Here is a 134,870-nt window from a genome sequence, read left to right as displayed (position 1 = left end):
ATCTGCAGATAATAAGGGTTCAGATGTAATTGTTGAATGCCTTTTGGATTTTTGGCAGAGATGGACTCATTAGTTATCTGTCAATCATTTACAAATCTTTTCTGAAATCAGTAGGCAAATAGTGTTTTATCATTCTAAACATGGATTCTTGTGAATGTGGGTTTCAGACGCTTCCTGATGTGTTCAGGAGACATTTAAAACAGGACACTGTCACAGAAAATGCCCGCATTGGCTAAAAATAAATATTTAGGCTGTACCTTGACAGAGAAGAATAATGAGTAAGACTGGAGGGTGTGATTTGTTCTAGAAGGTAACGCTTGTTAAGTTGGCTGAGGCCCGGCTCTCAGCACCTGTTATTTGAACCACGTGTGAATTATTACTCCTGTCCCTTTCAGAAAAATATGTTCATTTTCTCACCAAGTCCTGAGTTCCTATTCCTATTAAATTAACCTGATAGATAAGCTTCAAACGACCAAAGTAACTTATTAATACAACATTTCCTCGGCATGCCAGGGAAGTTTTATAGGAAAGTCAGGAAGAGAGTGATAAATAGAAAATAGTATGTTTGGAAGTTCTGGTAGGAGCCATTAGACAAGCCAGTAAAGCTACTGTCTCTTAAACATTCTGTACCTTTAAAAAAAAATAGATATGTTTAACCAGAGGCAGAAAGCACAGCATGAAATTCAATATTTCTGCAGTTAGATGAAGTGTTAACATACACACAAAACAAAAGGAAGAGAAGCACAGAAAAACACTTTATACTGCTCTTAAATTATATGAACGGATCTCCTACAGGGTGTATAGCTGATCAGATAAGCAATCACTAGCTAGAACTGGCATCAAAAGACCAGAAACTTAGCCAGGTGCTGGTGGCTCCCATCTATAATCGTAGCTACTCAGGAGTCTGAGCTCTGAGAATCACAGCTCAAAGCCAAACTGTACAAAAAAGTCCATGAGACTCTTATTTCTAATTAATCATCAAAAAGCCAGAAGTGGTGCTGTGACTCCAGTGATAGAGCACTAGCCTTGAGGGGGGAAAAAAAAGCTCAGGGATAGTACCTAAGCCCTGAGTTCAAGTCCCAGGATCAGCACAAAAAAACAAAAACAAAAAAAAAAAAAACAGAAACTTATGCATGTCTTCCAAAAATTTCAGGAAGGAAGTTGTACCATTCACCCAACACCTTGTGTCGCATAGAGTATCACTATGCGCCTTGAGCATACATTACAAGGGTGAAGACAGAGGACTTGGCTCTCTTCTGAGTTCATCTAACATACCAGGAGACTTCTGGCTCAACTGTCTGTGCTTGCCTAACTGATAACTTGTTAAAGGGCTTTTAGCTGAGTGCCGGTGGCTCATCTTGTAATCCTGGCTACTCGAGGACTGAGGTAGGAGGGTCCTGGCTCAAGCCAGCCTGGGCAGACAAATCGGAAAGACTTTCATCTCCAATAAAAGAAAAAAAAGCCAGCAGTGGAAGTCTGACTCAAGTGGTATAGACTCAGCCTTCAGCTAAAAAGCTAAAGGACAGTGAACTTTGAGTTCAAGCCCCATTATTGGTAGGTAGGTAGATAGATAGATAGATAGATAGATAGATAGATAGATAGATAGATAGACAGATAGACAGCTTCAAAGGGCCAAAATCATAGGCTCAATCAACCTGCCAAATATCCATACTGTGCTGCTATTCCGAGCTACACATTCAGTTCAGTATAGAGAACACCAGTTTACACTGCTTAATTACTTTTACTGTTTTCAAATCTATTTTAAAATCTATTTTAAAACACAAGGATTTATTAGCAAGTCACATTCTAGCTGTGCAGAATGTAATAAGTATTAGAATTAAAAAGATTGAAAAAAAAAAGATTGTGTAAATCTTTTTTTAAAAAAGTAAAGAGGGGCTGGGAAGGTGGCTCAGTGGTAGAGCGCTTGCCTTGCACACACACACACACACACACACACACACACACACACACAGTCACTCACTCACTCAAGTATCAGCAAAAAAAACAGAGACAGAACTTCTGCCTAGCAGTGGAAGGAACTAAGTTGAATCCCAAGTACTATAAAACAAAATTAAAATTTTTTAAGATATTGGACTTTAGATTTATTAACATTTTGATTTAATCAACTGAGCTCATTGGATTACAATGTATTCATTAAGGAAAAAAAATCTATATCTGCTTTTCTATGCATTTGTCCCTTCTTAGGTCTTCAGCTAGGAGCACTTTTGCTTTAGCTGTGTCCCTTGCAAACCTAAAAATCCTGCAATCTACAGAGTTGCAGGACTCAGAAGTAGAGCATCAATCTAGCAAGCAGAAAGGTCTTGAGTTCAAACCCCAGTACTACCAAACATATCATTTGGACTGCAAAATTTTATGTCCTGCTCTACAAGATCGCTCCTATTTCGTAAGCAAAACATAACTCTAATCAAGCTGGACCATAAAAATTAAATTTCCCCCTAATTATAGGGCCCATAGTTCTTCAAATATCATTTCATGATTAAATTGAAGTATGATGGCTGAGAAAGAAAAACACGGATGCAGTTGTTTGCATTGTGAGCTAATCCAGCTTCTGTTTTTATGCAAGATTTCTTTTTCCAGTACTTGGGGTTGAATTCTTTGCCCAGAGCTTTACCACTTGGGCTCCCCGCTAAATCCTTGTGGAATAGTTTAAGGCACACTGAAAGGTCATGGGGGGGGGAGGTAGAGGAAGAAGAGAAGGAATGAGAGAAGGAAGAAGAGGAAGAGAAGGGGAAGAGGAAGAGAAGGAGAAGGTAAAAAAGGAGGAAGAGGAGGAGGATAAAAAAAAAAGGAAGAGGGGTTGGAAGAGCAGGTGGAGGAGGAGTAGACAGACGAAGGGCTAAATTCTAAATATGGCTATTTAGAATTTGAATATTTGGAGACAGTTTCTAAAACCTATCATTTAAAGGACAACCATCGATGGCACTTTTAACCGATGGTAGAATTCAAGCTTTGAATGTTACTTTGACACAGTATCCTTCAAAAAGAGCTTCTGCCTCTCCTACTTCTCCATTATGCTTCCTAATAGTGATGGCTGGGACTCTGGAAAACCTTTTGGAATATAAGGACAAGAAGTGGTACATGGCAAAGTAAAAACAGGCCTGGTGGTACACACCTGTCATCCCAGATACCAAGGAGGCCGGAGGCTCAGGAGTTTAAGGCTAGCCTTGCCTCAGTTAGCAGGACCCTACATCAAAAACAAAATAGAAACAAAACCATGCTGGTGGGATAGCTCAAGTGTTGAGGCACCTTCCCCTAGTTCAAACCAGTAGTCAAAAAATAAATAAATAGGGACTGGGAAGGTGGCTCAGTGGTAGAGCGCTTGCCTTGCATGCATGAGGCCCTGGGTTCGACTCCTTACCACCACCTAAGCAGAAAAAGCCAGAAGCAGTGCTGTGGCTCAAATGGTAGAGCCCTAGTCTTGAGCTGAAGAGCTGAGGGACAGCGCCTCCGCCCAGAGTTCAAGCCCCACAACCGATAAAATAATACATGAATACATACATATAATACATACATACATACATACATAAATACATACATACATAAATACATAAACATATAAATAAATAAAATGGAAGGAACCCAGGTTCTGGGCAGCCTTGTAGAATCATTGTATCATCCTTAGACTGCCTACCTGTGAACTCTTTTAGAGAAAAAAATAAACATCCTGTCTAGACTGTAATTCTGGTTTTCCTATTATATGCACTCAAATCTAATCCATATATAATCCATAGATGTAATTTTGAGCAGGGAAAATATTGTACATGAACATTTTGTTTTATCCCAAATAGAATCTCAGACTGGAGGAGGGAGGGGATCGAGGGTAATTGCCCAATTTGCAAAATCCAAACAAACAAGAAAAACAACAAATTCTTCCACAATGTGGAAAAATAGGACACACCTTGCCTTTAGCTCGTGATTTTATGACTTCAAAGGAACAATAGGAATTCTCTATCAGAGCCTAAAATAGTAGTAGTTGAGGAACAATTTAGGATTTTCTTCTTGGATCTAAACAAATACCAATTCTTCTTAAATCACGGGGAAAAAATTATGAACCTCAAAGCATAAGTTATTGGGATAAAGAAATAGATTGTCCTTTTAACCAAATGGACCAATGTACCAACACACCAAGGTTAATTCCTATGCAATGAACAAGCAGGCCATAAATAAACAAATGGCAAGGGGCTCTGGTGCGTCCTCTGGTGCGTCCACTTGTCAGTCATTTGGAAGCCCTGGTTTGGAGGATGAACATCTGCCAAGATTGTCATCTACACGCACCTGTCCTCTTCTATGCGCAGAGGGGACGGTATCCATAGAGTAAGTCACAGCCTAGGTTGAGTTCACAGATTGAGGGGTGGTTGGGAGTTGTGTCCACTCACTACGCTCTTCTGACCCCTCGGTTTTGTTTTTTTTTTTTACGACTTTCCATTGCACCTCTCCTTTGCCGAGTTAATCATTGCTTTGCCATTATCTGCCAAGAGTTCTTATCTCTTTCGCTGTCACTTTATAACAGGGTCCTCTTATCAAGCTGTCTCGGGTCACGTGACTGCTGGGAGCCTATTGAAAGTTTCCATTCTTCTGATTAGAAACATGGTGAAACTGGATCCCAGGTTTACAGCCTGGCACTGGGCTGCAGGAGGACACAGTCCAGGGGGGAAAGGCTGGCTTGGAACTTTCTGAAATCAGGAATTTTTTTCTTTTCCTTAACTTTCACTAAAGGGATAAGGGTTACTGTAGTCTGAGATAACCTTCTCAAGGTCACCAAAAAAACCAAAAAATGACAAGCTGGGCTTTTTCTTATACTCAATGACTTCTACCTTAAGCTAAAGGATTATTGCCTGTAATGTCACTAAGAATGTCTTCTAATTCGGATACTGGGGATTTCCAAGAATCTCTAAAGCTCGGATTTACACCTATTGGTAAGTAGGAGTTGCTCTATTTATCTAGTTGTGATTCTGCTACTAGCGTAATACACGTAATTTAATCGTATTAATGGATTTTCTATTTAAGTTGTGGCTTTTCCCATTGTGTTTATTAAAAAGCACACAATAAACCCATGTATACATCACACATTGTACTTTCTGACGGTTTGGGATAAAATAGATAGTACAACATATGAATATTATTCGTGACACTCTATTAGCATAAAGCAGCCAGAAAGTAAAATCCATCATCTATCAATTTCCGCCTTAACATTTCCTGATCACTGATCATCAGCCATAGTAAGTTAAAACTTCAAGAACTTTTGAAGCAAGTTAATCACACCGAGTGACCGTTGACCAAACCACCCGTGGGCAGTTTTCCAGAATCTGAAGTTTCAAGTTTCACACGCCCCAGTAGGCGTCCAGTCACGGCGGAAACCACAGGAGTTTTTATTTTATTGTGTGAATGTATATCAAGCCACAAATCAGACCCTTATCACAAGATTAGAAATGAAGCCTCGGCCTATGTTTTGCCACGTAACGAGTCTGTCTTCCATGTACAGGTAGCAACCAGTCCCTCCATCCTGCGTCCGCCTTTCCCTCACCCCTGCCCAGCTGGAGGGAAGGAATCTAGGGCCTGGCCCAAGCTAAGCAAGTGCTTTCACATAGGCTACATGGGCCTTCAGCCTCACAAGCTTTCTCATAAAAAAACAAAGTTTAAAAAAGCGGACTCACAGAAGGATTGATTCTATTGCAGAATTACATTCATTTCATCCTGAAGGTAAAGGTGCAAAGCGAAGCGACCCCTGCCCTGCAGCCATCAGTCTGCAAGAAACCCAACCTCTCCTCCCGTCCCCTGGCCCCAGGCCCGCCTGGTCTTGAGCTGTCCTGACCTTTCAGGCTTCCCCTTCCTAGCCAGTCCCCAAGCCTGGCTTGAACCCCGGTGTGGTTCCAAGGCACCCAGGGAGAAAATCAAGGCCCGGGCTTTTCCTCTTCTCCCTCCTCCCCCACCCCGCGGCCAGCTGACTCCACAGCAAACAGCAGTGATTGCTGCTGCTTTTTTTTTTATGGGCCAACTACACCCTCAAGTATACCAATTCAGGAAATGTTTACCAAAAGAGAGAGGGGGGAGAGGGGGAGGGAGAGGGAGGGGGAGAGGGAGGGGGAGGGGGAGAGGGAGAGGGAGAGGGAGGGGGAGAGGGAGGGGGAGGGGGAGAGGGAGAGGGAGAGGGAGGGGGAGAGGGAGGGGAGGGGGAGAGGGAGGGGAGGGGGAGAGGGAGGGGGAGGGGGAGAAGGAGAGGGAGGGGGAGGGGGAGAAGGAGAGGGAGGGGGAGGGGGAGGGGGAGGAGGAGGGGGAGGGGGAGGGGGAGGGGGAGGGGGAGAGGGAAAGGGAGAGGGAAAGGGAGGGGGAGGGGGAGAGGGAGGGGGAGAGGGAGGGGGAGGGGAGAGGGAGGGGAGGGGGGAGGGGGAGGGGGAGAGGGAGGAGGGGAGAGGGACGGGGAGGGGGAGAGGGAGGGGGAGGGGGAGGGGGAGAGGGAGGGGAGGGGGAGAGGGAGGGGGACAGGGAGGGGGAGAGGGAGGGGGAGAGGGAGAGGGAGAGGGAGGGGGAGGGGGAGAGGGAGGGGGACGGGGAGAGGAGAGGGGGAAGGGGAGAGGGAGAGGGAGGGGGAGGGGGAGAGGGAGGGGGGCGGGGAGAGGAGGGGGAGGGGGAGGGGGAGGGGGAGGGGAGGGAGGGGGAGAGGAGAGGGAGAGGAGGGGGGGAGGGGGAGGGGAGAGGGAGGGGGAGGGGGAGAGGGAGGGGGACAGGGAGGGGGGAGAGGGAGGGGGAGAGGGAGAGGGAGGGGGAGGGGGAGGGGGAGAGGGAGGGGGATGGGGAGAGGGAGGGGGAGGGGGAGAGGGAGAGGGAGAGGGAGGGGGAGGGGGAGAGGGAGGGGGAGGGGGAGGGAGGGGGAGAGGAGAGGGAGCGCTTCTGTATTTATGAAAAAGAAAACAAACATGGGAAAAGCAAGCCCAGAGCAACAGTCGCTCAGCGCGGGGCAAAGGAAACACAGATCCAAGAAAGGAGCTTGGGAAACAGCGAAGTAGCCTGTAATCCTAGCTACTCGGGAGGCTGGGATCTGAGGATCGTGGTTCGAAGTCAAAGCAAGCAGGAAAGTCCGCGAGACACTTATTTCAACCAGCAAAAGTTGGACGTGGAGGTGTGGCTCAAGTGGTGGAGCGCCAGCCTTGGGAGTGGGAAAGGCTCAAAAACAAACCCCATCAAATCCTTCCCTAGACCCCCCCCCTCTTCCTCCCACCGTCCCCCCTTCCTGGCCATCGAGGGAAGGCGCCCGTCGTGGCGCGTGCGCGGAGCGGGGGCGCAGGATGACAGAGTGCTAGCCGGGGGCGTGCACGGTGCAGGGGCTCGAGTCGTGAGCGTGAGGATGTCCTCGCGTTTGCAGCACGCAGCGGGGCGCGCGTCCGGAGCACGCTATGTCCGAGCGCGTGCACTGGGTGGGACGCGCGTCGGGAGCGCGCTTCTGTGCGCGAGCACTGGGTGGGAAGCGCGTCGGGCGCGCACACGAAGCGGAGCGCACGTGGGGAGCGCGCCGATGCCCTAGCGCGTGCACTGGGTGGCACGCGCGTCGGGAGCGCGCTGATGTCCGGGCGCGAGCACTGGGTGGCACGCGCGTCGGGGGCGCGCACGGGGCTCGCGCAGCTCCCGCGGGCGGCTGCCCCGCGCAGGGCCGCTCCGGTGGGTGCCCGGCGCAGCCCCGGACCCCAGCGGAGACTCAGGCGGAGGGGGAGGACGGCACCGGGCTCCGGGCGCCGGGGCCGCGCCGGGACCGAGGCCGCCGACCCCACGGGCGCTGGTCCGCTGGTGTCCGAAAGTGTCTGCCGGGCACTTCCGGCCGCAGACCCCAGACGCTCCAGGAAAAGGGGAAGGAAGGGGAAGGGAGGAGGAAGAGGACGAGTCCCTCTAGGTCTCGCTAGCAGCCACAGCCCGGACCTGCTCGGCGGTCCTCCTGGCTCCGCCGCCCTACCGGCGGCTGCGGGGTGCCCCCCCCCCACCTCCACTGTCCCCGGCAGGCCAGGAGCATCCTTGGGGAGCGCCGAGCGCCGCCCGGGTCAGGGGCGTCCGGGCCGCAGGGGCGAGGGGGCGGGGCGGGGGCGGGGCCAGGCCGGGATTGACAGCCCCTGCCCGGGACCCTCTGCTGGGAGGGGAATCCGGGCATCTCCGAACAGACCCCACCACCCTCCACCACCACCCCCACCCCCGGGAGGGAGGAAGGCCCCGGGCAGTCGCAGGGCCTGACATCCCTGCGTAGCCAGCGGTGGGAAGGTAAACTGAGGCTAGAGTACAGAAAATCACTTAGGCTTCCCAACTCCGTTTTGAATTCCTGTTCTGTTCCTCTGGGAAAGATGCCTATTTGATGTTAAAAAGTGGTTTCCGGGTGAGATTGTCCATAAAGGGGGGGGGGGGGAATGCACTCATGACTGGATTTCTGAGATAAAGGCTAGCCACTCTGTTACAGCACAGTAATAGTAACAACGTTATTTTTTCCTGTAAAAAATGGTTTCCAAGGCACCGTGAGATCCGCCCTCGAGAAAAATCTCCCAACCCAGGTCAGGTCTTTCCTGGTGCCCACCTGCAAGATAATCGTCCAAACGCTCATGCCAGTGTCCCCCGGCTCAACGATGGCGCGGGCACACTGCTCAGACCTGTAGTCTGGGGCCTAGGTTGTAGGTTTTCTTGTTTTAGACTTGGCTATCCCTAGAAAAAAATAAAGAATTAAAACATGTTCTGTATCAAGGATTTATTGACTCTCCAAATATGACCCACATGATCTGACTTAAATTTACATTAAGTACTGGGAGATCAGTGCATCTGCAGAACATTTGCTGCACATTCAATATAACAGGGCATGCCGGCCACAGGGAGTTAGGCTTGCACAGTTAAAGGTGCGTCGTACACAGGGTAAACACCGTGGAGTCCCTGATACAAGGCCTGCTATCTGGTCCTCTTAACACTCTTAAGTCTGATTTTATTTCCCTGATAACCTCTCACGAGCTCAGGGCTGGCTCCCTGGATCTCTGAAGGCAGGCATTGTTCCAGGACGCAGTCTCCAGCCCCTCTACTGCCAGTTCCCTTCCAGGAAGCTTAAACCAAGTGCATCCTTTTCGTCTCTGCCCCACCTCCAAAACACTGTGTCACAAATAACACCTGAATCCACAGGTGATGACCAGAGTTCAATGTTTCTTCAAAATGCTGTGGGGGGGGGGGGGGGCGTGTATGTGTACGTGTGTGCTGGTGCTGGGCCTTGTGCTGTCCTTTCGTTTGTTTTTTGCTCAAGGCTAGTGTTCTACCACCTGAACCCCAGCTCCACTTCTAGCTTTTTGCTGGTTAATTGGAGATTGCAGTCACATGAATTGTCCTGCCCAGGCTAACTTTGAACTGAAACCATCATATCTCAGCCTCTTGAGCAGCTAGGATTTCAGGCATGAGTGACTGGAACCCAGGTTTCTTGTTTTTATTTTGTGATGATACTGGGATTTGAACTTAGCATCTGGTGATCTCACTTGGCTTTTTCCACTCAAGTCTGGTGCTCTACCATTCTAGCCACAGCTCCACATCTGGCCTTTTGCTGGTTAATTAGGGGTAAATCTCATAGATTTGTCTGCCCAGACTGGCTTCAAACCAGGATCCTCAGCTCTCAGCCTCCTGAGTAGCTAAGATTATAGGTGTGAGCCATTGGCACCCTGATTTTGCTTATTTAATATATAAACCAAAGGAAATTTTTGGAGGAAGGGAGAACAGAGGCGTGGCTGTTTTCCTCTCCTGTCCTGTCCAGAAGGAACCATGCTAGCTGATCCTAAGGCTTCCCTTAGATACAATCTTGAACTTGAGCTAAAAATCACTAGACTCCAGTGCTCCCCGATGCACAGCTAGAGCTACTTCTTGGACTTGTTTTGCCTCCTCTTTGTCTTACCGGATCTTAAACTTCTCTGAGTTGGCGTCAAGAAACTTGGGAGTTCGGCAGCCACTGTCCTTTGGGGAGGAGGCCCAGAGGGTGAGAGGTAGAGCCTGAAAATCAACTGGGCTGAAATTGACCAGACAAATGGGGGTGTTGGCCTTTTTTAGGGAGCTGTTATGTAGGGTTTTGTGTGATTGATAAGAAAAGATATATACTGGTTCCTGGGCTTGAACTCCAGGCCTGGGCACTGTCCCTGAGCTAATTTCACTCAAGGCTAGTGCTGCTCTACCCCTTGAGCCACAAGCCACTTCTACCTTTCTCTGGGTAGTTTATTGGAAATAGCAGTCTCAGGGACTTTCCTGCTTAGGCTGGTTTTGAACCATGATCCTCAGCTCTCAGCCTCCTGAGAAGCTAGGATTACAGGCTTGAGCCCCCGGCGCCCAGCAGCAAACATGTATGAACAGTCCTTAGAGTAGCTTCCTCATTTGTCTCGTGTGTTACTTCCCTTACAGAGGGGTGAGTTTAGGTGAAGTTTGAGGGAAACTTGTATTATGAACAGCACGGACTATGGAAGACTCTTTCTTTTTTTCACTCTCTCTTTTAGTTACCAAGTTTACTTCGGTAACCCCATTTTCTAGCTTAAAAAAAAATCCAACCAGGAAGTCATGTGACACAAGAATGACTCAGATTGTCCAGAGAGATGAAGCCCCAAATTAAGAGTCTGAAATCCAGACTCTCCCCCTGTGGTGTATGCACACTCTTGATAGAGTATCAAGGAAGTGTGATGGAAAACATTAGACTTCCTCTTAAAAGACATAAGAAAGACATTTGTAGGACTGGAAGCATGACTCAGGTGGTAGAACACCAGCCATAGGCAAGAAAGCCACGCACCAGCACAGGGCCCTGAGTTCAAGCCCCAGTGCCAGCACAAGCCATGAAAAGGAAAGCCTTTGTGAATAGCTCTGTATAGTCTCTTTTCATCCATAGTGGATGTCAGATTTGGATTCCTAGAGAATTCACAAGAGTGGAAGTTGGGCGGGGGTGTGCAGGAGACCAGGAACAGTCCCCCCCCCCCAGGATGGCCAGGGTTTGGGGGAAGCTTAAGTAAGGGACATGGGCCTCTTTGAGAGATGAAACTTTGAGGGTGTGTGGAAATGACTGGAGAGTTCCAGGCTTTGTTGAGGGCTGTCAGGCCATCTCTCTCTCTCTCTCTCTCTCTCTCTCTCTCTCTCTCTCTCTCTCTCTCTGTGTAGAGTTAGGTCCTGGGGCTTGAACTCAGGGCCTGGGTGCTGTTCTTGAGCTTTTATGCTCAAGGCCAGCGCTCTACCCCTTTGAGCCACAATGCCACTTCTTTTTCTTTTTGGTGGTGTATTGGAGATAAGAGGTTCCCGGCTCTCCTGCCTGGGCTGGCTTCCTCAGATCTCAGCCTCCTGAGTAGCTAGGCTTACAGGCGTCCACTAGGGATGATCTTTAGGCTCCTTGGCCTCCAGACACCTGCCTTCCCTGCTGCTTTGCCCAGCTTGGTGCCCAGGCCTGCGGGTGACCTGCGGGCGGGAGGGGGGTCTGCCCCTTCCCATACTCGTGTGTGGGGACGGAGAGCGCCCGAGGACTCTTCCTTCCCTGCGCCTTTCCCCCCACGGAGGTGCCCGCAGTGGGATCCTCCGCCCCGCCAGAGCTTCCTGTGTGGCCAGATAAGTGGAAGAGTCTCCTGAAAGTGCTGAGGCCATAGTTCCTGGCTCAAATGGGGGGCCGGGCCGGGTGTGGATGGGGAGTGACGCTAGTTTCAGGCAGAGCTTCGGTGACCTCTCGGCAGCATGCGGGGAGGCTGAGGCAGGAGGATCCTGAGTTAAGGCTGGTGTGGGCTACGTAGGGAGATCAAGGAAGGAAAGGAGGGAGGGAGGAAAAGGAAAAGGAAAAGGAAAAGGGAGTGGTCTGAGGTCTGAAGGAATTCAGGGTGGCTGGGCTTTCAGTTTTGAGCAGAACTGGCAAACCCTCCCTGGGGGGGGGAGAGGAGAGAGAAGAGGGGGGAGAGAAGAGGGGAGAGAGAGTAGAGAGGGAGGAGAGAGAAAGGAGAGAGAGAGAGAGAGGGAGGGAGAGGGGGGCCCCACTCCGAAGTCGGGGCGCCGGGCCTGACGAACGGGCAGCACGCGCATCCAAAAGAAGTGCAAAGGTCGTCTGCGAAGTGGGTTTTACTCAGGAGCCTCAGGTTTCCATAGCCCGGGCCGAAGCCCGCACCCCCTCTCCGCCCCGCACCCCCTCTCCGCCCCGCACCCCCTCCGCCCCGCACCCCCTCTCCGCCCCGCACCCCCTCCCCGCCCCGCACCCCCTCTCCGCCGGGGCTGTCCAATCATCCAGACAGTTGCGTGGACTTCCCTCCCCTCCCAGGGAGGACCCCGCGGCGGCCGTGTAGACGGGGTGGTCGCCGGGTGCCCCCCTCCGTCTCAGCCGCCCCCGCCCCGCCCCGGGCCGGGTTTGGCGAGCGCCGGAGCGCTTCTCTCCATTCTGTTTCCGTAGCTTCGCGGGCGGCTGTCAGCCGTGTGCCTGGCTGGGTGGAATTGAACCCGTTTCCCAAACTGCGACAAAGTGCAGGAGTCGGGTAGAGCCTAAGCGGGGAGGGGCGGAAAGCCAGCCCGGGGTCCCCGCGCCCCAGGATCCCTCCCCACCCCCGGGCGGAGCAGAGCGCCGGAAAAGGCCCAGGCCCCAATGATGGGTTTTTCAGATGGGAGGGGCGGAAAACTTGGGCAAAATCGGAGCTTGATCCTTGAGATAAACTTCTCTTTCCCCGGGGCTATCTTTGCCTAGTAGGGAAGAGAAGCAAGCAAGCAAGCAAGCAAGCAAGCGAGGAAGGAAGGAAGGAAAGGAGGGAGGGAGGGAAGGAAGAAGGGAAAGAAAGAAAGGAAGAGAAAGAAAGAAAGATAAAAAGAAAGGAAGAGAAAGAAAGAAGAAAATAAAGAAGGAAAGAAAGAAAGAAAAGGGAAAGGAAGGAGGGAGAGAAGAAAAAAAGAGACAAAGGAAGGGAGAGAGGGAAGGAAGGAAGAAGGGAGGGAAGAAAAGTGGGAGGAAGGAAGGAAGGAGGGAAGGAAGGAAGTAGGGAGGGAAGGAAGGAAGTAGGGAGGGAGGGAAGCAAGGAAGGAAGGGAGAAAGAATTCACACTTGTATGTTTCTCGCTGTGGCTGATAAAGTAGGTGCGTGGCAGCAGCTGCGTGGATTCAAAAGCAGAGGAGGCTGCGGGCGCCCGGAGGCGGCGCTGGAAGTTGTTCTGGGCTCGGTGGGCTTTACCCAGGCGCGCGGCGCCCCCCACGCCCGCCCGATCGCGCTCGCTGCGCTCACTTGGGGAAACTCGAGCCGTGGGGCTTTGGGGGCGCCTTTCCCGCGTAGACGACCCAGGCTGTGCGGGGAGGTGCGGGGCGCGCTGCTCCCCCTCCAGGGTGGGGAGTTCGAGACCTCCCCACCTCCAGCCAGCTGGGGGGGTGGGCGGCTGGATAAAATATGCGGGGACTGCGATTCTCAGGCTCTTCAAGGCTTGCGGGAGCCTCCCCGAGCCTTCATCCCGCGTCATTGCATCTGTCAATCTACCCCGGCCGCCACAGTGGGGAGCAGGGAGGCCGAGCCCCGGAGACCCGGGCTGGGAGGACCGGGGAGGGCGTGGAGGGGTTGGGGGGGGGGCAGAGAGAAAAGTTGGCTGGAAGTTGGCAAAGAAACTCCGGGCGCGTGCCACAGCCCAACCTGGCACTGCCCACCGGTGTTCGGGACGCCATGTCGGGTCTCTGCCATCCGTTCGCCTCCCCGCAGAAGTGTGTGTGGGTCCCCTGTGTGCTCCCACGGAGGGAACCAGTGCCTTTGGTACAAAGGTGCCCCCCGTGGAGGAGGGGAAGGCCTCTCGGCCGGCGATCGTGCACGCCGCGGGTGGCCAAGGCCACGGTGAGCTTCAGTGTGGACCACACAGGTCCCGCTGCACCCACTCTTGCATCAAGCCTCCCTTCCCGCCTCGCCGTGTGTGTCCTAGAACGTGGAAGCTTCCCGGTGACCCGAGACCCCCCCTCTCCCCCCAGCCCGGGCTCCGCCTTCCCACCGGGCCCTCCTGACCCGAGCATTCTGGAAGATGCCCAGGCCTATCCAAGCTCCGTCCCGGCTTCAAGTGTGGGGGTCCCCCGCCCCCGTGCACAATAGAAACAGAGGATCGAGGGACCAGAGAGGGTGCTGGGAGCGAGGAAAGAATCTGGGGGAGGGCGGCACTGAAAAGGGGTGCAGGGGACTCTGGGATGACTTTTGTGTCGCAGCCCAGTCCCGCCCGCCCTCTTTCCCTCCCTCCCCAGACGTCGGCTCCAGGGCCGGAGCCTCTGCCGCTCCCCCAACTTAAACAGTAACTCGGGAAAGGTGAGTGCGCCCCTCCATTTCCGGATAGGGTTGCTGCCCCGAAGCCATAGACCTGGGGGGTCCAGGTCTCTAGAAGCCATTGACACCGGGCGCCCCCGGGGCACTTTTCCAGCTTCAGCTCCGGGGTGAAGGCCTCCGGGGCTCACAGTTCCCTGGGTTCTTAGAAAAGGCGTGTTCTCTGTCCCGGAAAGCATTAGGGTTTTTCTTGGGGGGGGGAGGATGGGTAAGGGGTAGGGTGTCCTGACTTCAGCTTCCAAGAAGTCCCAGTCCTGGAGGACACCCCTTAAACTTAGAGGTCAGATTCTTTCCAACCTCAACCTGAATCTCCCCAGTCTTCGTACTGGCACCCCCTTTCTGTGTGGCTTTTTTCTTTCCTGGAAAGTCTACCTGTGGGAAGAGAAATGGATGCCACATGGCCTTCAGCCACTATATCACCCAGCATCTTTGGGGGGGGGGAACGGGGGACAGATTGGACTGGACTGTCCCTTCCGGCCCTGAAGCCTGGCCGCAGAGCTTGGCCTCAGTCTCAACTCCTATCAGGCAGAGTTTCTTGTGACACGTCAAACGTCAAGGTTCTGTCAGAGCCTTTCAGTTCCTCCAGTGTCCCTAAACTCTGCCTACAACTCCACCAGCCAGATAGGAGGAAAGGAAGAGAGTCTGGTGTTTGGGGATGTGCTGACTGCTGGAAGTGTGTGAGCTTGTTCTCCACCCTTTGTAATGACCTGCTTTTCCACTGAACTCACCCCAAACCAGGTATGCAGTGATCAGAGCCTGAGATTCATTGCCTTTCGGAACTGTGGAAGGATAGACATTAAGGATAGACAACTACATTTTCAACATGGCTTTACGAGTCATTGATTTGGGGTCCATCCGCGCCCCACCCCATACAAACTAAGGCCTCCCCGATTTTCAACACTTAGGCGCTCATGGAAATGGAAATTCCAATAGCTTAGATTCTCGGTGAAGAGCAAAGAGACAAATCAGCTTCTTTGCGGGTCCTGGGGATTGAACTCTGGACCTGGACACTGTCCCTCAGCTCTTCAGCTCAAGGCTAGCGCCCTATCACTTGAGCCACAGCTCCATGTCTGGCTTTTTCTGCTTATGTGGTGCTGAGGAACCGAACCCAGGGCCTCAAGCCTGCAAGGCAAGCACTCTCCCACTGAGTTACCTTCCCAGCCCCAAATCGGCTTCTTAAAGGCAACAAACAGTCCACGGATTGCCCAAGTGTGAGCAGCTAGGCAGTGGCGATTGGATTAATTGAAATTCTGCTGACTGGGCTGAGTTGTTTGGAGTGTGTGATCCCTTTGCCATTTAAATAGAATAACTTTAGATCTTTTGAGATTCAAATTCACCCCCTTGTGGGTGGACTGTGATAATTACTCCGTTCAGAGGCAGAGCCCCGGCGTGGAGGCTTTTTGAGAGCAATCAGGAGACTGGGACTGTGTTTCATCTTGGGTTGAGATCTGAAAACTTTGAAGGGCTGGTGGCAGAAGAGCTTGCCTAACAGATGGTTCTTGAAACTAGAGAGGGAGGGAGGGAGAGAGAGAGAGAGAGAGAGAGAGAGAGAGAGAGAGAGCGGGAGAGCGCACCTTTGGGTTTCTTCACCAAAGAAACAGCAGGGTGAAACGGGAAATTAGACTGTCCATTTTATCTGGAACTCTGTCGGAAGTCCCTCAGCAAGACACTCGAGTTGAGCTCGGGTGCTGGGCTCCTTCTAAGTGGAGGAGGCCGAGGAGAGCAGGACCACTGTCCTTTCCTCTAATTTCCAGTAAGAGGATGGAATCTCGGGGACCTAGCGCTCCCCTTGCTGACCGCCATCCTCTCTCAAGCCTCTCAGGGACTCGCGTGGGGACCTCTCCAACGGACTGAGCGTCGTGGAGAGAAAGAGTGCCCCAGAGACCCTGTGCATTTGGAGAGACAGACAGACAGAAGAAAGCGATCTGGTGACCTGCGCATCCCTTTCCCTCTGGTGGTCTTTTCACCTAGGATTTAATTCTTCTCGGGCTCCTCTCGCGCCCCAGCCAGCGAGGACGCCCCTTCACCGGCCCTTCCCATCCCTTCTCGCTACCCCTCGGCCCCACCTCGCGCGCCCCCGGGGGGTTTCTCCCAAGACCTCTGCGCCCTCCCCGAGGGCCGGGGTGGGGTGGGCTGGGGTTGAGGCGGGGTGAAGAGGTTGGGGCAGGCGTGGGAACAAGCGCATCCTCATTGGCTGGAGACCAGGGTCCGACCTGAGTCCGGAACCCGCGTCCCCGGCCCCAGCCTCCCGCCCACCCAGCCCTACTTACCTCGCTGCGCCTCGTCGCCTCCTCCCCACCCTCCAGCCCTCCCCGTCCTGCCCAGGGCCGTCCCCATCTCCTCGGGGCTGGAACTCGCAACTCCGAGCCGCGGGAGCGAGGCTGGGAGAGCTCGGGAGAGGGGCGGAGGGGAGGCGCGGCGAGCGGACCGGAGAGGAGCGCAGAGAGAGAGAGAGAGAGAGAGAGAGAGAGAGAGAGAGAGAGAGAGAGAGAGAGAAGACAGACCAGAGAGGAGAGAGAGAGGGAGAGAGAGACCCCTGCCGATCCCGAGCCGGAGGGCGGGAGGAGCGAGTCTTCGGAGCCGTCCGGAGCCGCGGCAGCCGCTCAGCCGCGGCGGCGTTGGCAGCCCCGCGGCCGCCGCCCCCCGGAGCCCGGCCGCGCGCCGAGCGCCGTCCCGGGCAGCTGCGTCCCCGCCGCCGCGGGCGCTCGGACGCCCTTCCTCGTCGGCTTCCCCCGGCCCTGACCCGCTCCTCGCAGCTCGGGGCAGCTCCGGGGCTGCGGAAGCGGACGGGGCTGAGTTCCTGCCCGGCGGCTGGGCGGCTGGGCGGGCGGGCACCGCGGCGCCCGTTCTCCGTCTCCGCCGGAGTTGGACCTCCCGCCGCCCGTGTCCAGGTAGCTGGGCTTGGCGCACCGACCCTGAGGCCCGCCTGGTCATGCTGCCCAAAGTGGAGACGGAAGCCCTGGCACTGGCTCGAGCGCATGGGGACCAGGGGCAGATGCCGGAAGCCATGCAAGGTAAGCCGGCCACGCGCGGCGCCCCGGCTCCCCGCCGCTTCCCGCGCCGGGCGGGAAGTCGCTGCTGGCCTCGGGCTGCTGGGCGGCCATGGGGGGGGGGAGACCCCCCCCATGGCGGGCATAAAAGTTTAGGACTCTAGACCGGCGCAGGCAGAGCTTTCGTGATCAGTGTCTATTTGGCCGCTTCTAATTACACGCGGAGGGCACCCGAGCTAGACGACCGGGGCGGGGGGCGGGGGGACCTCCGAGGATCGCGGCCGTCAGGCGGGATGCGGGGAGAGTGGGGGAGAGTCTCCGAACCCCGGAGCGGGCCGGGGTCTTTGGCACGGCTCTGCCCCCCCCCCCCCGCGCGCCGGTGAGGAAGGGGAGGCCCCGGCGAAGAAAGTCAAGTACAGAGAGAAAGCGCCTCCACCCCCCAAAAAACCAGTGCCATGGGATCACACGAACCCCCAGGCGAACCCCGACGCCAGCTCGGACCTGGCACCCACTTTGGGTGACGGGAAAGTTGCCTCGCCCCGTCCCGGGCGAAACGTGGAACGCGGTGGGGCGGGTGGACGTGCGCGCCGGGCTCCGCCGTCCATCAGGGAGCGCAGAATACGCTGGAAGTCCTGTTTGTTTTCCCACCACTTGATTGCGAACCACAAAAGGAGAGGAAGAGAGGGAAAAAAGGAACCAGACCGTTTATTCCCCCCCCCCCCGCCATTCCCAAATAGCCAGTGTGGATGCGGACGTGAGTGTGGGCGCGGGTGGGGACGTGGACGTGGCTGTGTGGAGCTCTGCCGAAGTTTGTGGCGTTGGCTCCGGGAACAATGCGAGGAAAAGTCTCCGGGGCTCCTCCGTCCTCGCCGCTTCCCCGCGCGCAGGATGTGCGGCCCGGCCCCGGCGCGGCGGCGGCGGCAGCGGCGCGCCGTCCTCTTAGAGCGAACTTGAAAGGGCCGGGGAGGCGTGAGCGCCGAGTCCCGGCTGGCGCGGGCCGGGGCCGCCCGGGAGGCAGGGAGGGCAGAGGAACCCAGGGGTGGCAGGCAGGGGGTGGGGGTGGCGATCTCCCACCCCCTCCAGTGGTCGGCCCAGGCCTTCCTCCCCGGAGGCTGAAAGCGTCCCCAGGCTAACTTTGTGGGTGTCTGCAGCCTGGTGACCCAGCGAGGCGTCTCTCCCCCCGCCCTGCCCCGCAGCTAGGATCGAGGGGGAGTTAGGGGTGAGGAGCGCGGGAAGCGGGACTCGGTACGGCCCCGGGGAGAGGTGGCAGCCTGCACGGGTCTAGGGTCCCGACGGGAAGTTGGGGCTTCCCGCGGCCGCGCGGGCTGTGCATGCAGGTCGATCGGGACCCTGTAGGGGAGGGGAAGGCGGTGCTGGGTGACGCTTCCTAGATGAGGCTCCCCGGGGGGGTCCTTCTGGACGCGACCGGCCACCCCCCCCCGAAAGAGAGGAGGTGAGGATTGAGGGTCCCCGCGGCGGCCCGCCCAGCCCTGGGTTCGAGCGCGGCGTGGAGAACGCCTCTGGTGGGGATCTCCGGCTCCTTGGAGTCGCCCGCTCCATTTGCATGCGTGATCTGATGGTGATAGAGTCACGCACACACACGGACTCACGGGGGACCCTTCTCCCCCAAAACAGGATCCACTCCCTGCCTTGCGCGCCGTGCGCGCCCAACTTCGCCGAAACTTCCCGGCGTCGTCGGCGCCAGTGTCCCCGAGACCCCAGCGTCCACGGCCGTGGTCCCCGCTCCTCGCTCGGGACAGAGACGGGGGGCCCAAGGGGGATCTTGTGGCTGGCAGCCGAGCGGAGGGCAGCGACCTCCGACCCCCCCCCCCCCCGCCCGGCCTTGCCCCGCGGCGCCCGGCTCCGCATCCAGCCGCGGCGCCCGGCCTGGCTTTGGATTTCCTTGGGGCTCCTAACCTCGCGCCCGGAGCTGGTCCGTGTCAGACTCGGCCCCAGCCGGCCTGGGCCCCCTTAGGTGTGAAGTTGGGGTTTCCTTGGTGGGGAGAAGGAGCTAGAGAACCACAACATTGGATAATGTAGACTTTTCTCTCCGTCCCTAAAGTCAGCTTGGAGACCGTGGTCACGAGTTTTCGGAGCGCTATCCACGCACTCCAGCCTGAGTCCCCAATCCTTAGCGGGGCGCCCTGGGAGCCGCGATCCGGCTGCCGAGGTGCGGACGGGACCCGCGTCCCGCAGCCCGGCGCCCCCCACCCCACCCCTGGCGCCGGGTGTCCCGGGATTTTCCCAAACTCTGGCTCACTCCGTCCGGTTCAAGGCCCAGCCCCGGGCTGGCGCCTGGGAGAGACTCAGGGCTCGGCCCGCTGTGCCCCCCAAGTACTGCGGCCGCCACCCCGGTCCTCGCCGCAGCCCTTGCTTTAGGCCGGGCCTAAACTTGATTTTTTTTTTTTTTTTTTTCAAATCAGTTCCATCTGCCAGGAGGCCAGAATGGTGATCCGGTGGCCAGGTAGGTGGGCAGCGAGGCGGGGAGCGTTGCTATTTAGTAAATCAGAGGGGAAGCTACAGCCGAGTGTGGGGTCCCCCCCCCCTCCCGCGCCCCGCCGGCCACTAATTAACTGAGAACAAACGGCGACTTTGCGCGCCGGGAGTAGCCAAGGGCGGAGCCGCGGCGCAGGGCTGGGCGCGCGCCGGGGGCTAAGGAGAAGGTTCTGGGGAGCAGGGCGCAGTGGCCCGACGGGACTGACCAGTCCTACCCCCGGGTGACCCTGTCTTGGGTGCCGTCCACCCTCACTTCCCCCTCTGCTGTGCGCAAGGGCGCAGGCGGGACGCGAGCGGGTACCTGGGGGGGGGGTGTCTTCTGCTCCCGAGCTTTTGGGTGTCGTTTATCCCGGCCTCTCGGGGTGGTGTTCCCAGGAAGGCGGTCACCAGACCCCGGCACGGAGCCGCGTGTGGCCGTGGCCTGCTTTTGTGTGTGTAACCGGGCGATCTGGAGGTGGTGTTGGTTCGCGCCGATCTCCGCCAGCACGTGAAGTTCATTACCAGCCCAGCGCCCGGCCAGGAGACCAACCACCTGGCGTTTCTTTTCTTCTCCCCCACATCCCCTCCCCCCCCCCCTCTTCTGGGTAGGCGTCCTATCTTTTCCCCTCTTGTCACTTTTCGCAGGACATTTCTCCAACGCGAGGAGATGAAAGTAAGCAGACGCGCGCCTTCTCTAGTAGAGAACGGAATGAATGATTCGATTACTCTAACAGGTCCGGCCGGGGGGCGAGCGGCCGCCGGCTGCCCATCAACTTGGGGCTGATGTGGAGAAGACGGGCGTCTGGGGCTTGGGATTCTCTGCAGAAAAGAACAGTTTGCCAATTAGTGTAAACTGCTAAATGCGCGTCCAGGAAACTGCTTCGGGAGTGTGTGTCTGTCTTGTCTGTGTGTTCGTCCGTGTGTATCAAAGGTGGTATTTTGGCATTAACTCCAGAAATTGCAAAGTGAGTCCCTGGTTCTTCCTTTCCACGCGGCGGCTCCTATTCTGTTTTACAGAGTTATGAGACCTGGGTTCAACACTAGTCAGTTTAAAAGAAGTTGGTGTTGTTTTTTAAATTTAAAAGTATGGTATCTGGTCATTGACGCCCAGAGATGTTTTCCTTTAAGTGTAAAAATAGCTCTTTTCAGGATCACTTGGATAAAATATATACATATATTTTATTTTATACATTTACCTGGTGATATTTGTCCACCAGTCATCAAAAATGTGTTTCCTCACAGGATTAGAACCCTGCGTGGGTTCAAATGACCTGGAGGTGTGTATATCTTTTTCCCCCTCTTCTTTCAGTGTCTCAATTTAAAATGGTGAATTATTCCTATGATGAAGATCTTGAGGAGTTGTGTCCTGTGTGTGGAGATAAAGTATCTGGATATCATTACGGACTCCTGACCTGTGAAAGTTGTAAGGTATGTCCACATATTACCTGTAAAAAAAAAATACAATGTGCAAACTCAGTGCAAACCATTGCATTTTTTTTCCTGAAAGCTAAATTTAGGCTGCTGCCCCCCACCAAAGATGAGAGTCTTAGATGATACTTAGAAATATGTGTCTGATTTAGTTCAAAAGGCAAAAGAAAAAATAGGCTGTTTAGAAAACTTTGCCAGTCTTATGGCTTTAAAATATTTTTATTGTAGTAAAGTGATGTAGCTGTAGAAAGATGTTCATTGCTATCAGTCCTAAATATTGATTTCACTTGATTTATATTTATTTAAAACATCGTTGCTCTTGAGCAAGAACATGACAAAGTATTTTTCCCAAGTACATTATAACTTCAGGGTAGTCTATGCTACAAGTACAAGCACTTTTTAAAAAAAAAATGGTAGTTTTTTTATATACTCCCAGTGAGTTCAGTATTTTGCTTCAACATTTTTACCGTAAAAAACTTAAGTACAACTATATAAAGCAGTACTAATCTCTTCTTTCTCTATAGCGCAGATTATTTCTGTTTACAACTAATAAGATAAGAATACGGACTTAGAAATGTCTTTATTCTATTTACAAATTTTATCTTGATTAATCTTTTCATGCCAACTGCAAGGAAAGCATAAACTCTGATACAATTCAGCTTTGAGATCCATGCTCTTCCGTAATCTATAAATTTCATCTTTCTTTTAAAAGATAAAAATATTCCCCCACCCCCACCCCGACTAGAATGCTTTCCAGTGAAATTGTGAGCACTTTCCCATTTTGCTCTTTCAATCCTTTTGCTTTTAACTATCTAGTGTTGACATTTGTAAACGATCTAAGGAGTTTTGCTATTGTTTTCCCCATTGGGATTGTACTGGAATTATTTCTGACTTCTTAAAAACAATCTGAGTCTCCATGAGCACCTCTGTCAGGAACATGAAGATGAAAAGGAAGGCAGACTTAAAAACAATCACTGGTCAATACAGGGTTTGTTGTTGTTCCTTTTTCTAACCCAGGATACAGTGGTGTGGAGTCAAGTCTCTCCAGGTTTCCATGTCATTCCTCAGGACTATAACTTGGGGGCAGAAAAATCTCCACTGTGATCTGACCGTATTGTAGAGGGTTGATTTTGTTGAAATTTAAAATAAACCACAGAATCACATCAGGACCCAACTAGTACAATGAAAGGATTTACTGGTGATTTCCTTAAAATGAAACAAAGGAGGGAAAGTGGTAGGTTTATAATCTGGCTCACTGTTTGCTCTGTCTTGCAGGGATTTTTTAAGCGAACTGTCCAAAATAATAAAAGGTACACATGTATAGAAAACCAGAACTGCCAAATTGACAAAACACAGAGAAAACGCTGTCCTTACTGTCGATTTCAAAAATGTCTAAGTGTTGGAATGAAGCTAGAAGGTAAGATTCTTCTAAAGACAATTGCTTACTAAAAGTCTCCAAGTACAGATACACAAAAACATGAGGTAGCAATAGATTCACATTTTCCCAGTCTTTTAGTACTATAGCATGGATGGAAGATCTTTCTGTTTTGTTTGCATGGTGGTTTCACATTAAAAAAAAAACAAACTTCTCATTTGACATTTAATAAAAAAAAAAAATTTTATGTTTAGGAGTAGATGCATTTTTTCAGTCCTAAAAAGATCAACAAGATTAGAGCTATTCAACTGAGAACAATAAATACAATTAATTTACAAATCAGTCCATGAAGTTTAAATATTCTTTTTAAGTAAGCAGAGTAAAAGTTTGATTTCTTTCCTTGGTAAACCTCCTCATCCTAATTGTTAATACTAATTTCATAATTTTTGAGCAAGAGGAGTTCACTGTGCAAAGAAAATTTTTTTATGCTGCAGAAATACAGCATACTTTCATTTAAAAGACGTGGTAAGGATTGTACAAAATAAAATAACAGATAGGAAGCGTGAAAAATAGTCAGTAGCAATGGTTGGACAAGAACAAGAAAATGATTTCCTCAAAAGCCACACCATACTTTGTTATACACTTCAGAGTTCAGATTGGCGGCAGTAAAGTTAATATGTGACTGCTGTAAATAATTTGTAGTTCGTGGGCTGTTAGGGTAGGCTGCTATTTTCCAGCCTTTGACCTACTGGCTTTGCCCAGATTAAATATACTGCAAATAAACTACTAACAGGGACACATGTCCGTGAAGTTGCTAGATAGAACAGTGCCTTCTATTTGATCATTGAGGTACAGGCCACGGAGGGGAATTTGGGGGTGGGGGAAGAGATGTGGAACTCATATTTGACAGAAAATACTAAAAAAAAAAAAAACCCAACATAATAATTTCAAATTGTCTGAATTGCTAACAGATTTCTTCACATAAAAATGGCTGGCTTGGATGTCATCAGGACTGCTTTAGAGGAGATGTAAGAAAGGAAAGCATTGGTGCTTATTAATTTTCTTATCACCAATCTTGTTTATCAAATAGGGGAGTAATGAATTCGATGTTTCAGACCCAGAAGATGAAAAAGCTAGATGCTATTATTTCCAATGATGCCAGCCATTTGATTTTTTTTTGCATTGTTTATCTTGAAGCATTTACTTATCTTGAAAATTAAATTGCATGTTAGTCACTCATGGTACCTACATTTAGCTGTGGAACGAAACAGTTGGATATCCAACACATTATCATTCAGATGAAACACTCGTTATGTATGATTGTGTGTAGTATTTTGGATACCTAGAGTTCACCATAAATTTTTCATGTGATACTAATCCTAAGATAAAAAGCTCAAAAACTTAACCTCCAGCAATTTCAGCTGGTCCCGTGGCAGATGGCAGCCAGTGGTTTCTAAGCGCCACGGGTCATGCTGGACTTGGGGAGAGCTGCTAGCCTGGGTAATGGACAGGCCCCGGACTCCAGGCCCTGGTGTGGCAGAAGAGGCCCTGAGATAGCTTTTTGAAAGGAATTTGCTTTAATTTTGTCCTCTTGCTCACGTGAAAAACAACTGGTAGTTCACGAAGGTGCCATGATCTAGCCCAGGTGAAAACCATTTTTTTCCAAGAAGAGCTACTGTATACCTAACTCTTTTGTAACCAGATCACCCCAAATGACCCAGAGGAAGATGCCAGAAGGAAAAATGCTCACTGTTTAATACAGAAATGATTTGTTTCACCATTTCTCCCCGGAATAAGAGAAACAGCTATACAGCAGAGATAATTTGAGCTTCCATAAACATTTATGATAAACATGGATACTTCAGTATGAACACTGATTCTGTCTTTGTGTCTCTGTCTCTGTCTCTGTCTTTCTTTCTCTTCCTTTCTTTGTGCTGGTGCTGGGGTTTGAACTCAGTGTCTAGGTGCTATCTGTTAGCTTCTGTGCTCAAGGCTGGTGATCTGCCACTTCAGCCACAGGTCCCCTTCCAGCTTTTTGGTGGTTAATTGGAGATAAAAAGTCTCACGGACTTTTTTGGACAGCCTGGCTTTGAATCATAATCCTCAGATCTCAGCCTCCTGAGTAGCTAGGATTACAGGCAAGAGCTACCAGTGCCTGGCTTGATTCTCTTTCTTTCTTTTTCTTTTTTTGTTTTGTTTTGTGTCAGTCATGGGGCCTGAACTCTGGGCCTGGGCACTGTGCTCTTTAGCTCAAGGCTAACACTCTACCACTCGAGCCACAGCACCACTTCTGGCTTTTTCTGCTTATGTGGTGCTGAGGAATCCAACCCAGGGCCTCATGCATGCAAGGCAAGCACTCTACCACTGAGCCACCTTCCCAGCCCCTTGATTCTCTTTCTTAGCTATATTAAATTACCTCCTAGATGAAACAAAAATTATAAATTATAGTTCACAAAAAGGCTTAGTTTATCCAAACAATTTTGAGCAGTAAAACACACTTGGAGGGGAGAAAATATCATTAAAAAGTCATACTTTGTTCTTTTTTCTTTTTTTCCTCTTTTTTTTTTTTTTTAACTTTCTTAGAATCCTGTAGGCGAATGGTAATACAAAAACATAGCTACACAACCATTTCTAGTCAGTCTTCAACATTAGTAAAAACTTGGTGTAGCGGGAACAGCTAAGAATTTGCATCTTATTTTACCCTTTCTTCCACCCCCTTCTCTCCTCAATAGCTGTCCGGGCTGACCGGATGCGTGGAGGAAGGAACAAATTTGGGCCAATGTACAAGAGGGACAGGGCCTTGAAGCAGCAGAAGAAAGCCCTCATCCGAGCCAATGGACTGAAGCTAGAAGCCATGTCTCAAGTGATACAGGCCATGCCCTCTGAGCTGAGCATCTCCTCTGCCATTCAGAACATCCATTCTGCTTCCAAGGGCCTACCTCTGAACCACACCGCCTTGCCTCCCACAGACTATGACCGAAGTCCCTTTGTCACATCCCCCATTAGCATGACAATGCCACCTCCCAACAGCCTGCCAGCTTACCAGACCTACAGCCACTTTCCTAGCCGGGCCATCAAGTCTGAGTACCCAGACCCCTACACCAGCTCTCCGGAGTCCATCATGGGTTACTCCTACATGGATAGTTACCAGACCAGCTCTCCAGCCAGCATCCCGCAGCTGATACTGGAACTCATGAAATGTGAGCCCGACGAACCTCAGGTTCAAGGCAAAATCATGGCCCACCTACAGCAAGAGCAGGCAAACCGAGGCAAGCACGAGAAGCTGAGCACGTTCGGGTTAATGTGCAAAATGGCAGATCAGACCCTCTTCTCCATTGTTGAGTGGGCCAGGAGTAGCATCTTCTTCAAAGAACTTAAGGTACGACTCCCTTCCAATAGCCCCCCAAAAAGGATGTTGTTATGCTTCTGAATAATAGGTTCCTAGTCACGGATAGTATATATACTTTTTTTTGGTGCCGGTACTGGGCCTTGTGCTCTCTCTCGGCTTTTGCATTCCAGGCTGGTGCTCTATCACTTGAGTCACACCTCCACACCAGCTTTTTGCTGGTTAACTGGAGATAAAAGGCTCACAGATTTGTCTGCCCCAGCTGGCTTTGAAGTCTAATCCTCGGCTCTCAGCCTCCTGAGTATGGAGGATTGCAGGCAGGAGCTTCCAGCATCCTTTTTCTAAGTTAAGAAGAATTAAATGGCCAGCACTTCAGGATGTAGCTGGACTTATTCTGTGTAGTTTTTTAATATGGTGGGTGATATCCAACCTGAAATGTTGGTAAGCGTTTTGTTGTTATGGATAGCAGAATGCACTTCATATTTTTTTTAACTCATGCTTTGTGGTTTAAAAAGTTATTTGTCAGATGACTAGTAAGCTGTTGTCTAAAGTTACTAAGGGTTGAGCTACAGTTTCATGGTGTCCTTTTGAAGGTTTTATTCAGAAGAAAACACATGACCAACGTTCAATTGCACTTAGACCCTAATTTAACTGTGTTCAGTATCCATGGGTATTTGCTACCTGTTTACCTTGACATTAGGTTGGAAAAGCCTTTGTTTTCAGAGCAGATTCCAATAGGATGTTTACCATCTTGAGGAACCGGCATACAGAGGTTGCCAGCCGTCTGCCTGGCTTCTGTTTAGTCCTCATAATGTACGATGCCCACCGATGATTTTAATGGATGAGTACATTGTAAACACAGCGCTTGTTTGTATAAGGATTTCTGTTTACCTACATAATTATGTGATTTCCTGAAACTTAGGCTGAATTAATAATGGCAAAGTTAACTTTTCATCCAGATGAAAAGCTGAGAATTTTCTGTGCCCTCAAAGGCACATTCAGAAGCTACGGGGCTCGTTTCTGGTTTAAAAAGTGTATCTTAGATTTGAGTTTGAAGTATGTTTTGTTAATAAGAGCACTTTCTTACTTTTGCTGGCATGGGAGGAAACCTGGCTTTTCAATACGGGGCTTCTGATTTCCTAAGGCTGCCAGAGATTTTCAAAGGAAGGACACAGCAGACTTTGAATGCAAAGCTTGCACGGGAGTCGGGGAAACATGGAAGCTCTCTACAAGTGGCCAGTCCTGCTTTTCATAAAAGTGGGGGGAGGGGCAGGAGAGGTACTGGGGCTTGAACTCAGGGCCTAGGTGCTGTCCCTGAGCATTTTTGCTCAAGGCTAGTGCTTTACCACATGAGCCACAGCTCCGTTTTCTTTTGGCCTTTTGGTGATTCACTGGAGATAAGAGTCTCACAGACTTTTTCCTGGCCGGTTTTGAACCATGAGCCTCAGATCTCAGCTTCCTGAGTAGCTAAAATTACAAGCCATGGAAGGCTTAAGCCATTTTATTTTTCTATGGGAACCAAAAAGGTATCTGAACAGTTCTAAATAAGTGAATACAAATGTTTTCTTTTTAAAATTCATAACTATGTCCTTAATAGGTAAGGTGTTTTCAAATGATCCTTTAAAAATGATTTCCAGTGGAACTGAAAAGCTAGGTAGTGTGCAGATGAGGGTATCAGAGTCTTGGCAGTCAATGGATTAGAGAATTGATTTGAGTGATGGAATTATTCTAGACTGCCAGATTTCTTTGTGAGTAGGTTCTAGCTGATTCGGCGCCTCTCATTTGTAAAGTTGTACATGCGGTATGCGTGGAAAAGTTGCCGTGTTTACTTTGAGAAGGATTTACAAGGGGGAAAAATGTGAATATAAAGCATCTGTGTACTGGAAGTCTGACGAGGGGCATGCTGGGTACAAGGCTGGGTTTAGAGTGTGAGGATTGTTGCTCAGAGAGAAGTGCTCTTTATGTAAATGCAGTCTGATGCAGGGGCAAATGCATGCAGATGTGGTCTCAGCAGTATGGGGGGGGGTACCTGGTGTTAAGGAATAATATAACTTGTCATTAACAGTCATTAATGCCAATTAAGGATGACAGACTATTAAGCAGACCGATGCAAAGTGGACTAAGACCAAAATCTTTCTCCTTGAGTTATTGTGATTATGAATTGTAGGGAGCAGCCACCGTTAGGACTTCGAAGATGCCGGGAAGTACTCTTTCCAAATTTCCTTATTTACAATGAGATTCTTTTGCATGACTTGGGGTTAACTATTTTGCTGAAACTTAAAGACCTTTGGGAACGGGCTTCGTTAATCTTTAATGTTGTTTAGAGCATTTATCAGTCTTACCATGGAAAATCCATTAAAAAGGGAAAGGAAGAAATTACCCATCTTAGGGCATTTCCAGCCGTGTGAGGTGCTGGAGTGTCTCCAGGGGACAGAAAATCTTGACCCTGGCTACCTTTTGTCTTGTGGCTTGCATCGAACCCACCGGGATTTCGTGGAAGAATTTTCCAGGAAACATATAAAGGAATTCAGAGTAACAGGGATGGTTTCAACAGAATTGTAAGATGAATATTCACATTTGGAAATGTTTCTTTTCATTTATAAATTTCGTTTGATTAAAAACAAAAAAAAAAGCAGAGCAACTCCATTGAAGCCCGCATTTCGGCAAGTACAGGGCTTTATTTTTCAACGTATTTTTAAGAACTGCAGCATACAGGAAAGAATAAGTGTGTAAGTGTGCATGTGCACCACTCGTGTGTGTGTATGTGCTTGAACTCAGGGCCAGAGTGCTTTCCCTTAGAATTTTTTGTTCATCTACCACTTGAGCCACACCTCTACTTCCAGCTTTACTGGCTAATTAGAGATCAAATAGACTTTTCTGTGTGGGCTTTGAGCCTTAGATCTCAGTCTCCAGAGCATCTAGGATTACATGCGTGAGCCACCAGCACTGGGCTAGAAATAGATTTTTATACTGGGATGGGGTACACCAAAACACATCTCTTATTATAAACATACACGCACATACACCACACACACACACACACACACACACACACACACACACTCAGTTCATTCAATAGTATGTGACAGTATTTTCTATTCTGCTGTATTCTAAATCATGGTATGTTTGTAAGACATTTCTGGTCATGGCTCACCAATGGGGCCTGCCCTGAAGTTATAGAACCATTGCTGCGGGAAGTTCTGTGGGCAACCATGGGACATGGCCTACATGTCAGTTCCCAAAGGCCGCTTTCTCCAACACAGCCACAAGCCTGCAGCTTCTGTCCCCATGTTAGCATTTCCAAGTCATGTCTTGTGTGTGTGTGTGTGTGTGTGTGTGTGTGTGTGTGTGTGTGTGTGCTGTCCTTGAGCTTTTTTCCTCAAGACTGGATTTCTACCACTTGAGCCACACTTGGCTTTTTGGGGGGCAGGGGGTACTTAATTGGAGATAAGAGTCTCCTGGACTTTCCTGTCCAGGCAGACTCCAAACCATGATCTTCAGCTCTCAGCCTCCTGAGTAGCTAGGATTACAGGCATGAGCCACCAGCGCCCAGAAATACAGGTCATGGTTCTTAAGTTTCATTTGATCCATTTACCTTGCTTTAAAATGCGTCTTTTTCTTGCTTGTGTTAGCAAATTGCTCCTAAAGTGATAAACTTGTAGTTAAGGGGAAAAGGAAATTTAGTGGGTAGTTTTTGTTTTTCTACCTATCTACAAAAAAAAAAAAAAAAAGGTATTCTGGTTTCCATTAAAAATCCCAAAGTGAGAAAAAGGAAATTAGAACCCCTTACACCAGCAGTGTGAAGGCCAGGAAGGAAAGATGGGAAGGCAGCCCATCATAGGGAGCTGGCTTTGGGGCTGGGGGCTGGAATGGGACGCACCTGGGGGACTCCACAGCTCAGAAAGACAGAACTGAGCCAGGCAGATCTGGGTCACAGAGGTCTCTCTCTCCCCTGCTCCACCCCCATTCCTGTGTTTACACCACACACACACACACACACACACACACACACACAGGCACACACAGGCACAGTGTGACCTTTGACTCCCAAACCACAGGCCTCTGCCAGTGAAGCTAAAGCAAATCTCGAGGTTATCAGAAATCCATCACAACCGCCAATTACTAAATCACTAATAATCAGGGAGACAGATTTTCCCTGAGTCCAGACGCCCTCCCTAGAGGACACGAGTCACTTTAGAAAGCCTCCATCATTCTTTTGGGCCACAGAGGGCTCATTCGGTGTAGATCAGGCAGCTAGCACTCTGCCAACTCGTGCTGTGGGCCTTGAATGACTTTGCTAAGTACTCCAAGGCACTGGACCTCTCCCATGCCTGCGTTTCCACTGGGAAAATCTGCACAAGACTTATGGGCGGCGTACGCTTAGATGTCACAAGGCCCAAATCTGGTTCTGTCTGATGTTCTGCTTGATGTGAAAAGCAATTCACTATAGCTTCCTTATTGAGATGGGAGAAGGGAGGATTGTAAGCATCCTGTAGATGAACCATGCAGACTTTAAGTGTACCTGCCAGACTTTAAGCCACCTCTGTCTTAAAATTACCTGTTCTCCTGACCTTTTCTTTGGTTTTGGAAGTGAAGAGCAAGCCCACGACCCCCTCTAGCCAAGCATTGGTAGTTGGTTCATGTCTATAATTCTAGCTGCTCAGGAGGCTGAGATCTGAGGACCATCTGGCAGGAAAGTCCTTATTCTCCAATTAATCACCAATTTCAGAAGTGGAGCTGTGTGGCTTACGTGGTAGAGCACTAGCCTTGAGCAGAAAAGCTCAGAGACGGGGTTGAGACCCTGAATTCACGTTCTAGCACCACACACACACACACACACGCACGCACGCACGCACGCACGCACGCACGCACACACACACACACCCTTCATGCTGCTAAAAATCTCTTCTTCCTTATGAGGGACAAGTACTCTTTTCTCTTCACCTGTGACTTGCATATCTTTTTTCCTAAACACAAAAGCAGTGAGGAAATAATTCCTCGTTTGTTAAGCAAGTAACGAATCTGGAGGATCTATCTGATCTTCTAATGAGACCAGATGTCCACTGAGGATTCTGGGAACGTGAGTGTAAGCTCTTCCCCTCCACCCCTGCTTCGGAGACATGCAGGAATGGGAAAGTAAGTCGAAATTAATCCTGACTGAAACTCATAACTAGCGTTTCTGTGGAAAAAAAATAGAAAAAAAATAGGTCTCAGAGACTCCGGGAGTTTGTGTCAGAGGAATTCAGCCACGCTGAAGCGCGTTTTTCTCTATAGCAGAGAGGCGGTGGGAGGAGAGCCCCTGCCTTCTCTCTAGGCCATTGCAGAATTTCAGAATTTCTGAGCAGCCTTGCATTTATTTTTAACCTTCTAGGTCCCTTTTCCCAAGCCTAAGCCTGTCTTCCCCTACCATGATGAGTCTGTAAGCTCAGATTTTATTAGACTTGCCCTAATTTAAAGTTTTTAAAGTTATCCTTTTATAGCCCCCCTCTTTCTCTCTCTCTCTCTCTCTCTCTCTCTCTCTCTCTCTCTCTCTCGCCATTTTTTCAACTTGAAACCTTGAACTCACTTGCTCAGCTGGCACTCTACCACTTGAAGCATGCCTCCAGCTAGCTTTTTTGCGGCTTCTTTTGTTTTGGAGATGAAATCTTGAGGACTTTTTCTGCCCAGGTTGACTTCAAACTGCAATTCTCTGGATCTCAGCCTGCTAAGTAGCTTGGGTTACAGGTATAAGCTACCATACGGGACAAACTTAGTCTCTCTCTCTCTCTCCTTCTCCCTCCCCTTCTCTCCCTCTCCCCCTTCCTCCCTCTCTCGTCTTCCCTCTTTCTCTTCCCTTCCTCCTCTCCCTCCCTCCCTCCATGTATGTGTGTAAGAGGTTGAGAAAGAGAGCGAGAATGAATATAGCAGCAAGCCATCTGCAGTGTCCCTCCTGTCCTCCTGCCGTTGCGGACAGTGGTCTCTGCAGTTCTCCGTGTGGTCTCAGCATTCCCTCGCTCTGTGGCTCCCAGAATGAACAGCAGTCGCTCACCTTTCTGGGAAGGAGATTTGATCCCAGTGCAAAGTTAAACTGAACCATTATCTATTCCGTACTCACCCCAAAGACATGAGAGTAAAACAAATGCCCTCTACCATGGGTCCACAAAACCTCCAGACACGGGATTTACTTCCATGGAGGCAAATGTCAAGATTTTCTTCCATCTTAGGGAATCTGAAAAACAACACAGTTGGGCACCGGTGACTCACGCCTATGATCCTAGTTGCCCAGGAGGCTGAGATCTGAGGATCGTAGTTCAGAGCCAGCCTGGAGAAGAAGGTCCATGAGACTCTTATTTCCAATTAACCACAGAGAAAGCTGAAAGGGGCGCTGGTAGAGCGCTAGCCTTGAGCAAAAGGAGCCTAGGAACAGTACCTAGGTCCTGAGTTCAAGCCAGCAGGTTTGTCTAGGTGGGTGTTCAGGTCTCTTCTGGCCTTTGCCCTGTGAGCTTTCTTCCAGATCTGAAACTTGTCTGTGGACTATTGTGATATACTAAGGCTCATTTTCTGGGCTTCTCTCTTACTGGATATTAACTGCCTCAAACTCGGGGCCTTGTGTTCTTGCTTAGCTTTTTTACTCAAGGCTGGTGCTCTGCCACTGGTGCCACAGTGCCATTTCCAGCTTTTTGATGATTAACTGGAGATAAAAGAACCTCACAGACTTTCCTGCCTGAGCTGGCTTTGAACCGAGATCCTCACATCTCAGCTTCTTCCTAAGACGCTGGAATTACAGGCATGAGCCATCAGCACCCAGGGCTAGTTACTTTTTATTCATGAATAAGTTATCTTCCCTAAAATTTACTAATCTTAATGCATAAACATACAACCATTCTATCACCCTACCACATTCTCCAGAACCCCTTTGAAGTGAACTCTCTCCACCTTTCCTCTCTCCTTTCCTTTCTCTCTCCACCTACTGAGAGTTCTGATCTGATTTTGCTTTGATTAGTTGCTTAAATTTTTTAAAAGACTTAACTTGCTCTACTCTCTAAGCCGTCAGTCACTGGAATCTTCCTAACTCCTTGGAGCTTACTTTCACCCCAGTGGGATGGGAAATGTGACCTTCATGGAAAGCTATCATATTGGGCGAAGCCTAGTGTGGGTCCACACGAGGAGAGCAGCTTCACGCTGCATTTATTATGTGCTCATACACCCAGCAATCGCCTTGATCCTCTGTGGCATATCTACTGGAATCCTGGTGCAGGCACCTGAAGAGCCAGCCATACCCCAAAATCCAATATGTCGCCCCCTGGGTTATCGTCAAGTAGCTGCTGGTGAGTGATGAGAGGAAGAAAGAGGACTTTTCCTCAGTCTGCTCAACATTCGTTGGTGAAGATTCTTAGATGCCTTGATTCTTAGGACAGTCCTGTGAAGGCAGCTCAGCATGTGGTCTCCTTTTGTCCAAGAATGGGAAGCAAAGGTTTGGACCAGGGCTCTCACATCCATTCATCCATCCTTCCATCTTTCCATCCTTCCATCCATCCATCCATCCATCCATCCATCCATCCATCCATCCATCCACCCACCCACCCACCCACCCATCCACATGCTTATGCTTCTAGGGTTACATTGGCCTGTAGAGACATTGAATTAACCAGTTAGTAAAAGTTGGCTAAATGCTTCCAACCACGCAGGCCTTTTAATCTAATAAGTTGTTACCATCATAAAATTAGTAAGTGGAGCTGGGAAGGTGGCTCAGTGGTAGAGCACTTGCCTTGCATGCATGAGGCCCTGGGTTCGATTCCTCAGCACCACATAAGCAAAAAGAAAAAAAAAGCCGGAAGTGGTGCTGTGGCTCAAGTGATAGAGCGCTAGCCTTGAGCTGAAGAGCTGAGGGACAGCGCCCAGGACCAGAGTTCAGGCCCCACGACAGGACCCAAAAAAATAAATAAAATTAGTAAAGCAGTTGGATCCATTTAGTAGGAGCAGGAGAGGATTGGAATTGTGTGTGTATGTGAGAGTGTGAATGTGTGAGAGAGAGATCAAGGTTTGAAGAGACACTAACAGGTAAAGGTTCACAGGCATAGATGATTTCGGGTCAGCAGAATATGCTTGTGTTTGTTTCTGGACTAAAGAATAGGAACCATAGATAATAGTAGCTGTCAGTGGCTAAGCTGTGAGCCAGGCAATTATTCACTGGTATTATCTGGAACACGTGGGCACCTCTGTAGCAGGTGTTATGGATGAGTCCCAGTGTGGAAGTAAAGGTTCTGAGAGTAGAGACTTGTGTTGACTTGGTCCGTGTCACATAGTTAATGTGTGATGATGCTGTTGTCAACAGGAATGCCTCCGGACTTCCCTCATAAACTGTGAAGTACTTTGATACCATTATCTCTGCCCATCCCTGTATTCCTGGGTCCTAAGGACATGGTATTTTGCACTGCCAAGAGCAGCTTATTTTCCATAAGTTCACCCAATGACAGGGAAATTCTTTTTTATTTTTTGTTGTTTGTGCCAGTCCCAGGGCTTGAACTCAAGGCCTAGAGGCTGTCCCTGAGCTTTTTCACTCAAGGCTAGAGCTCTACCACTTTGAGCCACAGTGCCACTTCTGGTTTTCTGGTGGTTAATTAGAGATAAGAATGTCTCAACTGACTTTCCTGCTTGGGTTGGCTTCAAACCCGCCATGATCCTCAGATCTCAGCCTCCTGAGATTACAGGCAGGAGTCACTGGTGCCTGGCTGTCCTTGAGCTTTTTTTTTTTGTTCAAGGCTAACACTCTACCACTGGAACCACCGCTCCACTTCTGGTTTGTGTTTTTGTTTTAGTAGTTTACTAGAGATAAGAATCTCATAGACTTTCCAGCCTAGCCTTGAACTGTGATCCTCAGATCTCAGCCTGCAGGAGCTAGGATTATAGGCATGAACCATGGGTGCCTGGCCCTTTTGGGGTTATTGACTTAGAGGGGGACATTGTAGAGTTTTGGACACTGGGACAGGGAGGGGTACCCACCAGTCAAACACCACGTGGTATCTGTGAGTCTCCTTAACAAGGGCTCCCCCTCCCCGCACTCTGTCAGCCTGCAGTATACAGCACCAATTCCTCTGCATCATCCATGGGCTCAAAGTTTCATCAGCTGGTCTGCTCAGACGTAGTCACCTGCCTGTTGTTGAGAAAAACCTACACCCTTGATTCCACTCCTGCTTGTGCTCAAAATGCACATCAACCCCTCACCGATCTGTGGGAAGGCCTCCATGTTGGATATGGGGCTTTTTCTGACCCCCCCCCCCCCAGTCCTGCATGCCTGTGATATCCAAAGTCAGGTAATGGCTTAAAAACAACAGAAAACAGGATGTTCTGCTCTGCAGTGCTGGGGTGAAATGGATGCTTTGTTCTTTCTGGAATGAAGAATGATTTTGTGCTCACTTAGCCTTCTATGGCTTGAGGAGTAGATCGTGCAAGTCATCCCATGTCCTAGATCCCTTTGCAGAATGGCAGCGTGGACACGGGGCAGTCAAGCCACCACTCAACACCCCCAACACCAGCCACAGTCAAAACCTAGGACGGAGGGCCCCGCCCACCCTAGCGCACAGGTGTTTCTCCGGCCGCTGATGTTGGAGGCCCTGCCCGGCTCTTTGGGAAGCACTCTAGCTCTGTGCATCCTTTGTTTGCTCCCCTCTCCTCCTGTCTTTTTTTCTGTTCCACATTCCCTTTCTCTTTTGCTCAACTTTCTTCCTTCTCTGCTGAGGCCTCAGATCCCAGTGACTCTCAGCTAGCTGCCCGCCACCATAGCAACAGGCATTTATTTGCTGACCCTGTCCTTGGCTGTGTCAGCTTCCGGTGTGATGCGGCTGAGGAGGGAAGGCAGCCCACAGGCTGAGGATGGGTGGCAAAGGCACAAGGAACCGCTGAGTGAACAGCCTGACGTAGCGATCGACTAGACCTAAGGAGAAGAGAACTTCCCTTCCAACCCTTCCTCTGTCCAAGGTCATTTCCCATTCACAGAAACAAGGCATCCATGGCTGAGGTCCATTCCTCTTGCCAGACGAGAGTAAGAGGGGCGCTGAGGTTGTACCTGGGGGGGGGGGCAGCGGTGCTCAGTGGTCTGGCGTTAGGCCCTGAGTTCAATCCTTTATCTTGAAAAATAACTAGGTCGTGCTGATCAGAAGGTGAAAGCACCCTCTTGTTTGCACACACCCGCCAGGTGTTCAGCTCTGGTCCCCTTGGGCTGATCTCCTCGGAAATCAGTTCCCACATGCCGTCTTTTTGACTTGAAGCACATTTTCTGGAGTGTTTAGAAATGTCACTGTAATTGCCCAACACTCCGGATTAACTTTACAACCAAACTTGATCCAACTATAATTCCATCAGAATGCTTTTCCTTTACCTGCCAGCTAGAGGAGCCGGCCAGTGGGTCTGAAGTCTAGCCTTTACTGTACGAGGAGACCAAGGCAAGGGTGGAAGGTGGTGCAGCTGGGCCCCGTTAAAGCTCTGGGGCTCCTCTCTCATTGGAGGAACGTGGATGTCACCAGCCCTCTGCTCGTGACTCCAAGGTGTTGACATTTAATAGCTGTGGCCAGGCGGGCCACCTCGGAGGAACCCACAATCGAGTTTCCATACGCCCTGTTGACAGGATGGCTTACCTGACAGAGCAGCCTAATCATTGCACTTCAATTACAAACGTATTTCACGGGAACGAAACGGCCTGGATTCTGGATGCCTGTTGAAACAGTGTGCTCAGAGTTGAAGGAAGGAGCCAGACCTCAACTGTGCAGGGGTCTGTCTCTCTTCTTCCTCCCTCCCTCTTCCTTTCTCTTCTTTCTTCCCCCTCCCTCTGCCTCTCTCCCTGGTCTTTTTTGTGTGTAGGTGATGCTGCGATCAAACCTCTTGCTCTAGTAGCAGGTAGCACTCAGTGTCCGGGTTTTTATTATTCCTCCACATTCCATACATATTCAATAAATATTGGAAAAATCCTCAAGATAATGGTGTACATGACTTGTCAATTGGGCTGCTGATTTTTGTGGTCCTGGTACTTTTATTTACTAGTAAATTATGTGTTCTGCATAGGTTTGAGGTCCCAAATAATTCTCATTCTGTGTGTGTGTGCGCATGTGTGCTTTGAAATGCATAGTTTTTTAGCTACATTTCTGAAATGTCGGCTCGTTATTCTAAGACTTCTTTTTGTGTGCGTCTGCCATTCTGAGACTTGAACTCAGGGCCTCATGCTCACTTTTTCCCACCAAAGCCTCTACGGAAGGCTTTTTGGTGGTGAGGTAAGACAGCAGCTTTTCACTCTCGAGATAAGAGCCTTGCACACTTTTTCTCAGTCTCTGGAGCATTGATCGTGTCAGGCGTGAGCCACACGCATGTGTCGTTTTGCTCTCCGTGGCCTGTTCCTCTGAAATCTCTATACAGCGTCTCTTCCTCGTCCACATCTTCTTGGTCATCTTTGTCCATTTCAAGTGCAGTGAATAGAGGCTTTACTTATTGCCTAATTAGATTTTAAAAAGCTTACTAAATATTACATTTCCCCTCACAAAATAATGACACTGCCTCGTGCGGGTGCTGAAGAGTTGGCCACAGAATCCTCTCACAAGTTTTCCTCTGGGGGATGAGAAGCAGTTACATTATTTTGACTCGCTAATCAAATGTAATTGGGTAGTTTGAAGCGCCTTAGATGTCCCGTGTCCCCTTATCAAAGCAGGAAATGTAGCTCGTGGAGAGGATGAGCGCTGTCTCTCACCGTCTTCTTTCAATTATAGATCTTACACAGCTCTGCTGTGCAAAACACAGAGGCCTGAAACTCCCCTTCATGTTAATGCTGAATTAGCTAGTTAACACATGATCTCCTCTCATTGATTCTTGCTCCAGTTTGCTGGAGGGGGAAAAAAAAAGAGTCTGGATTGATTTTCATAAAATTCTTTTTGGTGCCAGTACTGGGGCTTGAACCCAGGACCTGGGTGCTATCGCTTTGCTTTCTCATTCAAGGCTGGTGCTCTGTCGCGTGAGCTACAGCTCCACTTGTAGCTCTTCACTGGTGAAGTGGAGATGAGAGTCTCATGGATTTTCCTTCCCAGGTTGTCTTTGAACCAGGATCTCCAGATCTCAGCCTAAGAACCTCAGATTTTTAGTTCAGATGAAAGGCAAGTGCCATGGGCTTCTGGTTTGGCAAGAAATGAAGAGAGGGAAGATGTTGAGGAATAACCACGAGATTCACATCCTAGCGGGTAGCGACAGTGAAAAAAAATGCTCTGCACCTTGTGTGAGAAACAACAGGTTTTGAGAAACCAATAAAGAATAGTTTAAACTCATAAACTGGCCTTGGTGATTTCCAAGGAGTTTGACGGTTGGTCATTTTATAGCAGGAACAACAAACCGTTGGCGCGTTTGGTACACGTGTCCGGCGTGCGTGTGGACAGACAGAAATGCAGGTGTCGCTGTGCTGATCCTGGTAGTGCTGGGGTTTGAATTCAGGGCTTCCAGCTTGCTAGGCAGGTGCTTTGCCACCTCAGCCTCGCCCCCCTCCCCCCCCCCCCCCATGGCATTGCGTTCCTCTTGCCTATTTGAACTGGTGCTGCTGACATGGCAGCTTCTGGAAAAGATCAAAACAAAAGCTTCTGCCTGCCCTTCCCTGGCTGGTAGCATCTTTCTTTTTAAGAGCTGACTCTCACAGGCGTGCAGGTGTGGCTGAGGTCAGGCTCTCTGGGGTTCCATCACAATCCACTTTCCTTCCCCGGCAGTCTTCACCCAGCATGGCTCAGACACTTGCTGCTGGGTGCTGATCTCTGGTGGGCTGCAGGCTGCACCGGACGCCTGGGAAGGCCCCCGGGCCACTGGCTGTCTGTGACCTCAGGCCACTTGCTCCCTGGGGACGTGGACGCCCAACAGCCAGGCATTGGGCCCCAGGCATGCCCTCTGACCTCCTGAGGGAGAGCTCCATTGTGATGACTCACAAACCAGCCCCACTGTGCACCTAGCCAGGTGGAAGATGTCGCTGGAAGGGAGAAAATGCAACTGTAATTCTCTCCTACCCTGAGAGAGACCCAGGTAATGATTAGAGCAGAGAGAGGACTGGCCAGAGTGGGTGGCAAGCGCTTTGTAATGCAGCAGCGGGGAGGGTCTGGAGAGGAGGAAGTAGGATCCAAGAGGATTCTGGGAAGACAAATAGCAGGCAGGAAGCTTATGAAAAGGGGCGTGGTGGGGAGACAGGAGGTGGAAATCAGCTCCTGCAGAATACAGAAGCCCAGGCATTGTAGTTCATGAAAACTTGCCTTTATTTTTATGCAGGAGAATGTGGAGTGGGGAAAGGACCAGAAAAATTCTGAGCGGGTGACAGGGGACCTACCTAGGGACTTTTTTTTGGGGGGGTGGTGGTTGTTTTTGCTGTGTGTGTGTGTGTGTGTGTGTGCATATGCGTATATGCAAGCCAGTGCCAGTCCTGGGGCTTGAACTCAGAACCTGGGTAATGTCTATCCCTGAGCTTTTATTGCTCAAAGCTAGTGTTCTACCACTTGAGCCAGAGCTCCATGTCAAGCTTTTTTGGTGGTTCATTGGAGAAAAGAGTCTCATAGACTTTCCTGCCAGGGCTGGCTTTGAACCGTACTCCTCAGCTAGGATTACAGGTGTGAGCCACCTGTACCTGGCACTATTTTTGTTTGTTTGTTTTTGGAGACAATGTCTCTCCAAGTAACCTAAGCTGACCTGGAACTTGTGATCCTTCTGTCTAGCCTGTGCACTACTGGGATTACAGGCATGTGTCGTGATACTCGACTATGACTTTGGTTTTAGTATAGATTTTTCCTATGTTTGTCAGCAATAAGCAGGAAGTGCATTCAATACATCATTGTTGTTGTTTTTTAGCTGCTTAAACTTTGCTCTTGTTGTACAGAAGGTACAGAGTTGGCATCTTTTATTTGCTAGGGTTTGTTGTGGTTTGTTCTTTCCAGCAGGACTTTCCCTTTTAGGTAATTTGGTTATTGGTAGCAAGCATGTGCCTGATCTTGGTCTTCATTTCCTGTTTAATTTGAACAAATGCGATGTGTTCACAGTTCTTCAGTGTAAGACTCCTTTTTGATCAGAAAGATGTTTTTGGTGGTTTCTCTTTTGGCCAAACCTCAACCTGATTTCCTGCTGTTTCTTTCACACTATTCAGTGGCCCCGAGCCAGACTTGAAGAGTCTTGTCTGTGCCGTTGTCAGCACAGAAAGTGAGCACACTGGCTTTTTAAGGTTGCTTTTTGTCCAGGTCCCACCCCAGGCCTGATGAATTACACATTCATTCATTTTCACCATGTATCCACTCAGAACCAAATGTGTCCAGCTCTGTGCTAGACCAGAAGGCATCCCTTTTACGGGTGGTAGTGAAAACGGGTGAGAGAGATGCTAACACAGCCCGCTGTCCACGAAGCAGTCGATCAAGTGACGGGCCAGAAGGAGGGATTAGAAAGGTTCAGGGGAGACCTGGGGTCCCTCAGAGGAAGCACTGAGCAGAAGGAGCATCTGCATTAATCTGGAGACAGCCTCAGGCCTCCCACACAGGCCTCCAGCAAGGCCAGCGTCCAGCGGGGCCGGGGCGGCTGTTGATAGTCAGGGAAGGTTGACACGCTCCTAGTCCCAGAGGCCTTGGCCTTCCATTCTGATGGAAACAGGAAGTCATAGACCGCTGGAAGGAGCGACTGGGTTCTCATTTGGAAGAAGAGCTTGGGCCGTGACTGGTTTAAGTCTACACTGATGTGACTGTCCCCACCCACTCCAGTACACTTTTCTACTGAAATGTTCTTCCTGAAGATAATCTCTGGCCAAGCGTGGTAGCCCATTCCTGGAATCCCAGCACTTGAGAGGGTAAGATAGGAGGACCTCAACGTCAAGACCAGCCCCGGCTACAGAGTAAGACTTGGTCTCAGAACCATCAGACAGCACTGGCCTCAGGACTATGAACAGCCACGGCTGGGGACTGACGCACTGATGTCCCTGTGTGCGTTCTCCACACACCCGCGAACCTTCCTGGCCCTTCAGCTGCTCGGGCTGCGTTTCCTCCCCCATGCCATCTGTCCCCCATGAACGCGGCTCCTCCTGTCCTTTACTTCATCCCCTCCATTGACTGGTGGCAGGGGGTGGGCGGGGGTGGGAAGAGGTCCCTCACACGGATGGCACAGTTGTAACTACAATGTTCTGTGTGTTCTCTTTTACTCCCGGGGAAACAGCTGTGCCCAAGCCCCCACAGGGCTGGCTGGAGACACAGCTTTCACAGTCACCTAGTCAGGAAAATGTGGAATTTCACGTTGCATGTTCTAAAAGTCTGAGGAGTCCTCATGCTGCAGAAATGCAATTGTGTGAGGGTCAAGAAGAGTTCTCCGTATCTGAAGTGCCGATTTTGGAATATCAGAATCAGGAAGGGATAGAAGTCTGAAGATGATACTCACTGATACTTCATGTGTGCCTTACCTCATGTTCTGAAGAGTCCTTTATACAATACCTTTAGTGAGTCTGCCTTTTACTACACCCATCCTAGGTTGCCAGGTGGGGAGTTTTCTACTTGTGGCATCTCATGTATGCTTAGAAAGTTCTGGAATTGGGAGCATTGACAGTCCTGGAGTTGGTACTCAGGGCAGCCTCATACTTGCTAGACAGGTCGTCTGCCACTGAGCCATTAGATTAGATTTTTTTTCTTCTGTTTATTGTTCCATTTTTAAAGTTAATTTCAAATAGTCGTACAGAAGGGTCTCAGTGTAACATGTCCACTTATGAGTCCAGTGCCTCTTGATACATAACCCTGGGGTTATGTAGTGCGGTTCTCACGTATGGAGCGTGAATATGATTACTGAAGCCGCCTTCATTTCCCATCGGGAGCTGTGGAAAAAGCACCAATACCAATCAGCACCTTAAGCTTAGATGGCGGCCGGGGTGGGGCGCTTTACAATCGTTTCTGAGCTAAGAAATACTGCTTTGCTTCACTTTATCAGAATTAAACATTAGCTAAAAAAAACCTGAGGAGGAGGAGCTTAATACAAATGTCCAAAAACACCTATTACTCCTGTAGATGTGAGTGTGGGGCTGGCCAGTGTTCAGTGACCTCCGTGGAGAAATGGGATGAATGTTCACAAGATTGCTCCTGGCTACTGGATTTCTTGATTTCATCTGTTTGGCCAGCCAAGGAGTAAAAGATTTAGCCATTAACGGAGGGCTTTTGAGGTTGAATGCACTAACTAACAGCTGATTCTTTTTCTAATGGAATTTTTTTAGATTTAAAAGGAAAAAAATGTTCATTATCTTCATTGAGTGGGTTTGGAGGTGGTGATTGGCACCGGGCAGTGGGGACCCCTCCCCCCCAGGTGGCAGCCAACTCCTGTGTGCACATCTTCCTGTTCCGCAAGAACCAAGCATGGCTTTTAGCAGCTTTCATTTTTTCCTGCAGGTCTGACTTACTTTTTTTAAAAATTTTAAAATAGTTGCATGTATACACTCTGGAGTTTTTCGCCTTGGTGATTGAAAACAACCTGTACTATATACAGTAGCCCATGACAAGGGACTCTGTCACTCACCAAGAATTAAAGCAAGAGGCCGGTACAGATAGCTCACGCCTGTAATCCTAGCTACTCAGGAGGCTGAGATCTGAGGATCAGGGTTCCAAGCCAGCCTGGGCAGGAAAGTCCATGAGGTTCTTATCTCCAATAAACTACTCAAAAAAAAAAAAAAGCCGGAGTGGAGCTATGTGTAGAGTGGAGAGCAAGTGGAATAGTGCCAACCTTGAGCAAAAAAGCTTAGGGACAGCGCCCAGGCTCTGAGTTCAAGCCCAGGGAAGGGCACCAAAAAAAAAAAAAGAGAGAAAGAAAGAAAGCAAAGCAGAATTGCGGGCCTGACTTGAGGCTCTTGTTCAAATCCCAGCTCTGCCCAACCAAAACACAAAACTAAGCAGGAACTGCAAAGCCTTAACGGACAAGAAACCATCCAAGTTGTTATTTTCTGTTGCTTCTACCATTTCCAGAGGAAGACCTTGGCACGACACCACGTTAAGACCTTTCCTTTATGGGCCAGAGGAGGCACTTTTTGAGATGGATTGAAAGAGATCATAAACATATGTGGAAATGGAACAAGGAAATCCCCCTATGTAATATAAGCTAAAAAAAAAAAAAACAATATTTAAAAAATCATCGTATGTAACAATCAAACCCATCATAAAGTCAGGGTCTGTTTTATAAAACCACACGGTGGGCTGTGTGTAAAATTGTAGTGATTTGAGAATGCATGACTTACCGCCTATAGCTAGATGCCTAATCGAAACAAGCCAAAGGTGAAATCATTAGATCTCCTATGAAATTGGAAAACAAAACAGTTGGGAACACCCCCCCTCAGCCTCCCCCTCACCACATGAAATCTGTTTTTAGTTAATAAGGAAATAGGAGTAAAACATTTTATTGAGTCTAAATATAGGGTTTTCATATATAAAAAGCAAAGCTATTTACGACTGATGTGTTACTAAATAAAATCTTGGATGAACACTTTTAATGACTAAAAAGGTAAGGCAACCGTAAACACGGGAAACATAATGAATAAGGTGTTCAGCGCCACACTGCTCTCGGGGTTATAAATAGTGCCTGTAGCCTAGCCACTATTCTTAGCTAGAGTGAACAAAAGAAGGTTCTAGAAATAGCCTTGCGGAAGAGCATTGCCATGAGCCTTGTATTCCATAGCATGGGAAATGCTTTGAGCAAGCTTGTGAATTCAGGAGGGTAAGTGATATATATATATATATTTTTTTTTTTTTTTTTTAAAGGACATTTCCACACTGTCACTAGGCCAAGGAAATTCTTTTACTGGCATGTTTGTAAAATTGGCCAGGCTGCCGCTTCCTCTGGGGGCACACGAGGTGTGAGGAAGAATTTTATCTCCACTTCCTTCTCTGAAATCGGCACCGTGGGCCTGGCTGCTTTTGCCAACTTATTTGGTTATTATGACCAGAGGACATCTCAAGAGGTCGGAGCGGACAGGATGCATGCGCTGCACCCACCACGCGTCTGTCATCTGAACGCGGTGACTTTGGACAAAGCCTTTACACACACACACACACACACACACACACGCACACACACACACACACGACGCACACACACACACACACGCACACACACACACTTTCTTTGAGCCCTCGCTGTGGCAGGCACACCAGGGCAGCCGGGTGCTGGGAACAGCCTTCGTCTGGAAGCGCGCCACATGGGGACACAGGGTCAAACATGCACAGAGAACATCAAGTGGTGGTTCCGCCCCACGTGCCCCAAAATGACCAGCGCCCCCAGAATGTGGGCATGGAGGCCGGGGGAGAAGCTTTGAGGAGCTGGAGTGTGCAAATGTCCATACAAGGGCCCCTGAGGAGCCAGCAGTGTGCTAGAAGCCCCAGGCACACGTGGCCGCATCGACACACCTGTGTAACACACGTACCGGTGTCACTTTTACTTATTGTAACAAAAGGATTCACCCACTGACTTCTTTTTTTTTTTTTCTTTTATGGTCGGTCGTGGGGCTTGAACTCTGGGCTTGGGCGCTGTCGCTGTGCTCTTCAGCTCAAGGCGAGCATGCTACTGCTTGAGCCACAGCGCCACTTCCAGAAATACTGACTTCTGTTTTCCAGTTCCTTATTATTATGTTTTTGTCAGTTGTAGGGCTTGAACTCAGGGCCTAGACAATGTCCCTCAGCTCTTCAGTTCAAGGCAATTGTCCTACCACTTGAGCCACAGCACGACGTCTGTTTTTCTGGTAGTTAATTGGAGAGTCTCATGGACTTTTCTGCCCCGGCTAGCTTCAAACCACGATCCTCAGATCTCAGTCTCCTGAGTAGCAAGGATGACAGCTATGAGCCACCGGTGGCTGGCTTATTTATTTATTTGTGTTGATCTTGTAAATAACGTGAGAAATGAGTATAAGACTGTAGTTAAAAGTGAGAAAAAGCCAGGCACCAGTGGCTCAAGCCTGTAATCCTAGCTGAAATGTGAGGATCGCCGTTCAAAGCCAGCCTGGGCAGGAAAGTCCGTTAGACTCTTATCTCCAATAAAGCACTAGAAAACCAGAAGTGACGCTGTGGCTCAAGCAGTAGAGCGCTTGCCTTGAGCTGAAGAGTGCAGGGACAGTGCCCAAACCTTAGAGTTCAAGCCCCATGACTGACCAAAAAAAAAGGGAAAAAAAAGTAAGGAAAAAAACCTATACTTTTTAACTTAAAAATAACAAGTATGGATCAGAATAAAATTTTTCCAAGTTCATATACAAATACATTTTAGTTTTATTCAGCATGTGCAATTATGATGTAGTATTTTGAGGTAGGTTATTTCTAAAAACACTATTCCTTGCTTTTAGAGGTGTGTGTGTGTGCACATGCGCGTGCACATGTGTGCATGTTGGACCTGGAGTTTAAACTCAAGTCCTAGGCACTGTCCCTGAGCTTTTATCACTCAAGGTTAGTGCTCTACCAGCTGAGCCACAACTCCACACGTCCAGCTTTTGGTAGTTGATTGGAAAAAGAATCCCATGGACTTCTCTGCCTAGATTGTATTGGAACCTGATCTTCAGAGCTCAGCTTCCTGAGTAGCTAGGACTACAGGAGTGAGCCACCAGCACCTGCTGCTGCTTTTAGCTTTTATTTATTAGCTTATGTTAGTTACACATCGGGGGTTTCCTCGTTCCGTTTCTCTACATGCTTATGACAGATTCCAGTCAGCCTCACCCCCTTGTTAACTTTCCCTTTCTCCATTCCCAAACAATCTCAATAGGTTTCTTTGTTCTATTTTTATAGTCACAATTTATTTTTTATCATATTGATTCCATTGCTTATTTTTAAATTATGTGTATATTCTGGAGAAAGATCATTTTCTAAGTAAAATAAATATTGGATACATTTAAATTAAAAAAAACTTATTAGCATCTATTAGCTATACAAAGGGAGATTTTATTGTAACATTTGCATGCATTCATACAATGTATTCCAATCAACCTCCATCTTCCCAGTATGCCCTCTCTCATGCCCTCCCCACTTCTGAAATTATTTCTCAGTCATAGAAAATTGTTATGCTATCTTTGGTCAGATAATTTCATTTCAAGATTTATTCAACAAAGAGTTTATGAGTGTTAGCCATGTGTAATGCCTAAAAGGCAAACAGTATCTTATTGAATACATTCCAATGCCTTTTTGGAATAAAATGTCAGAGAGAACCATTCTCTGTTCAACATTTCCATCGCTGTGTGATTCCATAATTTAACCAGCGAAAAAGTGAGAAGTCTCTGACACCAATAGGCAAATTACCTTGGAACATGCAAATTACCTTGGAGTATGCAAATTACCTTGGAGTATGTAAATTGTCTGATCCCATGTTCTCTTAAAAAATAACTACTAGGAGCACCTTTCATTTCCCTTGCAGCTTTGGTTAAAACTTAATGCCACCCAGAAGAAAGTGTGAATCAGTAGAAATCTGTCCTGGGCACCTGAATGATTATTGATAGACTAGCATAAGCCAAGAGTTGCCCTTCTAGCCCAAGTTCAAGGGCAAGGCCGGAGTCCCACGCCATTAAGCTAGCTTTACCCCTGAGCTGCTTCTGAGCAACCTTTCTATGAACTTGGTGTTGTCAAAGTTACAGAAAAATCTAAGCATGGGAGTAGGAATTCAGAAAAACAAAAAATAAAAAAAAAAAGCACAAGTGCACATAAAAAGGTCTTCTGATTTTTTTGATTGTTTAGAAACAATAGTGTTTATCCTTTTGACTTAGACTTTCTCTTGGTGTTCTATTCTCTTCCTTTTGAACAAGAAATGCAACGAAATCACATCTTTAAATAACAAGACGTTGGTCCATGGCGGGTAGGTGAAGAGAAGGGACTGTGTGGCCAGCATGGGGACCCGCCACCCAAGGAACCCCGTTTTTTCCTCCTGTCTGTTCTCAGAAGTCATCGTGTGCATGGCTCAGTGTGCGAACGGCCCCTGGTCTAATATTTCAAAAGATACACACCACTTCCCAGCACGATGATAATGTTTTCCTGTGTTCCTATAATAAAACCTCAACGTACCAGTGATTTCCAGGTCCTTGTGGCTCAGCGATGTGTGCAGCCCAGCTCACGCCTGTGCGCGGCCGCTGTATCAGTGTGTAAGCCGGAAACAGATGTTCCTCGGACAATAATGCCATCTGTTGTCACTGCCGATCCTGCGTGGCAACTTTCCCAAACGAAATTGTTTGTGGATGGAAAAGAATGTGAGCTGTGATTCATGCCCAGGACTTTATTCACCCCTTTTTCTTTTTTCTTCTTTGCTTGGCTACAGGCTAGCCATACTTGTTTGAAGGAATGTGAGTGGATTAAATATTTTTAGCATGCCTTATTATTAGAAGTCTCCTCCCCCCCCCCCCCCATCCTAAAAGGTAGTATTCTTTTACATCTTGAGAATGAAGAACTGACTCACTTGTATTTTGAGGATCCCCAGAGCAATGGACATCTCTTTAGATTTTTGTAAGTTTAGCTTTTTGGTACTTTGAGGATTTGAGTTAGTAGGTTCAAAGTTTTCATGGATGTGGACAACACACATTGGTTGGCATGTTTGTCATTTTGGAAGCAGAGCAAATTCAAAGTGGTCAGATAATAAGTGGAACCGTATTTCTTGGTAGGCAGAATTGGATGATATTCGGTTGAGGTTCTGTTATGCATTACAAAGGAGTAGCCAGCCAGTCACTGATACAGACTGTAATAATCTGTGCAAATGAAATATTGATTTGTCGAGATGCTTAAAATTTGCTTGCCGTGAAACAGATACAGCAGATGCTTTGAAAGTAGGTAGGCTACATCATGCACATACGGACAAGCTTGCGCAGATTATTAAAAAAAAAAAAAAACCTCAAGGCATACTATCATACTAATGTTTTTTTTTTTTATTATTGTGAAAATACCATATAGAGGGGTTACAATTACATGGGCAAGGTAACGAGTACATTTCTTATCCAGCAATTGTTGCCTCCTCCTTTGTTTCCCCTTCCCATCCCCCCCCAATCCCCCCTCCAAAGTTGTAAAGTTTGCTTTTTGACATAACGACTTGTACATCTCATTGTTGCAATGGGTCCACCTGTATCCCTATTTAAACGATGTGTTTTTTTCCCTTCCTTTCCACAAATTATACCAACATCAAATACAGTGAAAGCAGGGGTTATACCGTGGGGGAGGGACATACAAAGCAACAAAGAAATCATCTTATAAATATGTTAGAAACAATCGCAAAAAAGAAAAATCATTTGAATCCTTATCTTGGGGTTCATTTCATCTAGCATCAATTTATCTGACCTTTTCTGCGTGACTCAGACATATACTAGTTATTGCAAATAAGGGAAACCATGGGACCTATGTTTCTTTGGGCCTGGCTTACTTCACTTAATATACATTTTTCCAAGTCTTTCCATTTCCTAACAAATGGGGCAATGTCTAATGTTGTTTTTATAAAATAAAAAAAATTCACAGATTTTTGTCTGTGTGTGCCAGTCCTGGGACTTGAACTCAGAGCCTAGCCACTGTCCCTAGGCTTTTTTTTTTGCTCAAGGCGAGTACTCTAATCCTTGAGTCATAACTCCACTTCTGTCCTTTGGGCAGTTAATTGGAGATGAGAGTCTCATGCACTTTCCTGTCTGGATTAGCCTTGAACGAGGACCCTCAGATCTCAGCCTCCTGAGTAGCTAAGATTACAGGTGTGAGCCACCAATGCGTGGCCATACAGAAGAGGCTTTTGACATTTACTCATGCCTACAGCCTCTTCAGGCTGCAATGATAAAATTGTGCTATGTTCTCTATAAAAACATAGCTATGTCTCATAATTAGGTCTCTACATCACAGAGATAAAGCTGACTCTGACTTTTAAACAGCAGCCGCAGGACAGGTAGGCATTGGGGGAGGGGAGAGGAGTTTGAGTTGAGGGAACTGAGCGCATGACCATGCGTTGTCTTCCAGACCTGTAGCTGCTGTGGGGTTTGGGCTGCTGCTTCCTCGCGTAGCTTCTTTCTCTCCCTTGGAAGATGTCCGGTCAGACTTTGGCCTCAGACAGATGTTGATGCTTGCTTGGTAGTCAAGGCTTCGAGACTGTTCGGTAGCAGTTGCTGTTTCTGTCCCTTGGCGTCACCAGCGCCTTGCGGTGGGAGGTGAAGGCTGTCCTTCATCTTCGCAGGAGAAAATAAAAGCATGAACAGAAAATTCCGCCTTGACCCCAGCTTGCCCCGAGTGGCTCACAAGGGAAGAACGCTGTGGTGGCGGACTAAAGGAAGTTGGTGCTGTTTTTGTAAAGATTGAAGCAGGCATTTGGAATTTCTCCACGCTTTGGCCCTAGCGCTGGCTTTGTTTTTGTTTTTTTTGGGGGGGGAGGGGGGGAAGGGGGGAGCAGCAGTGTCAGAGCTGGAACCCAGGGTGATGGGCGTGTAGCACAACTGCCCAATCTACCACTGAGCTGACCTCAGCCCTACAGCTGTCTCAGGATCATTTAAAACTTTGAAATTGGCAAACATAGTTACACAGATTCATGGGATATAAAGTGATCATTCCATACATGTGAACAGTGTGTAACAATGATCAGGGAGAACTTTCTAATTATTAAAAAATAAGAAAGATTGTCCACTGGAGAATGGGCACATGAGCGCAATGCCCATCTCAGGAAGTCCGACAGTGTAAGTCTCAAGAAATTTGCTATGGCTTGCTGCTGGTGGCTCACACCTATAATTCTGGCTCATCAGGGGGCTGAGATGTGAGGATCATGGTTGATAGCCAGCCCAGGCGGCAAAGTCTTTGAGATTTTTATCTCCAATTAACCACCAAAAAGCCAGAAGTGGAGTTGTGGTTCAAGTGGTAGAGCCCTGGCCTGGAGCATAAAGGCTCAGGCAGAGCACCTCGCCCTGAGTTCAAACCAGAAAAGGAGGGGGGAAGGGAGAAATTTGCTGTCATTTCTTAGACTTCATACATTTAAATGCTTCGTAACTATGGCTGTTCTGTACTCAAGCCAACTGGTTCTTTATGAGTTCCCTTGGGCATGGTTCAGATTCTTTCTTTTCTTTTGGTTGGTCCTGGGGCTTGAACTCAGGGCCTGGATACTACATCTCTGAGCTTACTTAAGGCTAGCCCTCTACCACTGTTAGCCACACAGCTCTACTTTCAGTTTTCTGGTGATTAATTGAAGATAAAGAGTCTCAAGGATTTTCCTGTCTGGGGCTGGCTTTGAACTGAAATCCTCAGATCTCAGCCTCCTGAGGAGCTAGGATTATAGGCGTGAGCCACAGGCGCCTGGCACACTCCATGCAATCGATGGATTCGAGTCTTCTGCTCCTGGCATTGCCAACACCTCTAACAGCACGATCCAGAAAACCACATCTCACCGTGGGCCACCACAGGGAGGGCCCCGATTCCAGTTGACAGAAATGATTTCAATGAGGCGTCCCTGGGCTCCCTTGAGCAAATGTTATTGGAACAGGGGGAGTCCTGGGGTCTGCCCACCCGGCTATGTGGGGAGCAGCGTTCCTTCGACGGCTCCCACTTCCATCTTTGATCTGCGGCGATATTTTTCTCTGTTATGTCACAAAGGTCACCTGGCTGGTGTGTGACAAACTGCCTGCATAAGTCACACTGCCAGTGGCAGAGATTTGTAACCGTGCCCCTGGTCCATTGCCTTTGAATTATTTCCCAGGCCCGCTGCTTTACATTTCCACTCGGTCGGAAGATGAACAGGGGACGGGAGTAAAATCAAGGGCAGGGTCTCATCCTGAAGGACGAGGGGAAACAGGTGGAAGGTTAATAGCCCTGGAGCGGTTCCACAAGCCTCTCAGGCTTGATATATGGGCCTCGGGCCTAAAACGGGCATTGGCTTTCAAAGATATATTATTTCATTTGAGGGGAGACATTCTGGAGTTCCTGCATTTGTCTGCTGATAGATGATCCTCTGTCCACAATTGGTTATGGCGTGTGAGTTTTCCTTGGGTCTGCTCCTGTACAAAAAAAAAAAATTGTGCTGAGCCTCCCCAAACCTTTCAGCACCCTTTAAGAACGGGACATGCGTAAGCCCCTTGGAAGGCCCTTGGGATTTTTGCTGCTGCTATTTTAGTAGCTTTCCTTTTGAACCATGAGACAAGGGGGTAGGGGGAGGTGGATGAAAGACACTTCTGTTCATTCATATACAACTTGATAAGGGTGGCCTTGCAGAGAGAGAGAGAGAGAGAGAGAGAGAGACAGACAGACAGACAGACAGACTTGAGGAACTAAACTTGGAGGTGATGAGCTGGCTCCAAGAAAAAATTCAGGCACATTTACATATTTCGAAAAACACTTGCTTGCCAGATAAATAAGACGCTAAAACTTCGCAGCTGTTTTGGCAGCACCCTACAACTTTGAACACGAGGCTCACCATGATGATGATGATGATGATGATCATGATCATTATCATTGTTGCTGTTGTTTTGGTTGTTATTAGTAGTAGAATTGAAGGTGATGTAGAACAGAGTAAAGAGACAGTTTGAAAAAAGATGTTTTACCCAGAGCCCCGTGATTAATTTGCCTGGCAAGAACTATGAGGCAGAGATCCCCCTACTCCCACCCCCTGCCCCAAATTACGTCCAAATGGCTCAGATATCACAAATGATTTCAGCTCTCACATATGAATGGAGCCAGTTACTTGAATGAACCTGTATGGCCTCAGAGTTGTACTGCAGCCTCAAAGGCTCTCGAAATCCTGGCTCAGCCTCTCGGCATTTAGATTTCATATTCATGAAAATAATTTGGAATTCTAATATGCCTTAGTTTATAGTATATTGCAATGAATTATTAAGTCTGCTTTGGGGGAAATGTATATAAAAAAATCTTTGACTTCATAATTCTGACGACTGTTAGACTCAGCCTTGTCCCAGGTAATGCTTGTTTTCATGGCATATACATCTATAAACTCACTGTCTAAACAAAAGGTGACTTTCCTTGTGTCCATTGCCCTTTATGCCTGGTAAATTCTCCCTGGAGTCTAGGAAATGTCAGATTCTATTCACAGACATTTTTTCCCCCTAGATGGCTTTGTCAGAAACCAAAATTCAACTTCCCATTGTCATCCCAGCCATATGTGTATTCTTCTGTTAGAAGTTCATATAGACAACAAATCTGATCAGGCGTGTGCATCAGCGGAAGTTCAACTCCTGGGTGAGAGGCAGCAGTTAGGGTGCTTGAAAACGTGTGCATTTCCCATGTGTTTATGGGAGACCTTTAGCACAATCCTTAGTCTACAAGATCAAGAACAGGATAAGAAGTGTTTCTGCATGGTGCAGCTCCTGAGCACAGGTGTGGGCCGATCCCTGGCTTTGTCTTCAGCACCCCCAGAGGAAAGAGAAGGGATCAAACCCCATCTTCAGTAGAAAGACTTAGTCTCTGGCCACTGACCTTTTTTTTAATAATGAGCCTGAAATGCTGCAAAGTAGAGCAGGAAGACTGGGAACATGTAGTTAGTCCCTGCAGAGGAGGAAGGAGAGATGGCACATCTCAGCACTGGGTGGGAGGGGCCGGAGGGGCGGAGCCCTGTGGGGCTGCCCCTCCCACGTGCTGGCTGGGTGGATGGACATGGAGCCACACTGGGAGCCATAGAAACTCCAAGCGGAAAAGGCCCTCCCCGAACTGATTCACACCTTCGCCTGTGCTCCAGCCCTTCTTGCTTGTGACCTAAATGGCTCATTTGCATGCTGGTAAGTGACCAGCTTGATCGCTTCACCGATCACTGGTCCCCATCCTCAAGACTCCTGTCAGTGCTTAAAGCAAACAACAACAACAAAAGGCCATGTTAAGTGGCTAAGAAGGAGGTGCTGGGTCTTCCCCCTCTGTCCTGGTCTCTCAGCTCAGAGGTGCAACTCTAAGCTGGGCTGCATGTAGCCAAATAGTTGCAGACAGCCTCTTAATTGCTCATTTGGCAGTGGACAAAATGCTAAATGCAGACAACCTTCAAAGCCAATCGAATGGGCACGGGAGACCCCCTATCACAATGCACAGAGGCCCATTGTGGCAAAATTAGAATAACAAATATCCTCAGCGTGAATCCAAACCTAAAGTTGGCCTGGTTTTTATTCAACTCGGGACCTAGGCTGGATTTTAACAGAGGCCAGGAAGAAGCACTGGGCGATCTGCTTGCTCTTCTATACTGTTCCTTTTAATGATATATTTAGGTCTCCCTCAGACTTTGTATTTTTACGTGTAATTACCCATATTAAAAAAAAACACTCATTAGTGTTCTGTTCCACTGACTTAATTATGCCCCTTAATTAAATCTCCACTAACTGAGGGTCAGCGCGTTTCAGTGGGATTTGTCACTGTTTGTCAGCAGGGCGTCTGGTTGCTTCTATTTCTGGTTTTCCTGGGGTTTGAATCTGTTTACGGGCTTGATTTTGTTTTGTTTGTGTTTGTGTTTGCTAAAGGCTAGCAAAAGTTCTCATTGGAAGTGAGTAACCGCCTACAGTTGACAGGCAGCGGTTCCTCAAACTTTGTGTTTATAACACAAAATTTTGTTTCCGTTTGTCTAGACGAACCCCCAGGTTTTGGGGAGGGGGAGAGACGGGTGGATATTCTAAAAAGACTCACATAGAACAGATGTGCTTTTAAAAAACCCAAATGTTGGTATTTTAGAAATTATGATCCCACGTGTACATACAACTAGAAGTCTCTTGAAGAACAAGAAAATGATGTTTCGTTGTTGATGTTTTGCAAAGAGCACCAGAGGGTAAATATTTTGTACTATGATATACAACTGTTATTTAAAACATATATAATATATACATATATATGTATATATAAAGAGGGCTGTAGTCTTGCTCAGTGGCCATACGCTTACCAAGTATGCCAGACCTGCCTTCTATCCCAAGTACCATCAGCTAAAATAAGTAAACAAACAAAAATCATAGTTACAGAAGAAATCAAACGGAAACAAAAGATGTCTCTTCTGCATCCAAGGTGCACATAGGTCAATTTCTTACTGGGAATGCATCTTAAACAGAACAAATTCTGTCTTCACATTTTACATTAGAGAGCTTGGGGCTCATGATTTTAGTACATTACTTCAGGGAGACGCAATTCCCAGGCTTCTGTGTATAATAGGCACCTAATGTTGATCTGAATAATTGATTAGGCCAGTCGGGCTTTTATAATTAGTTGTCAGCTTCTCAACCTAAGCCCTCAAAACACTAGTGGTGAACCTACAAAGCCTTATTTGTATTAATCTGTTTTAAATCTAAAGAAATTATTCAAGCTATCCAAAAGCATTCATTTATTTGTCTTTGGGAATGTGGAATTAGGGTAGCTTGTCAAGCGTGCATCCAAGGAGGTTAAACCCAGACTTCATACTTTGAGTTTTCTAGTCGAGATGATTTTAGAGTGTAATTCTGGTTTTCTTAAATTTAAAGGAAAGGAGCCACAATTTGCCCACTAGTTTTTCTTCTTGAAACTCAGAAATAGTATTATTGCTATTAGAAGTAGTTAATTCAAATATGTACATGGATTATAGGTATCAACAACATAAAAACAGATATGACCTTAATGTAATTTTATAAGCAATTTATTTTTGTTGGTTTATCTATCATTAGGATAGGGAGCGAGTAAGAAAACTAATTTACAAAGAAATGTGTGCATAGTTCAACTGTGATTTGAACTCAGTACCTTATTAAGCAGGAACTCTACCACTTGGACCACTCCTCTCGGCCCTCTAACAACTTTCAAGTACTCCATAAAGTAGATGTGAGAATATTCCTTGGATTTTTTTAAACTACTTCAACTGACAAGGTTATGAGAATTCAAATGAGAATTCCTATACGGCCTCCTGTGGTCAGTAATTAGGAGAGACTGAGTGGTATGTGTTCACAAGCAAGTACGAGCCATACAGAGTCCCAGTGTCCTTAGATTTTTACCTATTCTGGGATTCCATCTTTCACTCAGTGAATATTTATCAAGGGCCAAGTTGTGTGTTGTGTATCAGTTAATGTTTTCTGATATGTAGATTCCACATAAAGAACGTTAAAAAAAAAGTCTTGCTGGAGGAACACGTTTTATTTCATGGAAATTTGCGATTCTAGTCATTTGTGGTATTTCAGTAACACTGCAAATGTAATAAGAAGCTTTTCTGACTTGGTCCTGCGGCCTAGTCAAGGGACTGCAGGTGATAGAATGAGTTGGCTTCTCTGGTTAGTCCTTCAAGACATCGCCCTAGTTTGCTACAGTATATATGGTGAGTGCAAGGTGCTCAGAGATTAGCTAAATAGCACATTCGTTGTTGTTGTTGTTGTATGTTTGGGCTGGTCCTGGGGCTTGAACTCAGGGCCTGGACGCTGTCCTTTAGCTTTGTTGCAGGGCTCTACCACTTCAGTCACAGTTCTTCTACTTCTGGTTTTTTGTTTTTGTTTTTTTGATGCTTAATTGGAGAAAAGAGTTTCCAGAACTCCCACACCCAGCCTGGCTTTGAACCTCCATCTTCAGATCTCTATCTCCAGAGTAGCTAGGATTACAGGCATGAGCCACTGGCACTGGCAGGCCGGGGCTTGTGGTCCTGTGAGGCTCGGGGATGAGCCCAGCTCTTGGCATCCGTGCTCACTCCGGATGCTGGGAATTGGGGGGAAAAAGAACAGCCAGGACTGAAGAGGAAAACGGGAAGTGCTCAGAGATTCTCGGTCTGTCTTCAGAGTCACAAGCATCATGTGACTCGACCATGCGTTTCGTTTTTATTTCATTCATTTGGAAAGCCAGTAGCTGAACAAAGGTGGCTTCAATTCAGCATGTCAGATTATGGCATTGGCCAATGTCACCCCTTCCATCGTTCTTCCCCATTTACCACAACCCCACCTGTCCTGTCAAGCGACCTGGTTCCATGTCATCATACGCACATTGAATATCATGAATATTTAATGCATGACAGCACTGCATAGAATTTTATGCTGTGTCACAGCTCAGTGAGACCCCGTTTGTAGGCATTTAGGTAAACTGACAGAGCTCTTGTTTATGGAACCATCCTAGAGCTTCCACTATTCTGAGCAAAGAGTAAGTTGTATCACGTGGTCTGCATCAATACCTCTGTTGTAGCCTCTCTCTAATTCATCAATTTGGTACTAATACAAGAGCAATAAACATCTTGGTGTAAGAAAAAACGCAGAATCATAGTCCATGGCAGCGACCCATCTACAAAACGCAACAGGAGAGAAAATACTTGGAGGAGGAGGATTTGGTTTCTCTGCACAACTAAGACTGTGCTTGAGTGCTAGTAGAATCTAATACTGGAGGGGGAAATTATGTCCCAGGGCCATGTTCTGAGCCATTTCGTTCTGTTGATATTTAGAAGATGACTGGCCCGGGATTCGGGTCTTGGAGGATCTAGGATCAGTGATCTTGGTTCTCAGTAAGGATCCATGATCAGTTACCCAGATTCCCAGTAATGCTTCTGTCTAGTGGTGGGGAGGAAGGGGAGGGAATGATGGTCTGAAGGGCCCCTGCACCTTTCCAGGTCGTAGTTTATGAATCAGCACATTGGCAGTACCAGGGGTTTGAACTCGGGGACTCATGCTTGCTAGGCAGGAGCTATTCCTCCTCAGCTGCGTCCCCGTCCCTAATTCAGCTCTTTGGAGGCTCAGTTTTCTCACTGTGAAACTTAGCATTACCTCTTTTAGAGCTCTTACTAGGGAGTCAGTGACTTCACACAAATCAAGTTCCCGGTAGGCAGTGTTTTCAAGAAATGTCCATTGGCTTATTTCTTTATCAATGACTAAAAGTCTCCCATGCTGCGTTGGATTCATTCAGTAAATACACTTGGCCCAGGATGCTAGATCTAGAGTTGACTTCTCTCTAACCACAGCAAAGGCCTGCTGGTGTGGAAATTAGGTGGGTGTGGAGTCTGTGTCCAAGCTTGGCCTCAAAACTATATGAGTTGCTAGGCACTGCTGGCTACTCAGGAGACGGAGATCCAAGGATCACGGGGGTTCAAAGCCAGCCTGAGCAGTCTGTGAGACTCTTATCTCCGATAAAGTACTCAGAAAAGGCTGGATGTGGAGCTGTGGTTCAAGTGGTAACGTGCTAGCCTTGAGCCAGAGAAGCTCAGGGACAGCACCCAGGGCTGGAGTTCAAGGACCAGCACCCAAGTAAAAACAACAAAAAAACCCATATCATAGGGGTTGAGGAAAATGACTCTATGTCCAACTTCAGTGTCCTTGTCTATAACTTAGGAGACAACTAAGTTAAAAATGAGACAACTACTTATAGGTAGCACTCTACTTGCATCTAGTAGAAATAAAGCATAATTGGTGTTTACCTACAAAGAGGAAGGCACACACGTACAAAAAAAAGTAGAAGAATCAGTACTGATTTTTGTTGCCAGGATCTGTCTCCTGGATTGTATCTTTATAGTATACCACAGAAAGGATTGCATTTCTCACAGTCCATAGAGAGCAACAGCTGAGGAAGATGGATACAATTTGCTGTTCAAACCAACAAGGAAGCTTATCCGTGTGCATTTGGTCTCTCTAGTGGAAGTCTGTTCCTGAGGCTCTCCTGCTTCTCCTGGATGGGTGGGAGGTGAGCAAGCTCTGCGCAGCCCCTGGTCACTCACAGCTGAAGGACCCACGGAGGAGAGAGGAGAGGGGAGCTCTTGCTCTCTAGTCACAGTTTGCAGATTCATCTATCTAGAAAATGACATAGTGAGCTGGGCACGGATGGCTCACCTGGAATCCTAGCTACTCTGGGAGCTGAGATCTGAGGATCACAGCTCGAAACCAATTGGGGCAGGAAAGTCTGAGGCTCCTGATCTTTAAGGAGTCACCCATTTACCAGAAAGTGGCTTAAGTGGTAGAGTACTAGCCTTGAGGGAAAAAAAATCAACAGGACAGGCCCTGAGTCAAGCCCCAGTACTGCACATACTCACTACCACCAACAACCACCACAGAAAGAGGAAGTGGTGAAAATAGTTCAGCCACTGGTATGAGCCAGAGTGGAGAAAATGGAAAAGGGTTCTCAGAGTCCAATTATGCCATTCATGCATTGTTCCCAAGTGCTCTGCAGCCTGCCTTTTATTAGGATGCCAAACAACTCTGATTTCTGCCAAATAATTAAGTCTGTTATTAATGGGAAGGTTGGAGGGTGGGGGAGAGAAATGAGTTCCGGAAGGTTTTTTTTGGACCTAAAAAATGTCACCTTAATTACATTCCAATGTGCGGAGTGCAAGAATAGAAGAGGGTCAGATCTCATCAAACCTGAACCCTGACCTCAGATAAAGCTGGGAAACACAAGAGACAAGCAAGTGAAGTAGTCTGGGGAGCTACCCCTGAAATTCGAGGGGCTTCTGCCTTTTGGCTTTGACCTTTGTCTTGCAGCCGCAGGTACACCGCGATCCTTCCAGTAACTGCCCTACTAGTGTTCCCGCACCCGTATACCTGTACAGGCCCAGAAGTGCCATTGCGGTAATCTTTGCTTCTATTCTTTTATTTTGGTGCCTGTTCTGGGTCTTGAACCCATGGCTTATATATTGTATATTATATATTGAGTTTGAGCCATCCACTCTACTTCAAGCTTTTTTGAGTAGATAATTGGAGATAAGAGTCTGACAGGCTTTCCTGTCCTTAGCTGGCTTTGAACTTTAATCCTCAGATCTCAGCCTCCTGAGTAGCTAGGATTACAGGTGTGAGCACTGGTACCCAGTCTTGGTCACTATTCTTACCAGGTTGTTCCTTGCTAGGATTCTTCCCTGGCTCCAGGTTCTCTAGCCAACCGTAAACATTATTTTTCTCTACGTTTCTTCTCCTTCTACAATTCTTAGTGATTTTGTTCTGCGAACACAGTTATCCCATGCTTCCTTCCACACTGGGCTGTTGTGTGTTGGATTGCTTGCTACATTCCTGTGTGTTTTATATCTCCAGGGAGCTTCCCCGTCCCCGACCAGAGTTTTCTTTTCCTTTAAGAACTGGAGGTGTGGCTCCCATGATAGAGTGCCTGCCTAGTATATACACGGCCTTGAATTTAAAGCACCAGCACCACAAAAAAAAGGAAGGAAAGAAGGGGGGGGAAGGAGTAAAAAACCTCACAAGTATCATACTACCTTCCCTCTTCATGATGAGGGTGCTAGAGACTAGGTTTTGAGTTTTGTTTTCATTTCAAATGGTTGTACACGAGGGTCCGTCTGTCCATGGATGTGTCCAGTGCTTCTTGATCAAAGCCAAACGCCTTCTGTTCCTGTGAGAATTTTTTTTCAAATTTAATTTTTGGTGTTCATGAGAATGGAGCTTGGTACCTCATTCTGCTACTCTGCACCCCCCCCCCCCCCCCCCCCAGTCTCTCTATGAGCTTTACCTGACCGGTAATGGATTCCACTTAGGGAGAAATGGCCAAGACACAAGGATTCACATACTCACATTCCATTTGTACCAGAGCGATGATGTCATTGCGTCCTGCAGGGTCGGAACCCTCCTGAGGGGTTGAAGGGTCAAGAGGGCAAAGAACATGTGATTGAGAAAATAGTTTAACCTCTTAGACACCCCCTGACCACAGTGGTCAAACCACAGGTTTCAGAGCGCCATGCTTGCGGAAGGACCAACTCCTTCCTGAGGACGAAAGATTGACGCCAGCTGAACACAGTTCTCAAACCACTCAGCAGGTAGAGAAAGTGGGGGCGCAGACATGGGAACGGGAGGAGGGGGTAGAGAACCAGGGACCGGCTCAAACGGCAGGGAGGCCAGCATGGTCCGTCCCTGTCAAGGGGACCCCTCATTTCTCATCCACATCAACTTGTCTTTAAAGGGCAGTTCGTTCCATAGTACACAACTCCATCATGGGGACCTTTCTGACTGCTGGGGTTTCTTTCTGATGAACCCCCAAGACAGGCAAGGGAGGGGTAGGAGAGGCCACGCCCACACCCAAGCCTGGGGCTGTCACCTTGATTATCACCTTGCATTGAAGTCTTACTGGACTGAGGTTAGTGTTAGGAAGGACTGTGGTGTTATTTATGGAGCCCAAGCCTTAAGTTCTGTGCTTTTACAAGAAAGCTCACCCTTATTTGAGTTTTATCACATGCAGTGTGAACCAAGCATGGTCAAAAATAGTAATTGGAAAATCAAAAGGAATTTCAAAGACAAAATGTTCAATTCCCACCTGTACTATTACACGGTTCCGTGGATGTGGAGAAACTCAGTTCTTACCATCGTTTGTATTTAAACGGTGTGATCTGCTGACTGCTTTCCTCCTTGCCCTGAATGTTGGGATAATTGCCTCCTAACATGAAAATGGCACCCCCAAAAGCAATACTAGTAGTCCTCTCGGGTGGAAAGCGAGCACCCAAGTGCTTACATGAAGCAAAACCCGGAGATTTGTTGCAAAGTAGCAGCCTTGGTGGAAGTTGGGTAGCATGGCCTCCCTGGACCATAGACCCCAAGTCTGTTGTTCATGAGCTCAATTACCCTTCATGAGGGGTGGGCCATCGGGCACATGAGTACTCATTAGAGCTTGCTGGAAGCTGGGATAAACAGAGCTCAGGTGCGGACGTACCCATTTGCCTGAGTTCACACTTGGTAGTAGGCCAGCCCCTTGATAGATGATGGATTTGCATGGGACCTGTCTGCTCCTCAACTCTGATCTGCCATCTGACATTTCTCCACACTTGACTATCTAAAACTTTGTATCTGAGCGTGCGCCTGCCCATATGGAGGGCATCTACTTACTGAAAAGGACTTTTTTTCCCCCCAGGCTGGCTTTGAACCCTGCTCCTCAGATCTCAACCTTCTGAGTATCTAGGATTATAGGTGTGAAACATTGGCATCCAGCAGCAAGGTTTTTGTGTTGTCAGACCATCTCCCCATGTCGCTGAGGCTGGTCTGGAACTCAGAACTGGGGTCCTTGCTTCCCTGGGACCCCCCCTCAATCTGCCCCCTGAATGCTGGCATGATGCATGTGTGTCATCATGCCTACTTCTACAGTTTTCTAGAGCTTTCTACTCAATGAATGATGTACTTACCGGTCACCCCATTGGACATGGAGACAGGAGAAACATCTTAACCTGCTTCCAGAGCGTGTTTGTGGGTTGCTGTGGGCTGTTGTGGGTGGCTGTGGGCTGTTGTGAGTGTGTGACGTTGGAGTGTGCTGGCCTTGAGCATTTGCACCTCCCTGAACTTCTGTGGGAGAATGAAGTCAGGTCATTTGTTGGACTTCCCTTCTCAAACACTTAATAAAACAAGAGACCAAAAATGCTTTTTAAAATAATATATATAGGGGCTGGGAAGGTAGCTCAGCGGTAGAGTGCATGCCTTGCATGCATGAGGCCCTGGGTTCAATTCCTCAGCACCACATAAGCAAAAAGAAAAAAGCCAGAAGTGGCGCTGTGGCTCAAGTGGAAGAGTGCTAGCCTTGAGCTGAAGAGCTGAGGGACAGTGCCCAGACCCAGAGTTCAGGCCCCATGACTGGCAAAAAATAATAATAATAATAATATATATAGATACATATTTTAAAAAGCTGTCACTCATGCTATTTTACCTATAATTTCTGCAACCTTTGCCCATCTGTGGAATAGATAGTCTAGTTTTTGGTAGTCATCTTTGAGGTCTGCCTGCAGTGTGCTTTATTAAAAGCAAGCACGAGACTAAAGGGCCCCCCCCCATTCAAGAATGTGGTTTGTGGTGGAGTCTAATTGGTATCCGCCGGGCAAAGGTCACTGAGAGGAACTTGTTAATGCACTCACTCTGGGATGAGATCAATCTCCATACTTTACCTTATTGATCGGAGGGCTCCTTGGCACTCTCCTCCTTGAACCGGTCAGCTGGCGTGTGAATGGAGATGGATAGCGCTCCGGTCCCGAGGATTCTGTCAGCCTGGCTGCCTTCCCATCCTCCTCTGCTTCCTCGGGCCTTGTCCATGTTTATCAGCTACTCAGGAAAATGGCTTGGAGAAGCCCATAGCCCACTATGGGAAGTGTTATTTTGCTCAAGTCTATGATTATGAATGTCACATAGGATTGCGTTCCATTTCTTGGTCACCAGAACTTCGGGGAAGGATGTTGTAGAGTTCTCCTAGAGCTCATGTAAAGCACAGAAAAGGAGACAGTCACGTGTGCATCTCTAACATTTTTATGCTCTGTGAAGGCAGAAGACATGTTAAGGAAGAGGACTTGTGTGTTTTTTCTTTTAACTTCTCAAATGCACAGCTTTCTAAGTATTTTGTATTGTCAGTATAACGGTGGCGTACAGAGGAGCTACAGTCACAGAAGTTGAGTAATGAGCGCACTTCTTTTTGGACAGTGTCTCTCCTTCCCTCGCCCCCTCCCAGTTCTTCCCTCCCATCCCCACCCACGTGTCCATTTTCACGTGTTCATTTTCAACGGAGTCTCCACTGAGCACCGCTGCGGCGCTTGCTTGCCCTGTGTGGCTCTGTCTGGCTCCTTTTGAACCATTAACACAGTAATGGAACACGCAAGAACCTCATTGTCAGACATTGGCCAGGCCATGACTGAGACACATGCGGGCAGTTCAGACATGGCTGATGGGGCTGAATGCGTGCAGAACAGTGCTGGGCAGGAATCCACAGTGGTGGGTTATGATGTGTGTGTGTGTGTGTGTGTGAGAGAGAGAGAGAGAGAGAGAGTGATGGCCCAGTTCAAACAAAGACACCTGACAGGTTCTAAAAACACATGGCCAGCCAGGCATGGTGGTGCAAACCTGTAATCCAGGTACCTGGGAGGCAGAGGACGGAGAAACAGAAGTTCAGGGTGGGCAAAGTGAGTGAGACCCTATGTCACAAACTAAAAAGCCAGGGATGGGGCTCAGTGATGGAGTCTGTGCTGGTTCAATACCTATTGCTGCCGTTTTGGTAGCCATGATATAAAATGTTGCCAAACACCTAAATACACAAGACAGGGAAGGCCGGCCATGTGGAAGCACCAACACTAATTCTTTGAAGCACCGGAGCTGCAATCTAGGGCCTGGTATGTGCCAGGCAAGCTCCCCATCTCCGAGCTGTCGCCAGCCTCTAGATGTGTGAACACACAACTGTGTTTTGATTGATGTGTTGTAATAACTCTTCTCTGGGCCAGTATCTTATCTACACAATCTAGAAACCATTTGGCTCATTCAATTAAGAAATTAATCGACTTAATGAGCTGGCTGAATTACCTTCTTGTTTGACATAAATCAAGCAGCTGGCTCCGGCCAGTCACAACTCATGCTGTGGATTCACACTTATCATTGACACAGCAAAGCGTGTAGCATTTGTGAGCAAACGTGGGTGTGTGGGAGGGCCCTCAGACACCTCTAAAAAGCCCACAAAACCTCGCAGCCTGGCCCCCTCCCTCGGAAGCCACCCCTCCCTTCAGGATATGGTCATGTCTGCCTCAGTTTTCTGTGTGGTCCTTTCTGTTTCCATTGAGTGTTAGGGCTTGTGTGAAATGGAGAGGAATACAGTCCTCTCCTTCTCCCCTGTCTATCCCCTTTCATGAGAGATCACTTCCGTTACAAAAAAAACATTGCCTTGAAATAGCATTATTTCTCCACCTTTCCCTGACAAGAACTGGGAAGATGAGATTCCATTTCGTGATTCTACTGTCTGTCCTTCCTCGTTGTAACTCTACAAACAACGAATGAATCTCTGTAGGCCAGTAGTTGAAGAGTTGTTCCAGAGGAAGTCTGTGCATGAGTATGGCAGATGGAAAGGATTCCCTCAGGATGGCCCCACAGATCTCTAGGAGAAATTCAGGAGAAAGGCCTTGGCACAGGGGTGCGCTGGGTGGGGAAGAGGCCTGCAGAGGATTCTAGTCCATGTGAGTTGGTTGTGTTTTGTTTGTTGTTGGACGTTTTGAAGCTGGTTCTTGATACACGTAGCCCAGGCTGGCTTCAACCTCACCCTGGAGATTCAGGCTGGCCTTCAATTCGCAATCCTCTTGCCTGGGCCTCCTGAAGACTGGAATAACAGGAATGTACCACCCTATCCAGCTCGTGGGATGATGTCCGACACTGGAGTCCAAAGAGTAGGCCAGCAGAGGGGGTGGGAAGAGCGGTGCCGGCCTGGGATCCACATGCTGGGGCGTGAGCGCACGGGGGGCGTTGCACACAGTCTAGCACCTGGGAGCTTGCTTCTAAAGTGGCTTCCTTCGCAGCTTGGTTTGGATGCTTCCTTCCTTTAACTGGCCAGTTCCTGGTGTTTCTGTTATATATGGTATCCCTCCTTTCTAAGTCTGGTCTGTTGGAGGTCTGGGGTCATTCTACCAAAACCCCATGAATGATTGTTGACAACCAGGAATCTGCTTGTATGTGTCTTCTGGGGCTGAGGTGAGGACAGAAAGGGGCTACTACTGGCCCTTCCGGTGAAGGCCCCTGGGGGACCAGGCCCCTTGGGTGTCCCAGACAGGACAGGGTTGGAGGGCTGTTCCAGCCAGCACAGTGAACACAGGGGTTCCCACAGACGCTCATTGTGCAGTTGACAATGACAAGGCCAAAGCTTAATGGAGCTTGTGACTGTGAGCCCAGGACCCAGGTGTGACTCAAGCTGGGGGTCCCCCCTTCAGGTGAGAAGAGGGGGCACCATTCACAGCGCCCTTGGCAGGAACTGCAGGGATGGTGCTAGGAACTATGGGAATAAGTGTGGATGAAGGCATACCGGAGTAACTCTACACGAAGGAAAAATGGCTTGGCTTACCTAGATAGAAGGGGCTGTTCTGCACTTGGAAAGCTCAACATTTGGACTCCTAGAACTTCGTTGCCCAATTGCCATTCTTTCTGGACTCCTTTCCTGGGTGTCTCTGAAGATGTAGGTGGTTCAAAAAAACTCACAAAGGGCCAAGACCTCTCGTGCATCCCTGAGGAGCTGTGTAGAGGAATTCTCCCAGGAGCCTTTGTGCCCAGAGATTTCCCATCACACAGCTGGCAGTGCTTGGGGACCACTCCCTTACTTCTGCCCTAATTTTAGTTATTTTTTTTTTAAATAAAAGGTATTTAGGCCACTGGGTTTTTTTCCTCCTTCATTCTTTGGCTAACTGCCTGATGAAAATAGCCAGCCAAATAGGACCCAAGGACATTTTAGTCTCTAAGCACTTTTTTTTTTTTTTTTTTGGCTCTGCAATGCAGACTGGAAAGGAAGATGCTGTGTAGATGACCTCAGACACATCTGTCTCCCTCCTTCCCCCTCCCTTCTTCTCCAGCCTCCCATCCCACGTTCCTCAGCCTGTGCCCAGCTTCCAGGGTATGAAGCAGCCAGTCAGAGCCTGTGTGTGTGTGTGTGTGTGTGTGTGTGTGTGTGTGTGTGTGTGTGTGTGTGTGTTGGTCCTGGGGCTTGAACTCAGGGCCTGGGCACTGCCTCTGAGCTTTCATGCTCAAGTCTAGCACTCTGCCACTTTGTTTTTTTTGGTCCTTAATTGGGGATAAGAATCTTATGGACGTTCTGGCCCAGGTTAGCTATGAAGCATGATCCTTAGATCTCAGCCTCTTGAGTAGCTAGGATTACAGGTGTGAGACACCAGTAGCCCAGAACCTTCTTTGACTTCTCTGGATTGCTGAGGCTAAACAGTGGGTCTGTTGTACACTGTGATTGGGGGCCTTTTTATCATGGAGACAGTGTCTGAAAAATGAGAGTTGTAGATATATCTTTATCACTCTTATTAGGAAAAATTATCTTTATATTCATCCCTGCTTTGTCAACATCCTAAGTGGACCAATAGAAGATAGAGCTTGGCATAAAAGGAATTTGTGTTTATTGCTTGAATATTATCTGCGCAGTCAGACATGTGAACACTGCTTTTAATTTTACATAGATTCCTGAAGTGAAGAACGGGAAAGAGATAGTCATCAAAAATGAAATGACAGCAAGGGAAAGCCCAGGAAAGTAATTTACATTCATCTATTTTAAAAGTAGTCTTCTAGGTGGGTGTTGGTGGCTCACACATAAATCCTAGCTACTGAGGAGTCTGAGATTTGAGGATCGCAGTTGAAAGCCAGAATAGGCAGGAAAGGTCTGTGAGACTCTTAACCCCCAAAAAGCCACTACTGGAGTTGTGGTTCAAGTGGGAGAGCATTGGCCTTGAGCAGGAAACACTCAGAGACTGCACCCAGGATCCGAGTTCAAGGCATAGGACGGGCAAAAAACAAAAAAATGGAAAGACAAATCAGACCATGAGGAAAGTCCTGTTCTAAGACCATTTAACCTTGGCTCCTCTTAGCATTTGCCATTGTGTGCACTGTGAGCTGGAGCCTGGGGTTCCACCACACCCTGGGGCACCCCAACAACCACAACCACCCTTGGAAACCACTGAAGTACGCTCAGAGAAGTCGGGTCCTGAAGAAGCTGGTTTGAAAATAGCTGTGTTGATTTTGTGTCATGTATACTGCAAATCATGGTAGTAATGGTATTCTCTGCCCACAAGGAACAGCGCGAGGGCCCACTCAACACACAAACCACATTGAGGCTGCTTATTTGGAAAACCCATCCCACTGGCCTGGACTTCTATCTTCCCTTTATCTCTACTACTTTGTGTATTTTGCTTTTTTCACATATATATACATAGATATGTAAACTGCACATATTATATATGTAAATGTATATGTATATATTATGTGACTAAGTAATATAAAGCATATGACAAATTATAAATAAGTATTTATTATATAAATATACAGTTGTGTATATCTATCTATCTATCTATGGGTTACATGGCTAGGTGAATTCATTTTCTCTTTATGGTGCTAGAGATCAAAACCAGGGCCCCACACACATCAAGACAACATTCTGCCACTGAACCACAGGGCAAACTCTACTCTCTTTTTTGTTTGTCAATTGTCAGGACGTGTCCCCAAGTGTTTTTTGCTCCAGGCTAGGGCTCTACCACTTTGAGCCATAGCACCACTTCCATCTTTCTGGTGGTTAATTGGAGATAAATCTCATGGGAACTTTTCCACTCAAGCTAGCTTTGAATCATAATCTTCAACTCTCAGCCTCCTGAGTAGCTAGGATTATAGGCATGAGCCACCAGCACCCAGCAATGCTCTACTTTCTAATGACTGGTTCAACAGAGGTTCTGACTTGCTTATGTTATTTTGTATACTTACTAGTTTGCATGAACATGTCTTGTTTGCTCAATTCATTCGTAAGGTCCTTGACCATAAGAATGTACTCAGTAAAATCGCCATAGTATCTAGTCCCATAGTACAAATACATGTTGCTTGATTTTGTTGCTGCTGTTGTTGATTGGGGGCATTTTCCCAATCTGACCAGATATATGGTGTTTATGGTAACTATTTCTGCCCATCTCAGTGGACTTCCCGAGGAGACAGCTTTAGAATGGCTTCTTGGGGGCACTGGTGGCTGCTCTATCTAGGTAGAAGTGGTGTGGTACTCCTGGTTGCTGGGATTGTGAGCTGTGCAAATTAAACTTGTAGCTCCAGTCCCTCGTTGGTAAGACAAGAATCCCAAATAAATTCTACTTCACCGAGTTGTTGGGAAGACTAAGACGTCACCCAGGTGGTGCTTTTTTGATCTGTTTACTTCACGTGTTGTGGTTTTAAGATGTGTGACCTGGTCCATGCCGGACATGCTGCCAGGGGAAAGCTTTCTGAGCCAAACTGGAAGCCTAGATTCTTTCCTCCCAAGCCAGAGGCCACACCGAGCCTGTGGGCAGGGTTTGCTAGCCAGCTAGGATGGACCCGCAGGAAAGCTGATGAGGGAAAGAGGACTTTTTTTTTTCTTTTTTTTCTGGTTATGGGGCTTGAACTCTAGGCCTGGGCGCTGTCCCTCAGCTCTTCAGCTCAAGGCGAGCACTCTACCGCTTGAGCCACAGCACCATTTCAGCTTTTTCTGCTTATGTGGTGCTGAGGAATTGAACCCAGGGCAAGGCAGTCACTCTACCACTGAGCTACCTTGAAAGAGGACTTTTATGGAGACCTTCTCCATTAAATTCATTACTTGGCTGAAATAGAAGATGATACTATTTGCAGGGCACACCAACATCCATAGAGTAGGTTCTCTTGGTCCAGAGCAACCCATGGCTGCAGAATCTGCCGATCAACCTGCACCACCTCACACTGAGAGCGAGCTCAGGCCTGGAGGAAGGTTGATAGGGAAGAGGAAGCAGAAGCAGGTGCGTGCACCCTCCCCCTCCCGTCTGCTCTCCTCATCTGAGAACCCAGTGCCTGGAACCTGGAGAAGGGGGTCTAAGAGGCTCTTGGTTGTTCTACTGGAGAAGCATAGAAAGGGGCCAGAAGAGCGTATCTCCTGGCAAAGTGTTGATAGATGTTGTGAAGCAGTATTAACTCAATTAGGAAGCCCACAGGACTAGCTGCCAGTCACCTAGGGGAAGGGCTCTGGTGATAAATCTATCGGGCATGGTAACAATTGACCAGGGAGTTTAACTGGCTGTCTGTTCTCTTGTACAGTATTGTTTTTAGTGCTTGTTTAATCATTGTTAATGTGAAATCATTTTTTTTCTTGGACTTTGTAGCAGTTTATTGTAGAGGTTTCAGATAATTATCCATGTTCTTTCAAAAGAAAAACAGTAAAGGATTAAAGCGATGCCCTGACTGCCCCGCCCAACAAGTACAGACTTTGGTTGAGATTTGATGAGCTGATTTGGATTTATTTGAGGTTTGATCTTAATTTTCTTCCCTCTGTTTCTGAATATGTCTTTATAAGTGTCATGATTGTCCCACAAAAAAAATGCTGACCTATCTCCAGGGAGATTTTTTTCCTTGTTTTTCTTTTTTTACTAGGAAAAAAAAAAAAAAAACAACAGTTAGCTGGACTTCATTTGCAGTGATGTTGAAGTCATCTTTGAAATGTCTTGAAATCATTCTTTGGTTTGTATGGTTGGTGTTTGTTTTGTAAATTAAACTTTAATCCAAGAGCTGTTAATCCAAGAGTCAGGAATGAATGAGGAGGATCAAGTGCTGCTTTATACTCTGCTTTTCTTGGACCCCTGGAAGTCTGCCCAAGAAAGAAAGCAAAATGGGCTTAAAGGTCTGGGCAAGGACTAGAATAATGTATTTGTCCTCTGCTCTTCTCTTCTCATTGGAGTATGGTTCTTGCAGACAGAGGTTGTGAGTGTGTATGTGTGTGTGCACGTGCCAGCGCGTGTGTGATGTTATGTTATTGAGACTTGAACTCAGGGCCTTGTGGTCTTGTTTGGATTTTTCCACTGAAGGCTGGCACTCTACCACTTGAGCCACACCTCTGCTTCCAGCTTTTGGCTAGTTTATTAGAATTAAGAGCTTCTGGGATTTGTCAGCCTGAGGTGGCCTTGAATCTTCACGTTTGGATCGTAGCCTCCTAAGTAACTAGGATTACAGGCATGAGCCACCAGCATGGCACTGGCTTTAAGATGTCAGTTTTTAAAAGCCTCAGCTAGAACAAAAAGGAAATTAGCAACTCAGTTCCGGAATTGTTCAAAGATAGCTCTGAGGGGCCACAACAGGGTTTTGAAAAGATCTCCCGGTGTTTCTCATTGTTTACCAGATCTGCTCTGGGCCCTGGTGCGGGAGAGTCTTGCTCCTCCTGAGGGTTGCTGTGGCTTGTGGGAAGTCCTGCTCTATACCAGACCTGTGCCCCTTTACCTCATTATCTCTGATACCAATCTGATAGTTTCTCAGATGAGTAACCAGCGTTCTGAGATAACCCCATCTTTTTATGACAGTTGATAACCCAGGAATATCTGATGTGAATTGTTAACGCTCAGGTACAGATTTTGATAGATAATAGGATTTATAATCTATGAGTTCCCCTCCTTGGCTCCTCACATGCCATCCGAAATTGTTCATTGACAGCCTTAACATCTGGAGAATTGACTTAAATGAATAATTTTTCTCCTCTTACCCTGAGCTGTCATCCCTTTAAAAGAATTGAAAATTAACAGCACTTGTTTTTGCGGGGGAGGGGGAGTCCATGTACTGGTGTTTGAACTCGGGGCCTCTTCCATTCTCCCTCGGGCTTCCTTATTCATAACTAGTGCTTTGCCACCACTTGAGTGGAAGCTCCACTTCCCACTTCTTGGTGGTTAATGGGAAATAAGAGTCTCACGGATTGCCTGGACTAGCTTTGAACCCTGAGCCTCCCAGCTCAGCCTCTTGAGCAGCTAGGATTACAGGCATGAGCCACCAGCGCCCAGCTCCTGCCAGCGCTTCTTCTGTAGACTTGGAAAACAAATGAGTTGTCACATTTCCTCTTGTCCTTTTCTTCATCCTGCTGCGTGAAAACAGTGTCCCTCAAAGCACTGAGAAACTTCACCTCGCCAATTTCTAGATAACGTAAAATATCACGTAATCAATTACGGAAAATAATGAAATGGAATGTCGGCGTGGAAAACCTCCTCAGAGAGCATGGAAAGGAGGAATCAATGGCTCAGGAGGGGTGTTAAAATTGCAATCCGTCAACAAGTCTTTACCAAGGGTCAGGTGCCAGTTACACTACTGTGCAGAAATGATCTTGCATTTCACAACCGCTGAAGGAGAGATTCGCAGGTCCTGCGGCAGGCACCTAGACACACAGGAGTGGAAGTAATTCAATCATCTGTTCTGCTAGTCACAAGCATTTATGCAGTGCCTCTTGTACAGCCTGACACTGTGGAATCAGTTCAAATAAAGGCAGGAAGACAGATCCACCATCCTCATACTTTGTAAAAACAGAAATTATGAAAAATCCTCATGGAAATGATGACCTGAACATAGAAAAATAGGGCAGGGGCTGTGCTTAGGGGCTTAGACTGCCTGCCTAGCAAGCCTAAGGCCCTGAGTTCAAACCCTAGTACCACCAAAAGAAAAAAAAATGCTACTTCTGGATGTTAGACATTCTCCATTGCATCTATTCTAGTAATTCCCAAATAAGCATAGGAACTAGGGAATTCACAACCTCAGTGTTTTAAAAGAAAGGGTTTGAAGAGTTAGAATCTCTCTCTCTTTCTCTCCTTCCTTCCTTCCTTCCTTTTTTTTAAAATTATTGTGAAAATACCATACAGAGGGGTTACAATTACATGGGCAAGATAGTTCGTTTCTTCCTTTTCCCTTTCCTTTCCCTTTCCCTTTCCTTCCCTTTCCTTTCCTTTCTTTCCGGTGCCAATACTAAGGCTTGAACTCAGGGTCTAGGACTCCCCTTAGCTTTCTTGATCAAGGCTGGTGCTCTGCCATGTGAGTCTCAGCTCCACTTTCAGCTTTTTTGGTGGCTAATCAGTACCAAGACCCTCATGGACTTTCCTTCCTGGGCTGGCTTCAAAACAGGATCCTCCGCCTCTTGAGGAGCTAGGATTGCAGGCATGAACCACTGGTGCCGGTTTTAAAAATTAGACTCTATCATTTTTAGCATGCCTTCATTTTGACAAACTCTTGCCCTGGTAAGTGTTTCTGTCCTGCTGTATGTGAAAGACAGATCATGTGGTCCAAAGCAAGCAGGAAGTGCTTGGATTTGACTGCTCCAGAAACTGCATTTTTCTTAAAGCTCACTCAGCTTCATCACATGGGCCAACAGATCATCTCTGAGCTCGGTGATTTCTCTTTAAGACAGGAATTATAGATTGTCTTGCTGTACACATGGGTCCCCTTCCGTAGAAATACCCTTTTTGCATCTCCAAGTAGACTTTGAGAGAGCTGTCTTTCTCCCTGGCTGCGGAACCGCCCATGACCATTGCTTCTAGAGAGACAATCTCAAAGTCCAGCGTTTTGGGTTTCCTTGGAAAGAGTGCCAAATCAATAACTAAAGCTTTATAGCACAGGGAACAACAAAAGGGGAAGAGAACCAAATTGCCATCATAGACTGATAAATTGGAAATTAGGGGCTGATAACGAGAAAGAGAAGGTAATAAACCCAGAGGATCAAAGGTCACTGGGTTTTGCGATTACTTAGCGTCCGAGAGAGGTCAGTGCAAGCCTCTGCTCTGTGTGTGTGGCGGGCAAAGGAGGCTGCAGCTTCCTGGGGTACTGGTTTGCGGTGCTAGGTGCACAGAAGCTAGAGCTCTCGTCTGACTTGTGAAGACCGCATTCTGCTCTGCCAGGCCGTGGGCAGCCCACTGCCTACTGAGTTACTCCACAGTGCGTGGGGCACTTTCCCCAGGAAAGTCATTTTTCTTGTTTACTTTCTTCAATCTTACCTTTTCTTAATTGTTATAAAGGTGATGCACAGAGAGGTTACAGTTACGAAAGTCAGGCTTGAACTCTGGGCCTGGGCACTGTCTCTCAGCTCTACAGCTCAAGGCGAGCACGCTACCACTTGAGCTACAGCGCCACTTCCGGTTTTCTGGTAGTTTATTGGAGATAAGAGTTTCATGGCCTTTCCTTCCCTGGCTGGCTTTGAACCGCAATCCTCAGATCTCAGCCTCCTGAGTAGCTAGGATCGCAGGCGTGCTCTACCGGCGCCCGGCGAGTGCATTTCTTTTTGGACAGCGCCACTCCTTTTCCTCCCTCTCTCCTGGTTTTTCCCTCCCATCCCAACCACAAAAGTTGTGTGGTTCGTTTCAACATAAGGTCCCCGGGAGCGGTCTTCGCAAAGGCAGAGGCTGCATTTATCTTTTCTGTTATTCCAACCCAGACTAGACACGCACACAACAAATACCAACTTAATGAGATTCTTGGAGTTGGCACAGGTTTCTGGGATGGAGTGTGTGTGTGTGTGTGTGTGTGTGTGCGTGCGCGTGCGTGCCTATGTACACATAGGCACGTGCACACATTCCCAGATCCTAGGGCTTGAATTCAGGGTCCCACAGTCTTACTTGGCTTTTTCCACTTCGTGTGGCACTCTACCACATGAGCCACACCTGCACTTTCAGCATTTTGCCAGCTAACTGGATATAAGAGTCTCTTGGATTTATCAGCCCCAGACTGGCCTCAAATAAGGATCCTCAGACTCAGCCTCCTGAGCAGCTGGGATTTTCGGCCTGGGCACCGACTGAGGATGTGCTTGGGGTGGAATCGGTGGCTGGTGGAGGTGTGGTGGTAGCTTCAGTCTGTGCCCTGGACTTTGCTCTGGGGTGGGTTGGCAGGCATGCGGGGGTGACCCGAGGTCTCAGCCGTCCTGAGCGAGCGCTGCTGCTCACCTGGGCGGGGGCCTCTGTGCTGAATTTCTGTGACTTTTCTACTGGGAGCACCTGTTGTTGTATCGTGGTTTATGGATCACCCCAAACTATATGGCTGGGGGGCTTTCACTGCTTCACCTGACCTCACCTTTACAACTTTTAGCTAAGAAAACTGGGCATAGAGGGAACCGGTGTGGCCATGCTATCACAGCTAGAAAGCAAATTCTGGTTTGGGGTAGAGCACACCCGGAAGTGAGGTCAGCCACAGACTCTTATCACTGTTATTGTATCAGCACCAACAAGCCAAAGTCCTTCGGAATGGGCTCTGAAAAATGAATGCGACAAAACGAGTTCAGTGAATGTGGTTCGGAAAATTCTAGGACCTCTGGGTATCATTTGGCGTCAGCCTAGACTTTGGTGGAAGCTGCGGGGAGGGGGGTGGGGCAGAGAAGAATTCTTGATCATCCCAAGGCCCGTCATCTGAGCTTTCCTCCCATCAGGCCGGCACTCTACCACTGAAACCACAGTTCTGCTTCCAGCTTTTTGCTGATTAATAGAAAAGTCTCTGCCCGGGCTAGCTTTGTACCGTGATCTTCCAATCCCAGCCTTCTGAATGACTGGGATTACAGGCATCCTGCTCTCACCCCACATTTTCAACGCCAGCACTGTGTGGACTGTCCAGAACACAGGCGTGGGGTGGGCCTAGAGGGCCAGAGGGACCGGGCCTGAGATGCGTGTGTGAATAACTCAGTGCTTCTCTTCTTCATAGCTGATCCTAAAAAGGAGACGCTTGTTCTTGGCCCTATTTTTCAGCAAAAAAAAGAAAAAAAAAGAATTGAAATATATTTGGGAAATGTCTGCAAATCCTACACACAGGGCAGGCTGACCCCGAGCACCAGCTGGCTGACTGTTCCCTTCTGAGCCTGCCAGGCTGGGCTTTGATGGACACTACGGCTGCTGGCTCCATGAGTCAGGGGACCCATCCATCCTGCTGTTTGCCTCTCCTGTAAGCCCCTCAACGCCACGGCCTGTGGTAACGTAGCTACAGCTGTCCACTTCCGTGCCAGGTGTTACTCTCCATGTACATGAGTGCCGGCTGTTTGAGGTCTCCCTCAGAGTCTGTTGAGGACTGTACCTGTAACTGCCCCCCCTCCTCCATAACCACAAAGTGAATAGCCCTGTTCGTGGTAGATAGGCCGTCTAAGAGTGCCTTTTCCTAAGAGCCCATCGAAAGGAGGTATTTATATGTTGCCTCTAAAGTCCAAATGAAGTAATAATTCACAGAGAAGGGAAGCAAATTCTGGGTCCATTTTATAATCACCCTTGGTGGAGCTATCTTAGCTTACAGTGGAGAATTATTCAAACAACAACAACGAAGGCGATGCATAACTTATCTCTTTTGTGTGTTTGTTTCTTCTTCTTCGTTTTGGATTGCAGGTTGATGACCAAATGAAGCTGCTTCAGAATTGCTGGAGTGAGCTCTTAATCCTGGACCACATCTACCGGCAAGTGGTGCATGGAAAGGAAGGCTGCATCTTCCTCATTACTGGGCAACAAGTGAGTGTACCAAAAAAAAAAAAAAAAAAGGGAAAGCATCTTTTTATTAGGCTTGTTCAGAACGGGAGGGATTTAACTCGGTCAGAAGCACTCTTGTGCTTTGAATGGGAGCCATTGGCTGCAAATAATTTAGCGCTGATCGCTCGCTGCACTCAGTTCCTGCTCTGATGATTACAGATAAACTTGTAAAAGCAAACATAATCAGGAGCGCGCTGTGCCTCCAGTTTGGGGGGGGGGGGGGGCGGGAGGGTGGCGTGGATGGAGAGCTATGCTTCCAACAGTCAGAATAATTGCACAGCCAAGATCCATGGAGTATCCCAGGCTCTCCCCCGGGCCTCAGCCTTAACGTATTAGCGTGTTGTTAACCCTTGAGAACCCGGAGGGATGGCAGTGGCCTTATCATATTGAAATAGAATTGGTAGAGATTAATTCAAATGTCATATACAGTCAAAACACTTAGGAAAAAAATACCGTTAGGCCTTCCTTTTCTGTTGTGTTGTGTTGCCAGTCCTGAAGTTTGAACTCAGGGTCTGGGTGGATGTGCTGTCCCTGAAGTCTTTTGCTCAAGGCGGGTGCCATACCACTTGAGCCACAGCTCCACTGTCAGCCGTTTGGTGGTTCATTGGAGATAAGAGTCTCTGATGTTGCTTCCTTCCTACGCTGGTTTCAAACTGTGATCCTCAAATCTCAGCCCCCTGAATAGCTAGGATTGAGGATTTAATAGGTTTTAGTTGAAGAAAGACACATTTCTTAGAAGTCTTAAATTTCCATTTCCTGCAAAATAAATGGGATAGGCCTCTATTTTCCCCTATTTTAATCCTGTCACAGTAAAATAAATACTTGCTAAAATTTAAAAAGGGAAATAGATATTTATTGCTGTGGAGATTTGAGTTTAGTGGTCAAGTGCTTATCTAGCACGCATATCGCCTTTGGGTTGATCGCTAGCAGCACAAGGGTTAAATAGCGTCCTTATTGACCATCCTACCATCGGCTAGTCATTGTTTTGAGGCGTTATCCTATATTAGTGAGAAGTAACTGAACGTTAATAGAGTAACAGGTCAAAGGTATGAGTAGTGTCCAGGTGGCACTCAAGATACCTGTGTACATTTGTGGATGTGTGTTGCAACGTGGTCCATGGATTACTGTGAATAAGATGATTGGTTTGACCTTAGCAAGAAAGAGAGCTCTGAAGACTGTAGTTCAAAGCCAGCCCAAGCAGGAAAGTCTGTGAGTCTTAGAAAAAGAGAGACTGGTATGTGATATGTAGGATCGGGGTGGGGGTGGGGGTTGGATTCTACCAATGGACCTACCTTGTATAATTTGTGCACGCCACTCTGGATTTTCACCTTCTTCTCTACACCTGGTAGTAAAAGAACACAAACAAGCCGTGGTGGCTTTGGCACTCAGGCCCTGTGGATCTTTTACGTTGGGCCATAAATGTTTATGTCCTGCAAAACCACAGCAGTGCATATTTGGAAATGAAAGGCCATCTCCACACCATTTTCTGTATTATCAATAAATCACACTTCCCCAATCAAATTAAAAGCAAGCACTATTTCAGAGTCACTGCGCATCAGAGTCAATTCACGCATCCCTGTCACTGTCTGGTCTCCGCTCTCTGGCTCGTTGGAGAGAATAGCTTTGTAGATTTTAAAAACGAAATATGGGCCAGACATCCTGGGCTTGTAATTTTGGGGTTTGGCATTTTCATGCTGGCACCCACGGCTTTAGAAGAAGTGTTCCCATCTCCGAGTCCGGTTTCTGGTATGCCTCCCCCAGCTGGCCACCACATTCAAAAAGTACAAGACTCAGTTCGCAAATGGATTTCAGTTCCCTTTAGAACCTTTAAGAAATGAAAATGGACCTGTGTCATTCCATTCCAGCTCTTTCAAAATAGTCTTAGCAGGGTGTTGGTGGCTCACGCCTGTAATCCTAGCTATTCAGAAGGCTGAGATCGGAGGATCACAGTTCAAAGCCAGCTTGGGCAATAAAAGTCCACAAGACTCTTTATCTATAATAAATTACACAGAAAAAGACAGAAGTGGCTTTGTGGCTCTAATGCTAGAGCACTAGCCTTGAGCACAAAAAGGCCGAGGGACAGCACTTAGGCCCTGAATTCAAGCCCCAGTACTGCCCCCCCCCCAAAAAAAAATTCACATCTTATTTAGCCTTAAGTGCTGCCGTGGGTGAAGGTAATTAATTGTTTAAAAAGTCTAGAAAGGTGTATTTCACAGCCAGGAACAGCCACAGACTAAATAATATTCATGTATTTACTATCAATTTCTGCCACTTTGTATACTGCACCACAACAGAAGGAAAGGCAATCTGGCTGAAAAAAACCTTCCCTCCTCAAACCTCTCCTGTGCTGGGACTCTCCTGGCTGGTGTGTGGGTGTGGGTGTGGGTGAGGGTGTGGCCGTAGGTCCCGATTGTAAATCCTATTAACTATGTCACCAGGAGCCTGTCCCTTACCCCCCAAACTCCAATGTTCTTATCTGCCCAGAAGGGATTATAGTGGTGTCTCCTAGAGAGCTGTACGATGATTATATGATAATTACAGGGAATAGTTCCACCCACTCCTGGCAAAATCAGAAGGCATCGAAACTAAACATACATAAGACTTGACTTAGGGACTTAACAGATCTGAAGGATAATTATTATTTTCTTTTCTTTTGTTTTTGCTGATAAACTAAGGCAAATGGAGGTAAAGCTGATGACAAAAGGCACAAATACAACTCATAAATGTCAGAACAATGCTCAGATCTAAATTGGGTGATAGCAAAAGTGACTGAGAGAGTTCATTCGTTCATCGGCTGTACAGGCTTTCTGCCTGCTAGGCGAACTCTCTAGCCTAGATACCTACCCTCAGACCCTTTATGTTTTCAGTTTGTTTGTTAGGTAGGACCTAATTTTATTTGTCGTACACCTCTGTAGCAGCTGGATTTGCAGCTTATACTTGTTTATTTTGAGATAGGATCTAACTGTATTGTCTAGGCTGCCCCCAAATTTCTGAGCTCAAGTGATCTCCTCTCTCAGCTTCCTGAAGAACTGGGGCTACAGATGGACCTCCTTGTGCTCGGCTCAGAGTTTGTATTCTTAGACACACAATATCCTGCTTCTGTGGAACTCACAGTGTTACAGAGTTGATCTTCACCCACACTTGCAGTTTGATCTTTGTGTCTATTTCAGTGCATCAAACCCTACCGGCTCTTCAAGTACAATAGTCATTTCTCTCCCATTGAAACGAAATGCATAATCTTTTTAATGTTCTTTTTTAGTTGTTGGAGGGGGAAGGTGTGTACACACACTGCTGAGATAAATTTCAATTATTAAGCTGGGGACCAGTGGCTCACACCTGTCATCCTAGCTACTCAGTAGGCTGAGCTATGAGGATCGCTGTTCAAAGCCAGCCCAGGCAGAAAAGTCCCCATGAGAGTTTTATCTCCAATTAACCACTCAAAAACCTGAAGTGATGCTGAGGTAGGACACACTAGCCTTGAGCACAGTGAGGCTTTGGGACAGCTCCTAGGCCCTGAGTTCAAGCTCCACAACTGGCAATAATAATAATAATAATAATAACTTTCAATTAAGCAAAAGCAATGCCAATGCAATTACCACTTACCTAGGTAAAATTATTTGAGTACTTAGAAAAAACTAGAAACCAGAAAAGTATTACCACAAATGCCACTACTCCAAATCTATTGTTTTTGTTAGAATTCTCTTCTAAGTGTTGGAAACTTCCTGTATTTTACATATGTAGGGTTTTTTTTTTTTGTACTTTTTAAAATAATCTATATGTCATGGAGACATATTGGCATAATGTTTGCATGGTTCTATGTGGACTGTGAATTTTGGGGGGGTCGGCTGTGGAGCCTGAACTCTGGGCCTGGGCGCTGTCCCTCAGCTCTTCAGCTCAAGGTTAGTGCTCTACCACTTGAGCCACAGCTCCACTTCCAGCTTTATCTGCTTATGTGGTGCCGAGGAATCGAACCCAGGGACTCATGCATGCAAAGCAAGCACTCTACCACTGAGTCACCTTCCCAGCCTAGACTGTGGATTTGAAAGCCTTACAGCAGTCTCTCTCCACGGTATATGGAGTTTCTTATGTTGATGTCATGGGGAATGGGAGTCATGCTATGCTAATCGAACATGCTAAATGCCCCTACAGGAAGCTTGGTCAGAAGTTACCTATAGGTGAGAAAGAACATTTTTTTTCTTTCATGTAGTGGACAGCTCTTTCTGCTGGGCTGATAGGTAAAGGCAAATCAGACCATGAGAGGAGGGGACAGGGAGACACAGCCCTCAGGTTGGTAGAGATAAGAGATGTCACTCCCGTGTGTAATTAAGGGCATGTAGGGGCCCGCTGTGTGTACTTTGCCACGAGCACTTTCTTGGGTAAGACCATGGCTCAGCTAGGGTGCCAGCCAAGTTCCCAGGAGAAAGCATCAGAGCAGGTTGGGCATTCAAAGCTGGCCAGGTGACTGAGTCCCCCCTCTAGAAGGAGGGGGTGCCTCCTCCCCAACAATCAGGCTGATCATTCCCTCCTTGGCAGTCTGAGGCAGACACACCATTCTTCCAAAGGGAAGAATGGCTAGGATTTGCTGGATAAAACTTTAACTAAACTCCACAACCTTTGGTAGCCCCACCCCGGGGAATCCAGCACTCCTGAACACTCGCTAGACCTTTCCATTTCCTGGTCTGCTTGTGGAACGCACTGTCCCGAGATCTCTATTGCTGGGTCTTCACCATCTCGGAGGATGAGGTCAGATTATGCCCCTGTCAACAAGAGCAGAGCCAAAGTCCTGACAGGAAGTGTCACCACACAACACCATTGCATCACCGCAAACCCTGTGGTGTGCGTGTAGACCTTTGCTTACACTCAGGGATAGAAAATCCCAGACGCTCAGGTATCAGTCTCCTGGCTTTCTCCTACTCAACACATCTCACTGTAACTCATGGATTTATTATAATACAAGAGGAAGAAGAAAAGGCCTAGGCTGGATTTGTTTTGGTGAGGGATAGTCTCCATGGATGTAGCTCAGCGGTGATGTTCTTGGACAAAAGAAAAAAAGAAAGGAAGGACAAAGGAAAATACATGAGTTCAAGCTTAAAGAAAAATGGGACCAACAACTAGATAAACAATGCCACTTTTCAGCTTATACTGAATGACTTTATTAAGTGAGAAGGAAATAGTAACGTGTTTGTTAACTTGTGTGTTCTGTGCTTGTATTGGGGCTTGAACTCAAGGCCTCGCACTCGCTCAAGGCTGGTGCTCTATCGTTTAAGCCACACCTCTATTTCTGGCTTTTTGCTGGTTAATGACTGCCTCAGCTGGCTTCCGATCATAGTCTTCAGATCTTAGCCTCCTGGGTTACTAGGATTCCAGCTGTGAAACTCCAGGACCAAGCAACATCTATTTAATTTTTTGTCAGTCATAGGGCTTGAACTTGGGATCTGGGCACTGTCCCTGAACGCTTTTGCTCAAGGCTAGTTCTCTACCACTTTGACCCACAGCTTCACTCCTGGTTTTCCGGTGGTTCATTGGAGATAAGAGTCTCACAGATTTTCCTGCCTGGACTGGCTTTAAACAGTAATCTTCAGATCTCAGCTCCCTGAGCAGCTAGGATTACAGGCGTGAGCCACCAGTGCCCAGCTCAACAACAACTATATATAACAAGGATTTTTTTTTTCTTATCCAGTGGTTTCAAAACACGTGTGTGTGTGTGTGTGTGTGTGTGTGTGTGTGTGTGTGTGTGTAAATAACAGAGGACTTGACATGGGGTCAGATTGTACTATTTGCATATTGCAGCTAATTAACCACCTCTGTAGCAGTGCCCTGAGGGAACGGCATGGTGGCAGTGTATTATCTTCTCTTACTGTTGCCATATTAAACCGACAGGCACCTTACCGCAGACAAGTCCTCAGATTTTTCTGAGATGAGAACCAAGAGCAATTTCGCTAAAACTGTGCCTTTCTTCATGATGAGTGGAATTTCTCCAAAGGGGATATCGGCTCGGCATATTTCTTCAATATCTCCCTTGGATTTAATGGCATAGAGATTACATGTAAGAGGGCAATAAATTCATTTTACTAAGTACATAAAAGACAAGGCCAGCTGCTCCTGAAATGAGCACAAACTCTGCATTCAACAATGAAAATATAATTATGTTTGCAATAAAACGTCAGGACACTGCAGAACTGGGTTCTGTTTCTGGGATAGATCACCCCTTCCTCTGTTTGAGCCATGCAGTTTGATAAATTATCCTTGAAAGAAATGTGACCAGAGCTCCTATTTAATAAGCGTGTTGGAGCTTTCAAATTAGCATGTAAATAAATGTTAGGCTATAAAGTTGTTATTGTGCCAATTGATTTCTGAAGGTCCACTTCACTGACAAATCTCCATGTAGAATCCTGGGCCATCTGAAGATTTCTTTCAGTCGATAGTACACTGTATTTTCAAGTATGAAATTTGAGTATTCAAACTTACTTTCACACACCTGCTGTAACTACATACATAATTAACTTCATTAATAAGAATAATATTAAAGCTGCATCTTTGTGCTTTATTTTCAGCCATCTTCCTGGCTTAGGGCTTAGCTAGTGATTTTGTTTTGTTTTAATTAAATGTGCTTGGTATACACTAGGCTACCGTCATAGCACGTTCAGTTATTTCCAAGATTAAATTTGAAGTGTTGTTCCAACTATGACGATTTCTTTTTTGTTTCTGTTTTTTTTTTTTTTTTGAGGGGGGGGGTTCCGGTTGTAGGGCCTAAACTCAGCCTGGGCGCTGTCCCTCAGCTCTTCAGCTCAAGGCTGGCGCTCTACCACTTGAGCCACAGCGCCACTTCCAGCTTTTTTCTTTTTGCTTATGTGGTGCTGGGGAATCGAACCCAGGGCCTCAGGCATGCAAGGCAAATGCTCTACCACTGAGCCACCTTCCCAGCCCGACGATTTCTTTTTTGTTTCTAGTTTCTTGTTTGCTTTTTTTGTACCAGCGCAGAGGTTTGAACTCAGGACATCATGTTCTCACTGGGTTTTTTTTTTAACCCAAGGCTGGTGGTTCACCAGTTGAGCCACAGCAGCACTTTCAGCTTTTTGCTGGTTTGTTGGAAAATAAAAGTGTTCACAGGCTTTCCTGCTTGGACTGGCTTCTAACCATGATTCGCAGATCTCAACCCCATGTAGGATTGATTACAGAAGTGAGTACCAAGCTCATTATGTCTTGAAGATCACAGAAGTGTGGAAGCTTATCCAGTCTAGCTTCACCGCTTGTTTAATGATAAGCGCACTATCAGGACGCCATGAGGAAGAGATGTCAGCTGACTGTCCCAAGGTACTCTGTAAGGGGCAACATTGGTCCAGAGCTTGTCCCTGGCTTCCTCCACTGCTGCCATTTCATTGGGCCTTCCTGCTGTCAGTCACACATCTAGCCCACCCAGTCATTGTCTACAGACTTTTCTTTTACAGATTATCTACAATGCTTAGGGCCCTAAGTCTTGGATTTGGGATATTTGCATATACATAATAGGCTGTCTTGGGGATAGAATGAAATTTAAGCATGATACTCAAATCTGTCTTATACCTACTGCCTAAAGAAACTTTCTAAAATATTTCCAGCCCACCTGCGGTTTGAGATCAGGTGTGGAATCTTCTACCTGTGTCCTTGGTGCTCCAAAAGTTTGGACTGGGGGGATTTCAGATTTCTTTAGGCCTGGATTAGCACCAGAATTAACGAATGAATGTGCAGGTTTTAAATAATTTAGATCTCAGAAGCCGCATTTTAGTAAGAAACACCTTGCAATCACAGGTTCCCTGTGAGAGAACTGGCAAAACGTGAAATGGGCCGGCACTGGTGGCTCAGCCAGTCATCAGTCCTAGTTTCTCAGAAGGGGTGAGGATCATGGTTCAAAGCCAGCCTGGGCAGGAAAGACCTTGTGACTCTTACCTCCAATTAACCACCAACCTAAAGGCCAGAAGTATAGATGGGGCTCAAGTGATAGAGCACCAGCCTTTAGTGAAAAAGCTAAGGGACAGCCCCTAGGCCCTGAATTCACTAATAGTGATAATAGTTAATAGTAATAATAATAACCATGGACTGGCTATCTGAGTATCTCCTTGCGTGTAAGGCCATTCCCTGCTAAGCTCCCCAGCTTGTCCTGTCTCCCAGCCTAGCGGTTGGAGTACCTTTACTTTGATACATTTTGAATGCAGGATGGTTAAGTTCAGAGGGCAGATGCCAGCCCAGGGAGGATACAGACAGCAGGGCAGCGCCAGGCTGGGTGGCTGTTTCATGGGTAGTTGACTCTCTCTAAACTGGATAATATCTTTGGAGGGGGGGGGGAATGTCATATTTCCATTGACTCATAATTTTTTTCCACTTTTGAAAAGAGGTTTGTGCACACCGCGCGTATTTCTCCAGTTAAAGTTGAAAATTCAACTCATCATATTTACACAATATAAAAAAAATCCATTCTGCCTTGTTTTTAATTGCAAATTCGACTCCAGGGACTAGTTCTTCTGCTTAAGAGGCTGCCCCGCGCCTGCTCCTAGAGAAGCAACTGCAGTCAATTATGGTAATGAAATGTCAATAAATATAAAAATTTAATACAGTCGGCACTGGGTGAGTGGCAGATGAGGACTCGCCTCCCAGACAAATTTGCTGCTTCTGCAAATATTAAATGCACCTAAAAGAGTATCTGGTTGCTTGAGTGCTCGCTCGTCAAACAAGGAAGGGAACACCAGGAACCAACGGAGTTTTCCCATTAGGCTGCAAACAATACAACAGAGCCCAGCCCTACCCCTGACAGCCACCTCAACGTCTTAACTTCTGATCATGAATTGAATTTCTTACATCCCCACCAACAACCTAAGCTTGCTGTTTGGCAGTGGGGTGGGTTTTTTTTTTTTTAATGTTTTTTAATGAAAAAGGGAATACGAAGCCCTTTCCCTCCACACTAAGGAATTCTCCCTAGAAATACCGTCATTTCTGTCTTCAGAGAGAGATTTGTTAGTTTGATAGGATCTCGGTAATCACCCGAAACCACGATAGCTGTATGGTTTGGCTCTTAAGGAACTAGCACACAGAGATACTCAAGAGCTGGGCAACGTGGCACATGACAGTAATCCCAGTACTCTGAATGCTGAGGTAGGTGGATCTTGAGAGGCCAACGTAGGACATACCATGAGACCCCATTCCCATGGGGGGGAAGCCTTTCATACCCTTTCATCATCATCGATAAGCATGCAATTTATGAACGAGAATTACGTTAGACTGTAGTCCCATAATACATCTAGAAATGCTTCCCAGCCTCTCTCTATCCCAGTTCATGTCTTTTTGTCCAGGGCACTCTCTTTTTAATAAGAAGTTGTCCAAAGTGATTTCAAGCCCCCAAGTGAGATGCTGAGTACACTGGCTCGCTCTGCTCCCTCCCGTCCCTCCCCTCCAGTTACCTAGTTCGGTTTTGACAGGATGCACATTGACTGTGATGCCTGCGCGGGTTGCCCCCTGCATTTGTGCGGCCCCTCCCCGTTGTGTTCTGGGTGGGGGAGCGCAGGCGCACTTCCGCGCACCGTGGTTCTAAGCGGTTGGCTGTGTGTTGCAGGTGGATTACTCGCTGGTGGCCTCGCAGGCCGGCGCCACGCTCCACAGCCTCCTGAGCCACGCCCAGGAGCTGGTGACCAAGCTGCGCTCCCTGCAGTTTGATCAGCGAGACTTCGTGTGTCTGAAATTCCTGGTGCTCTTTAGTTCAGGTAAGAACATCTTGTCGCATTCTCGGAATAACCAGACACGACTCAATCATGCCAAACACGGGAGTTTTTTGACAGCTAGATGTGGGTTGAGGGTTTGGTGTTTTTTTTTTCCCCCTGCCAAGATAATTCACCTATTCCACACAAATCATGAACTCATCAAACATGAATACATTTTGATATACACACGTCTGCTCGATTCTTGGTCCCTGAGGGTAGAGATGGCAGGGTAGCAGTTAACTCGCTTGGAATTCTGCCATCCCTCTCATGACAGACATTCAATAGTCAGACAAAGCTGTGACAAGAGGTCTGAGGTAAGTAGCAGAATGTCCCGGTCTTTCTGCCGTGGATGGCGTCTCTGTGCCCTCGGCCTCAGCTTCTCTACCTACCGTTGCTTTTATTCTTCTCAAATATGGATCATAATTAAAAGCCTGTTTTACAATCTTCTGTCGGGATTAACTAGAGAATGTTTACAAGCAAATGCACCAGCCTGCAACTGTAAAGGATAGCAGTTGTCAAGGGAAAAAATGTTTCTTTAACAAAGCTTTGGAGAGGAAAGATAAGTAAGCAAGACAGATTAGCTAAATCAAGGTTCTCAGCGAGCCAGCTGAGAAAAATCACCAGTGCTTGGAATAAAAAAAGGATTAAGGAGATGGATTTTTATTGACTTCAAAGGAACAGATTTTTCTGCCTGTCCCGTAGTTGATTTCTGTATTTTGTGGGCTTAATAAAGCCAACTTAAATAAACTTTTTTGCCAAGTTCATTTATTCTCATTGGCAGACAGCTGAGGGAGGCAACTTTTCCTTGAATGAAAAAAAAAATTTCAGAAGAAGCACAAATCAGATTCCTCCTGCATATGTTTTTTCTCTAGTCTTTCATTATAAGACAGTTGTGACTTCGTATCCCAAGAAATAAAACAATAAACTGCAAAGAAAACAGATGTGTGTGCTCACCAACTTGGTCATTTTTGTTTGAAAATTCCCCTGGACAGCACCACACAACTGTTCCTAATAAAAGAATACTTTGAAAGAATAGAACCCGAGTTAATGTTTCTCGTATAGTCAACATTACGTTGTGTTTTTTTTTTTTTTAAGAATTTTCCTATTTTTGGAAAGTTGATAAATATAATGAAAGAGATGTCACTGAAAATGTAAAGAGACAGCGACTCTGTTGAATGTAGTGTTCACAGGCTTATACTGCCAGTGTGTGGTTTCTCTGTTAGTCATAGCAGTCGAGAAAGTTCCATGCAAGTTATGTCTAGGGCTTTTAACCCAGGAATAGTTCTATGGAGTTACGAGCATAATTAGCACAGGCCTGTTTTCCATACTCTCAAAATGTTTCAGATTTAGAGCAAGATCAGAGCCTTTTTAAACTAGGACGTTTAATCGGGTAATTAATCTTAGTGATCAAATATTTAAAGTTGCTTCAGTTCCTGGCATTTCAAATGGGTGGTAGAACCAGATTACAGCTAAGGATATCAGCTCCTTAACTGCCAGCCACGTTACAGATTGCTTCTTGATTTTATCATTCTTTTGAGACCGGATTGGCCAAAACGGAGAGTTGAGGGAAGCCCAGCGCAAGTGGCTCACACCTGTAACCCTGGCTACTCAAGCAGCTGAGATATGAGGATGGAAGTTCCAAGCCAATCTGGGCAGGAAGGTCTGTGAGACTCTTCTCTCCAATTAACCACCAAAAAGCTTAGATGTGGAGCTATGGTTCAAATGGCAGATCACTAGCCTTGAGCACAAAAGTTCAGGGAAAGCATCCAGGTCCTGAGTTCAAGCCTCAGGACTGGTATACGTGTGTGTGTGTGTGTGTGTGTGTGTGTGTGTGTGTGTGTGTGTGTGTGTGTGTGAGAGAGAGAGAGAGAGAGAGAGGTCCTTGAACTCAGGGCCTGGGTATTGTCCTTGAGGTTTTTCACTCAAGGATAGCACTCTATCACTTTGAGCCACAGCCACACTTCCGGTTTTCTGGTGGTTAATTGGAGATAAGAGTCTCATGGGGCTTTCCTGTCTGAGCTAGCTTTGAACTGTGATTCTCAGATTTCAGCCTATTGAGTAGCTAGGATTTCCAACACAAGCCACCAGTGCCTGGCTGTAATATGTGTTTAAATCCTGCTAAATCACCATATTTTGTTGCCTAACTATGGTATGATCACCACTGAAACATTGGCAGAAAAGGAAAAAAAATTTTTTTTTTTTTGGCGGTTGTGGGGCTTGAACTCTGGGCCTAGGTGCTTGTCCCTCAGCTCTTCAGCTCAAGGCGAGCGATCTACCACTTGAGCCACAGCACCACTTCCGGTTTTCTAGTGGTTTACTGGAGATAGGAGTCTCACGGTCTCTCCTGCTGGGCTGGCTTTGAACCGCGATCCTCAGATCTCAGCCTCCTGAGTAGCTAGGCTTACAGGCGTGAACCACTGGCGCCCGGCAGAAAAGGAAATTTTTTAAGTTGGCCAGTTAAAATGGATGGCTGGAGAAAGAGGCCAAAAAAAATTTTTTAATGGTATTGTTTGTTTACTGTTGTATACTTCAAACTCCTAACAAGGAGTCAAAGTGGCTGACAAATAGAGAAAGAAGTGCAGCACTGTAGGGGTCGTTAGGCATACAAGGTAGGTTGGGAAAACTCCCCCAAACCAAGCTCTGGAAAACAGAACTATGGAGCAGGCCCCTTGGTCTTAAATGGCAGCATCTTGGAATAATGATGTTTCTGTTCACGCTCATCGGGAAAATGAATGTGCACAAAGTAAGCCCATATGGCTGCCCTGGGCCTGAGGTTTTCTTGGCCAGCATGCGCAGTGGCTGGGGCCGCTGGACTTCGTCATATCCCACTGGGCAAGGGGAAGAGCTGGATTCCCAGGACTCCCTTGTTCAGCAACTTGGTACCTGATGTTCTCACCCATTGGCTAGTGCTCTTCCAGTGGAGCCACGCCTCCAGCCCCCCCCCCCCCATTGCATTTCGAGTCTCCTTTGTGTTTACTCTCTTCACCACATGATGAGTGCCTTACCTAGGAGAGATCTGCAAGAGCCATCCTGACAGCCAGCATGCACGCATGAACGAATAATTCACAGCTGTATCGCTCGGCCAGCAAGTTGGCAAGGATTCATAGTGAACCAGAACATGTCAAAAGGCCTTTAAAAATCATAACCACGATGGAAAAAATGAGGTAGTGTAAGGCAGAGCCGAGTATTTTTCGTGTTGTCGGTTGTGGTTCCTTTAAAGGACGCACATTTAGCACTAGACAGAGAGGGCTTTGCCTTGGCCTCTGGTTGATCAGATTCCCGGGCTGCGTGGCCCATGGATACTGTGTGTGTTCTTGCTTCTGGTACACTACTGGACAGATAAGGGTTTTAAATAAATATTGCATTCATAAATGTATGCAACTTCTAGGTTGAAAATATAATGGGAAATAGAAAAAAATTGTAAAAATAAAGAATTGAATTAGCCAGGTGCCCCTTTGGCTCACGCCTATAATCCCAGCTACTCCAAAGGCTGAGATCTAGAGGACCTCAGTTCAAAGCCAGCCTGTTGGGAAAGTGTGTGAGACTCTTATCTCTAATCATGTAATCAGCAGAAACCCAGACTGGAGGTGTGGCCCAAGTGGTAGAATACAAGCTGAGCACACAAACGTAAGGGCCTGACTGTAAAACCCCAGTGTTGGAAAAAGTGATAATAATTAGTTAATTGAAAAGAATCACTTTAACAAACAAGTGTAAAGATTGGAGAGAGGCTGAGAAATAGCTGCTACAGACAACTATCAGAGGATTTGGCATCTTTTCCTTTAGAAAGCTAGGATATAAATCTTGATATTAAGAGAGGGGTTATTATAAGGGAAATTGAGACAAAGCAGAGTTTCCTTCACGAAGAAAATACTAAGCTAAGTACCTGTGGCACACACCTGCGATCCTCACTCTTCAAGAAGCTGAGGGGAGGAGGATCTCAGTTGGAGGCCAACCCAGGCCTGTCGTAGCTGATCCCAGCTAAGTAGGAGACTGAGATCTAGAGAACCACAGTTCCAGGCCAGCTTCAGCACCAAAGTTTGCAAGACCCCATCTCAACAGAAAAACAAACTGGGCATGATAGCATGTCCCTATCATCCCAGCCCAGCTATGGCCAGGAGTGTAAATGAGGTTCAGGTCAGCCCAGACAACAAGTGTGAAACAAAAAAGGCTAAAGGCATGGCTCAAGTGGTAGCTCACATGCCTAGCAAACGAGGCCAAATGTCAGACCCACTAAAAGACAAAAAAAATAATGATCACAGGTTGACTTAATTATTGGTGATCAGCATTCAATTTGTTTGAAACCACCACAGCATTCACAAGTGTCGAATACCAAATTGAGCCGTAAGGAAGTGCTCCTGATAACATCCCTTCAGTATTGGTTAGTTAATAATAAGATGTCTTTGCATGAGTAAATCACTTCATTTCCTTGATTCATTCACTGAGGGGCATCTGGGTTGATTCCGTATCTTAGCTATGGTAAACAATGCTGCAATGAACATGGTTGTGCTGCTGACTTTAGTGTGGACTAGTTTGTGGTCATTTGGGTAAATGCCCAGGAGTGGGTAAATGCTGGGTCATGGGGAAGTGCTTCTTTCTTACAGAGGGAGCAGGCCTAGGAGAATATGTTCTCTGGTTTTGTTGATGATGAAACAAAAGTAGATGTTACTCAACTGTCTAGGGTTAAAGCCAGGTCTGGAACCTACAACCCCCTTGGCCAGTCAGTTAACTTCTTTGCTTCAGAGCCCTCATCGCTGAAAGAGGCCTTGGAACCCATCAGGCAGTACTTAAAAATGACTACTGTACATGCTGATGAAGGCACCATTGATGTAGGCAAAATGGTGTCAGGACCATCATCTGAAATATGTGGACAGAAGGGAAATCCCAACTTTAAGTCATTCCTCAGCATCCTGGATAGAGATTGGCTATACTACTACCCTAAGCCCATTTCAGACCCCCGAGGTCTGAGGATAGCCATGCTCCTTGTATAAAGTGCATTCTATTTGTGCGTATTCCCTTCAGATCATCTCTGCATGACTCAGGGTGACTGATAGAGTGGCAATCCTGTGTCAGTAATTGTTAGACTGGATTGTCGAGGGAATGATGACAAGGAAAATGTTCGTTCACGGTCAATAGAGACCAGCTTGTGTTCTGTGGGAAGGGGTCACGTGGCGTGGAGGAGCTGACTGAAATTATAGAGCTTCGAATTCTCTTGGCTTCTAAATATGAGAAGTTTTTGGTTTTTATCTCTGTGAACTCTAGATTTGAGAAAGCCTTTGTCTCAAAGCTTTATACCTCTCACTCACCAGAATCTCGTATTGCTTACTGCTACCTCTTAAATTTGATATGTGTGTGTGTGTGTGTGTGTGTGTGTGTGTGTATGCACATGCATGTATGCACACACACACTAGTACTAGGTGCTTGAACTCAGCCTGGGCACTGCCCCTTAGCATATTTCCTCAGACTGGCACGCTACCACTTGGGCCACAGCTGCATTTCAGCTTTTTGATGATTAACTAGAGATAAGAGTTTTGCCAGACTTTTCTGCCTGGTCTGGCTTTTGAACCATGATCTTCAGAAGTCAGCCTCCTGAGTAGTTAGGATGACAGGCGGGCGCCATGGTTACCAGGCTCGTTTTGGTATTTTCCTTTTGGGCCATTCAGAAAGCTACATGATCATAAGCTTACATTCACTTTTCCTGCCCAGCAACTCCAAGTATCTGAGTTCAAATTCTTCACTACTACCACACACACACACACACACACACAGAGCAATCCTCTTCTTTCTTAGTTTAGGTCCTTTGCTTTAGAAGTGCTACAAAAGGTTCAGAAGGGTTGAACATTGGGAGCACTCTGCCTATCGCGGCGTGGCTGAGCACGAAGGCTGTTTAGGAGCATCGTGATAGGACGTGGGTCAGTGAGCAGGCTGGATGCGGTGCTTCCTCCACTGCAGCCTGCTGTTCCGCGCGCTCGCACATACCCACGACTGCCGGCCAGCCGCAAGTCTAGCTGGCGGCACCTCGCTGAACATGTGTCTGAGGGCATTGGGTAAATGCGTCCCTGCCAAATCAGAGGTCTGAAACGAATGTCCCCAGCTGCTGCTGAGCGATCAGCGTGAAGTCTCTGCTTTTACATTCTATCTAGGATATTCTCATGTAGAGAAACTGTACGCCCTTGTCAGATAGAGCTACGTGTGTCTTCCTATGATTGCTTTGCCCATGTATCTGCAGTCAGGCAAATAATGTTTCCTAACATTTCCATAATCATTTGAAATTCAGAAGGAATTGATTAGCATTCAGGAGCTGGCCTGGCTCAATATTTACACCATAGAGGTTTGGCAAAAGCAAATGATGGCCCATAAAGTTGATGCTTGTCTTAATTAAATGCAGTGGAATAGGTGTTGTGTGCATTATGTGTGTGTATGCACGCGCAAGCATGTGTTTCAGTAAGCAAAGCAGCTTAGCACTGGCCAGATATAATTCATTTTGGAGTTCTAAGTTGGAACTTAATCAATACATATTTATAGCCATGGAAGGAATGATTACCATTTGTTATCTGCTGGCACAAGATGATAACCACCTAAATAGCATTTATTTAAGCATATTTCTGGGCGGCTTGTGCTTAAAATGTTTATCATATTTTAGGTGTTAAGATTGTCGTGTTGCTAACTACGGCTATTTAGTGAGATGATTTTTCAGAGATGCGTTGCTCTGCCGTGTGGGGAAGGAACCACGGCACGCCGCAGCAGTACCAACGCTCTGTGAAAACTCTCACAATGAAGTAGACGCACAGCTGGCGGCGGGAGTGTCAGCCCGCGTCCTGTCCTCTGCTGGACTCTGCATAGCCTAGCACCTGAGCTCTGTTCTAGAATGGACCAGATCAGGGGCTCGCCTCTGAGCCACTTGTCAAAGCTTCCTTCTAGTTTCTTGCTCGTCTCGGACGAGTCCAATGTTGAGTTCTGACTGGATCTGGTTACAAGTCAAACTCCAAACAGACCTGTCTAGGTCAGGTAGGTGAGAATAAATAGGAGGCCATTCATCATCCCACAGAATTGTTGAGCACTGACTGACTGTGCAGATGACTGCCAGCATTCAGCCTGTCCACAGAGAGGAAGATTCCTTCTGACTTCGTGAATACTTCCTGGATAAGTCAGGAGACACCCAGCAAACAGTCGAAACTACATCTGCTACCACCAACACGGCACCACCTCTGTGTGTGTGTGTGTGTGTGTGTGTGTGTGTGTGTGTGTGTGTGTGTGTGTGTGTACAAACACATGTGCCCATCCTGGGACTTGAACTCAGGACCTGGACATTGCCCAAGGCTCAAGGCTCAATGCTTGACCACTTTGAGCCACAGCCCCACTTCCGGTTTTCTGGTGGTTAATTGGAGGTAAGAGTCTCTCAGACTTTCCTGCCTGAGCTGGCTTCAAACAGCAATTCTCAGATCTCAGCCTCCTGAATAGCTAGGATGACAGGTGTGAGCCACCATTTCCTGGCAGGACATCTTCATTTATGTCTGTGAAAGTCATTTAAATGAAGGCTGCTTATGGAGAAATGACCTCTTGGAGATAATTTTTTAGTATATAGAAAAAGTATGTAATTTTTTAGTATATAAGAAAAAGCATTCACATATCAGCAAACTGATATGTTTTACAACTTATTTTTTACAACTGATAATCTTCTTTCGTGTGTGTGTGCGCGTGCATGCGTGTGTGCGTGCACATGTGTGTGTGCACGTGTGTGTGTGTGTGTGTGTGTGTGTGTGTGTGTGTGTGTGTACTTGGGCTTGAGTTCAGGGCCTTGTATTCTCCCTTGGCTTTTTCTGTTCAAGGCTCTACCACTTGAGCCACAGCTTCATTTTTTCTCTGGTTCATTGAAGAGTGTCACGGACTCTTCTGCTCTGGCTAGCTAAGAACCCCAATCTTCAGATCTCAGCTTCTAGATTTGCATAGGTTACAGGCATGCTTTACTGCACTCAGCCCAGAGTTGTTTTCCATTTCCCAGTTTTAGGAATGAGATTGTAGGTTTTATCACTGGGAATTAAGAGGGTGCTTTTCCTTCACCGGAATCTGCTGCCTTCACGAATTTTCTTCAGGTAAAGAAGCCCCTGACATCCAAATTCCTGTTCTCTTTAGTCATCTTTCATTGTGAACAGCCTCTGATGGTTGGCCAGAGGTTCCAAGCCGAGAGTTCTAGACAATTCTCCATTCTTTATTTCCAGCGTCAAACTCAGAAGGACTAGACTCATTATCATGGGAGAAGGAAGGCTGCCTGCTAAACCACGCCCCTGGGTCTATGTCTCAGGTGTCAGAAAGGTTGAGCATAAAGTCTTCAGTATGTTCGCAATACTCATCAGGATAGAGTTTTAACCATTTCTTCTGCACTTTTTTTTTTTTTTAGTTGTTATTGTTGGCCACGAGAAAATGATGAGATAAATTGGATCTCCACATGCACTGGCCCTGGTCCAGTACAGTCCAAATCAAAAGGGCTTGGAGCAGAGAATACTGTAACAGTATTTAACAGGTTCTAATTATAACTTCAAGGAAATTCCTCTCTCAAGGAGGTAGCTGGAGAGACTTATTCTTGTCTTACAAAAGAATAAGGCTTTTAGGATTTAAAAACATCTTCGTGTGTCCTTCTCGCTCTTAGGTTACGTTTTCCAGATTTCTGTTTTGGTTCCCGTTGCCCGGAATCCTTAAGAACACTGGAACCCAGGCCGTTTCCCCTCACTGTTTTGTTCTGTAAAGTACCCCACCACGTATTGATTCTGTCTCCCATTGATGGATATTTATTACAAACAATGTTTAAAGAACGTGGGTGGGTTTTTTTTTTTTTTATTTCTTCCTCTCTGCCTCTCTCTGATGGATTGTCGGGCAATCATTTCCAATTCTAGAAATTTCCAACTTGTTCTCCCAAATGGCTGTACCAAATCACATCCAGATACAGGGTAAATGAAAGCACCTATTTCTCCCTGTCACCATCGGCACTGTCATTTAATAGCTGCCATTGTTCTGTTTTAATTTGTCTTTCTGATTGCCACCGCGATCGAGCATCTTTTTATCTATTTCTGCCAAGTGGCTGGCCATATCCTGTGCCTCTCCTTATTGATTCCAAGGGCTCTCATCCATGATTGAATAAAATTGTGGGTGGATAGAGTCACAGAAAGCAATTGTATTCACCAATAGTTTACATGACGTTATCTTTAGTAAATCTTGCCCAACCTCAAAATTATAACACACATTCATCATAATATACCTTCCTCTATAGCTCTCTTTCCAAATATCTTAATGCATTATCTTTTGATGTTTTAGCATTTAATATGCTTAGCAGTTGTGTATGGGTGAGGAGGGAATCTAAGTTAGTTTTTCTTTATTTTCTTCATAGGTAGTCAATTGTACCTGTTCTATTAGTAGATTAGCCTGTTTTCCCTGCTATCATCGGTGCCAGTTCTTTTTTTTTTTTTTGGGTCTGGTTGTGGGGCCTGAACTCTGGGCCTGGGTTATGTCCTTCAACTCAAGGCTAGTGCTCTACCACTTGAGCCACAGCGCCACTTCCAGCTTTTTTCTTTTTGCTTATGTGGTGCTGAGGAATCGAACCCAGGGCCTCAGGCATGCAAGGCAAGCGCTCTACCTGAGCCATCTTCCCAGCCTCCAGTTCTTTTAAATACTCCAAATCTGTGCACGGGCCAATCTCTTTCTGGAATTTGATCGTATTCCATTGGTCCATTTGATTTTCTCAGGGCAAATCCCACATGTTCTAAGCACTATTATACCTTGATATCTACTTGATAAGTTCATCTATCTTTTCTATGCAAATAGTCTTAATTATTCTTAGACTTTCACTTGCCCATGCAAATTTTAGATTTGGTTTTCGTCATTCCCCAAATGACCACCTTGGAATTTATTGTTGTTGTTGGTGGTGGTGGTCATGGCGCTTAAACTCAGTGCCTGGGCACTGTCTCTTAAGTTTTTGTGCTCAAGGCTAGCTCTCTACCACTTTGAGCCACAGTGCCATTTCTGGTTTTTCAGTAGTTCATTGGAGAGATAAGAGTCTCGGCCTTTCCTGCCTGGGTTGGCTTCAAATCATGATCCTCAGATCTCAGACTCCCCAGTAGCAAGGATTACAGGTGTGAGCTACCAGTGCCAGGCTCCACCTTGGGATTTGGGTGGGGTTCCATCATGTCTAGAGATCAGTTTGAGGAAAGTCAAGGCCTTCACATTCATGAGCATAGTTTGTCTTCCCATCAGTCCCTTCTTCGGTCTCCCTCACTAAAGCGAGGGCATTTCTTCCACAGAGGCACTGCACGGCATCATTCACTCATCTTCCCAGATACGTTATAGAGATTGTTATTGTGCAGACTTTGTCTTATAACATTTTTGAATTGGTTAGGATTCAGGTAAATTAATATATTTATATTGAACTTGTAGTGACAAAAGCTGCTAAATTCCTCTTTTGAAATGGCTTGTCTATACCTTCTCTTGGACTTTCTATGTAAAAATTAGAATCTGATATTAGATCTAGCTGATGCTGCTCTGATTGTGTCTTAATTTCTCAACCAGAAAGCGTTGACTTAAATGTTGCCATTCTAAGCACTCCTACCTTAATAGGAATAATTCTAGAGTCCCACAAATTAGTATGTTTTTGTCTTCATCCTCTTCAAAAAACAAGAGAAACACCGTTGATCTTGAACGTTGTTGATCTGTTGTTGTTTTTTTTTTTTTTAGTTTTTGCCTTCTATTTCCACAAAGCTGTGAGTTCTCTCCATTCTAGCTTCTTGAGTTGGAATTGTTTTAATCTACTTCCATGCATATACTTCATTTAGTGCTTTTTATTTCATGATAACAATTAGAGTTAGAAAGCTGCCGCGTGGCTCAGCCATAGTTACATCTGCAGACTGTGGTTCGGGAATGGTGGAGGGCTGCTTCTGGGCCTCAAGTCACTCCACAGACCTCTAGGGGGCGTCACTCGTGCAACGGCCGCTTCAGGAGTGTCCCTTGTTTTGTGGCACATACCCAAAGGCCCCAAATAATTTGTGATCTCTCTTGTGTTCAAATGTGGTTTTTATTCCATGATTTGAAAATTCTAAACAGATTTTTACTGTCTTTTCATTTGGGGCTGTAAAGTGTTTGCATTGTAGGAGTAACCATATTATTGAGACTTTGTATTGTGACTTTTAGTCCGCTCTGTGTGTGTGTGTGTGTGTGTGTGTGTGTGTGTGTACACATGAGTGCATGCATTCATGCGTGCATGGGTGTGTGCCAGGCCTACGGCTTGAACTCAGGGCCTGGGCACTGTCCCTGAGCGTTTTTGCTCAAGGCCAGGGCTCTACCACTTTGAGCTACAGCTCCACTTCCAGTTTTTAAGTGGTTAGTTGGAGATAAGAGTCTCATAAGGACTTTTCTGCTCAGGCTGGCTTTGAAATACGATCATCAGATCCCAGCCTCCTGAGTGGCTAGGACCAGTGCCCAGCTCCTTCTATCATTCTTAATAATTTTATTGATTTTCCTGGTAGATTATCATATCATACTGCCTCTTTATTTTCCCTTTTAAGATATTATGTGAAAAACATACTTTTTCAGATATGAAGTAAGTTTCATAAGCTGTTTAAATTGACATTGTTTTTTTTTTCCCAAAATTCCTCCTTTCTTAACTCTTCAGTTGATCCAGTGGCATGTCTTAGGATTCTATAATATAGCAATACATAGCAATATTTTGTTTTGACTTTCTTTAATTCAATCTGTAATCTCTATGATCATTGATCACTGTCAATTTCAAGGCATATGGGGGGGAGGGGAGAATCATACATCCCTTCCAGTTTCCCCAACCCATCAGCAACATCTTCATATTTTTAAAAATAAGCCAGGCACCAGTAGCTTATTCCTGTAATCCTAGCTACTCTGGAGGCTGATATCTGAGGATCAGGATTCAAAGCCAGCCCAGGGAAGAAAAGTCCCCATGAGATTATTACCTTCAGTTAGCTACCAAAAAACTAGAAGTGGAACTATGGTAGTGCTAGCCTTGAGCTAAAGAGCTCAGAGACAGGGCCCAGGTCCTGAGTTCAAGCCCCAGAACCAGGGGGTAAAAAAAAAAACAAAAAAAACAATGACAAATGATGTTGGCGCCATCCATTAAGCACGTATACTGTTATTAAGCTGAGTATTTCTTCACGACATTCCTCTGTGGTCACCTGACCCCTTTGACAGTCACTAATGTATTCTCCAGTCTTTTTAATTATGTAAATATTATTGTGTAATTATGTAAATCCAATTGCAGGGCATGTGACCTGTGGTGAGGGATTTTTTTTTTAATTCAGCAATGGTCCCTCGAGATGATCCCTGTGTATGTTGGTAGTTGGTTTTGTTTTGTTCTGTTTTCCTCCTCTGACTGAGCAGTGTTCCATGGGATGGAATATACTGGAGTTTATCTTCTTGAGTGCTGAAAGACATTCGAGTTCTTTCCCAGGTGGGAGAGTCCACATGAAGCTCCGGGAATGTCACACACAGATCAGCCTGGCGATCGATGCCTGCCAGTGTGTTTGTTGGTTCATGGGGTAAACTCTTGTTCAAGGCGGCCCTTTTTTCCCCTCCTACTCTGTGTGTGTGTGTGTGTGTGTGTGTGTGTGTGTGTGTGTGTGTGGCAATGTTTTACCTTTGCTCTCATCTTGGGAAATCGTTGCATTACAGAGCTCCTGTGGATGGCACATTTCCCCAATGCAGCGGAAGGTGCTTGGAGGTTTGCCAGATGGGCCTCGCTCTGATGGCCTCTGCCTGCCACCTTCTCCACCGAGTGTGCAAGCCAAGCTGCGAGTGTGTGAGCCGAGCTGCGAGCGTGTGAGCCAGCTCTGTCCATCGCTCGCACTTGGGGGTCTTTCACATCATTGATTTCTCTGTAAAGAGTACTGAAGTTTTTGCCTGGGCTGTTCATTCCTGTACCTTAAGGAGTCTCCAGCAGTTAAAGTTGGCTCCATCTGATTGGTACTCATAAAGACAGGGGACTTTGACCTTTCTTTCCCAGATTAGGCAGGGTATGATTTACAAATCTACGGCCCACAGAAAGAATGTCCTGCAACCAAAGTCGTAGGTTAGGCAGATCCAAAGCAGCCTCTCACCAGGAATCAGCTGCATGTGAGGGAGTCAGGCAAGAGTACGGCCCACTCTGACCATTGTGAAAACCAGTGTTTTACCTTTGCTCATCTTGGGAAATAGTTGCCTGACAGCGCTTGGGTGGACAATAATACATTTCCCCAGCATGGCAGAAGGCAATTGGAGGTTTGCATCATAATAATGTAGTCTCCTCCAGATGATGTCAGGCTGTCTTTGAACTTTACCCAAGGAGGTGTTCATGTAACCTAGAATGGATGGCTGGATGGACAGACGGATGGATGGAAAGATGAGCACTGATTGAGTAGAAGCCAGGTTAAACAATTTGAAGGAGCGCTCTCACCTGTGCTACTTCTAGTACTACTGCTGTTGTTACTAATATTTCCTCCTCTTCCTCTTATGCTTCTCCTCCTTGTTCTTCTTCTTCCTCTTCCTTCAGTTATTCCAATTCATTCAATCCCCAGAATGATGGATAGTGAAAAGGCCATCAAAGGGGCAGGTATGATGGTGTGGTACATGCTTGTAACACCAGTACGGGGGGGGGGGGGGGGGGGGGGGGAGGCGGCCGGCCTAGACAGATGGATGAGACCTTAACTAAAAATAAAACCAGAGCAAAAAGAGCTGACACGTGGCTCACGTAGTACAGTGCTTGCCAGGCAAGCTCAAGATCCTGAGTTCAAGCCAGGCACAGGTGGCTCGCACTTGTAATCCTAGCTACTCAGGAGACTGAGACATGAGGATTGTAGTTCAAAGCCAGCCTAGAGAGTAATGTCCATGAGTCTCTTATCAACCAATAAACTATGCCCCCCCCCCACATCCACCAAGAAAAGCCAGAAGTGGAGCTGTGGCTCAAGTGGTAGGTATTAGCCTTGAGCAAAAAGCAGCTCAGGGACAGCACCCAGGTCCCAAGTTCAAGCCCAGGACTGGCACCAAAATAAAGAGTCTGAGGTTCAAATCCTAGTAACAACAACAAAGGCAAACAAGAATCAAATTTCAAATTAAAGAGTCTGAGCTCTCTTGTCATGTTTGCTGTATTCTTTGTGGAAGAAACACAACATGATACCATTCATAGAAGGAGTTACTAGGTAAGCCATCCCCTGCTTGTTCATAGCATCAACCTGGTGTGAAGGCAGAAACAATCTTGTGAGCAAGTAAGGCGCATCCATATTTAATGTCTCTATACTATTGCAGTGAAAGTCGGGAGGATGATCAGCACCACTTAAAAATATGACAGGTTGTTAAATAATTAATACATTTGATGGGGGAGAGTTTCCAACAGTGCTCAGAGCTCTAGTAATTAATGGACTGGTTACAAGAGGCTTATAAAATAGCTTAAACGCTAAAAGCACTGCATAAGTGTAATTGTTTTAGAGTTAACTCTGTGTGTGTGTGTGTGTGTGTGTGTGTGTGTGTGTGAGTGAGTGAATAAGAGTAGGAAAGAGAGATCACAAATTATCACACCCATAAAAAAAAAAAATAAGACCTTTCTAAAGCCCCAATCTCTAGTCACAGAAGAGAGTTACCCATGAGTCACAAGTACCTCTAGAGAGGCCAGAAATTGCTTGGAATGCAAACTCTTTCGGCTTGGTTACCTTTTATGACCCAATAATTAAAATCCTCTCGCTAATGATGCCCCGTGTCCATGAGGGTTCTTTGCTTCATTCCATAGTGTTGGGGGTTTCAGAATTGACCGCAGCTGTGCTTGACTGGTTGACTGGAATGTTCTCTCTCTCTCTCTCTCCCTCTCTCATTTGCTGTTCTTAGAAATGATCTGTTTCCTGAGCTTTCCTAGAGAAATGAGTGTTGGGCATCCCCACTGTGGCATTGTGGAGAGAAGGGAGGTTCTTCTGACTGCCAGCCAGCCCATGACCTGGGGACGATGAAGCCTGGTCTCGTTCCCTTAACTCCACTCTGGGCAGTCAGCCGCTCAGGACAGATGGGGTGTTTGGAGGACTGTCTTTTCGGAGAAAGCCGTGGTTTTCTGTCAGCTGTTAAGATTATACCATGATTTACTGCGAGAGCATCATGCATTCGCTGATTTTCTGCCTCCCGTGAAACATGGTGCTTTCCTTTTCTATTGATGTATCAACTATAATAGTTACAAGCAGCTACAGGAAAATCAATAGTGAGCGTTCATTACTGTGCACATCATAGGAAGAGCCCCGGCCGCCCAGCCTGCGTGCTCACCGGTGGCACCGTGCTGTTTTTCCTAGACTGACTTGGAAAACAAAATCAACGAAGGCAGGGAATTTCAAACGTGGAGAATTTAAAAATGGGTACTGTTATATTCTAACTGCGAGCTTGGAACCCTGCTGGGGGATGGGGGGGTTATATCTAAAAGGATGTGGGACAAGGCCTAGTCATTTGTTTTTAAAGGAAAGTAGCACTTCCCAGATGGGCATGCAGTCATGCAGGCTCCACGTGCCCCGTCCCAGAGCGGGCTGCTTAGGTGAGTCCTGGGAGTGACAGCCAAGTCACACCAAGTCCTCATCTTAAGTCTCAGAAGGCTGGTATGTGCCAGACATTCCTGCTGGGGTGGGGGTTGTGGGGGAAGACTTCCCATCATTCATTCCTTCATTCCTTCATTTTAGTATCAGTGGTATGGGGGGAAGGGCTTCATTTTGCCACGCCCATGTACCATGCAATGCTTCTTAATCTTGGGCACGCTGTTCCCCCCCCCGTCCTTGTTCCATTGTCACATGTGGACACGAGACACACTTTTTTGTTTTTTGTCCGTCCTAAGGCTGGATCTCAGGACCTGGGCGCTGTCCCTCAGCTGCTTTTGCTCAAGGTGAGCACTCTAGCAATTGAGCCACAGCAACACTTGCGGCTTTTTCTGTCCTTTGGCATTGCAGAGGGAGATCTCCAATACTCCAGGAGAATTCTCCAGGAGAATGCGCTGCTAGCGTGGAAGCAGCACGGCATAGAAGCTTGCAGGCTGGAAGGAAGTGGAGGAGGGCCTGGCGGACACAGGGGCTTTCCAACCCGTGACCTCGGCCCTGCAGGTCACCCTGGGGGAAATCCAGGATGACCACACGTCTGCCATCAACCCAGATGGCCGCCTGCCGGACACGTTGGTAATCCAACATCCACCAGCAATAGGTGTTTAAGAGGCTTTACAAATAAGAATCGTAAGCTGGGCACTGGTGGCTCACGCTTGTAATCCCACCAACTAAGGAGGCTGAGATCTGAGTATCACTTTTCAAAGCCAGTCTGGGCAGGGAAGTCCTAATTAGCCACCAAAAAGCTGGAAGTAGAGTTGTGATACAGCACTAGCCTTGAGTCAAAATGAGCAGGGACAGCACCCAGGCCCTGAGTTCAAGCCCTAGGACTAACACACACACACACACACACACACACACACACACACACACACACACACACACACACACACACACACACACACACACACTGGAATGGTAAAAAGAATACATTTTAAGGAGTATATTCGGAAAGGTGAAATAGTGAGTAAACAGAGAACAAAATTTAAAAAAAAGGAATAAAAGGGAGGCAGGCTAGTAGGAAATCATACATACACCAAAGCAAAGGAAGCCATGATAATTATTCTCTAATTATTTAAGAATCATGTATTCTTCCTAATGAAGAAAGAAACAAAAAATACATGTCAAGAAAACTATCCTGAATTGCATGGGCATGAATGCTGTGATTTAGTGGTTTCTTAAACTGTTATGAAATTTGATGCAGATTATTTCAGAAATAACTGTTAGGTCTTTTTATGTTATTTCCACAGTGTTGTAAATATAGCCCAAATGGAGCTATGTTTTCATTCATCATTTAGACCCTAAACTTGGAGATGTATACTGTAGGCAAGTACCTCAAAAATCTTGCAGGAACTGGGGCTGATCTCAGGGTCTGGGCGCTGTCCTTCAGCTCTTCAGCTCAAGGCTAAGTGCTCTACCCCGTGAGCCACAGTGCCACTTCTTGTTTTCCAGCCTGCCCTGCCCTGGCTGTCTTCGAACTGTGATCCTCAGCTCTCAGCCTCCTGAGTAACTAGGGTTAGAGGCATGAGCCACCAGCACCCAGCTTTCAAGCTTTTGAAAGCTGTGTTGATGTCTTGAAGAAGTATTTCTTTTTAGGGTCCAGCAGCAGGGTGCTCCCTTGTTGGAAGTCATGTGCTCATGAGGAGGTAACCTGCCAGCTTGGAGCCCAGGCAGGCCGGCCGCCGGCTCCTCTTTGTATCTGCAGCACAGGTCAGAGTAGGGGACAGTAGAAAGGTGTCCCTGGCTTGCTGCTAGGAGAGGCCAGAGGTCAGTGCTGAAGCCACAGAGCATCCAGACATCTAAACTTACACAGTCACCTCAGTCTCCCACCTCACCGAGACGGCTCCGCTCCGCTCCTGCCTTCACCAGGAGACCGGGACGTGGGTGGTTTTGCTGGGGCAGCCTGGCCCTCGCGGGAAGGGTCCGGCCTGCCCTGAGTGGTTAGGTCTGGAGTCTCCAGGGGTCGGTTCTGGTCCTGCCATGACGTAGCCCGCACCTGCCTGCTCAGTGGTCAGCCCAGCAGGGATGGATGCACGCGCCGGCCTCCTCCAGTTCCCTGGGAGTGTGTTAACACACACCAGAGACCTTTCCTAGTTGCGGGGTCTTGTGGTCAGTAGTGTTTAGTTTCTAATGCATTTCCCTCCCGTCTCCTCCCTTCCCCTCCCCTCCCCTTCCCTTCTCTCCCCTCCCTCCCTCCCATTCCTTCCTCCCTCCCTCCCTCCCTCCCTCCCTTCTTCCTTCCTTCCTCCCTCCCTCCCTCCCTTCTTCCCTCCCTCCCTCCCTCCCTCCCTCCCCTCTCCCTTCCTTCCTTCCTCCCTCCCTTCCTCCCTCCCTCCCTCCCTCCCTCCCATTCCTTCCTTCCTCCCATTCCTTCCTCCCTCCCTCCCTTCCTTCCTTCCTCCCTCCCTCCCTCCCTCCCTTCTTCCTTCCTTCCTCCCTCCCTCCCTCCCTCCCTTCTTCCCTCCCTCCCTCCCCTCTCCCTTCCTTCCTTCCTCCCTCCCTTCCTCCCTCCCTCCCTCCCTCCCTCCCTCCCTCCCTCCCATTCCTTCCTCCCTCCCTCCCTCCCTCCCTCCCTCCCTTCCTCCCCTCCTTCCCTCCTTTCCGGCGGCCCAGCCCTGGGGGTTGAATTTAGGCCTCACGTTTGCTCACCTTATAATTGCTTGGCTGATGTCCTCCCCCTTGAGCCACGCCTCCAGTCCTGTTTTTTGCCCGCTATTTTAGAGATTGAAGCATGTGAACTTTTCTTCCCGGCCTGACTCTGAATCACAATCCTCCAAATCTCAGCCTCCCGGGTAGATAGGTTTACAGGCCTGAGCCACCAGTACCCAGCTTGCTGTGTTACATATTTATTTTTAATATTGACTTGAGCATAATGTGTTTCATCCTTTCAAAATGGTTCCTATATGTTCTTCCAAACCAGGAGTGTGCCGTGTTCATACATATCTAGGTGTCTGTGGAAAGGAGCCGGGTCGGCGTTTGCACTGTAGTTTTGGACAGGAGCACACTTGCCTAGCACAGATTCTAGCCCCAGCCTGGGGGCAGTGGGGGCAAGAAGTTACCCACCTGTGCTCCCAGCATCCCAGGAGGAGGCAGGAAGACCTGGAGTCTGAGGCCAGACTTGCTGACATAGTGGTTGCAAGTGAGGAGGGACCTGACTGGAAAACAAGGAACAGAGGAAGGAAGGCGCAAGATGACTGGAGGCTCCGCCTGGGAGCACCCCTGCCGGCCAGCCGCTCCAGAACATTCCCTCTCCAGTCCCTGGAGGGACTCTGTGCCTCCATTCGCTCACCGCTGCCTTTGAGACCAGGTTTTCTGGGGTTCTGCTTCCTCCTCCCTGTCCACTTCCTCCCGGGCCCCTGAGACCACAGCAGAGACCCCACAGCCCGGCCGGGCCTGCAGCCGGGAGCAAAGCCTGGAAGCCGGAAGTGGCTCAGGACCGTCCCGATTGCTCTGTGGCCTTTGGACGATCGTGAGCCTAAAGGCGGAGGGTTTCTGTAAGATGCTGAATTATGAAGCAGTATTGATTGTGTGCGTGGAGGGGGGGTGGGAAGGATCTAGAAGACTCCATGCTTTGTCTCCTCAACTTGCTGTAGAGACGTTTTTCCAGTCAGCTGCTCTCAATAGGCAGCACCTTGCCCAGGAAACGCACGAAGGTGATGTTCTCCAGCGCTGCCCTCTTTCTTCTCGAAATGCTCTCGCAGGCAGGCGGCGAGCAGAGCGCTGCCAACAGCGAGAAAGGCGAGCTGATCCAGGCTCCAGCCACATGCACTCAAAATAATATTTTAATTGGCTAAGCTAATATTTGATCCAAGTTCATGAAAGTTTGAAATCAAGTAATTAAATGCAAATACGGTCTTCATCCCAGAGACGGGAAGAATGCCTTTAAGCTAATATTTTTTCTTTAACAAGAGCTGTTGGACAGCGCGCTCTTGTAAATTTTATCAGACCTCGGGCACTTTCCGTCTTTCGATTAGCTGGGAAGCTGGATTTATCCCGAGGCAAAGCAGACATCTAGTCCAGGCTAAATTCAACAACTGGAGCTTAAATTTGGCTTAATATATCCCCACTTGGACCTGCCTGTTTAATTCCCTTTCATATGATAACGTTGGTTTATTCATGGTCTTCATTTGCCACCTGAACAAACCGAACCTCATCTCTTATTCTAAGAAAACGTGAAAACTTTGAGGGGGGGGGGAATAAAACACCCCACAAATTCCTGAGTGGAAATCAGATGTAAACTTCTGATTCTAAAACTGGGGATGTGATGACAAGCTGAGTGGGGGGGGGGGGGGGAGAGGGGGCTTTACTCAGTCAGAAGGAGGCTTTCACGTGAAAGTGGCTGTTTCTTACTGTGGATGGACAATGGTCTTTAATGAAAGGAAAGAGTCTTGTAGCTACAGATCTGAGACTCATGGGTGACATGCTATAAACCGTGTGTGTGTGTGTGTGTGTGTGTGTGTGTGTGTGTGTGTGTGCGCGCGCGCGCGCGCGCGTGTGCCAGTACTGGGGCTTGAGCCCTGGTCCTGGTCACACTGTTGCTTAGCTTTTTTCACTCAAGGCTGGCACTCTACCACTTGAACCACAACTCCACTTCTAGCTTTTTGCTGGTTCATTAGAGACAAAGAGTCTCATGGACTTTTCTGCCCGGGCTGGCTTTGAACCTCAGTCCTCACTGGGCCCTCAGATCTCAGCCCTCCTCCTGAGCAGTGAAGAGTACAAGTACTGGCCCCTGAGGGAGGAGGAGCGCTAGAGATGCTGAGCTGCTTGAGTTTTTCTGAGGCCTCCGTTTCCGCGCTTCTTCCTCGGTCGAGGGCTGCTGTGGAGCACTGGTCAGGTGGCACGCGGCGGGAGAGACGCTCCCTGTGGAGCTGCGGGGAACCATTAGATACATGCATGTGTGGCGCAAACATCAGCAGGATGCAATCAAGTCGCCTTCTAGAAGCGGAATCCTGGCGCTTGTCTTTCCATCATTGGCCTCTTTTATTTAGCATATTGTCTTTAAGGTTAATCCCTGGTGAGCAGTATCCTTTTTAATAGCTAAACAATAGTTCTGCCTTCCCTCCTGTGTATATATTACTGTATGTGCGCGCACACACACACACACACACACACACACAAAACACTTGGTCGTCACACGCATCCATTCATAGATGGATTCTTGGATTGTGGCTACCTTTAGCCTATTTTGAGTAATGCTGCAGCCATCGTACATGTCAGAAATCTCCATTCTGCACTGCCTTTTTGGTGTGTGCTTTTCTGAGACAGGATCGTACTCTTCAATCCACCCTGGCCTCAGACTTGCACTTCGCCTGCCTTTATTTGAAAATAAGAGTGATTTGAGATTATTCCTGGGCTACTCTCCTCTTAGGAAAGGATTGTAGAAAGTGAAGTGAGAACGAAAGTCTCATATGACAGTAAAGAACCTTGAGAATGAAAGGACAGCAGGTGCAAAGGTCCTGAGGCAGGAGCAAGGTTGTATGCAGGGGAAGCAGGAGGAAAGCCTCCAGGAGTAAAGGAAGCAGAGAGGCTTGCTGTCCATCAGCCCCTGATGAGAGGTGTCACTTTGTATTCGTGCAGGAAATCCTGGTTTTATCACAGGATCAAGTGACACATTGAGAATCTGTGTGCTCCCATATCCGAGTACAAAAGCAAGTGATACACTCAGGTTGTGTTGACAACAAGAACCCGTGTCTTCTCCCCAAAACTTCTGCCATAACCACAGAGCATCAGAGGCCCACCTCCAGCATTTTGTTTTGTTTTGTTTTTTGGGGGGGAGGGGGGGGGCCAGTTGTGGGGCCTGAACTCTGGGCCTGGGCGCTGTCCCTCAGCTCTTTAGATCAAGGCTAGCACTCTACCACTTGAGCCACAGCGCCACTTCCGGCTTTTTTCTTTTTGCTTATGTGGTGCTGAGGAATCGAACCCAGGGCTTCAGGCATGCAAGGCAAGCGCTCTACCACTGAGCCAACTTCCCAGCCCCTAAAGCTGTCTCCTTTTTAAAGTGACTTTTTACCTTTGAGCCATCCTTGGAGCGTGGGGAGTTATCTTCCAGTTCAGCAGGTGGAAGGCAGCCGCTGCAGCTGGTTGAGTGACGCCCCGAGCCTGGGTTACGCATCCACTGCCTCCCGGTGTCTGAACTCACGATTGCGCCCGGAGATCAAGTAGTTTTCAAACGTGCTTCAGCAATGTGGCTTTTTTTTTTTTTTTTAAAGCAAATTATGTATAGAAAGGAGTCAAAGTGCCGGGCGCAGATGGCTCACGCCTGACATCCTAGCTACTCAGGAGGCTGAGATCTAAGGATCACAGTTGGAAGCCAGCTTGGGTAGGGAAGTCTGTGAGATTCTTATCTCCAGTTTAAACTACCAAAAAGCCAGAGGTAGAGCTGTGGCTCAAGTGGTAATGCATCAGCCTTGAGTGAAAATGCTAAGAGAGAGCACGTGGTCCTGAGTTCAAGCCCCAGTACCTAGGTACATATCACGGGCATGCGCACGTACACATACGCTTGCACACACACACACACACACACACGCACGCACGCACGCATACACACATGCTATCGTGAAATAGGAGAACACAAAATGAGCCATGCAAGCAATTTGGGGATCCAGCTACTGAATTATCACAGAACTGGTGGGAATTTGCATGTTATACCAATCAATCTGGGTTCCTGGGGTCATCTCTACAAAGAGCAATGTTACTGAGTACAAGGACTGAGTAGCAAGTGGCAAAGGCATGTGTTTTGGAGAATTCCAGAATCGTCTGTCGAGAGTTTGTCTCATCAGTGGATGTCAGCCCATCCGACTTGTCTGGCGTTCCAGGCTCCGGTGGTAGATGAGTCGGGATTCAGAGCGTTAACTGCCACTCATCACCTAGGGGCGGGGCTTGATGTGGAAGAGGCTTAGGTAGACTTTACCTTTCATTTTCATGAAAGGCTATCCATTTGCATAAAAGTGATTCCCTGAGAATTGTAGAGACCCTCAAGTTTCTAGATTCCAGCTAGAAATGGAATTTAAACACCTGAAAGAAAAAAACAGTCCCAAATCTACAGGAGATGCTGTCATCTGTGTTCTGGTACTTACCGTCTTGGTTGGATTTAGGCTCTTGTGAGTCTCTGTGAATTCAGCAGATTCTGGTGGAGGTAGGGACTACCTAGAGCTCCTCTGAGAGACACCAGCTCCCAGGAGAGGATCCCGACGAGAGCTCAGGCACATTTCCCTCAGCAAAGCCCACTAGGGAAAATTTTTTTTTTTTTGGTCAGTCTTGAGGCCTGAACTCTGGGCCTGGGCGCTGTCCCTCAGCTCTTCAGCTCAAGGCTAGCGCTCTACCACTTGAGCCACAGCACCACTTCTGACTTTTTCTGCGTATGTGGTACTGAGGAATCGAACTCAGGGCCTCATGCATGCAAGGCAAGCACTCTACCACTGAGCCACCTTCTCAGCCTGGGAAAATTCTTATATGCAGAGCATGTCAGGTTTTAGATCTCTAAAGAATTCTTCACAGGGGCTGGGAAGGTGGCTCAGTGGTAGAGCGCATGCCTTGCATGCCAGAGGCCCTGGGTTCGATTCCTCAGCACCACATAAGCAAAAAGAAAAAAAGCCGGAAGTGGCGCTGTGGCTCAAGTGGTAGAGCGCTAGCCTTGAGCTGAAGAGCTGAGGGATAGTGCCCAGGCCCAGAGTTCAGGCCCCATGACCGGACCCAAAAAAAAAAAAAAAAGAATTCTTCACAGGATGCTTCAACAAGAAAATGCTGTGACAACATAAAAATGCATGTGTGGATACATTTCATGTGTGTGCCAGTTCCTGAGCTTTTTGCTCAAGGCTGTCACAGCTCCACCTCTGGCTTTTTGGTGTTTAATTGGAGATAAGAGTCTCACAAATTTTCCTGCCCTGGCTGATCCCAAACCATGATCCTCAGATCTCAGCCTCCTGAGCAGCTAGGATTACAGGCATGAGACATTGGCACCCTGCTAAAATATTTTACTTCAGAAAAAGATCTGTTATGAACCAAATTTTTGAAAGCTTTTGATTAAAAAAGTAAGATTGGCATAATTTAACACTTCATTTCATAATTATAGATCTGTCCATCTTGAACAAATAGGACAATGATATAATGCAAACAGTAATTAGAATTTCTCTTTTATTAGCATATATTAATTGTACAAAAGGGTTTCCTTGTGATATTGCCATACATACGCGCACATAATAATTTGAAGATTTTAAATCACTCTGGGACTGGGGGCATGGCTCAAGTGGTGTGGTACCTGCCAAGTAATCACAAGATGCCAAATTCAAACCCCAGCAATGCCTCCCGCCCCCCACGCCCAGAATCACTCTGTAATAATGTAGTATGTGAATAAAACAACTTTTTTTTAAATCAGTTGTGGGGCTTGAACTCTGGGCCTGGGCACTGTCCCTCAGCTCTTCAGCTCAAGCAAGCGTACTACCGCTTGAGCCACAGCACCATTTCTGGTTTTTTGGTGGTTTATTGGAGATAAGAGTCTCACGGACTTTCCCACCCCTGGGCTGGTTTGAACTGCGATCCTCAGATCTCATCCTCCTGAGTAGCTAGGATTACAGGCAGGAGCCACTAGCACCTGGTTAAAACAGAACTTATTATCTGTCCTTTAAGAAGAAAGTTTCACAAGTAACTTTCTGCAAAAGGCCATTATTCCTCTATGTTAATATTTTCTGCTGTTCAAATTTCTACAGCTAACTCGTGAATCTCTATCGCGATTGTTAGCTCTTTCAGGAGAGTGTCCCTTCAGCAGAAAATAATCCTCCCATTTCAAAACTTGAAGTCACTGTGAGACAAGTCTGGCGGGTTTCTGTCGCTCCGAGGTACAACATATTGAAGATATTTTGGGCTGTTTACATTTTATCATTGTGAACTGACTCTAGATCCACAGCCCTAGTTATAAATATTTTCAAGCAATGTAAACTCGGGTATAAAGTATTTCAGAAAAAGTAGACGGGGAATGCTTTCTTAATTGTCGAGTGCTACACAGACAAACACCTACAACCACCTGACCACAAGGAGATGCTGAGCTGCCGGCGGTAGAACACCCAGCTGTCTGTATAGCTCATTAATATGTTTGTGTCTCTCCATTCCCAATGGCAAATATAAGACATCCTTACTGTAGGTAGGCCCATCTAGAAATCATAAGAGGGACAGGAACCTATGTGCAGTTCATTCACCTGGCGTGAGTTATTGTAATAAACACTAACTTCCATGGAGAGCAGCTGAACCTTCCCTTTACATTACGTGGCTGTCTCAAAAATTTCTTTTTTCCCCCGCAGTTAGAAAATAATGAGCTGGGCACCAGTGGCTCACCCCTGTCATCCTAGCTACTCAGGTGGCTGAGATCTGAGGATCACGGTTCAAAGCCAGCCCAGGCAGGAAAATCCATGAGATTCATATCTCCAGTGAAGCAGCGAAAAAGCCATTAGTGGAGGTGTGGCTCAAGTGGTGGAGCATCAGCCTTGAGCAAAAAAGTTCAGGGACATCACTTAGGCCATGAATTCAAGCCCCAGGATTGGCACAAAAGTAAGAAAGGGTGAGGGTGTCTGTATCGGTTTACTTTCTGTGCAGGGATGTATGTAAACATACATCTGTATATTTTTTTCCAGAAGACTCTGCATATACATTGAATAAAAGTGGTACAGTGAACATAAACAAACTCCAGAAGAGAAATTCCAGCATTCCGTTTTTGCCTTTCCCATTGTCCGTGTGGTGTATTTGCATGTCTGTCTGTCTGTTTTGATTCTCAGGTTTTTTTTCTCTCTTATTTAGTATTTATAAGGACCTTTGGGCAGATGCCTTCAAAACAACTGGATGGTTTCTGGCAGTTGGGCAGAAGGAAGGAATTGTCCAATCCTAGTGACACAGGAGCAGAAGACAGGAACGAGAACCAGACTTTAGCAATCCTCACTCGGGTGAAAGGGCACCAGCGGCCTGGCTCACGCCCACCTAAAGGACAAGGCTTTCATTCGATAAAGATCATTAGTCGCTGAGATATATATTTGAGGGAGTTCTGGGTAGCAGAGATTCGGCTGGCAGCTACTGGAGTGTGCCAGATGGTTCATTAACATAGGCGAGACAAGTGAAAGGCTTTCAGAATCATTTACAAAATGTCAAACAGAAACAAGAACCCTGTCACTTTTTATTAGAATTAACTACATCATACCCTGGACACAGATTTCACCTTGGGTCAGAAAAATTAATACAGAATTATATGAGTTGTGTAATATACTGGGTTAAGATAGGTCTTTCTCTGGGGACTCATTTGCTGGCAATATATTATGATCTGTGGACTTTTGGATTCCTCAACCCTTTCCCTTTGTACCATATGAAAAAGAGTTGACCTTGCTCACCGACCATTGGTGGCTAATTGATTGGAGGGCTATGCAGAATTTCAACAAGATATTCTTCTAAGTCTCCTTTGTGGTGGTTGTGGTTGGAAGCCCGGTGGAGTGGGGCTGGCTGAATTCTCAGCAGAACGTCACACATCCGTGCATAGAGTCTGCCCGCCTCACCACCCGGGAGTGGATGGAGACACCACTGAAATGTGTGTGTGTGTTTGTTTTGATTGTAGATGTCAAGAGCCTGGAGAACTTACAGCTGGTCGAGGGAGTCCACGAACAGGTCAATAATGCCCTGCTGGAGTACACCACCTGCAACTACCCTCAGCACACCCAGAAATTCCCACAGCTCGTTCTCCTCCTCCCCGAAATCCGGCAGATCAGCATACAGGCAGAGGATTACCTGTACTTCAAACACCTCAACGGGGACGTGCCCTATAACAACCTTCTCATCGAGATGCTGCATGCCAAGAGAGCCTGAGTGCGCCCGGAGCGCTCGGCCTCCCGAACGAGACAGAGAGAGAGATTGGGAGAAGAGAAAGAACGGAAGTGGGATAGGGGAAAAAACAATACTCTGAACTGCTCTAAGCAACACTAATTTAAACAAACAAACGCACTTGGTTCAAAGATACCGAATTTAAAAAGGCATTATAATCAAACTACTTAATCGCAGACAGATGATGTATCAGGGTATTCGTCTCGCCAACTGTGAATGGAAAGCTACCCATCCCCACGGGAGTCAAACGAAAGACCGGAGCGTCATGGAATGGACTCGAACTCACAGGTGAGTTCCGCCCCCCTGTCAGAAATAACAGAACACGCAGGGACAGAACAGTTCCCGTATGTTGAAACTGATCGCTGCCGCTATGAAGAAATTTCAGAACTAATGTGCATCGTTGATTGGGCTGCAACAGTGAGGAATTGGTGCCTCCAGAATTCCTCCCTGCTGGAGCTATGCACGTGGTCATCTGCCCAGCCAGTCCCTCTTCCCCGGAAGTCCCAGCACCTGCTGCCCTGTGGTCACTGAACCTGTTCTGAGGACCTGTGTGCAGCCGCCCAGCAGTAGCTCCACCGATTCATGAGGTCTGAATGTCTTTGTCTTGGAACTGCAAACAGCTAATAAGAACAGCCGGTAAATAGTACGTCGCTTGCCATTCTCAGTGCGTTCTGAAGTTTGGTTGGTTGTGTGTTCATATTTTTTTAAGTAGCCAGTATCCCTCTTCTGTCTTATGCACATTAGTTCAAATGAAGGGAAATGATTACGAAAATTTAAAGCAGATGCTCCCTAGCTAACGCCATGAGACCTTATTTCTGCTACTGTTGCTGAATTGTGGCTGTGGTATTACTAGATTTCATGAGAATTCCTGGCCATTGGGGCTTGCATATTCCACACATCTGTCTTTGTTAATCATCAAGGTTGGCAAGTTCATTTTAAACACCTTTTTGCTGGGCTGTCAAATTGTCACAGTTCTAAATAGTTGAGAAATAAAACATTGAAGAAGCATGTTTAGCAATGTGAAATAAACAGAAAAGATGAGCTTTATCAATCGTTGGACCCGGAAGTTCATTCTAGTTGTATCAAGCCTCTCTTCATGTTAATTGTTTTTCTTTTTTTACATATGACCTGGAATGTGGAATGTTGAAAGTAATCGACATCTTTTCCTAAAGGTTCAAGGAGGAGAGTGGTACTGACCTTTCTAAGTCATCGACCAAAGTCTGCTGTAGAACAACTATTGAAAACAAATCATCACAAAGCCTCTAAACACCAGTCAGTATTATACACAGGTCTAGAAAGCTTGCCTTATTTTGTCATTCTGGAAGGGAGCTGTGCACATATGAATCCGCATTTGTTTAAAATAAATGGCTAATTCTTTAAAGTCAAATAAAATATAGTGTTTACATTCCTTAGGTCCTGGGAGTGAGGGAGGTGGGGGAGAGGAAAACTACAATTTTACAAACTAGCAAAAGAAAAAAAAGCGGTAATTTCTTTAATGTTATTTTTCTTGATCAGTAATTATTATATGTCGTGAGACACTAAAATCAAAACCAGGAATCTCATTTAGACTACATTCTTTGAGATGATCCGCAGAACAATCACTTGTAGAAACTGTAAAAAAAAAAAAAAAGTAAAAGGCTCTCCTAGTCTCTGAATTTTTTTTCCATAAGTATTTCTGGCTTTTGAATAGTTTATTTATATTGTATATCATAGTTTCAACTGTAGACAATGATGATGCTAATTTATTGTTCCTCGGTTTTTGCCTTGTATAACATATAACCAAGACAAGAGAAACCAAATATATGTGTTTACTCTAGCATGTCTTCAAGTTAGTGGAACTCTGTTCCAGGACATAGAAAGGTCTTAATTAATGAAAAAAATCATCCACTTGATTAAACATCTGTAAATCTTCATCATTCTTACTGTAGTTTATTTAATATCTATTGTAAATTATGCGACTTGTAACTTGCTCTGTTGGCAATTCAATTTAACCGGGTGGAGTCTGGACCCGGTTTCCCATGAAGGCGTGGTAAGTTGTATACCAAAGATATGAGTTGTTATTCAGTGTGTATAAAGAGGATTATTTTGTATTATTTTCTATTACTCGCCTTTTCTCTTTGTCCCGTGAAGGGTACACACTGGTTCCCTGGGCCTGGTGGCTGTCAAGCTTGTGTTGAGAAGAATCACCGAGCAGAGCTCAGATCCAACGCGTTCAGAGAGCGACCGTTGCCCCCCGGCCCCACACACAGGAGAACACATGGTTAGGGCCAGGTGGACAGGAGCGCTGTCCGTGTCCATGGAGAGACTCCATCTCGCCTGTGCATCCTGGGTGGGGGTAATTGTGACATGAGAAAGACGCTTATGTGGAAGGTCTCTTGCATTTCCAACAAAAATACACTGCTGGCCTATCTTGTTTTAAATCTACACTACATCCTGCTGAATGTTCAAACCGTTTCCAGCATCTCAGTTATCAGTCTGTTGTCTCCCCCAGTGGGCGGTGCCCTGAGAGCAGTGAGAAAGAGGAACTGAGTCACGCTGGCATCCACAGGGACCGAGGTGGCACTTGTCAAGACCGAGACCAGGCCCCGTCCACAGCGCCTCCCGGGGTCGGGGCCTACACAAGCCTTCTCTGTCACGGGTTTTATGTGTAAAAGCAGACAGGTAGAAAGGATTTTGTTTCTGGCTTCCTTTGGTTGATTATAGTTGGTCTATGTTTGTAAACAGAAGCCTGTGATGTCTGAACTTGTGTGTCACAGATCTTTGCAGCTGCCTCGGACTTGAACCCATGCCATGCTCAGAGTGTGAAATCGGTCCCTTGTCGAAGTTTTCCTCCTGTATCCGTGAACTAGCAGATTGTCATGTCGGTTCTTGCCAGGAATTTCTCAACAACATGATGGTTTTCATTTTTCCTCCAGTGTTTCAATAAATATTGATATGCCCAGCCTGACAATTCTTTAAAGTCTTTATGTGGTTCTTACTAGATTGGCTACTGAAGCTTGAAAATAATGAAGAAATTGGCTAGGCAGCACGTTTTCCAGACATTTTCTAGCGGTCAGTTGGCCTTTTTTTTTTTGGTGGATATTTGAAATCTTGATGAGTGTGCATAATAATTCTTCACAGGAAATAAAGCCTCACAATATTTACTCTTAGCACTGGTTGGCATCAAGATCTTAACAGTATCTTTTTTTTTTTCTTTTTGCCTGCCAAATAGTGCCCTAATAACTTTCAGAAAGTGATTGGCTGGTTTACTTTGCTGATCCTCAGAACGGCTCCCTACAAAAAGTCCAATAAACCACTAGAAAACCGGAAGGGGCACTGTGACTCAAGCGGTAGAGCACTCACCTTGAGCTGAGGAGCGCAGGGACAGCGCCCAAGCCCAGAGTTAAGTCCTGCGACCAACCAAAAAAGTAATACACATCAGAGGAAGGGATTGAAAGCATGGCTCAGGGGGTAGAGCATTAGCCAGTGAGCAAAAGCATGTGATCAGGAGTTCAAATCCCAGTCTTGGACCACGTTTTTGTTCACAACGTTCAGGATGCAACCCAGGGCCGAACGCTCTACCAGGGAGCCGCACATCAGCCCCGGAAGCTGGGAGGCTAACTCCAGCACCAGCACGTCACCTCTCGCTCTGTCCCCAAACCAAGATGCCACCTAGGATTTGCTTCCAAAGACAAAGGTGCTAGGAACCATCAGGCACTGAGTCCTCATGAGTGACAGAAGTATTTATCAAGAACATAAACATAAAGCCTTTATCCCCCTGAAACTTAGCCCTAAAAGAAACATGCCTAAAGAATGTTCTGGAAACTAACCTCCTGTAGTACCACTGAATCTTTGGAGACATTCAGAGCTGTAAAATAGCCACCAAATCCACGTTGGTGGGCAGTGGAGGGGTGGCTTGAGCGGCAGAGGCAAGCTGGGTGCAGATGAAGGCCAGCAAGCGCCCGAGGTCCTGGGTTCAAGCCCCAATACCAGCACCAAAAAATAAAAAATAGCTGTGAGCTAGATGGTGGCCTTAACGGAGTAGATGATAAGGAATCTACTTCAAAACTAAAACTTCAGGCAGTGGTGCTGTGACTCAGTGGTAGAGAGCTAGCCTTGAGTTAAATAAAAAGCTCAGGGACAGTGCCCAGGCCCTCAGTTCAAGCCCCACAACCGACACACACACAAAAAAAGTTGCAAAATATTATATAAGAAGCACAAAACAGTGTGTGAAGCACAGCCCCCTCCCTCCCCCAGCAGGGCCCCTGCACACACCCAACCCTAGCCACCCACAAAAGCCTACCACCGAGTCACACAAGAACCCTGCGCACACAATCCAGCCGGCCGGGGAATGAAACTTAAGTAACTAGTAGCCTACAAACCCAGGGTCCCTTGAGCACCTCCTGGGAGAGATTTTTTTTCTTCCTTAAACAATTCTTGCTGACATTCCATAACATAGGAAATTATATATTCTGATTTAATTGAACAGTAGCATCTACAGGAAAGAAAAATGTACAGCTTGCTAAATCTTTGCATTTGTAGACAGCCAAGTAAGTCAAGCGACGGGAAGAGCATGGGTTTGGGGTAGGTTTTTGTGGGGTGTTTTTTTTATTTTGGTTTGGGTTTTTTTTTTTTTTTAGTGCTTTTTAAAAAGTAGTTATATGCACTTAAAAAAAATAAATTGGTGGAGAGAGTTTCTCCGAAGCCTAACCTGGCCGCTAGCAGGGGTGGATGTGGCAGGCACAGAGGGCTGTAACCTCCACGCTTAGAATAACACTTGCTAAATTGCTAAATCCACAGGCATGAGGCAGACCCAAAGGGAGGCGGGGGAGGTGGCTCTTTTTGTTGTGCGTTTGACTGTTATATTCCAATTTCAAAATAACTTGAAGGAGGCTTGTAGCTTTAACTAAGTTTGACATTCGGTTTGAAGCCATTTCTGATATATATTTTTATGAGAAACATGTGGAGTCTTTGTTCAACAGAACATAGGTCAGCATATATTCATATATACATATATATATATATACACATATATGTGTATGTGTGTGTGTGTGTATATATATATATATATGCTGTGATACTAGTGGTCTTGACAAGTCCCTGGAAGAATAAAGAGTAATTTTCTTTAACACTGAACAGGAAGTGGAGAGTTGAGTCACACTAAATAGTCTTGTGATATTGTAACTGTTTCGCCCGGGCATTTGTTTTATGTTAAGTTAGGAATTAATAATTCAGTGACGGATGCCAGGCTATGATTGTAGTTTTGTTTGTAGAAAAAGTCCTGAGAGTTTGTGGCTAGATGAGAGACAAAGGGGCAAGACAGAGTGTAATTACAGTAATTGCTCAGTGTTCCTCAAAAGAGTTTATTAAAAAAAAAAAAAAAAAAGGAGCCAGGCTCTGGTTGCTCATGCCTATAATAGAATCCCAGCAACACCGGCATCTGAAATCTAAGGATTTCGGTTTAAAGCCAGCCTAGGCAGGTAAGAGCATGAGACCCTTATCTCCAATTAACCACATACACCCAAGCCCTTCATGCACTTGTGAGTGGATACCGGGCGGATCTAACCTCAGGCTGCCCCAGAAGGAAGTGTGGATTCTAGGCTAGGCTCCCTGAGCTCTGAGGTCAGAGCTGAACATCTCCAGAGGATCACATCAGTCAGAGAGAGCCCCAGCCGGCCATGAATGCGGGAACCAGAAGAATGCCTTGCCTTTTCAGCTTTACAGATAGCCAGTCTCACCTGCTCAGTAGCAGCACCCCTCCCCCCCCTCCTCCTCCTCCTCCTCCTGCTCCTCCTCCTCTTTCTCCTTTTCCTCCTCCCCCTCTTCCTCCTTTCTTCATTTTGCCAGTCCTGGGGCTAGAACTCTGGGCTCGGGTGCTGCCCCTGAGCTCTTCAGCTCAAGGCTAGCACTCTACCACTTTGAGCCACAGCACCACTTCCGGTTTTCTGGTGGATCACTGGAGATGAGAGTCTTCCAGACTTTCCTGCTGACTCTGAACGCTAATCCTCAGATCTCAGCCTCCTGAGTAACTAGGATTACAGGAGTGAGCCACCAGTGCCCAGGAGACCCTGTTCTTGGTGGGCCTTCTCTCGGGGTAACAGCAGCCTGGAAAGCTAGGCCTGGCCCGGGGCCTCCCATAGCTTCTCTCCTGGCCCCTTCCCAGCAGCCTCCAGCTCCCCGTCCCTCTAGCCTGCACGTCTCCACACAGCCTGGCCTGTCACTGTCCCCATGATGCTCACATCAGTCAGTCCAGGCCTGGTCTTCCCTGCAGTCTTAGGTCAAGTGCTTGGCATCTCTTGCTTGCAATTGTGCAACACAGGCCAAGCTGGACTCCCGCCACTGACCTCCACCTACTCCATCCTCAGCCCTTCCCCAGCCCCGCCCACCCAGGGCCACCGATGATGTCTTTTCTGCCCTGACAGTCCTCTAATGCTGGGAATAAGTCCGCCCTCCCACGTGCCATCCCGGCCTTTCCTGGCACAGACTCTGCGTTCCAGCCTCCCTGCCCAGCCTCCCACACCCAGAATACTCACTGCCCTGCACACGGGCTGCTCCTTCCTGCCTCTGTGTCCACACAGAGGTCAGCAAAGGCCAGCTGCAGGCAGACTTCCCGGACACCCCTCTCCATCCAGGATACCTCAGTTCCTCGACCCCTAGTGATGCTTGAGTCTCACATTTGTTTCTCAAGTTGACCCTCTGAACCATGAGCTCAGGATAAGGGTAGTAACTCAGTCACTTTTTTTTTTTTTGCGGTCATGGAGCTTGAGCACTGGGCCTGGGTACTGTCCCTCAGCTCTTCAGCTCAAGGCCACAGCGCCACTTCCAGTTTTCTGGTGGTTCATTGGAGATAAGAGTCTCATGTAGGGGGCTGGGAAGGTGGCTCAGTGGTAGAGCACGTGCCTTGCATGCATGAGGCCCTGGGTTCAATTCCTCAGCACCATATAAGCAGAAAAAGCTGGAAGTGGCGCTGTGGCTCAAGTGGTAGAATGCTACCCTTGAGCTGAAGAGCTGAGGGACAGTGCCCAGGCCCAGAGTTCAAGCCCCATGACCAACAAAAAAAGAGTCTGAAGGACTTTCCTTGCCTGGGCTGGCTTTGAACTGAGATCCTCAGATCTCACCTCCTGAGTAGCTAGGATCACAGGTGTGAACCACTGCCACCCAGTTTCTGTGAGTCTTGCAGAAATGAACATGTGGAATCAGAAACCTGTATTTACATCGCATCTCAATATGCCAACATCACCATAATGTGAGTCCTGGCCCCGTAGTAACCATGAGAACAATACTCCCTTTCTCCAGACTCCATCTCTTAGGAATTCCATATATATATATATATATATAGTTTTTTTTTTTTTTTTACCACAAAACCCCTTGAGACATGTCCTCTGTGAATGTCTTCGAGGCTGGGATTCAGCAACCCTGCTGCAGTGTTTGTGAGGGGCAAGTATGTGGTGCCATCCTCCACCACCGTCCCATTTCCGTGGCACAGTTAGCCAAGTACTCAGGGATGAAGAAAATTGTTTGTCCCAACGATTTTTTTTTCCCAGAAGTAAATAAGGGCTATCAGAAGGTGCCTGCCACAGAGGTGAACCCGCGGCTATAAATAAGTGTGGAAACATGTGCTCCAGCCCCGAGGGGTTGCCGAAACAGGTTGTGTTTCCCCTCGGCGCTTGCCTTGTGGCCTTGTGTTATTTGAGCGTCAGATGTCCTGCAAGCATTGTGCTCCCTGGATGCCAGCCAGGCTCCTTGGGCAATGCCCGGTCAGCGCTCCCTCACCCTTCCCACCTCCCTTTAGAAGTCTTAAAGTGATAGGAGCTATGGCTTATGCCTATCATCCTAGCTACTCAGGAGGCTGAGATCTGAAGCTGGAGTTTCAAAGCCAGGCCAGGCAAATACATCTAAAAAACTCTTTTCTCCAATTAACCAGGGCAGGGGGAGCGGGGGAGAGTTTACATTGGAGGCATAGTGGAGGCAAATGGTGGAGTTCTGATCTTGAGCAGAAAGGGCTGAGCTAGAACATAGGCCCTGAGGTCAAGCTTCACTATGACACCGAAAGGAAGGGAAGGGAAGGGGAGGGAGAGGAGGAGGAGGAAAATATTAATAATAGCTTCCTTTCTATTCTAAATGTGGTCACTGTGTTTCCTCATTTGGGGAAAGCTGTGTGGCCAAAGTAGTATTTGCAGCCTTTGGCATGATCACACAGTGGGATTTCAGCCCAGGACAGGCAGCAGTGGTGTCCCTGTAGACACGCACAGACGCCTGGCTGCTCCCAAAGATCTGATGGAGGGGCAGGACGAGGGCCGTGCCTCGATGGTCTTCGGGAGCACTCATAAGCAAGCTTAGGTATTAATCATGATTACTTTGCTAATGGATTTCAAAATCAGCCAGATTTCAGCTTTCCTTGTGTGGAGACATAAACATCTAGCGCATCCTAGCGAACAGAGGGAGGGAGGGAGGGAGGGAGGGGGCACGATGCAGTCGGGACATTCAGCCGACCGCGGGGAGCTCAGCTAGGGCCTGTGGGCAGGGATGGGTGGGGGACACCGGGGGGAAGCAAAGGAAGGGGTGACCCATCACCTGACTTGGGAAATGGCAACTCCTCTGTCCAACACCTGTATAATAACAATAAAATTATATTTAAAAAAAGCCCATCCTCGTCCCAAATGTTCCCAAGTCTCCGGAAGCCTTGGGCGGCCCACGCCCCCTGCGCGCCGGCGCTGGGCATCTTGTGTGCGCCAGGCAGCCGGCTGCACACAGGACTATATTTGGGAAGATTTTCCACCATGCGTGGAAAACAGGAACTTGGCATCCTCGCGGATTTGTGAATCAAAGTGTTGTCGGAAAACCCCTCCTAGGGCCCTCACAGTCCCCTCCCCCTCCCCCCAAGCTGCCGCTGCACCTGGGGAACATAAAAAGGCAGGAGCTTGCCAAGCATGTGTTCCCGCCTGCCATCCCAGCTACTCAGGAGGCTGAGATCTGAGGATCATGGTTCAAAGCCAGCCTAGGCAGGAAAGTCAGAGAGACTCTTATCTCCCATTAAAGGCAGGAGTGGCGCTGTGGTTCAAGTGGTAGAGTGCCAGCCTTGAGTGAAAACGCTGAGGAACTGCCCCCAGGTCGAGTTCAAGCCTTGGTACTGGCGCACGTGCATGCGCACACACACACACACACACGCGAAGGGTGGGAGATTGTAAGAACGATTTGTTAGTGTACACACCGCCACATGGCACTCATAGGTTGTGGTTTCATCTCCAGGAAGGCTAGCCCCATTGCCAGCCTGTGGAGGTATTGAGGTCCAGAGGCTGGAAATAAAGGTGGGAGGGGACCTGGGTCTTCCAGAAAGAATCAGGTTTCCATATTGGAGCGCTCTGGGTCTTGCTAAGATGGAGGACCTAACCCGTGAAACTCAGAGGATAAAACTTACACTTTTTTTTTTGGTCCAGTCCTGGGACTTCAACTCACGTTTTCCTGTTATTACTCAGTTTTTTTACTCACTGTTGGCACTCTACCGCTTGAGCCACACACCTCTACTTCTAGCTTTTGGCTGGTTAATTGGAGAGAAGAGTCTCTTGGGGTGGTCTGCTTAGGCTGGATTCACATTGTGATCCGCAGATCCCAGATCCCAGATCTCCTGAGCAGCTGGGATTACAGGCGTGAGACACCAGTGGCAGGCTGCATACAGGCTTTCAAACAAGCAGGTAGGTTAAAAGCCAGGTGAGCCACCTGAGACCCAGTCAGCACAGAGAACCAAAATAAACGGTCTGATTAAGAAAGCAGACATAGAGGGAGGGAGGTACAGAGAGGGTGGGAGGAGATGAACAAATACAGGCATGAGATTCAGTAGACACTAGGTAGAAAATGAACTATGCAACTTGTGGGTGGGGCCCGGAGGGAAAAACGGAGAGAGCGAGGGAAGAGGCCACACTGTCTAAAAAAAGACATGTATGACCGATAGCCCCTCTGTACATCACCTTAATAAGAACAGGAGAATCATGTTTAAAAAGCAAGAAAGCAGACCTGCAGGCCAAAGTCAAGCAGGAATATAATCAAATATGATATAATATATACAACAAAATATAATACAGGAAGACCCACGCACCATCCCCAGTGCAGTCCTGTCTTCTACAGAGGCCACACTTGAAGGAGGTTGTATTTAAATTGTATGTCAGTGAAGGGGGCGGGACAAGGGGTGGATGAATGACAAAGGGAACTGGAGAGAAATCCAGTGAAATACACGATGTATGTGTGAGAGACAGTGGCAAACAGGAAATGAGTCTGGGGGAGGGGCAGACACGATGCGGGTAACAGAAGAGGGACCAGCACTGGGCATTTCCATGGCCAGTTAACCTGGAACTCCCTTGTACAACCTTTTGAAGTTCTGAAAATACAAAAGTAAACAAATTCTATGTCCATGAGAACCATCAAAATGAGACCAACACTCAGAAGAACGGCTCCTATTTGCTCCCTGACTTTGCTTCACCTGATGACCTATGAAATCCAACAAGGGGGATTCTCCCACTCTATGGAGAAGGAAACGGGGTCCCAAGACTAGAAGGGGCCCCCAACCTACCCTGGCACTGGGCAGACAAGGTCGAGGACAGGTACAGCGTTCACCGCTCTGAGCAAGCGTGGGCCTTCAAAGTCTAAACACATACCCATGTCACCAAAACTTCTGGCAGTTTCCCTGGTTTTCCCACGGGCGAGCGGCCTTTCCTGCGCACAGCTCCTCCAAGCTGCTTCCTCTGTGAATCACATTCAGCCCGCTGGCAGAGGATAATAAACAAGGTCGAGAGCCCTATAAAAACAGCCATCTGTGGCAGCCACACAAGCTCCAGCAGATCCCTGCCTCATGGAAATGGTGCTCTCTAGACAGTACGGCTGGAGGGTGAACTTGCCCAGGGGCCTGTACCTAGAGATGAGTCCCCTCCCAGAAGCCACACAAGACTAAAATTCACTCACCTGACAGAGGAGAGGCCGGGATCCTGCTGCCAACTCAATCCTCCCTCAAGTTCTCAGCCACACACCACCCTTCGTGGAAGTGTTCTACTTTCTCCACTCAGCCAGAACCACGGTTCCAATAACCTCATATTACATTGTTGTTGTTGTTTCTCCAAGCCTAGTGCAGCGCCACGTTACTGGAAAGCCTTTGAGCTTCTTCCTTCCTTCTCATCCTCTTCTTTCCAATTCATTATCAAGTCCCCTGGCTTTAATTTCATAAATACATCTCTAATCACGCTCCAATATGTAAGCACAATTTCTCAAGTATGTCTCCGTGTTTTCCTGCATTTTCCTCCCCTTTCCTCTCACATCTCTACAGTTTAAACCGAAGTCAGAAAGTTGACACGCATACACCAGGCCCTGGTGGCTGGCACCTGTGATCCTGTCTAATCAGGAGGCTGAGATGTGAGGATCGAGGTTCCATATTCAGGAGTCTCTTATCTCTAACCACCAAAAAGCTGAGTAAAAATAAGTCAAACACGAGTCCAAGGCCCTTAGTTCCAGCCCTAGTACTGACAGTGAATGGATGAATGAATGATGAATATGTTTTTAAGGCTCATAAAGTGAGAACACACCTGTTCCTTTATTCAGGTTCCCTGGGCAGTCTTCTCTAACAGCTCCCTTGCCTGGACTTCACGGCCCGTCCCTATTCCCCGTGTGAAGCTTAAAGGTCACAGCAGCAGAGGTAACCGATGACTGACGGGCTCCAGTGTCAGCATCCCATCAACCCGGCCACTACTTACTTTTCTTGTCGCGATTCTTGCTGTGTTGTTGTTGGGGGGCGGGGGGGGGGGGGGAGAAATTCCAACAAAGAGCAACATCTCATGCGCGCTTGCTGAGGCGTTTTCTTAGGCGGAGGTGCTGGTGAGGGTTTTCTCTGGGTCAGAGGCCTGCGCCCACTCAGGACAAAGCATCTGGATGGGAAAGACTCCATACGGCCTACCTGTCTCACAGTAAGTTAACTTCAGAAAGCAAGAACACTGCTCTTAGTACTTAATAAGCCGGCTCCAAATTGCATTTAGCTGAAATCCAAGGTACAACTCAATTTATTCAAACACAGTGTTTTCTGAATGTTCTTAGGAGACAGGTAAATAAAAAGGGCTGGGAGAATTTCCCAGGGTCCATTTGTGCGGTGAGCGCCCGCGGAGGTCAGGCCTTTGGAGTATTAGAACAGAATGTCCACGTCCCCGTAATTAAGTGTACATAACCTGGAAATGGACAATAAAAAAAATAAAACAACTATCTTAGAAAACAGACTCAGCCATCCACTCCACTCGGGTGCTTTGGCCCCATCTCCCCAGATCAACTGCAGTGAGCTGTACACATTTAGTGGAAAAAGAAATAAGTAAAAGTTAAGGCCAAGTACTTTTCTGTTAATACCATATTTAGAAGATCATGTTTTTTCTTCTGTTACTGAGGCTTGAACTCAGGACCTTGCCTTCTTGGGTGTTGTTTTCACTCAAGGCTAGCGCTCTACCACTCGAGCCACACCTCCATGTCCAGCTTTTTGCTGGTTGATTAGAGATATGAGTCTCCAGGACTTTCCTGTCCTGGCTGGTTTCAAACCAATCTTCAGATCACAGCTTCCTAAGTAGCTAGGATTATATAGTTGGTGGCCATCAGCAACTGGCTTAGAAGGTAGATTTTATTTTGAGGTGCTGGGGATTGAACCCAAGACCACAAGCATGCTAGATACGCATCTACTGCTAAGCTATATACAAGACTTTTTCAGTTGGAAGGTTAATTCTAAATTCTTTAGGAAATGAAGAAGGAGTTGTATCTAAAGTATAGAGATAATAAAACACCCTATTGCTTTCGTGGAAGGAAAACCCACCATGATAAATAGAGTCATAGAGATGGGGCCCCAGTATTTAGTATTCCCAGGATTAAAATCTGTGAGAACAAGTCTCATCTTTAAGTTCCCTTAATGACTCAAACTTAGATTTCTGTCATCGTTTAAGAGCTCCTTAAGGAGGAAAAGAAAGATGAAATTCTAACTCCAGGACGGAAATTAAGGGGTAGAAAATTCGTGAAGAATTTGAAATGGCTCGGTGAAAGTGTACCAATTCAGCGGTGGCATTTTAGCCTGGCTTTTCCCGTGACAATTTCCTTGTGAAGTAATCCAGAACAACTGTGCAGAATGGCAGGACAATGAGGCGGCTCGTTTTCCTGCTCGGTTTACCCTGGGTGGGTGCTGACTGGGTACACAGCTCCCGGGACCAAGCTAGCCCCTGCCGCTGCCAAGCACGCCGGGCACAGACCAGCCTCTGGGGCACTGGCTGCCACCAACGATGCCAGTGAGGATCTCACTGGATAAGAGGAGATGCACACTGGGCCAGTGGTGACAGTCCTAGAAGCTACGTGGGTGAGCGATTGATTAAAATGTGTTTAGAGCCAGACACCTTTGGCTCATGGTCAAGTTCCTTGCTACTCCGGAGGCTGAGGTCCAGAGGAATGTAGTTCAAAGCCAGTCTGCGCCAAAAAAGTTCAAGAGATTCTATCCCCAATCTATCTCCATCCCTGATTAACCAGCAAAATGTCAGGCTGGAGGTGTGGCACGAGTGGTAGACAGATTCTCATGGACACAGGCCGGTCCGGGCCCACATGGGAGCATTGGCCATCGCTCCGCTGTGCCCGTCTCCCATCTTGTCACTATCCCACGTCCACAGGCCTCCCAGCAATTCCTTTGCCAGCTGGCAGAGCCCGGGGCCTGTTCACACCCTGCCTGGCCATGCCGGTCCTCCTCAGCAGCACCTGCCTGCCTCTGATCCTCCCCCCTCCATTCCCCCGTGGGGAAGTTCAAAGCCAGCCTGGGCAGAAAAGGACAGGAGACTCTGATCTCCAATACACTACTCAGAAAAAGCCTGAAGTGGTGCTGTGGCTCAAGTGGTAGGGCATGAACCTTGAGCCTAAGAAACTCAGGAACAGGGCCTAGAGTTCAAGGCCCAGAACTGGCACTAAAAAAAAAAAAACAAAAAGGATCTGGGTTGAATTTTGAATTTCAGTGGCGAGTAAATGGAATTATGCAAATAGCACATGGTGTGTAGCTAGGCAAGCCATGATCATGACCCTTCACACAGGACCACGTGGTCCCCGGCCCTGGGTTCCCATCCACTCAGAGTGAATGTCTCCTCTGCCCTTCACTGGCAAATCAACCCCACCATTGCTCAGCGAGGCTTTGAAGCCCATCCAATCCTGCAGAACGGCTTGCAGGGGAGAGACATCTCTGAGGAGTTTAATTGTGTTCGGGTCCAGAATCATTTGCCATTCTGCTGCCCCTAACACACAGGCCCCTGTGTGTTGATCTAACCAACTCATGGCGTTTGCCTAATACATCATGGGGTCAATGGCGCCATAGCGATGTATGACGCTCATAGATCATCACAGCCGTGGCATTGTTATGATATATGCCTTTAATACATCATCAGCGTGCCACAGCTTTAATGATAGATGACTCAAAACCATAGCAACAGCTTGAAAGAAAGATCAAGATAAGTTTTGTATTTTTTTAAACTTATTCTCAATAAATGTGATTTCTTTTCTTTTTTTTTTTTAAGTTTCTACAGTAAAATATGTGTTCAAAGGAAACCCAAGGATGCCAGCTGGCTATAAGTAGGTAGCGAGATATTTCCCCAGTCATTCTTCTCCTAATATTTGCTATGGACCTGGCTCCAAAGTTCCCTTTTTAATACCTTATCAGAGACGGCACTGGTGGCTCATACCCATTATCCTACTCACACAGCTAAGATCTGAAGATCCCAGTTCAAAACCTGCCCAGGCAGGGAAGTCTGAGAGACTCTTTTTTTCAATTAACCATCAAAAAGCCAGAAGTAGAGATATGGCTCAAGTGGTAGAGTACCAGGCTTGAGTGAAAAAGTTCAAGGAAAGTGCCTAGACCTTGAGTTCAAGCCCCAGGACAAGCATTAAATAAATAAATATCTTACCAGAGCTCACAAAAATAGTAGCACTGCACACATAGTACACATTTCTAGAGTAACCTTGTATGGTAATCTGAACATTTTCTCTGTGTGTGTGTGTGTGTGTGTGTGTGTGTGTGTGTGCATGCACACCAAAATGGGGCTTGAACTCAGGACCTTGCACTTGAACCACAGGTCTACTTCCAGCTTTTTGATGGTTAATTGAAAATAAGAGTCTCACACACTTTTCTGCCCATGCTGGCTTTGAACCTTGATCCTCAGATCTCAGCCTCCTGAGTAGCTAAGATTATAGGCATAAGCCAGTCACCAGCTCCTGTGGAATTCAACTTTTATACATCATGCTTAAGAAAATTCAGGCTGGACATGGTGGTACATGCCTATCCACCCAGTCCTTGGGAGGATGGAGGAGAAGGATCATGAGTTGGAGGCCAGTTCTGGGATACATAGAATTTATCTCAAAACACCAAAACTAAAATTAGGCATCAGTTTTATGAAGAGAAAGGGAGCTCCTTTGGGGACAGAAGTGGGAAGATAGTCCTGAAATATCACTGAGAAATAATGTCATTGTCTTTATAAGGCCCCAGCGAGATGGTGTCCTGCTCAATGTGGAGCAGGTTGGGCTGATTTGAATCTTGGGTACACGGGGTAACCCTTAGCACACCCCTCAACTACTAAGACCCGCGGTGAGTTTGGTATGGTGATCTGCAGATGCTCTGCGGGCCTCCGCAGCTCCGCCTTTCCCGGGAACTGACTCCTCTTCGCCTGTCCGCCTCGTCCAGACCTAAGGGCGCCGAGAAACAGATTAGGGGCCAGAGGGCCACGCAACACGCTGCTTCCTGCAGAACCGTCACTTTCGTCTCCACGGAGAAGAAAAAGACCAGAAGAAGGAAAGAGATCCTCCAGTCACACGCGGGAGATCCGTGATAAGGTCAGGCGAAAAGGAAATTTATAAACACAAAGTGCCCGGTGTTTGTGTGTTTGTAGTGTTCTTGAAGGAACCGCAGGAAGGGAGTCTGGCTGCTTCTCATGCACAATCACGCATACGGCCTGACTGGAGCCCACTCCTGGTTTTGCAAGTGGGGTACACAGAAGGCCCCGTGGCCCCTGGTCTGAACGCATTATCAGACCCAGTGACAAGCACACAGTAGCGAGTGTTCTTCTCTGCCCAAAGTCACCACTCCACTTCGTCCCCCTTGAAGAAGCCTCCCCGACTTGCTCCAGCCCCTGCCTCTTGCTGCGTCCTGCTCCCCGGCTTTTATCCTTCACCATCGTGTGACGTCACAGGATGAGCCGTCTTCAGGGTACAGACCTGAGCTGAGGGAGAATTGGGGGCCGGGGACAAAGGTGTGCAGAGGTCACGAGGCCCGTGGAAGGTGTGACTGGCTGCTCATTGTCTCGGTTCTGATTCTGGAGACATTGTGATCGCTGCCATCTCTTGCGGGGAGCTGTCTGGCTCCCAGGAGGTGGTGTCTCTGGCTCTGGGGTACAGCCTGGTCACTGTCGGTCACTGTCCTCCATTGCGGGCAATCTGTCCTGCAAGACTCTGCTGACCCTCAGGGACCTTTAGTCCCTTGTCCTACGGATGCCATCTACATCTTTCCCAGAGCCCAGCGAGATGGCACAGGGCTCCAGGGAGAGCAGCTCGGAACCATGGAGACAGAACATGGAGACAGGGACGCGGGGCTTTCTCCCGTGTTTAGTTGATTTGTGGCAGCAAACACAGTTTACTACCTGCGAGTGACGCACTTGGAACAGACGGCAGGAGGACGGTCTGATGGACCGGTCCTGACAGAAGGAAAGGCAGCGTCAGAGCAAAACACCCACCGGTGAACTCTGCAGAGCGCGCTGTGTATGCGATGATCAGTGTGTCTCCCAGCCGTTCAATGGCTCGTGGCACAGGTTCACGGGTGAGTAAACATACTGCGTTACCATCCTATACCATAGCTGGTGCCATCCATCAGCTTCCAGAAGTCTACCATCAGGGGCCACCCCGACGGCTGGCCGCAGACACCCCCCCACACACACAAGAACAGCACGACCACCGGACTTCCTGCAGGGCTGACAATGAGCATACAATGAGCGGATCCCTTTCCTTTTTCACTTTCCAATGCCGTGTGTGGAGGACAGATACAAGCAACAGAAGTCCGGCTTCCAGCCTCTCAGCCTCATGCACAAGCGAACACCAGCCATCCCCTGTGCCCTGTGACATCTGTCGGGGCAAAACACCTCTCACAGGGACAAAACAACAACAGAAGAAAGCGGCCAGGCATTCTGTGCTTCCCTAGCATTTCCAGGCTCCTGGGTGCTTCCTTCCTGCCCATGCCGCAGCCTTCCCAAGATAACGTGTTTACAAAAGAGCCTGGGTCAGGTGCTGACCACAGGTGGCAGCTGCTTTACCTGGGGTGCGTTCACAGAAAACAAAGCCCGCCACGCGGGAACAGGGAAACCTGAACCCCGAGCGCCACCCGGAAGAGAACCAGAACTTAACGCCATGGTCCCTGGACGTGTGTGTGTACACGCATGTGTGTGTGTGTGTGTGTGCACGCATGCATGCACATGCAGGTACTAAGACTTGAACTCAGGATCTTCCCCAGTTGCTTGGTGTCTTCTCACGAGGCTGGTCTTCCACCATTGGAGCCACAGCCCACTTCTCACCACTGGAAATGGAAAACCAAAATGCCCACACGCATGCTTCCTTCACTACCATGAGCACCTCGGTAAAGCCCCGCCCCTTCCTGCGCGACACACTGTGTGTGCAACCTCCCAGACACGCCTCTGCCTCTGCTCGCACCAATCCCGCCCCGCGCACAGGTGAATGGCCACCTGGACGCTGTTTCCGGCCTTGGCCTGGCAATGGCCAATGGGAATCAAGTCTCCAGGAGGACTTTCTTTGCTTTCTTCCGGGAGGGCTCCCACGATCCCGCCCTGGGCCAGCACTGAAGCGCTCCCTGGCCATCTCCACAGCCCGCTGACCATCCATCCCCTGCGCTGGTGATGGCTGCCGCCTCCTCCAGCCTCCTCCTACGGCGAAGGAGACAGGGACTCCATCTTTCTTCGCACTGTGCGCTCAGTACCCAGAGGTGCCTGGCATCCATCCGCCTTTCAGGATGCGCAGAGAGCGGTGATGAGTGATTTCTATAAAAATAAAAACAGGTGGATGCTGTCAGGTGCCAGGAGCTCCTACCTATAACCCAGCTAGTCAGGAGGCAGAGATTTGAGGATTGCGGTTCAAAGCCAGCCCAGGCAGGAAAGCCTGGGAGGCTCTTATCTCCAATTTACTACCAGAAAGCCTGAAGTAGAGTGGAGGCTCAACTGGTAAGAGCAAAATGCTCAGGGACTGTGCTCAGGCCTTGAGTTCAAGTTCCAGTATTGGCACGCACACACACACACACACACACACACAGAGTGTCCTTTGTCATTATGGTCATCATCAATTAGTAGTAGTCGTTGTTGCAGAGATCCAAGGTTTACAGAGCACAGGATGGCAGGTTGGGCTGTTTGGTTATGTGGTTCCAAGTCCGGAGGGAGATGGCGGCTGCCGGCTGCCGGCTCCTGGCCTGCCCCCTGGAAGAAGTGAGTGTTCACTTTGCGGTCCACGAGCTGCCCCAGCCTGCTATTCACAATGTGTTGTTGCTCTCTGAAAGGAATTTCATTGTGTATCCGCAGGATGAGCCTCGAGCTCTTGGGCTATAATTAGTTCACGTCCATTAAATCGCAGTTGCATAATTTCCTAGCCAGTTACCGGTAGCCTGAACTCTAAGGCTCGTTTTCTGCCTGTGTCACTGGTCCTGTCTCCTTGAAGTCTGGGGCTCTTACAGGCAGGATGAAGATGCTCTGTATCGTAGAAGCGACTGGAAAGTGATCTAACTGCACCCCACAGACCGATGAGAGAAAGAGAAAGGTTTTGTTGTTGCTGCTGCTGTTGTTTTTTGATTATTGGTTTTTTGTTGTTTTTTTTTGCCAAGCCAGTACTGAGCCTTGAACACACAGCCTCAGATACTCGCTTAGATTTTTCTACTCAAGGCTGGTTCTCTACCACTTGAGCCACAGTTTCACTTCTGGCTTTTTGGTGGTTAATTAGAGATTAGAGTCTCGTGGGCTTTCCTGCCTGGGCCGGCTTTAATGGAGATGCCCAGATCTCAGCCTCCCAAGTAGCTGGGATTACAGGAATCAGCCACAGTCCCCACCTGGCTGGAGAAAGAGAAAGTCTACGTAACAACCGGGAGGAGTTCAAGGCGCATGGGCCTCCATGGAATCAACTGGAACAGTCTATCCTCCTTCCTCAGCAATCCAGGAACACGGTGGTCAGAAACGCCACTGGTTTGTGGTGATATTCCATGATGTGATTATCAACAGATTGATTCAGTACAAGGTGCAGTGTTGAGCAAGGACAGTTAAATTCATGACAGACAGTCATTAAACAGATGAGCTCTTTTTTTGTTTTTTAATTTTGGTCATTTGGCAGAATGTGGAGTTTGACTTGAACCTTGTCCTTGCTGGACCTGCATGATTCTGTAAGCCATGCCTTCCGCCCTGTTTTTTTTTTTTTTTTTGTCTTTTCTTTTGTGGTACTGGAGATCAGCTACACAGTGCTTTGCCACTGATCTACACCCAGCCCTGGGTTTGTGTCCTTTGGGTTCTGGTTTTGGCAGTGCTGGGGATGAAACGTGGGGCTTTGTGCATGCTAGGCAAACGTTCTACCACCAAGGACCCCTCCCCAGGCCCTTTGTTGAAATTTAACAGAAAAACAAATGTCAGGACTGGTATCTTGTGACTGCCAGAAAACAACACCTGAAAAGTTCCTAAATTTGGCTGGAGGTGTGGCTCAAGTGGTAGAGCACCTGCCTAACAAGCACGAAGATGCGGGTTCAACCCACAGCCCTGCTGTGAAAAATTCTTACACTTGCATACATTGTGAGAGCAAAAAGTAGACGTCCTAAAAAAAAAAAAAAAAAGAAGGACGTCTCTTATATAAAAGCAAAAAGTATTTACTTTTCATTTCCAATATTTAAAGTAAATCTATACTACGTAAATGACAGATCCTGGAGACTGAGCAGCAGCTGGTTAATATGCACATAACATGCATATTATATATACTTTACATAATGTTGAAGTGGCGCTGTGGCTCAAGTGGTAGAGTGCTAGCCTTGAGCTAGAGAGCTGAGGGACAGCACCGAGGCCCAGAGTTCAAGCCCCAGGACGGACAAAAAAAAAAAACAATGTTGTAATATGATGTTAAACAACAGAATTGAAAGCACAACCTGAAAGTTGAAGCAAATGCAAAACATACTATTTGTATGATCTGTACTTGTAAATGTATTTGATGATTTGTGTGTGTGCATGCACACAAGTATGTACACATGCATACCAGTGTTGGGGCTTGAACTCAGGGCCTCATACTCTTGCATAGCTTTTTGGCTCAAGCCTGTCACCCTACCAACTTGAGCCATAGCTCCACTTCCGGCTTTTTGGTGGTTAATTGGAGCAGCTCCCGGCTTGTCTGATGACTTTGGATGATGTTTCCCAAGCTGAGCAGCAGCAAAGCCTACTAGTTCACCGGCGGTAGGGGACAGACCACAGCCCAAGGCCCAGTGCGTGAATCCCTGTCACCTGGCTGGGCCAACAGCAGCAAGGTGGGAAGGAGGGGCCTGTTTGCTATTCTTCCACCCACGGCTGCCCTTCCACCCGCCCCATCTACATTTTCCTATCCAATTACACCTTGCTCCATCCCTCATTACTTTGCTACACTTTGACCTGGATCATCTTATTAAACTTTTATGAAAAAATCAATGGAGCTCCATCGTCTCCATTGCCCAATGCTGGCACCGCTGGATGGGGAGCGGAGAAGACTCTTTACCCCCATCCACAGCAGAGAAACGCCAACGGCCCAGTGTGCGCCTGCCAAACCACGATCCAATACTGCACGTCGGCAGTTCTTTTCTTTCTCTAAACCGTCGCATTTCAAGAATCGCAACCTTGTAAGAATGAGCCCCAAAGGAACACAGAAGAACAGAGTTTCCATCACGTCTGTCTTCCGTGTGATGGATCAAGTCAGCTGAGCTGCGGGAGACCAGAGACAGGTGTGAAGGCAGACATCTGTGCCCCAAGAGGAGCTCACACTTGTCCCCAACTGCTCACCTGCCACAGCCACCAGAGCATGTCACAGAAATGGCTAAAAAGAAGCTGGGAGCATGGCTCAAGTGGTAGAGCACCAGCCTAGCCCGCACGAGATGTTGAGTTCAAGTTTGCTTCTCTTTGAAGAGGGGCATTTCAAAATATTCTCTTCTCGGGGACACTGTTGAATACACCATGCACCTGGAGCAACCAGAGGAGAAAAACCACCCTCCCCGCCGCCCCCGGGGTCTCTGCCTCTTCTCATTTTTCTGAGCAAATCCATCTCTTCTGGCTTTTAAGTCATTTTGAGAGGATCAACTCAAGGACAGCCCACAGCATGCTGACCAATGCTCATGGCTGTCATTAATTACTCCCCCTGAGTGGGTGAGCTCCAGTTTCTGTCTCTAGAGAGGGTCTCCCCTCCTCAGCTCCATCCATCCATCCATCCATCCATCCATCCATCCATCCCGTGGCAGAGACTACAACTGGTCTACCTCCAGGGTAACCGGTGCTCAGTCTCCTCCCTCAGCACCTGCTCCCTACCCCACATCCTACATCCCCGTCTGTTAAACCCCCACCCACCGAGGCAGAAGGGAGCCAGCTTTAATCACCTCTCTTCCAGTGGATCTCTCCCTGCTCCTCCCCGACACCCAGGTGATCGCCACACGCTGTTGGAGCCCACGGTTGATACCTTTACAGTTCCCAATGTCCCCATCAGCCCTCCCCAGGTTAATGTGGAAGGACAGTCCATCCCCTGCCCCGAGGCTCACCTGCGGCCTCAGGGCGTTCATAAACCAATTCTGGGCCACTGCTGGGCATGCCCACTGGAACCGTCGGAGCCCTGCCCATAAAGTAGCTCACCGAACCCTCAGATCTCTTTGAGTCATCGTTGTTCCCAGAATACAGATAGGAAAGCAGAGGCATGTGGGTGGCAAGCAGACATAGGCCCTCAGGCAGGAGGCGTGGTTCAGGTGGTAAAGCACCACAAGATCTCAGATACCAGTACCCATACCAAAAAGGAAAAGAGAACTTGAACCCACAACATATAGAACTTAGCTATCCGATTGCCTCTCTTTATCTTGTTTGGTCACCTCAAATCCTGTACGGATGCCCCCCACTTTTGTCTTAAGCCCCTGGCCTTCCCCTCCCACACAGACAGTTCTCTACTGCATTCTTAGCTTCAGATTTTCGTGCAGGATCATCCCTCTTTTGGGGTGTGTGTGTGTTTGGGGGGCGAGTGCTTAGGCTTGGACTCAGAGCCTGCACATTCTTGCTTGACATTTGGTGCAAGGTTGGTGGTTACCACTTGAGCCAGGCCTCCATTTCTGGCTTTTTGCTAGTTAATGGAAACAAGACTCTCACTGACTTTTCTACCTATGCTGGCTTCAAGCTCCAGTCCTCAGATCTCAACCTCCTGAGTAACTAGGATTACAGTGGAAACCACCTTCACATGGCCCCATGTTTTTCTTCCGTATTGCCCAGTATTACACAGATTCATGAGACTAACTCCTATTCATGCTGCAAAACCCCGCCAAGTTTTATCTCTGACTCTACTAGGTACTCAAAGCCAGCCCTTACTTGCCCCTCATTCTGCTGCACTGTATGAGTGTGATTCCCCCTTGAATCGAAGTTCCCTCCACTGTGAGTTAGCACACTGTGGTAACCACACAGTAGGTCTATATCACTGCTTGTAGACTGACTGAATGCAAGAGACCCACCGCTATCTAAAGGACAATAAATGCTTGTAATTGGAGCCAGATGACCATTTGTCCACGCTGACCTGGGAACACGCACAACTATTTATTTTATTTTATTTTTTTGCCGGTCATGGGGCCTGAACTCTGGGTCTGGGCACTGTCCCTCAGCTCTTCATCTCAAGGCTAGCGCTCTACCACTGGAGCCACAGCGCCACTTCTGGCTTTTTCTGTTTATGTGGTGCTGAGGAATCGAACCCAGGGCCTCATGCTTGCAAGGCATGCACTCTACCGCTGAGCTACCTTCCCAGCCCACGCACAACTATTTTTGAGCAGTTCACATTTTAAAACTAACTTGAATGATTTTAAATGATTTAAAAGTTAGTTCAACAATTTAAAAATCCAGTGTGCGTGCGTGCGTGGGTGCGTGTGTGTGTGCGTGCGTGTGTGTGTGTGTGTGTGTGTGTGTGTGTGTGTGATATACTAGGCATGAACTACAGCCTCACACTCTTGCTTAGCTTTATTCACTAAAGGCTAGTGCTCTACCACTTTAGCCACAGCTCTGCTTCTGGCTTTTTGGTGGTTAATTGGAGCCAAGAGTCTGACAGACTTTCCTGGCTGGGCTGGCCTCAAACTGCGATTCGTAAGTCTCAGCCTTGTGAGTAGCTAGGATTACAGGTATAAGCCACTAGTGCCTGGCAAGGATTACTACTTTTTAGAAGGGATAAAAAGAAAATAAAAATACCCATTGGTTGAGACAGAGTAGAAGCTTAAAGCACATAGCTTCGCACTACATTCCTACATTTGAATTATACTTCAATTTGTTTTTTTTAAGTATACCACATTATCCAATGAATACATGAAAATACAATATGGGTCTGGCATGAAGCAATCCTTAGCTTGACTGACATGGTTCTAGGGGTCTTCTTCCCAGCAAGCTGGAGCCTACCATTCCCTTCAACTTGGGGCCTTGGGCCTGCAGGCAGGCTTTCTATTTGAGCCAGGCACCCAGCCCCTTTTGCTTTAGTTATCTCTCCTGTAGGATCCCCTGTTTTTGCCAAGGCGATCCTGAAACATGATTCTCCTATTTATTCTTCCAGCTTAGTTGGGGTGACAAATGAGGGACACAATGCCTGGCCTGAGTTGGTTGAGCTGAGGTCTTGTGAAGTTATTTGAGCCAGGGCTGGCCTTTCATGGAGATCTAACTAGGATTGCAGGCACGAGCCACCAGGCCCCATTTCCTTTTAGACTTTTCTCCTTATATACAAGTAGCCCTAGAAAAGAATGAACAGTGGGAAAAGTATGGTTTATGCGGGAATGTGAATAGGTTTATGCTAAAGTCTCATAGCGTTGATATGGGATAGAGAGAAATCATGAAAAACTCAAGTACCTATGAGGTAGAAAGTTGCAAAATGCACTGGAGATGGGGCCCTCCTGGCCAACACACAAGTGATTTCTAAATTTAGAGCCATTTAGGAAAAGAAACGGTGGTAGACAGAATTTCTTCTACCAGCTAGCCAGGTTTGGCTTATTGAGCCACGGCTGGCTA

General features: G+C 47.4%; 1 protein-coding gene across 1 annotated transcript; it reads left to right on the top strand.

The window, feature by feature from the left end:
- The first annotated feature begins 16,600 nt into the window (after positions 1-16,600).
- Nr5a2 (nuclear receptor subfamily 5 group A member 2) lies at positions 16,601-110,641 on the top strand. Its single transcript, XM_042701261.1, has 8 exons — positions 16,601-16,620; positions 17,216-17,301; positions 21,062-21,180; positions 22,456-22,597; positions 25,288-25,934; positions 74,292-74,411; positions 84,013-84,160; positions 110,342-110,641. The coding sequence occupies exons 2-8, from the start codon at positions 17,220-17,222 to the stop codon at positions 110,587-110,589; spliced, it is 1,506 nt and encodes a 501-aa protein (XP_042557195.1). The 5' UTR covers positions 16,601-16,620; positions 17,216-17,219; the 3' UTR covers positions 110,590-110,641.
- Positions 110,642-134,870: the final 24,229 nt, after the last annotated feature.

This window comes from Dipodomys spectabilis, unplaced genomic scaffold, assembly GCF_019054845.1.
Source record: "Dipodomys spectabilis isolate Male_0828 unplaced genomic scaffold, ASM1905484v1 ptg000288l, whole genome shotgun sequence".
In the NCBI taxonomy this organism is placed as follows: Eukaryota; Metazoa; Chordata; class Mammalia; order Rodentia; family Heteromyidae; genus Dipodomys; species Dipodomys spectabilis.
This window is presented reverse-complemented; position numbering and strand designations above follow the sequence as displayed.

Excerpts from the sequence above, each read along its gene's own strand:
- Nr5a2 (XM_042701261.1), top strand. The coding sequence starts at position 17,220 with ATGCTGCCCAAAGTGGAGACGGAAGCCCTGGCACTGGCTCGAGCGCAT. Across the intron at positions 25,935-74,291 it reads TCTTCTTCAAAGAACTTAAG|GTTGATGACCAAATGAAGCT; the intron begins GTACGACTCCCT and ends TTTGGATTGCAG. Across the intron at positions 84,161-110,341 it reads CCTGGTGCTCTTTAGTTCAG|ATGTCAAGAGCCTGGAGAAC; the intron begins GTAAGAACATCT and ends TTTTGATTGTAG.